Consider the following 135,067-nt stretch of genomic DNA (forward strand, 5'->3'; position numbering starts at 1 on the left):
TCTGGTCCTGGGCTTTTGTTTGATGGAAGATTTTTAATCACAGTTTCAATTTCAGTGCTTGTGATTGGTCTATTCATATTTTCTATTTCTTCCTGAGTCAGTCTTGGCAGGTTGTGCATTTCTAAGAATGTGTCCATTTCTTCCAGGTTGTCCATTTTATTGGAATAGAGTTGCTTATAGTAATCTCTCATAATCTTTTGTATTTCTGCAGTGTCAGTTGTTACTTCTCCTTTTTCATTTCTAATTCTATTGATTTGAGTCTTCTCCCTTTTTTTCTTGATGAGTCTGGCTAATGGTTTGTCAATTTTGTTTATCTTCTCAAAGAACCAGCTTTTAGTTTGGTTGATCTTTGCTATCGTTTCCTTCATTTCTTTTTCATTTATTTCTGATCTGATCTTTATGATTTCTTTCCTTCTGCTAGCTTTGGGGTATTTTTGTTCTTCTTTCTCTAATTGCTTTAGGTGCAGGGTCAGGTTGTTTACTCGAAATGCTTCCTGTTTCTTAAGGTGGGATTGTATTGCTATAAACTTCCCCCTTAGAACTGCTTTTGCTGCGTCCCATAGGTTTTGGGTCGTCGTGTCTCCATTGTCATTTGTTTCTAGGTATTTTTTAATTTCCTCTTTGATTTCTTCAGTGATCACTTCGTTATTGAGTAGTGTATTGTTTAGCCTCCATGTGTTTGTATTTTTTACACATCTTTTCCTGTAATTGATGTCTAGTCTCATAGCATTGTGGTCGGAGAAGATACTTGATACAATTTCAATTTTCTTAAAATTACCGAGGCTTGATTTGTGACCCAAGATATGATCTATCCTGGAGAATGTTCCATGAGCACTTGAGAAAAATGTGTATTCTGTTGTTTTTGGATGGAATGTCCTATAAATATCAACTAAGTCCATCTCGTTTAATGTATCATTTAAAGCTTGTGTTTCCTTATTTATTTTCATTTTGGATGATCTGTCCATTGGTGAAAGTGGGGTGTTAAAGTCCCCTACTATGAGTGTGTTACTGTCGATTTCCCCTTTTATGGCTGTTAGTATTTGCCTTATGTATTGAGGTGCTCCTATGTTGGGTGCATAAATATTTACAATTGTTATATCTTCTTCTTGGATCGATCCCTTTATCGTTATGTAGTGTCCTTCCTTGTCTCTTCTAATAGTCTTTATTTTAAAGTCTATTTTGTCTGATATAAGAATTGCTACTCCAGCTTTCTTTTGATTTCCATTTGCATGGAATATCTTTTTCCATCCCTTTACTTTCAATCTGTATGTGTCTCTAGGTCTGAAGTGGGTCTCTTGTAGACAGCATATATATGGGTCTTGTTTTTGTATCCATTCAGCCACTCTGTGTCTTTTGGTGGGAGCATTTAGTCCATTTACATTTAAGGTAATTATTGATATGTATGTTCCTATTCCCATTTCCTTAATTGCTTTGGGTTCGTTATTGTAGGTATATTCCTTCTGTTGTGTTTCTTGCCTAGAGAAGTTCCTTTAGCATTTGTTGTAAAGCTGGTTTGGTGGTGCTGAACTCTCTCAGCTTTTGCTTGTCTGTAAAGGTTTTAATTTCTCCATCAAATCTGAATGAGATCCTTGCTGGGTAGAGTAATCTAGGTTGCAGGTTTCTCTCCTTCATCACTTTAATTATGTCCTGCCACTCCCTTCTGGCTTGTAGGGTTTCTGCTGAGAGATCAGCTGTTAACCTTATGGGGATTCCTTGTGTGTTATTTGTTGTTTTTGCCTTGCTGCTTTTAATATGATTTCTTTGTGTTTAATTTTTGACAGTTTGATTAATATGTGTCTTGGTGTATTTCTCCTTGGATTTATTCTGTATGGGACTCTCTGTGCCTCCTGGACTTGATTAACTATTTCCTTTCCCAAATTAGGGAAGTTTTCAACTATAATCTCTTCAAATATTTTCTCAGTCCCTTTCTTTTTCTCTTCTTCTTCTGGAACCCCTATAATTCGAATGTTGGTGCATTTAATGTTGTCCCAGAGATCTCTGAGACTCTCCTCTGTTCTTTTCATTCTTTTTTCTTTATTTTGCTCTGCATCAGTTATTTCCACTATTTTATCTTCCACCTCACTTATCCGTTCTTCTGCCTCAGTTATTCTGCTATTGATCCCATCTAGAGTATTTTTCATTTCATTTATTGTGTTTTTAATCGATGCTTGATTCATCTTTAGTTCTTCTAGGTCCTTGTTAACTGTTTCTTGCATGTTGTCTATTCTATTTCCAAGATTATGGATCATGGAAATAGAATCTTGGATCAGCTTTACTATCATTATTCTGAATTCTTTTTCAGGTAGACTGCCTATTACCTCTTCATTTGTTAGGTCTGGTAGGTGTTTATCTTGCTCCTTCACCTGCTGTGTGTTTTTCTGCCTTCTCATTTTGCTTATGTTACTGTGTTTGGGGTCTCCTTTTTGCCGGCTGCAGATTCGTAGTTCCCGTTGTTTTTGGTGTCTGACCCCAGTGGCTAAGGTTGTTTCAGTAGGTTGTGTAGGCTTCCTGGTGGGGGGGACTAATTCCTGTGCTCTGGTGGTTGAGGCTCGATCTTGTCTTTCTGGTGGACAGGTCCACGTCTGGTGGTGTGTTTTGGGGTGCCTATGGCCTTATTATGTTTTTAGGTAGCCTCTCTGCTAATGGGTGGGGTTGTGTTCCTGCCTTGCTAGTTGCTTGGCATAGGGTGACCTGCACTGTAGCTTGCTGGTCGTTGACTGAAGCTGGGTGCTGGTGTTGGGATGGAGATCTCTGGGAGATTTTTGCTGCTTGATATTATGTGGAGCTGGGAGGTCTGTTGTGGACCCGTGTCCTGAAGTTGGCTCTCCCACTTCAGAGGCACAGCACTGGCTCCTGGCTGCAGCACCAAGAGCCTTTCATCCACCCGGCTCAGAGTAACAGGGAGAAAAAGTAGAAAGAAAGAATTAGTAGAAGAAAGAAAGAGAGAGGGAAAGAAAGGAAGAAGGGAAGAAAGGAAGGAAGAAAGAAAGGAGGGAGGGAGGGAGGGAGGAAGGATGGAAAGAAAGAAGGAAAGAAAGGAGGGAGGGAGGGAGAAAGGAAAGGAAGAAAGACAGGAGGGAGGGAGGAAGGAAAGAAAAAGAAAGTGGAAAGAAGAAGGGTGGGAGGGAGGAAAGAAAAAGAAAGAAGGAAAGGAGGAGCGGAGGGAGGGAGGGAGGAAGGGAGAGTAGGAAAAAAAGAAAGAGCAGGTAAAGTAAAATAGAATAAAGTATGAAATATAGTAGCGTTATTAAAATTAGAAAGTAATTATTGAAAAAAAAAAAAAAAAAACGGACCGATAGAACCCTGAGACATATGGTGGAAGCAAAGCTATACAGAGAGAATCTTACACAGAAGATTACACATACACATTCACAAAAAGAGAGCAGGGGGAAAAATCAAAAATCTTGCTCTCCAAGTCCACCTCCTCAATTTGGGATAATTCGTTGTAAAAAGAGGAAAAGGGCGAGAAGTCTGAAATCTTGCTAAGTCCACCTCCTTAATTTGGAATAATTCGTTGTAAAAAGAGGAAAAGGGGGGAAAGTCTTAAATCTTGTCCTCAAAGTCCACTTCCTCAATTTGGGATGATTCGCTGTCCATTCATGCACTCCACAGACGCAGGGCACATCAAATGGACCGTGGAGCTTTAATCCGCTGCCTCCGAGGCTGCACAGAGAGATTTCCCTGCCTCTGCTCTCACAGCTCCCGGGTCTCAGCCTTGGACCTGGCCCCGCCTCTGCGCGTAGGTCGCCGGAGGGCGTCCGTTCTTCGCTCAGACAGGACGGGTTTAAAGGAGCCGCTGATTCGGGGGCTCTGGCTCACTCAGGCAGAGGGGAGGGAGGGGCGCGCAGTGTGGGGCGGGCCTGCGGCGGCAGAGGCCGGCGTGACGTTGCAGCAGCCCGTGGCGCTCCGTGCGCTTTCCCGGGAAAGCCGTCCCCGGGTCTCGGGGACCCCAGCAGTGGCGGGGTGCACAGGCCCCCCGGAAGGCGGGGCGGACAGTGACCCGCGCTCGCACACAGGCCCCGCGGCGGCGGCGGCGGCGGCGGCGGCGGCGGGCCGCGGCGGGCGGGCGGCGGCGGCGGCGGCGGCCCACGCCCGTCTCCGAGGTCCGTGCCTTACCCGCGGCTCGTGCCTGTCACCGGCGCTTCCCCAAGCAGCCCTCTTAATGCCCTCTCCTCGCGCACCAGGAAACAAAAGGGAAAAAAGTCTCTTGCCTCTTCAGCAGCTCCAGACCCTTTCCCCGGACTCCCTCCGGGCTAGCCGTGGTGCACTAACTCCTTCAGGCTCTCTTCCTGCCGCCAGCCCCAGTCCTCTCCCTGCGCTCCGACTGAAAGCCGATACCCGAGCCTCAGCTCCCAGCCCCGCCCGCCCCGGCGGCCGAGCAGACAAGCCTCTCGGGCTGGTGTGTGCCTGAGGGCACCGGTCCTCTGTGCCAGAATCTCTCCGCTTTGCCCTCCGCACCCCTGTTGCTGTGCTCTCCTCCGCTACTCCGAAGCTTTCCCCCTCCGCCACCTGCAGTCTCCGCCCGCGAAGGGGCTTGTAGTGTGTAGAAACCTTCCCCCCTTCACGGCTCCCTCCCACTGGTGCAGGTCCCGTCCCTATCCTATTGTCTCTGTTTATTCTTTTTTTCTTTTGCCCTACCCAGGTATGTGGGGAGCTTCTTGCCTTTTGGGGGGTCTGAGGTCTTCTGTCAGCGTTCAGTAGGTGTTCTGTAGGAGTTGTTCCACGTGTAGATGAATTTCTGATGTATCTGTGGGGAGGAAGGTGATCTCCGCGTCTTACTCTTCCGCCATCTTCCTCCGGGGTCCTGAAGCATGTCCTTGCCTCCTATCACACTGGAATCCCATCAAGCCTTCAGGCTTCCTACCAGCTTACAGGATGGAATCTGCTGGCGTCTCCCCGCTTTTCCCCTCCATTAATGGCAGGGTCCCAATGTGTACTTGCGACCCATGCTTTTCTCAAACCAGTGCTTCTCCCGTTTAGCGCGCGCCAACCCCCCTCGCGGGCTCCTTGCAAAAGCTATGTCATAGTCTTCTGCCTATGTTTTCCTCTAAGAGTTTGATAGTGTCTGGCCTTACATTTAGGTCTTTAATCCATTTTGAGTTTATTTTTGTGTATGGTGTTAGGGAGTGTTCTAATTTCATTCTTTTACATGTAGCTGTCCAGTTTTCCCAGCACCACTTATTGAAGAGGCGGTCTTTTCTGCATTGTATATTCTTGCCTCCTTTATCAAAGATAAGGTGACATATGTGTGTGGGTTTATCTCTGGGCTTTCTATCCTGTTCCGTTGATCTATATTTCTGTTTTTGTTCCAGTACCATACTGTCTTGATTACTGTAGCTTTGTAGTATAGTCTGAAGCCAGGGAGCCTGATTTCTCCAGGTCCATTTTTCTTTCTCAAGATCACTTTGGCTATTCGGGGTTTTTTGTGTTTCCATACAAATTGGTGCACACGGTTTTGAGGCCTGCTTTTCTGCTTAACATTTATTTCATGAGCATTTTCTCAGCCTAAAAATTCATCAAAAGCACCCCTCTTAATGGCTATGTAGTACTTGTAATATTTGCTGTCCCTAACCTAATCATTCTCAGATTGTTCCACATGTAGCCTGTGTCCAGTTTTCCACCATATAAATAATGCTGCAGTGAGCTTCTTTGTACTTTGTCCTTGTGTATCTGTAAATTCCCATAGAAAGTATTCCTAGAAGTAGGATTACTGGCAAAATAGAATCCTGGAACTTCACATTAGTCTTTACTGACTTCAGTCAGCCCAAGGTGTTTCCCCTTGGATCACATAACAAATTTTTTAGTAACTAAAGTAGCAAAAGGGTGGACTTCCCTGGTGGCGTAGTGGTTAAGAATCCGCCTGCCAATGCAGGGGACACGGGTTCGAGCCCTGGTCCTGGAAGATCCCACATGCCGCGGAGCAACTAAGCCCGTGCACCACAAATACTGAGCCTGTGCTTCAGAGCCTGTGAGACACAACCACTGAGACCGCGTGCCACAACTACCGAAGCCCGTGCACCTAGAGCCTGTGCTCCACAACAAGAGAAGCCTCCATGTTGAGAGCCCACGCACCACAATGAAGAGTAGCCCCCGCTCGCCGCAACTAGAGAAAGCCCGCGCTCAGCAACGAAGACCCAGCGCAGCCATAAATAAATAAATAAATAAATAAATAAATAAATTTTAAAAAAATAAAATAAAATAAAATAAATAAAATAGCAAAAGGCCTAGCTGATGTTTGCATATTGCTGGTTTCACGGTATGCAGCTTGGAGACAATATGATATAATGATTTTGTGTCATAATTATGATTTGGAGATATTCCAAGGTGATAATAGTAATAGCTAACTTTTACTTGGTGGTTAGTACGTGCTAGACTGTGTTTTGAGTGTTTTACAGGTACTAACTCATTTAGTCTCACCACAAGTCTAAGAAGTAATTAGTATTATTATCCCCATTTTATAGTTGGGAAAGCTGAGGCAACAGAGGGGTCAAACTACAGGGTAAGTAGCTGAGCCAAGATTCAAACCCACGCATTTTGGCTGGGAGTCCATTTCCTTAAAGCACTTGATGACCCTGCCTGGAAGTAACCAAGTGGGTAAGATTCTTCACCCCCGACATGCCACAGCTGCAGTGGAGCGGGGAGGGGGATGGTGAATCCACTGCTCACTGCCGAGCTGCAGCCCTCCTTCCCCCAGCTCTCATTGCCCCCTTCCCTAGCTGTGCACCTGCCTGGGTAAGGACAGGAGAGAAAGCAAGCTGCAAAAAGCACCCAGTTCTGTATCTGAAGGGGAAGAGGAGCACATATCAAGGTGGTCTCAGGAAGCTGCTTATTCAGGAAGGGAGGGAAAAAATAAATGCAAAAACACTGCTTCAGGGTCTTGGTTGTTTTGTTTTGTTTTCATTCTTGGTTTTCACAATCATTAGAGCATTAGACTTGCCTAATTAGAAGCAATGTTTCCCTTACGTTTTTCACCAATTTCATTTCAGGGTGTTCCTGGCTCATCTGTTGATGCAGTGCCAGAAGTGAGCTGCAGAACAGGAGTTACTGGAGATGACAGTGACCATGAGTCCCGAAGGAGGTAACTAATCATTTTTGGTCCTGTCCACTGCTGAGCGCCTTGGTTACAAATGACCTCTAGACAAGTGTTCAACCTGGATGGTTCTAAAGGCATCTTGTTGGAGAGAGCACTGCATGGGACCGGAGTTCTGATTAATGGCCATTTTCTTTTGTCCCGCCTCCTTGTGTTTCCTTAAAATAATACTGTTGTTACAAAAGACTACACAGGGTGTTTCTGTTTAGGTAAAGTCGACTGGTGCCGGGGTGAAACAAAACATAACACAACCACTGCAGCAAAACACAAACACAGAGCAAATCCATCCTGCTTCACCTCCCCCTGGCCAGGTTCCACATAAGGAAACCCAGCCAGAGGATTTCCCTCGGTTCACAATGGCTCAGGACAGAAATGTATAAAACTTTGAACAGCTCCAGCAGTGACCCAGGGAAGAAATGAATCACAGAACCTTTCAGGGATGTGGCCAGCCTAGAAATCCTCCCACGGGTGTAGGTCTCTGCAGTGGGGGACCTGGAACAGCCAGAAATATACCTTCAGTGTTTGCTCTGCCTGGATCTGACACATAGAGGCATTCAACCAATGTATGCTTAATTGCAGTGGGTTCTGTTGGAGTGAATGGAATAGTAAAAGGCAGAAGTAGAGATGCTTTTTCCTTTGATTTTGAAATAGTCTAAGAGCACTGATAATAATAGTAGTAATGATAATAATAGTTAACATTGTTTCCTGTGGGCCAGGCCCTGTTCCAAGCAATCTCTCCTTCCCTCAGGGGCAACCTCTATCCTTATTTATAACCCCATAGGTTAGTTGGCAAAGGGAGATGTTTAATAGGGGGGAAATTATCAAAGTTCATCAAGAGTCCTCAGTTTCCCTGACTGCCTCTGTGATCTCTAATTGGCCCAGTTGCTCAGAGGCCCTAACAGCTAAAAGGTAGTAAAGTAAGGAGTCAAGTTCACATTACACATTGGGCCTCAAAAAATAAAAATGAAATAAAAAAGGTTCATTATTGAGTTCAGCCTCCTTGAGGTCACATCAACCTGATCCACTTCCTTTGTTGTAGAGATCCAGAAGCACCCTTTCAGATCTTGAGGATGGGATGGGAGTGGGGAGGAGGTTGTATCCACCTACCTAAGCAGGTTTGTAAACAAACGACAAGCAAATTAAAGGGGAGTCCATGGTAGAGTTTTATGTACAGCTAAAAACATCCAAAATGCCTTCTAATACTCAAGAATTATATAAGGTCTATTGTTATGTGTAGAAGCCTCTGAGCCCCCCTTCTAAGAATTCTCCCAGGAGGTTGGGGATTGGGAGTAGCAGCCATGTTGGTGACATGTGGTCCTTCCCCGTGTTGACTGAGGGGACTGGAAGCAGACACCGGACTCAAGGCCAGCCAATTGGATCCTCTCTCCCAGGAATTTATCACTGCAATAAAAGGATGCTGGTTAGCGTGGGCTGGTCTCTTAAACCAAGGACATACAACTCAAGAGCTGTGTTAGTGCACCATAGGCAGCAGAAGCACAGAACACCTGACTGCAGGGAGAAGGAAGCAGATGTGCAGGGAGACAGATGAGGGCCCTGAAGTAAGATACTGGAGAAGAGGACAGAAGGAGAAAAAGAGACAGCACTGGGGCAAAGTAGCTGATTGGCCTCTGCTGGTTTTCTAATTTAGTTCCTATTCAAACCGCCCTGAGACCCAGCTGTGCCTCTTCTTCTGGGGTGCCGTTGGCTACTCTTGAACCTTTATCCTATAACCTCTACTCTTTTGATAATGCTAACTTGAGGGGCTTCTGTTACGTGCTGTTCCAGCTACAATGGCTGTGTAACAAAAACCACCCCAAAATTGAGTGGCTTAAAATAAGAACACTTATTTTGCTTAAAAATCTGCACTCTGAGCAAGGCTTAGCATGGACAGCTTGTTTCCACTACAACTTGGTTTCAGCTGGGGTAGTTTGAAGGCCAGGAGCTGAAATTGTCTAAACTCTTACGTATGCCTGGCCTGGGAAGACTCAAGCAGCTGGGGATTGGAAGAGCTGGAGCTATGTGGAAATCTCTCTGTCCATCTATGGTTTCTTTATCATGGTGGCTTCAAGGTAGATGGATTTTCCGCTGGAGGCTCAGGGCTCCAAAGGTACAGTTCTCAGGGAGAGAGGGCCAGGTGGAAGCCATATCACCTTTTATGACCTAGCTTCCAAAGTCATGAGGTGTTATTTCCACTTCATCCTATTTGTGGAGGAAGTTACAAAGATCCACCCAGGCTCAAAGGGCCACTGCCTCTCAATGCAGGAATGTTACCATCACATTGTGAGAAGAACATGTGATGTATATTAATGTGGACATCTTTAGAAAATAGAATCAGTCATACTTGTAAACAAAAGAACCTTGATTAACATACGGAATAATCCCAAAAGCTCAAAAAGGTATCAGAGTTCCCATAAGATTATCAGTGTTATGATGGAAAATATCCTGGTTTCTGCATACAGTGAGAATTCTTTCTTTTTCTTCTGAATTAGTGAACATTGAATTTATCCATAGATGGTCTCACTGGGTTCTGCCCAGGAAACAGTATTTTAAAGTTGACTTGTCTCCCTGATTCTGGAACCATCTTGTCCTTAATTTTGCCATAGAATTAGATGTGGATTAAGTTCAAATCCCTTGTTGTTTGTAGCAAAAAGTTTCTCGTCATCTTATTTTCAAATGTCATTTGCAAGCATATCCTTTCTTGCTTGGTGAATGAGCTTTTTTCTCCAACTGTACTCTACTCATACTTTTAATAAATAATCAGGTTTTCAGGGTGCAAAATACTCGAGAGCTGTAAAGTAGGCACTGCTGAAAGATGTGTTAACTCCTTCGGGCCTCCAAGGTGCTATTTCAAATGTTACTGCTTCATATCCCATAATAGAAGCTTGAACCTTATCGATGGCCTTTCTTTGTGTGTGTAGAGGGTGAAGGCTAGGAAAGGAAGAGTTGGTGACCTGGAACGGGGAGCTGAATTAACTCTTTCAGCAAGGCTTAAAAGAAAAGATTTTAGTCTTTTATAAACTCTAAAAGATACTGAAGCTTCCAGAATAAATCAGTACCTAAGATAGTGTTATTAGATGCAATAATTACTGGAATGATAAAATCCTTGTTGATGCTAACTGAAAATAGGTATGTTCTATACTTACTTTATAACAGCATTTCCAGTACTGTCCTAGAATGAAGTTAACTATAAAAATATGCACATTCTGACTACATATAGAAAACTTCAAATTGTCATCTTTTTATTATCAATAAAGTTTACTCAGGTTTGTACAAAATTCTTCAATTTATGGGTTCAGCCTGTTGTTTGATATGTGGAATAAAAAGATAAGACCATTGATGGCAAGTTTTCAAAATTCTACCTATAATAAGTGAATATGCATGAATATAGGGCCAGCCTGAATAATAGGTATATTTTGGATTTTGTACAACTAGTGGTCTGGTAAATATTTAACAACCAGCTTATCCAAGGCTGGGAGTAGGAGGGTCTTGACTTACAGCATTTGCCGATTTCTGTGATGTAAATATTTCCACCATAGCTGATTTCATGCTCCTAACATGGCATCACCGAATGCAGAATTGGGAGGAGACATGTTCAGTTGGCTCTTCTGAGCTGTATGAGCCAGTCCTGCACACCACTGATTACAATTATGGGAAAGCCAGTTGGATGACTCCTGGATAAACCTTGTTATAATACTACGGGGATAATAAGAACTTACTGTATAGCACAGGGAACTCTACTCAATACTCTGTAATGACCTATATGGGAAAAGAATCTAAAAAGTGGATATATATCTGTGTATAACTGATTCACTTTGCTGTACAGCAGAAACTAACAACATTGTAAATCAACTATACTCCAATGAAAATTAATTTTAAAAAATACTAGGGGGAGGGGCTTCCCTGGTGGCGCAGTGGTTAAGTATCCTCCTGCCAATGCAGGGGACATGTGTTCGAGCCCAGGTCCAAGAAGATCCCACATGCTGCGGAGCAGCTAAGCCTGTGCGCCACAACTACTGAGCCTGTGCTCTAGAGCCCACGGGCCCCAACTGCTGAAGCCCGTGTGCCTAGAGCCCATGCTCCGCAATAAGAGAAGCCACTGTTATGAGAAGCCCACGCACCACAACGAAGAGTAGCCCCCACTCGCCACAACTAGAGAAAGCCTATGCGTAGCAACGAAGACCCAATGCAGTCAAAAATAAAATAAATAAATAAATTAAAAAAAACCTAGGGGGAATAAAAGACAAATTTCAGGTGGCAAGATCTGCAGCAGAGACATTTAATGCCCATTGACTCTCCATTTACTCCCCCACATTTCTCACTGACCAGTGGCCTGGGGACAGAGATGGAAGCATTTAAAAGTTGGTATGCAACCAGCAGCCCTCTCTTTCCTTGCCACTGCACCACTCCAGTAAAGGAGGTCACATGTTACCAGTGGTGCAGATACAAGATGGGAGAACCTGTATCAACATGGTTCCATGAATGTCTGTGTGGAGCTCAACCCCTTTACACCAACACTGGATGTGTACCATGCTTCAGTGAGCGATGCCCAGCAAGCCATACCATACAGAATGGCTTAAGACAACAATTTATTGTTTTATCTCCCATTTCTGTGTGTTGGTTAGGCTCCACTGGGCATTTCTTCTGCTCTTCTCACTTAGGGTCTCATGTGGTTGTAGTCAAAATGGTGGCTGGGGCTGGAGACCTTGGAAAGTTTGACTGGGATTGAACTGAGGATGGCCTCTTTGCTGAGGTCTGGCACCTAAGTGCTCCTCCACGTGGAGTCTCATTCTCCAGCCATCTGTGCGTGGCCTCTCTTTGGCAGTGGCAGTGGCAGTCAGACTTCCTATATCATGAGTGACTTCAAATGCAGAGGCTGTCAAGATTTCCTAAGGCTTCTGCTCCATTTTCTTGGTTAAAGTGAGTCATGGGATCAGCACAGAGACAGACAGGGAGGTGACTAGACAAGGGTGTGACTACCAGGAGGTAAGAGTCACTGGGAGCCCTCTTTGGAGACTAGCTACCACATACCACAAGTAAGAATTAAGCCTTTGTTATGTTAAGCCACTTAGATTTCAGGGTTAATTTGTTCCCTTGGCAAAACCTAATCTGACTGGTCCAGAAATTGGTACTGTATTAGTGAAGATAAGATAGATGGTGCTGCAAAAATAAACCCCTAAATCTTAGCAGCTTAACACATGGGCCTCTGGGCGACTTATGGCTCTCTAGGACTGTTGCCTTCCAATGATGACTCAGGGGTCTCGGTTACCAAAGTGATGACTCAGGCCACTTGCATTTTGTTGGTGCACCATCTGGAACATGTGGCTCCCAGCTCACCTGGGTAGGAGGAAAGAGGACAAGGGGAACTCATGGCTCTTAAGTACCTATTAGCCAGAACTAGTCATATGCCTCTTGCCCCAACTATAAGGAGGCTGGAAAATTTGGGGGAGCACATGGATATTTGATGATTAATAAATATCTCTGTCATGAAGTTATATGGAGCTCTTCGCCTCTTTCGTTTTTCCTCCCTTCTCACCTCACCCTCTATAAAAATTTTAAGAAAAAGGGAGAGTTGGGGGCAGGAGAGGGAGATAGGAAGGAAGGAAACAGCAAGGAAGGGAGGGAAAGAAGGAAGCAGGGAGGGAGGGGTGGAAGGAAGGAAGAACACCGGAAAGAATTTATAGGATGCAAATACAACGACTAAACTATTAACAAAACTATTAACAAGTACTGCTAAACAAAATCTATTAAAAAATAATAGCAAAGGCTTTCACTGTGTTTTTAGCTGTTTTTTTTCCTTTTAATCAGCAATGATAAGGAAACTAAACCAGATTAAGTGCTATCTTATTGGAGATACAAAGGCAAACAAAGGGAAAGAAGTGATTGAAGAGCACTTCAGAAAGCTCAGTACATTCAAATCAGCAGGGCCTGATTACTCACATCCAACGGTGCTTAAGGAATTGGCAACTGTAGTTGCAGGACCACCAGCCTTTATTTTAGAAAAGGAAGGTTGGACAGGAGAAGGTCCTGACAAGTAGAATCTGCAGATGGAGTATCGTTTTTTTTTTTTTTTTTCAACAGAGAAAAGCACAACTGTAGTAATTATAGACTCTTCAGCTTATCTTGGATACCTGGGAAGATACAAGAACAAATCATCAAACAATCAATTTGCAACCATCTAAAAGAGCATAAGGTACTGGGTAGTAATCAACATGATTTTGTGAAGTACAAATTATGCCAGACCAATTTAATTTTACCAAGAGAGGATGATGAGCCTGATGCAAGAGGGGAAAGCAGTACCTACAGTTGAACTTCAGTAAGGTTTTTTTGTTTGTTTTCTTTTCTTTTTTTATCCATCCCCTGACATTTTCAGCATCAACTCTCCAAGAGGATGCTACCTAGATCAACAATTGGGTGGGCACGACTCTGGATGAGGCACTCAGCGTGATAAAAACAAAGATTCTGCTCTAGGTTGACATACTTATTAGTAATAGTTATTGTTATTTTAATCAGTTGATGTGGACAAAGAAGATGACAGAGGTAAAGAAGATGTTGAGATAAAAATAACATTCTCTACTACAGAGGGGAAGTATGAGAGAAAAGAGGAGATATAAAAACCAATCTAAGAAATCCAGCAGCTAAATAATATGGGATCCAGGAAAGGAGAACAGAGAAAATGGCAAAAGGGAAATTTCTAGAGAAATTATATAAGAAAATTTCCCAGGAAAGGACATACATGTTTACATTAAAAGAGCCCACTGAGGGCTTCCCTGGTGGTGCAGTGGTTGAGAGTCTGCCTGCCGATGCAGGGGACGCGGGATCGTGCCCCGGTCCGGGAAGATCCCACATGCCGCGGAGCGGCTGGGCCCGTGAGCCATGGCCTGCGCGTCCGGAGCCTGTGCTCCGCAATGGGAGAGGCCACAGCAGTGAGAGGCCCATGTACCACAAAAAAAAAAAAAAAAAAAAAAAAAAGCCCACTGAGGGCCAAGTACAGTAGATGGGGAAAATAAGCCACTTGGATACAACACTGTGAAAATTAAAACTCTAAGAATAAATAAAATTTGTAAAAGTTTCCAGAGGGAAAAATTAGGCCACCTACAGAGGAATGAAAATTGAGCAGCCAAATTCTCATTAACCTCTCTGGCTGCTAGAAGATAATAGAGTGGTCCTTTCAATTCTGGGGGAAATTGAATTTAAAAATAATTTCTATATTCAGCCAGCCTATCATTCAAAGAGTAGAATATAGGCATTTCACATAAACCAGCACTTGGAAAGTTTACTTCCCAGACTCCTTTCTTAAGAAGTTACTTGAATATGTATTCCAGCAGAATGAGGATATTATCCAAGAAAGAAGAAGGCGAGGGTCCTAATATTGGAAACAGAAGTAGAGTATAATACAAAGTCTTCCAGTTTAGAGCAGGAGAATGAAGAGTTCCAAAGGTAAGGACTCTTGGGCAGGAGAGAACTCCTTGCAGCTCATGGTGTGATTGAGGGAACAAAAAATAAAAAGAAACAAAAAACAGAAAAGACTTGAGTGTTATGATAAAGTATATATTTAGACAATAAAAATGACAGGCAATTAAGAACTCCAGAAAAAAACAAAAAGCTAACTGAGAATGTTATGGTCCAATTTTGAAGAAGAAGAATATGTAGGATTTTCAATAATATATAGACTGTTAGAGAAAAACTAGTACATGGTGTTAAAACATTATCCTTTGAGTAGGTGAGGAGTTATGACAGTGCCCTCCTAGAAAAGGAAGTGGCAATCCTAACATTCTCCTTAGCTTGGCAGTGCACGATGTTGATGTAGTCTTAATAATGTAAGTACTTTGGCTTTAAACTCTTGCAGTCAATGGACAGAGTAAGGAAGATCTTGGCTATGTTGCAGAAAAAAGAGGCAAACATTAATCTTCATAATATGAAAGTATAGCTGACCGAAGGTGGGAAGTGCAAAATGAAGGAAATACGAAGAGAAGAATAGTGTCACTGACACCCTCAACTTCTATAATGAGAAGTCAAGATACTCAGGTTTTCAGAATGAGAAATTGAGGCATAACATAATATTTAAAGTTACAAGGGTAACCACAACAAAACTTAAAAATAATGATATAACTACCCCAAACTGGGAAGAGTTGGGAGGAAGAAGAAGATAACATAAATGAGCTAAATGCTTATCTTTTGTAACTGGAGGCCATCCATAACCAAGAAATTGAAAAGAGGAATCACATATTCAAAGAATGTATAATTCATGAGTGATTTTTCATAGGCATACGTTGAAGGTCGTGGGCACAATCTCAGAGCACAGGTATCAACAATCTCTATAGCTTAAGGACACATTATGGTGTTGATGATCTTGCAGCCATGACATTTTTTCCCATTCCATTAGCCATGCCCTGTTATAAGATTATACTTGCAAACTTAAAGCCCTATCTGCTTTAATGCTTTTTAAGTTTTTCTCAGAATTATCTCTAACATTTCACAGAGTACTCTCTCCAAAATTAATAGCATGGTATATGGCCACGTGGCCTCTTTATGGTATTTTATTATATCTAATTTCTGTTCCCCAAGAGTATATTCTCAGAATTAGGGTTTTGCCTCCACTGGATGAAAGCTTAGATGACCTTGTTATAGGAGAAAAACTATTTTAATATTATAACTCTAAAAATTAAAATAATACAAAAGTCACTTGAATCACTTCTAGATGTTCCTGTGCATTTAAATAACAGCATGTTAACAAGCTCCTGTTAAATGATGGCAGATGCAAGTAGAACTCTGCTGTAACTTCATAATTGAGGTCCAAAAAATTCAGTCGTGTAATGTGTGGGACCCACTTAGTGCAGAGTTCATGAAATGACCAATGTGAACTGGCTCCAGGAGGACAGGAGCCAGTCACCAAACTCGGCATATCCAAATTTCCATTATCAAAGAGTGTGTAATTACAAGCTCCACAGTATTTCTGATTACTGGCTAGAGTGGCATGCCACATAGCCACACACGTAAACTCAGTTGCCATACACACTGCCTACTAGCTTTAAATTATGCAATTCTTTTTTTTTTTTTTTTTTTTTTTTTGGTGGTACACGGGCCTCTCACTGTTGTGGCCTCTCCCATTGCGGAGCACAGGCTCCGGACGTGCAGGCTCAGTGGCCATGGCTCACGGGCCCAGCTGCTCCGCGGCATGTGGGATCTTCCTGGACTGGGGCATGAACCCTTGTCCCCTGCATCGGCAGGTGGACTCTCAACCACTGTGCCACCAGGGAAGCCCTAAATTATGCAATTCTTTATTACTCTTGGCAAGAGTTAAACTATTTCAAATTTCACAGAAATTGGTGCTTACCTAATAGGGCAATTACACTATTTCAAATATTCATTATTCTAATTTCTCTACAACATGAGTATATTGTAAAAGAGCGGTATTTACTTTTTAAAATTAGGGCAAATCAGGGGGGTGTTTGCAACCAGAAGAGCTAAAAGCAAAAATCTTTAAAACAGTGTTCACAAGAGGTGGAATTAGGGTTGGGTAGGGATCATCATAAGCTTCTCTGTATCATTTCTTGTACACTGTTTAACTTACTGTAAGGTGTATTTACTACTCTAACACAGTAAGTATTATATTATAGTAATTAGTTTCATAAAAACAGTAACGGTTGCTGCTCTTAATGTTTCTCAGTGACTGGTCCCTGCAATACTTGTTAAAAATGCAGAATCCCTGGTTCCAAACACAGTCCCAGTGAATATGACCCCCTCTACAGGGGCCCAGGAATCTGCATTGGAACCAGTGGTTTAGACCCAGATCTTACTAAAGGCTCACTTGTATGTCTTCTTCAAGCATATTTCAGGATTGAACTTCTTGTGAAACCATCACATGCTGCATTGCCTTCTGTGGTGTTTACCATATCCCAGCATCCTTCCTTCCATTTCTGTACCACTAAAATGAAGAAAAAAAACCAAAACGACCTCACTGTCTCTCTCTTTTGGTGTATGATATTATCTAGGGGAACAGCAGTTCTTTTCAAGGTCCTTTAAGCTGTGCAACCTCTTGAACATGGAACAGCTAAGAAAATCTCAGTTTTAAAATTCATGACAATGACTGGTTTCTTAATTATGTAAGGAGAAAGATTTTGAGACTGTCTTTATATCTTATTTTGGTGCTAATCATTTTTTCTCATTCCCATGACTGCAGGAATATTGATCTCAGTGTTACTTTGACCATTAATGAATTTTGATGGCAATAAGCAGAGACGCACACCTCCAGCCTCCTGGGAGCTTAATCTTCTGCTACAGCGTTTGCATTTGTAAGTCAGCACCTGTGTGATCCATATTCTAACTATTTGTTATTCTCCTTTAATTACATATCGGTGGTGGTCCATCTGTAGCCTGAGAGCAACCAACTGGAGACTCAAAGAAATTATTAAAGTGTTAACTTTAAACTAGAAGGCCAAAAGGAAACATATTGGGTTTGTTCCTACCCATTCCAGAATGATGTTTCAGGAACGATTATTCCCTCTCTTGTCAAGGAAACTTGGGTCTAAAAAGTTAGTACAGAACTTTTACCTTCAGAGAAGTTCTCACCTTAAATATTTCCTGTATCACCAGTATTTCTGTTAGCATCAGCTTTACCTCATCTGTCAAATACCATTTTGTTTGGCAGGTGATACATTTTAAATCCTGTACTTCCTACTTGGTCCTGATCAGTCACTCAAGTCGGGGTTTAGGGAATTGTAGATGGTCAAGTCAGTCCCCGAAAACTTTTCCTTTTAGCATTTTGGCAACTTTTTATTTTGACATAATTTCAAATATCTATAAAAGTTTCAAGAATTGTACAAGAAATCCCCTTTACTGAGATTCATATTTATATCTTGCCCCATTTACTACCTCTCTTTCTATGAATCTGTCTATATTGCACACTCTCTTTCTTTCCTGACCCATTTGAGAGTAAGTTGAAGACGTTGTACCCCTTTACCCTGAAATATTTTGTTATTTTCCTAAGAATAACATTCTTTTTAATAACCATGGTTTTATCAAAATCAGGTATTTTAATGATATAAACCACAGTCCAAATTTAAATTCAGATTTTCTCAATTGTCCCAATGATGTCCCAATAATTAGTTGTAAGCTGATTTATTCCCCAGACCAGGAGATGTAATCCAGGATTGTGCATTGTACTGAGTTGTAATATCTGCTTTGTTTCCTTTAATCTGGAAAAGTTTCTGAGCCTTTGTCTTAACTTGACATCTTTTAAAGAGGGCAGATCAATACTCCATTTTTTTTGCTTTGTCTTTCTTTTTTTGGGGGGTGGGGGGAAGACTCTTCATTCTGGGTTTGACTAGGATGTCCTCATGTTTAGACTTGGGTTATGTATTTTTGGTGGAGATACCATTGAGGTGAGGTCCTGTCCTTGTCAGTGTACCATATCAGGGGTACCCAGTGTCCATTTGTGATGTTAACTTTGATCACTTGGTTCAGGTGCTTACTCCACTGTAAAGTTATAGCTTTTCTCTTTGTAAATTACAAGTGTTTTGTGGGGAAATCTTTTGAGACTGTGTCAATATCCTGTTTATAAAATTTTTTCTGACTACTTTGCACTGATTGATGATGCTCTAACTCCATCATTCCTTCTAGATTTATTAGTTGGCATTTTGCTGTAAGGAAGAGCTTTCCTTCTCTCCATTTACTTTTTTTGCTTATTTAAGTCTGAACTCATGGATTCTTAGGTTATTCAGTGGGTTATAATCTATTTCTGTCCTTTTTAATTTTGATGCTTAAATTTTCTCAAATTTGGCCAGTGACAGCCCCTTCAATCTGTTTGTCTTTTTGACATGTTTCCATGATGCTTTGAAGCACTACCTTAGTTTCTGTAGCAACTGGCTCATCTTGTATTCCCTCTGCCCCCTCCCTGGAATTAACCATTTCTCCAATGAGCCCCCAGGTGAATTTTTTTTTTTTTTTTTGCGGTACGTGGGCCTCTCACCGCTGTGGCCTCTCCCGTTGCAGAGCACAGGCCCCGGACGCACAGGCTCAGCGGCCATGGCTCACAGGCCTAGCCTCTCCGTGGCATGTGGGATCCTCCCAGACCGGGGCACGAACCCGCTTCCCCTGCATCGGCAGGCAGACTCTCAACCACTGCGCCACCAGGGAAGCCCCCTGCAGGTGAGTTTTGGTAAGATAATCAAATTTATCTTTTGTGCCTGCCCCTCCCTTTTTCTCTTACCTTTCAGTAACCTGTCCCATGAGTCCCTACTGTAACTGTGATTTTCAGTATCTCTAGTTAGAGAGGAAATTCTGATAAATTCATTCACCTTAAAATTGTTTAGGAATGATTGCATTATCCTTCTTAGAAATGTTTGCATTTTAAAAAAGGAAACCAGTTAGAAAGCAATGCTCAGTTAAACAACAATGTTAATCACAGAATGTTACTGGTGAAGGAGACTTTAGATCACAGGGTCACAGACTCAGCCCCCCTCAGCCCCCTAAGAGTTAGCGTGAATGTGTGTGTGAAAAGCCCAGTGATGTCAGCAACAGAGTGGTACAGACTGGGCTAAACTGGAGGGTGCGAGCCCACCTAATGATATTTAAATTAAAATAAATAAATAAACACTGGGCAGACAAAGCAAAATTATTTTATTATCCTTCTTTAGCAGAGGGTGGTCTATTAATGACTTTTGTGTTAAAGTAAAACTAAACTAATGGTTTTAACATTGTGCTTGGGGGAGCCACCAAGATGCTTTATGGAACTTTCCTGGGGGTTCTGGATATTCTGTGGACAGATCCACTCTCGACCTCCCAATCCTCTTCAGCCAGAGTCGCTTCCTTGTTATCAGTTTGATGTGACAGGTACTGTGGGAGTCTTGTTTGAAGGAAGGGATCTGTGGATTTTAAAACAAGTTCAACAAACACTGATGTAGTCCAGCCACCTAACCTTGCAGATTCTTGCAGATAAGCAGACTGAGGCCATCCTGGGATAACCAGTATTGCCGTGATCGTTACTGGCAGAGTTAAGCCTAAAACCCAGGTCTTCTGATGCTTGGTCCAAACTTTCTTCCCTACATAAAGTTGCTTCATCTAATGGTGGAAAATCAGGTGCTAGTGGCGAAGGTTATCCTAATGTCGTATCAGGTACACAATAGGCCGTCTCTAAGTAAAGATGTCCCTGGTTGATACACAGCCTTTCATGCTCTGAAGACAAATACCCGTCCTGATTCTAGAGCTCTATAAATTGAGCATGTAAGTGAATATTTAGGTAGAAAAATCAGGTCATCAAACACTTTAGTCACTGGTTAGCATGTTAAAATGATACTTTCATCCATAAGGAGGTATGATTTCTAATAAATACATCAGATAATTTTTTCAAGTATATTCTTAATACTCCTGGAAGATTTTTGCTAATTGATAGACTATCAAAGACTATTTCCTTTTCCATTCTTAAGAAATCATCTTTTACTATGATAAAGTTTTTCATTTCTTCAGTTAAAATGTATATGCTTAAAAGAAAAATGGTAAGATCTAGTATAAATCACTACATAGACATCATAAATCATTTGAAAGAGGACTGTTTTCATCAATGTAGGGTTCTACTCAAACCTGTAGTTCTATTACAGTATAATATTTAACAGCTGGCAAACTCTTGCCTAAGTACTTTACTTTTTAAATTTTTAACCTTTATCTCTGCAAAACTTAAAACTGGAGTAATTTCTGAATGCTCTCACAAGCCAGTTCAAAATTCCTGTATCTCTTTCGTTTTTCAAATGAAACGGAGCTTTGTCTTCAATTGTCTAGTTTATTTTTCTTGATAGAAATAATATTTCTCCAAGGTTTTAAGAGGAAAAAATAGTATTAACATATAAGTTGAATGTTAACACTTCTGATTGCTTCTAACATCCTGATATGATTAAAAGAGGACAGAGAGGCCGGGAAAGTCCTTACAAACTAGATTTAAAATATTGCTCATTTAAACATCTCAGATCAAATGTAGTTCTGTTCAAGTATAACTCACTACTGGTAAATGCTAAATTGTTCTTGAAGCAAGCATTACTTCAACTTTTGTGGATTATTTTCTTAAATTTTAGACTTTACCATTCATTCCTTTCACTTTTTATTGTCATTTTTTTGCTCATTTTGTAAGAGGGGAGTTTTGGGTTTTATTTTTTTAAAGGAAATACTAAACGTAATGAATGAAACACATGTTATTACTGAGCCTAAAATGAATTGCATTAGCATTAGTATCTTTTATCTAATAAATTATAGTGCATATATATGCTTACCTATTAAAAAAATTTAACTTGTGGATACCTATATTCTAATTAGTGTTCTTTTTTTTCTATCAAATAATTTATCACTGGATTTGTCACTTTACTAAGCCAGTTTCTTATTGAACATGTGAGTTTTCTTCTCTTTTTATTAATTTCATCATCATAAGACTATATGCATAATTATTCTGTTTCATCAAGAAACAGTTTTAAATGCTCACAGCGTTCATGGATGTATCCAGTTGTTTGTTATTCTTTCTCTCCTTTCTCTTCCTTTTTCTACCTTGAAGTTACCTTTTAGCCATAAGAGGCAGGTTATAGGCAATAGACTTTGTCTGTAAAATATAATGCCTACTTCACGGGGCTATTGGGAGAACTAAATACAATAATGGAAGCTCCTAGCACAGTGCATGACATCAGTATTTACTTTTACTTTTTGGTCCTTTAAGGAATTGTACTTCCACAAGTTTGACAAGTTCTCAAAACTGCTGTTCTGGGCAAAACTTCACTTTCAGTAAAATGAAAGCCTGTGAGTAACTAAGTATGGCTCTTTATAGGGGTTACATTGAAATGTAATAGGTAGATTTAGAGTTTTGCGAAAGATGGGAGCAAGACAGCTTAGTGTGAAGGGAGGAGCCTTGGTCATGGGACAGCTACTACCCCCTCAGTCACTGACTCACCGGGTGACTTAGCCACTTTGCTTTTGGGCTTCAGTTTCTTCAGCTGTTATTAGGATGTGGACGGTCTCCAGGGTGCTTTTGGTTCTAAAACCTGGTAATTCTACAAATGCAGCACTTTTAAAAAATGGATTTATCCTTGTGGTGAAAAAATTCCTGGAAGATATATACCATCACATTCATGCTGGGGGTGCCCAGGTGATGGCAGGAGGGATGGCCTTCTTTCTTCCCCCCTCTCTCCCTCTTTTCTTCCCTCCCCATCTCTTTCCCTTCTTTCCTTCCTTCCCTGACTTGTTTCTTCTTTCAGCAGTTATTTATAGCACCTTCCATGAGCCAGGCACTACGGAGTGAGCAAGAAGTTCAGCTTGGTGAACTTCAGTGAGCTCATCTTCCATGAGCCAGGCAAGAGTGAACAAGAATGTTTCAGTCCAGCATTCATGAAGCTAATAGTCTTTTTATCTATTTCTTTTTTTTCCCCTAAAAAATGTCAAACATATAGAGAACCAGAAGGAACAGTAACTTGAACATCTATATCTCCTAGATTTACCAACTGTTAACATCTTTTATTCACTGTGTGTGTGTGTGTATACACCCATATGTATATATATACACACCCATATGTATATATATATATGTGTATACACACACACACGTTTTTCTGAACCATTTAAAAGTGCAGACACCATGTTTCGCCTCTAAGTACCTGAACGTACATCTCCAAGAATCAGTACACTCTCACAAGTAACCATAATACCATTATCACACCTAACTTAGGTGACCCACCCCCAAATTAGCACCAATCCTATAGAATTATATAATGTCTATTCCATATTCAGATTTCTTTAATTATCCCAAGAATGTCTTTTATTGCCCTCTTCATCAAATCCTGGTTCACCAATCAAGGTTCACACATTAATTTGGTTTTTATTCCTCTGTCTCTTTTAATATAGAACTGTTCCCCCACTTTTTCTTTTTTAATGACATTCACTTTTTGAAAAGTGCAGGCTCATTGTCTTACAGAACATACAAAGTTCTAGATTTGTCTGATTGTTTCCTTACGGCGTCATGTAACTTATTTCTGTATTCTGTGTATTTGTTGTAATCTGGAAGTCTAGATGTTTGATTAGATTCATGTTAAAAGTTCTTGGCAAAAATATTTTATAGGTGAAGTTGTGCTACAAAGTTATATATATTTGAAGTTTTCTACAAAGATCATCTATTACTAATGATGAAGAACTAGAAATAAATTTAAATTTATATAATACATTGAATATAGTGGAAAAAAGCATGAGTTTGCTAGCAGAGGCCTGGATTTGAGTACAGATTCTATTCTCTCTAGCAGCTTGACCAGATTAATTAGCCTAGTAGTTTAGCTCTCCACAGAAGACCAGAGAAGACAGAATCACTCCAGGAACCTTCTTGAAATATGCATGCTTGTCCCTCCACTCCACTCCCTGGTATTTTTTTTAAAGGGGGACTTTTTTATACCACCCCTCATCCCCAGGCCACCCTTCTCACCCACACCCCAGGCTTAAATGCCACCAATTCTGTGTGCCAGGTGTCCTTATCTGAGAAATTTGGAAAATCTCTACCTTGAAGGGTTATTGTAAGTGTTGGAGATTAATAATAACATGTGTAGGGCTTCCCTGGTGGCGCAGTGTTTGAGAGTCCACCTGCCGATGCAGGGGACACGGGTTCGTGCCCCTATCCCGGAAGATCCCACATGCCGTGCAGCGGCTGGGCCCGCGAGCCATGGCCGCGGAGCCTGTGTGTCCGGAGCCTGTGCTCCGCAACGGGAGAGGCCACAGCAGTGAGAGGCCCGCGTACAGCAAAAAATAAAATAAAAAAAAAAACAATAACATGTGTAAAGTACATAGCACAGAGCCTGCCGCATTATTATATGCGCAATTCACCACCACTGTTATTGTTATTACATCAGTAATTTGCAAAGAAGGGAGAGAGAATTTGAAAAGGGACAGGAAGTGGTATAGTACAGAATATTCAGTTTCTAAATGGTTACTTCAAAAACCTTCCAAGAGTGTTTGTGCTCATGCAGTGACATCAGTAAAAGTTCAGCTGAGACAGTGCTATGACACAGTAATCATTAACATTTGTGCAGCCCTTTACAGTTTACAAAGCACATCCACGTTCATTATTATGTTTGATATATGCCCTCTTTCACGAAGATCAGCTGCGCTTAATGCTTCGCCCAAGGACACAGCGTAATCAGTGGGGGAGCTCAAATTAGGAATTCTGATTGTAGAACAGACTTCTTTTGCTGAAAATGTGCAGCCTGGAACAGACACCAAATGTCTCTTTTCTAAATTCCTGACCAAGGGACTCTTTCCTTATGGTGTCCGTTACTGAAATGTTTGGTTTAAAACTCTTTTGAGTCTATTTCACACTTACAGCTCCTCATCTGTCGTATTTTATCTGCGTTGGGTGACATTTCCTGTACTGTCGTGTGTTGTCACTCAGCCAGAAGGCTTTAGTTATTTCTTGCTCTTTGCTCTAACAGAGAGAAGTACTGTTTAATGAATCTGAATTAACACCATCAGGTGCATATTAAAAATGCATCCGGACCTTTCAGCTGGACTAATTTCCTTCCTAACATTGTGTAGCACTGGGCAAATTAAAGACTCAGCCAAAGATTGGCCCTTGTTTTTTGAAGCAGTTAGAATTGGTGTTTCTTTGTGTTGACCTTGATATTTTTTACCTGGTCATGTATAGCTCTTTTTTGGATAAGAAAAATATTACTATTTTAAACAAAAACTGACTATCTTTGGTTTAGCAAACTAGTATAGCATAAAACATCTTAGAGGAGATGACTTATTCTTTATTATTCAGTTTAAGGTATTTTCTAGTTTCTTTTCTGATTTCTTCTTTGTATCACAAGATATTTAGAGTTTAATTTCTTAATTTCCAAATATTTGTGATTTTTTTTTTTTTTTTTTTGCGGTACACAGGCCTCTCACTGCTGCGGCCTCTCCCGTTGCAGAGCACAGGCTCCGGATGCGCAGGCTCAGCGGCCATGGCTCACGGGCCCAGCCGCTCTGCGGCACGTGGGATCCTCCTGGACCAGGGCAAGAACCCGTGTCCCCTGAATCGGCAGGCGGACTCTCAACCACTGGGCCACCAGGGAAGCCACTTGTGAACTTTTTAGTTAACTTGTTGCTAGTGGTATCTACATTTCTATTCATATTAATGTTTTAGCATAATTCTGCCATGTCCAGGGAACATATTCTGTGAGATTTCAGTCTTGTAAAAGCAGCTGAGACTTGCTTTGCTGTCCAGCATTTGTCAGTTTTGTAAGTGCTCCAAGTGCACTTAAAGAAGGAAATGTTTTCAGTAGCTGTTGGTAGGAATGTTCCTTGTATATCAGTTACACGGTGTGTTAATCTTGTTCGAATCATGTGTATTTGCTGATTTGCTTTTTTTTTGCTTGCCTGTTTGCTTACCCTATTATTTCCCAAGGGTTAAAATTTACGTTAAAGGGACTTCCCTGGTGGCACAGTGGTTAAGAATCTGCCTGCCAATGCAGGGGACACGGGTTCGAACCCTGGTCCAGGAAGAGCCCACATGCCACAGAGCAACTAACCCCGTGCACCACAACTATAGAGCCTGTGCTCTAGAGCCCGTGTGCCACAACTACTGAGCCCACGTGCCACAGCTACTGAAGCCTGCGTGCCTAGAGCCCATGCTCCACAACAAGAGAAGCCACCACAATGAGAAGCCTGCACACTGCAGTGAAGAGTAGCCCCCACTCACCACAAATAGAGAAAGCCCGTGCTCAGCAACAAAGACCCAACACAGCCAAAAATAAATCTTTTTTAAAAAGTGTTAAAATCTCTCACTAAAAGTATAAATGCATTTCCTTCTTCAGTTTTTGATAGATATTTTTTGGAGGCAAAGTTATTAGGTGCATACAAAATTTAGAATTGTTCTGTCTTGTGAACGTAACCTTTTTCTCAGAATGAAGTGTCCCTCTTTGTCTCTAGGGATGCTTTCTGCTTCAGACACTACTTGGATACTAATACAGCTATACTGTGTTTCTTCTGGTTAATATTTGCATCCTTTTTGTCATCCTTTTCCTTTTTCTCTCTGATTATTCTCAATCTTTTTAATATTTCACATGCGTCTCTCCTTAATATTTTGCCATATTTCCTTTACATAATTTTTGCTCATCTTTTAAAATTAAGTTGTAGACATTGTGACCTTAGCATATATCTTCCCAGATAATCTCCTAATATCATCTAATACCCAGCCCATACTGAAATACCCACAATTGTTCATAAGGTGACTTGTATAACTGTGTGGCTGCAGTTATAACTGCATTTGACTGTGTGGCTCTTAGTCTTTCAAAATCTAGAATAAGCTAACTTAATCGATACACTGTTGTACCAAATGACCATAAGGAAATGAAACATATTTTAAAGATTACTCTTAACTATATATAAGAAATATAGTCAGTACATCCCATTTGTAATAATAATCTGAAAAACACAGAAAGTAGAAATGAAAAAATAGCAAACACTTGTATATCTTCCACCAATTGTGAGCATGGCTACCTTCCTGGTATTATATTTATCTATTTCTGATTTTTGAAGAAATCTTAGTCTGTTTCACATTATATGCTCATTATAAAGGCTTAGAAGTGAAATTTCTGAGACTAAAGGTATAACCTCTTTTAAGGCTTTCCAGGATGGTGTTTCAAAGTTTAACAATCCCAATGTGCTAAAGCTTACTGCATTAGAAGGGATGTCCTCTTCAAAGCAGACACCACATGGGTAATTACTTATCATGGATATTTAATTATCGTGGATAATGTGTTACCACACACCTATAGTGGAGATATCCTGGGGTAAAGACTGAAAAAGGCAGATACCTTCTCAGGCTCCCTCGAAGCTAAGCCATCAGCATGTAACCTGGGATTAACCAGTCAAATTAGCCCCCTTCAGACTTTCAGGCTGAAGCCATTTACACAAAGAAGCAGGCACAGTGGAGACTCCTTCTGGGGGATATAGGGACAGCCACTTTGAGCAAGTCAGCATCTGATATTCAGTGCTGAGGTAGTAATTCAAGCCATGAGGTCCAGCATTCAGTGGTGGTGGCAGCAGTGTCCTCACCAGAAGGACGCTGGCATGATTTTTGGCTCTGGTCTTGGCCAATGTCTTATTCTTTCCCATTTCTTGAGCCTGGTTGTCCAGCCTTCTCTGGCCCCCTGTCAAATCTCAATATCCTTTAAGAAACACTTCTCTATTGAAACCAGCCAAAGTTTGATTCTATTGCTTACAAAAAAAGAACTTGACTAACTTTCCATGCAGGGATTCTCCCTTCTATATAGCAGGACCTGTTTCAAATGGCAGGAAAATTGGCATGCATGAGGGAGATCAGGGAGAGCAGAGAGGGCTCAGCAAGTTAACTGCTCAGGACTGGGAGTTGGGAAGAGTCTAGTTGAAACTGGGTCAATATTGGAAGGAAGGTAAGAGCAGCTTCTTAAGAAGGTAACATTTATCCTTCTTGGGTACCTGACCTGGTTGTCAGCAGAGTGATTGCAGGGCCAGTTCAGGAGTCCAGCCCTTGTAAATGTGACACCAGAAATGTTAGACCTCCAGATGGTGGTAAGCCAAGTGGCCTTGGTTGAGACTGTGACTGTGCATCTGAGACTCTAGGTGGGATAGAGGGACAGTGGCCGATGCAGCTGTGTAGGCTTGAAGTAGAAGCTAACAATCACCATGGAAGGCCATGCCACCACTTTGAGAAATTCTCTTTGGCAATTTCTTCAGAACCAATTTTCAAGTAATACAACCAAAGCAGCCTCATTCCATAGGAGGCCAACTTTGTGTCTGACCAAAACTGGTATTGCCCCAGCTTGTTCACCGTTCCCATGGGGATTGACTTGGAATTGAGTAGAAATTTAAATAAATTTTGGCAGTTTCAAAAATCCGGAAAACCAAGGTTGTAACCACTGAGATATTTTTAAAAGCATTGCCAGCTCTAAAGGCAAGCTTTAGAGTATTTATTTAGCCTTTATGTATTTCCAAAGTTATATCAGTACTTCGCATCAACTATCTTATTTTAATCTCTCAACAGCCCTGAAAGGTAGGCGTTAGTAACCTTGTTTTATGGATGAAAGCACAGGCTGAGAGGTTAATTATCAGATAAGACAGCACGTCTTAAAGCGAGAATTCAAACGCAGATCTGGTTCATGCTAAAGCACATGCTCTTCTCAGCATTACTGTTGTCTCCTCAGGAGACTGCTTTAAAGAGAACAGTATACAGCTGACTATAAATTCCAGCCTTTAAAAGTCACAGTTAACATATCCAGAAGCCCATTTGTGAAATATCTCACAGCATTCTGCCAAAAGGCTGTGAAATCTTTGATTAAGGGGTTAAAAATGGTGAAAAGTAATAAACAGTAGGTCTGACTACAACTCAAGTAGTAAAACACCTTCACTGATTTTCATACTCAGCAAAAATATTTTTAATGATTAAAAAAAAGTCATAGTACTCACTCTACTAACTCAATGACATGCTGAAATATTAGCCTAGCTTGTGTAACCTTAAACGCGGCCGTGCTCTCTGGGCATGATGCTTTCTGCCAAGGGGCGGAAGAGCGGGCCCACTTGTGAAGGGGTTCTTTCTGGGCATTTCTTTCCTTGATTCTTTCTTTCTTTCTTTTTTTTTTTTGGCTGTGTTGGATCTTCGTTGCTGCATGCGGGCTTTCTCTAGTTGCAGCGAGCGGGGGCTACTCTTCATTGTGGTGTGCATGCTTCTCATTGCAGTGGCTTCTCTTGTTGCAGAGCACAGGCTCTAGGCATGCGGGCTTCAGTAGTTGTGGTGCATAGGTTTAGTTGCTCCGCGGCATGTAGGATCTTCCCGGACCAGAGCTCGAACCTATGTCCCCTGCATTGGCAGGCGGATTCTTAACCACTGTGCCACCAGGGAAGTCCCTTTCCATGATTCTTAATGTGTGTTTGTTAAGGACCACACACACACACACACACACACACACACACACACATGCACACACTAGCTAAAAATCTAACCCTCTAGATTTCATTTGGCTAACCTCAGGCCAGTCTTCACACTGCCGCTAATGCCCACCAGAAAGGAGAAAGAACGGGGAACAATCACTGAACTGCAGTGCTTTTACACTTCCTCGCCGCCAACAGTGAGGGAGGGACTATTGTGTAGATTGTGAGGGGGAGGTGGGGTAAGTGTGATTGGACTGGGGAGGTGGTGAAGATTTCAGATTTTCTTTTTAAAAATAATAGTTTGCTGCGTGGGCATCAGCAGGGGGTAGGGGGGTGCCTGCCCTGCTTGGTGGCGCTCATCCCACAGACCCATTCACCGTGTGGTTGTCTCTATGTTAGGAGCCGGTCTGGGGGTTGCTGAGCAGATCGAGTCTTCGTTAGTCTTTGCTCACCTTGGGTGGTGCTCTGTCCGTTTCACCGCCCAGTCACTGACACGGTGAGGGTTGTCACTGTGGTGCTGTGTTGTCTTAAGGGTTCCGAAAAACAACAACGGCAACCACCAAGCAAACAAACAAAACCTTTCTGCTTCCCAAATCTGTCCCCAAGGGAAGATTCAAAGGGTGCAAATGCTGTTCTGGGCCTGATGGGCACTAGTGTATCTGTTCTCCTCTGAATGTGGGCTTGGTGGTAGGAGGCAGGAAGGGGCCCAGCAGAGGGGTTTTCTACGCTGTTGCCCTTCTGCTACAGTTGTTTCAGATGCCCCAGCTCCAGCCAGCCAGTCCTAGATTGTCTCTGCACAGCACGCAGAAAAACCTTTGTTTTGTAAAAGTAACTCCTATGATTTCTCCCAGCCTCGGACCCTGCTTAGTTAGGGGCACTGACCAAGAGGTGAGTCATCTCTGCCCATCCTGGGGAGTGAGGAGGGGACCACCCATGGCTTCCCAGCTGCACTGCCTGTGGAGCAAAGGGTTCAGAAGCAAAGGATTTTTAAAAATATAATAATATAAAAAGAACGAAAGAAAGAAGACCTCTGAAGATCCTTACTGTTTCCTGCTAACTCCCACAGCAATTGCCCTTTCATTAGTGTGGTATAACAATGTGAAGGTTTTTTTTCACTTTGATATCAGCCTAATTCTTGAGATTAAGCTTGGCAAGCCACTTATCAAGGTTAGTGAGAAGAAAGGTGTGTGACTGGGAATCACCACCTAGTCCTTTAGCTATTATACATTTTCATGTTCATCCTTTGTGGAGTAAGACAATAATACTATACTATAGTTTAGTTTAGTATTGTTTACTATAGTCAAACAATACCACATTGTTTTACTACTCAGGATCCCCTTGGTTGCTAGCAACCGAAATCCAAACTGAACTTGTCTAGGAAAAAGGGAGGGTTTATTGGGAGGATATTGGGATATTTTAATTAACCAAAGGCAGGATTAGAAGTCAATCTATGGGGATTCCCTGGTGGTGCAGTGGTTGAGAGTCCGCCTGCCGATGCAGGGAATGCTGGTTCGTGCCCTGGTCCGGGAAGATCCCACGTGCCACGGAGCGGCTGGGCCCATGAGCCATGGCCACTGAGCCTGCGCGTCCAGAGCCTGTGCTCCGCAGCAGGAGAGTCCACAACAGTGAGAGGCCCGTGTACCGCAAAAAAAAAAAAAAAAAAAGTCAATCTATGGGAAAGACAAGGAAGCAGTAAAAATTTAATACAAAACGATAAAACTGGGAGCCAAAGTGCTACCAGGATTCTCTCCCTCTGCCTTCGTTTCTGCTTCTCCTGGTCGTCCACGTCATTCTGTCTCAGTGTATTGTACAATAGATCTTGAGTTTCACAGTTGTCGGCTAGAGCACGAAAGGGGCCCTGACTTTATTTCTTAATTCCAGATCGAAAAATCTTAGGGAAGGTGCTGATTGTCCTGAGTTTAGGCAGGGGCCCCAGCCTGCTCAAATCAATTGTGTCAGTGGTATGGGGTCATCTAAGAACTTCTTGAACCATATGTTTGGAGTGTGGAAAGGAGCAGTTCCAAGAAGGGAGTTTCTTTCTTGGAAGGAGGGAGGGGTTCTAGTCAAACAAAATAGCAGATACCCACTATAAATATATGTAATATAGTTGCACATAGATCTGAAAAGAATTCTTATTTGATTTTGACCATCTTGGCAACCAGAGTCTTGATAAAAGCCAGCAATTAAAAACCTAATCCAGACACGTATATATGGTAAGAACTATAGGATTCATTCATTCATTCATTTTAACTTGGGACTCCAAAGAAGGCAAAATATGGAGAATGACTGGACTCACATTCTAAAGAAAACCAAATACATAGTAGTTTACAGTCATATTTATATACACTATTGTGTAAGGGGTTTTAGTGAATTTTTATGTTCACCTCAGGTTCCTCCTGAAAGAAGCTAGGACCACTGTAAATTCATGTGTCTAAGGGAATTCTCTATGCTTGTTCAGACTGGATTCTCTTCTGCATGCTCTCCATTGCTTTTGTCTTATTTGGTTTTGTCTGAGATGTCCACTTTTTACCTCTTATTTCTGACTGTTGCCTCTGCCAACCCACGGGAACAGCCGTGCTCACCGTGGTCTCCTGGCCTGATTGAGTTCCCTCTGTGCGCTCTCAAGGGCGTCCATTGTCATTCTGCTGAGATGGCTGCCTCTCCAGGTGCTGATGGTGGGTGGAATGTTCGAAGCCCCCTAGGCAGGAGGAGCTTTCTTCTCCTGACTGGTAAGAGCACGTAAAGAGATTGTTCCTTTACTCAGCTCCCTGGTGTAAGCTTCTGCATGAAACACTCCTTCTCTCTACCACCCATCTCGCCTGACTCCCTGCCACAATATGTTGCCAGCAACCTAGATATTACTGTTCATTAATTCATGCCTAACATGCAGTGGCTTATACTAGGTGTTATTGAATGTCTAAAAATAGGCACAGAGCCTGGAAGTGAGAAGTGAAAATTGCAAAATGTCTGGGTGAAAAAAATGATGGAACACAGAGCAGGCCTTTTGATATATTTCCTTCTGGTTATCTTTTACAGGTTAAATAAGACTAATATTCATGGTGAACCCAGGGCAGTTAGCCTCTTCAGATGTTTTACTTCTTAGCCTTTTCCAAAATCTGTTTTATTAACAGGACTTTGCCTTGATTGGGGCCATTTGTATAAGACATTTTGCATTATGTGTTTGCAATCGTGTTTGCATGTTTGCATTTCTCAAGTTTTGCCTGTCAAATCAGGCAACTAATTTCAGCAAATATACTTTCATGTCCACATGACTATCATCGGGGCATAAGACTATACTAAAACAAACCCCCCAAATGGTCTTTAAGAGTAAAAGGTTTTATATTTTCTATTTATAGGAAGAATTTGGGGGGAAGCAGGAGAGTATAGCTTTATTTTTTAAATAGTATAATTGAGTAGATAATTTAAATGCAAAACTGTAGGCTAGTATTTTCTGATTGTAACCTGAACACCTGATGGGGCAAAGAGGGTTGCAGTATTCCTATTCTTGATTACTGAACAACAGACCTTTCTGCTTTTCTTTTCTTTCTTTCTTTTTAATTGAAGTATAGTTGATTTCCAATATTATATTAGTTTCAGGTGTACAAATAGTGATTCAATGTTCTTATAGATGATACTCCATTGAAAGTTATTACAAAATAATGGCTGTGACCTTTTTGCTTTTCCTTCCTCCTCTGCTTTCCTGGGACAGCACTCCCTATGAAGTGTTAGCCCACGGCTTGCTCTTATCCTGTTTTCTAGGAGACTAGGCTAAGACATCTTCTAACATGCTGTAAACATGATTTCACAAATAATCTTAGTACTATGATTTTATTTAGTCTTTCTAACAAATCTATAAAGTGAATAGCCTAGGCCCACTCGTTACAAATGTCAGGGCTGGAATGTGTATCCACAATTTTTGATCTTAAGTCAAGGACCTTTCACGTTATTCGTGTTTCTCAAATTAGGGTCTGAAGATCCTTGAAAGCCTGCAGTTGTATTTTCAAGGGGCCTTGAGTTCTCTGCAAGAACTTAATTTTGTGTTTTCCTTTTGATGATCATAATAAGTGACTGTCAACATATTTTGGTTCCTTTGGATGATCAACTTAACAGAGAGCTGCCATGTGCTTTCAGGGCCTGGATTTTTGTCTGTGTTTGAGATTTTTGTTGATTCCAGGGAGTGCCACTTTAATTGTTGGAGACAAATGATTTGGAAAACACACACACACAGGCAGTTAATATGTGAAGGTTGTTCTCACCAAGTGAAGGCCCAATGACTTCATCACAGGATGTACAGAGGAAGGCTCTGCGTCGTTTAAATGGAGACAGGAGGTGGAAGCATTGAGTCATCACACAGCATGGGGTCAACAGACTGGACTCAGAGGAGCCTGCACATCGAAGAGAGCGCTGCATTCAGATCGTGGGGTAGAGTGGCCAGCTGCACGTGTCCGAGTGAATTCAAATTGTTAATTCGGATTCTGAGTCCTACATGTGTCGACCAGCAACTTAATGTTACGTTTATTGTTGTATGGGGAATTCCCTGGCAGTCCAGTGGTTAGGACTCTGAGCTTCCACTGCCGAGGGCCCGGGTTCGATCCCTGGTCGGGGAACTAGGATCCTGCAAGCCGGGTGGTACGGCCACACACACACACACAAATTATTGTTGTATGATCTCTGTATGCAGACATTCTTTATGTCTAGTTTTGCACCATATGAAATTATTTCATAATTTATTTGTCTGCTTATCTATTGTCTTTTATTTTTGTTTTTTAAATTTTTATTTATTTATTTATTTATTTATTTTGTCTGCACGGGCTCTTTGTTGCGGCGCACAGACTTCTCTAGTTGCGATGCGCGGGTTTCTGTAGTTGGGGCACGCAGACTTTAGAGCGCATGGGCTCAGTGGTGGTATGTGGGATCTTATTTCCCTGACCAGTGATCGAACCCGGGCCCCTTGCATTGGAAATGCAGAGTCTTAACCACTGGACCACCAGAGAAGTCCCTATTGTCTGTTTGTTTTACATTAGGATATAAACTTCTGGAGAGCAAAGGCCTTGCCTCTCTAGTTTTCTCTTTTTCATGAAAGTTGGAGTCTTGGGGAAGGAAACAATCTAGAGAGACCTTATAGACCAAGTGCAGAAGAGGGTCTAGGATATAACTCTAAGGAAGTTAAGTATTTGAGAGGTGAATAATAGAAGGTAAGCTGGCAATGTAGACCAAAGGAACATCTAGGTGAAAGAGGAGTGTAAAATCATGGAAGACATTGGAGGACAGTGTTTGAAAAAGCTGGTCAGAGTCGATAGTATAAATGCTGCCTAGAAGATAAATACAGTGTCTAATGGCTGTGGTGACTTGGAGGACATTGGTAACCCTGGAGGAAGTATATTTTGTTGAAATGATGGGGTGAAAACCAGCCTGGAGTGGAGAGAGAGAGGCATGAGAGACGGAGAAGTTGAGGCAGTAACTGTGAATGACTCAACTCCTTCATGAAATTTGGCAGTGAGAGATCCAAGGATGTAGCTAGAGTTGGGCATGAGCCAAGGGAGGAATTTTTTTTTTAATGGAAGATAACTGAGCTGATGGACTGAGACTGAAAGAGGAGTTGAAGTTGAAGGAAAAGGAGCGATGGGGGATAATGGATGTCACCAAGTTTGTGAGAGGCAAGAGGGATAGAATCAGAAGACAGAAAGAGGTAGGCTTCAGAATGAGTAGGCCACCACTTCCATTATGATAGGAGAGAAGGAAGGATATTTACTCAACACCTGCTATTAGGAGACAACAAGGAACATGGTCCCCATCCTCGAGAAGCAATAGTCCAGTTGGAGTGGCAAGATGTTGCAACAGAAAAGAATAATAACTCAGTCTGTGATAAGCCTACAGGCAATGAGTGCCGGAGCATTTTGGAGGAGAGCAAGATGAGCTCCTGATGCTATGGTCAAGGAAGTCTTCATGATAAGTGGCATTTGATTTGGAACTTGAAAGCAGAGTAGGATTTTACTACCTGGAGATGTAAGTGGTAAGAGAAAATAAAGGAGAAGAAGAGTGCATTTCATGTGGAGGGACGGGCATGAACAAAGGATTGAAGTACTGTACTTCAACTGGTTTATCCTTCAGCAAAGAAACAGGGACTTTTTTTTTTAATCTGTACTCTGATAGAACACAGCAATTGAGAGGAAGAAAGAGACCTTAGAAATTATCCCGTCTAATGTCCTTATTTTTCTAGGTATGAAAACTGGGGTGCAGAGGGATGGAAGTGACTGCTGAAAGTCACAAAACTATTTTTTGGCTGCACCACGCAGCTTGTGGGATCTTAGTTCCCTGACTAGGGATGGAACCCGGGCCCTCGGCAGTGAAAGTGCAGAGTCCTAACCACTGGACTGCCAGGGAATTCTCTGAAAGTCACAGAACTCTTAGGTGAGAGTTGGGCTCTGGTTCACAAAGATAGTTTCCATGATAACATTATTGTATGTGTTGTAAGGATAGAATACATTCAGTAAAACTGCACCTGATTTTATTAAATTACATCAGAGGTGCAAGGGAGTAAAGACCAGAAGAACTTTACATTTTTCAAAAAGAGATATAGTTATTAGTCACAGTGATTATAAGAATTCTAAGTTTTGCTCTGGAGCTATTTCATTTTTACCTGCATTAGTAAAGAGAGAAGGATAATTCGTTATTAGGAGATTGATGATTTCCTGCAATTCACCCAACATACTGGTGGTCTCTTATGCCTTGGACCAGTTAAGCCCCAATTGGCCAAAGGTGAATTTGAAGAAAAATTTATGCCGACTCAAAGTAAATATTTACAATAGAGGAGGAGGAGGAGGAGGTATTAGTTTCCTGTGGTAGCTGTAAAAATTACCACACACTTAGTGGCTTAACACAGGTATACCATCTTACAGTTCTCAAGGTCAGAAGTCCAATGCAGGTCTCACTGGGATAAAATCAAAGTGTTGGCTGAGCTGCATTCTTTTTTGGAGACTCCGGAGGAGTATATGTTTGTTCCCTGCTTTTCCAGCTTCTAGAGGCTGCCCATGTTCTTTTGCCTTGTGGCCCCCTTCCTCCATATCAAACCCCAGCAACACTGCACCCCTCTAACTCTTTTTCTCTCGTAACTAGAAAATTTGATCTCCCTCTGACCACACCCAGGAAAAGAGGTTCCATGCTTTTAAGGACTTATGTGATTAGCCTGGGCCCACCTGGTTAATCCAGGATTATCTCCTCATCTCAAGACCTTAATCACATCTGTAAAGTTCCTTTGCCCTGTAAAGTAACAAATTCACAGGTTCTGGGATTAAGACATGGACGCATTTGTGGGGAGGGGCATTATTTGGCCTACCACAAAGAAGAAGAAAGAGGAAAAGAAAAATCATGGATTATTAAAGAGATGAGTTACAGATAACTGGAAAAGAAAATGAGCATGAAGAGCCAGTGTAAATTCACTAAATCATAGCAAGTGTCACTTTCTTATTTAACAGAGTTACTGGGTAAATAGATGTGGGGATGCCAGGGACAAATTTATCAGCTTGGTTTTTCTCTCAGGATGTTCTTGTGGAAAGATGAAGGAATGTGTGTCAGATGTCAGTGCAATAAGCTCTATTCACAACTCATTAAACAACTGGTGAAAAGTGGAAATGGATGTAAACCTAGATGAAATCCTCCTTATGTGTCACAGGGCTTTTTGTCCTTGGTCCTTCTTTAGTCACCGCTTTATCAGTGACTTGGCTGAGGACTTAAAGGTCAGGCTTATGGAATCTGCAGGCAACACAATAGGATTCAAAAGTTAGAGAAAATCTTAATAAACTGGGAAGAGAAGATGAAAGCATATGAACTGTTATAATAGGAAATGTGAAGTCTTCAATTTCAGGGAGAAAATCAGTTAAATACAGGATGGATGGTACTAGATTTGGTGTCAGTTTATGTGGGGGGAAAAAAAGGAAAACAATGGATGCATCTGTGAAAGTAGAAGTGATGTTAAAGGCATCAATTAATGATTTTTGAGTATTTCCTGTCAGGTACTGTGCTAAGAGCTTTACATATGTCATACACTTTCACCCTTAAAAAAATACCTTATGTCTGTCTCACAGATGATTTTTTTTTTAGTATTTTGAGATGTGAAGTAACTTGTCCAAGACTGCAAAATTATCTATGAAAACAAATTGGGGTCTGACTCCAAAGCCCATACTCATAATAGAATCGCAGGGGAATTTTTCAAAAGCCGAGGAATTGTAGCTACATTAGTAAAAATACAGTGCCCACATCGTAACAGAAGAAATCTCGGGTGTATCTTCCAGTTTGTGCTCTTCATATTAAGAGGGGATTTGATACACTTGAATGTGCATAGAGGAGTATGACCAGGATCATGAGTGGCTTGGACACCAAGGCATAGGAGGAGTGATGGAAAAAACTTGGTATAGTTTGCCTAAAAGAGAGTTGGGTTGAGATGGATAGCACAAAAGTATAATTGCTTACGAAAAATACTTGAAGGCAGAACAGTTTTCTCATCCAGAACTTGTGTGGAGGCAGATTTTGTTCAAGAGAACTTGTTGTTAATGGTTTATGTTATGAAGTCAACATTCAAGTACAGGCTTGGTGTGAGTTCCTTGGAAGTAGCAACCAAAGTACTTTCATCTTTGGGGTTAAACGATGTTTGGCAGGTGCTCAGTTTGTTTGGGCAGAATATGTTAACAAGTGACTTTGTCAGGGACATCATATAAGAAATTAGTGAATTAAGAAGCAAGTTGGGGAGAACATATTTGCAAATGAAACAACAGACAAAAGGTTAAGCTCCAAAATATACACACAGCTCATGGAGCTCAATATCAAAGAAACAAACAATCCAATTAAAAAATGGGTGGAAGACCTAAATAGACATTTCACCAAGGAAGACATACAGATGGCCAAGAGGCACATGAAAAGATGCTCAACATCACTAATTATTAGAGAAATGCAAATCAGAACTACAATGAGGTATCACCTCACACCGGTCAGAATGACCATTATCAGAAAATTCTAGAAACCATAAATGCTGGAAAGGGTGTGGTGAAAAGGGAACCCTCCTGCACTGTTGGTGGGAATTTAAATTGATACAACCACTATGGAAAACAGTATGGAGGTTCCTTAAAAAACTACAAATAGAACTACCATACGACCCAGCAATCCCACTACTGGGCATATACCCTGAGAAAACCATAATTCAAAAAGAGACATGCACCACAATGTTCACTGCAGCACTATTTACAATAGGTAGGACATGGAACCAACCTAAATGTCCATCAACAGATGAATGGATAAAGAAGATGTGGCACATATATACAATGGAATATGACTCAGCCATAAAAAGAAACGAAATTGAGTTATTTGTAGTGAGGTGGATGGACCTAGAGTCTGTCATACAGAGTGAAGTAAGTCAGAAAGAGAAAAACAAATACCGTATGCTAACACATATATATGGAATCTAAAAAAAACCAAAATGGTACTGATGAACCTAGATGCAGGGCATGAATAAAGATGTAGACATAGAGAATGGACTTGAGGAGGGAGGGAGGGGGAAGCTGGGGTGAAGTGAGAGAGTAAGTAGCATCGACATATATACACTACCGAATGTAAAATAGATAGCTAGCGGGAAGCAGCAACATAGCACAGGGAGATCAGCTCCGTGCTTTGCGATGATCTAGAGGGGTGGGCTAGGGAGGATGGAGGGAGGTTCAAGAGGAAGGGGATGTGGGGATATATGTATGCATATGGCTGATTCACTTTGGTGTACAACAGAAACTAACACAGTATTGTGAAACAGTTATACTCCAATAAAGATCTATTAAAAAAAGAAGCAAGTTAGAAGAGATGGGACTCTAGGGTTACTGCCAAGTTTGGGATTTTTCTTTTATTTGATTTAGATTGTAGACTTGAGATAAGCAACCCATAGCCCTGGGTCCACTGCCCTTCTTGGCTAACTGGTAAGTTAATGCAAAGTTCTAATGGCCTGATTAACACTAAGTTCTAATGACTTGAATATCAACATCAAAACTATTTCATATTTGAATTACTGTTAAGTCTCTAAACATGCTGACGTTTTAATTGTTCTCGAGTAGCCTCCATTATTTTTTCCCCCTGCATTTTGGCAGGATTGATTGGATAAATCATAGAAAAACAAATTAAATTTGCAATCTAGCCACTTTCTGTAAACAAGCTAGCAAGATAAGGCTGCTGAGGGGTTATAGCTATGACAATAGCCGTCTTGAGTCAAGTGGAATTGCTTTAGAGCATTCATGTAGAAAGTGAGTCATAAACTGTGGAGCAGTAAAGATGACCAAGAGGATACAGACATGGAAGGAGATATCGTAGAACTGGGGCAGAGTCAACAGTGGCCCATATTATATTTTGAGGAGCTTCAAGAAAGGCCATTGTCCAACTTTAAAAAAGATAATGTTGAAGCCATATGTGTTTATCAAAACCCCATCTTCAATGCAACAAGATATATAAATATTAATCTGTGGTTCCAGTGGAGTAGACAGCTGAATTTCTCCTAATATTCTTACATTTCTTTTGCTCTATTTTGATGCCCAGCTATTAGACTCAAGTGGGGTGGGTGTCACTGAGTGGCAAGAGTGTAGTACTGTTAGATCCGTTCCCCCAACCCACCAGCATTTTATACCCAGTTATTTGTAACCCCTGTCATTACTGTCTCACAAAGTTCATTATAATATGATACCATGTCACCATGGATACCTACAAGTGATGCATTTGTACAGTTATTTAGCCCTTTGGAAGGTGCCTCCTTGAAATTTAATTTGTGGGACTCCCAAGCTATTTCCCATTACAGTCATCCTGGCTACCAACCACTTACTCGTTTGTCTTAGGGACCTGAAATTCCCACTGTTAGAGTTATTCCTTTAGTTTTCAGAGAAGACTCTTTCAGAAAGGTAATCCACTAAATCACTGGAATAGAGTTAATTTATCAGATCAGTTTGCCTATCTTTTCTTTCCTAGGATTCCCTATGTATCACTCAGGATCTCTTTAGGAAATGGATGGCATATTCAAGCTGGGTAATTGAAGATAATTTAATGAAGGGTCTGTTTATGAAGCATGTGTGGCTTAGGAGCAGCCCATGCTAATAACACGTGGCTTCATTAGCCCACCTAGGCCTGATGGGGCAAGGGTCAGTTCCTGGATCCTGGAGAGGTGGTTGCCTGAAGAGGCTACCTGAGAGTTGCTGTGACATTTGGTGGAGGGATGAAGCAGGGAGCAAGCTGGAGAATAAATATCCAGCCTTCACTCTTCTCTCTCCTTCTATATACTCTTGGTCTCCCACATTGACTAAACCCAAACAAAACCAGAGGACATAGAAGCCCACTGGTGTCATCCATATAAGTCAGTCTCCCGGGTCAGGGCAGAGAGTGGATCTGGAGGGGCAAAAGGAAGAGATCCAGCACAATCGGTAGCAAAGTTGGAGTTTCCACTGTGCTCCACCTCCATACCTTCACTGTTCCTGTGGGCCATCCCATTTATAGTTTCTTCTCCTCCCTTCACCCTGTAGGTGGATGTCCAAATAACTCCACCTGAATCTCCCCTTGGCATCTCACTCTCAACATGCCCTGAATGAATTCATCACACTTATCATCTTTATGCCCTTTATTCCCTTGTATTGTCATAGTTAAGGTATCACTATTTTAGTGCCCAAGTCAGAAATCTAGGAATCATTTTATACCACAATCTTTCTCTCACCCCGATGTCCTATCACCAATTCTGCTCATTTTGCCTCCAAGATATTTCTCTCTCTAACTCCTTTTTTTCTTTATTTCTACTCCCAGTTTTCTGGTTTAGGTCATTACTACTTCTTGTAACCTGTCTTCTGGCCTCTAGTAAGTTCCCTCTTGAAACTGTGACCCACATTGCCATCAGAGTGAGCATTTAAATATCAAATTCTGTTTCATTCATTCATTTATTTAGAAAATATTTATTGTAAACTATTATGTGCCATATATTATGCTAAATGTTAGAAATTCAGAAATGAATAAGACATGTTCTCTGCCTTCAATTATAATCTCATGGTAGAGAGAAGTAAGTATATAGATAGATAGAATTAGAAACCAGGCACTTATCTCATAATAAGGGTAAGAGTGGCAGAGAAAACTCCCTGGAGAAATTAACACCTAAGCTTAGCCCTGAAGGACTGATAGGAGTTAATCAGGTAAAAGGAAGGAGAGGAGGAGAGACAGGTAGGGAAAGATATTTCAGGCTATGAGTGCAACCTGGTGCACATCCTAAAAGCAAGAGAGAGCATAAAGAGCTGGAAGAATTTAAAGTAATATAGTGTGGGCGAAGCAGAAAGTATGAAATCACTGGTCAGATGATGAAGAGTTTTAAGGACTTTAGACTTCATCTCAAAGATTATGAGGACCCCAGAGAACTTTAAGCTGAGGATTGGCATGATCAGATTTGTGTTTTGGAAGGATTACTCTTATAGTTGTTTGGAAAAGAGATTTGAAAGGGGTAAAATTGGAGGCAGATTAGCCAGTTGTTAAGAGCTTTTACTGAACTCAGGAAGTAGTGGTAGATACAGAATGATCCAAAATATATTAAAGTGGTATTATTCATAGGAGACATTGAAGGATTGAAATTGGAGGGTGAAGGAGAGAAAGAGATCAAGACTGATGCCTAGGACTCTGGTTTGGGCAACTGGGTAGATAGACAGTGCTAATGTTCACCGGGGTAGGGAATTCAAAAAGATGAGGTGTACGAACTTCAGGTAATGAACTCAATTTTGGACACATCCAGTTTGTGGTTCTTGCAGGCCATTCAAGTGGAGACTTTGAGTTGGATGTTCATATCTAGATTTTAAATTATGTCAAGAGATGAGGTTTCTCAAGATAGTCCTATTGAATGAAAATAGGTTCCATGAAAGACCAACATGTAAAGCTTGTTGGGGGAAAGAAAGAACAAGTTCCAAAGAGCTAGGAAGAAAAATCTTCAATCACCATTATCTACTGGATCAAGGCCAAGCTCTTAAGTTATAACTTTTCTCTCTCACTTTATCTCATGCCAATCCTCAGTTTAGAATTTATGTTCTATTAGTTCTTTTAGGTTCTATTCTATTAAGTTTTATTAGAACAAGTTGCTGGTGGTTCTTGATGGATACCCAAGTCTCTATTCCTTGGATATCTGTTTGCTTTTAGCCTTTTCTTTCTCTACCTGGAATATCTGTTCCCTCTTCTTTATCTGGTTACACCCTAATTAGCCTTCAAAAGTAACCTCAAGCTTCTCTGCTCTGGAAAGACTTAACTTGAGTACCTTTGGTTGAACTAGATGCTCCCTCCCTCCTTCCTTCCCGTAGCTTTTGCGTGTATATTTATCCTAGCACTTATATGATATTGATATCATCTGTCTACCTAGCTTACTACAAAAATTGTTTCATTAGTTCAAGAATTGTATTGCAGGTTGGATTCCCCAGGAAGCAGATTCTGAGACAGACTTTAGTGTACAAGATGTTTATTCAGGAGTGCCCTTGGGATGAACACCTGTGGAAAGGAGAAGGCAGCAGGAGTGGGCCAAGGGAGAAATCAAGCCCTGTTGCAAACCCAGCTGCCTCATCCAACACCATAAAGAGGTCTGGAGCTGAGTACCCTTTCAGAGTTGTTCTAAATTGGCATGGGATGGCCGGGCATCCCTTACCTGATCAATCATTTGGCATGGACCATCCCAGGAAGGGGCATGACATTGGAAGAGGCAGCTCTGCAGCCGAAGCAATGCTTGCAGTGGTTGACAGCTGAAGGCCATCTGCTGACAGCACTTTCTGCAGCTGGGACAGCACTTCATTTCCTGAAGGGAGATGGGGCGGTGCACTGCAAAATCTACCACACACCAGATATTTTTCTTTGCATTTCTGGGGCCTGCCATACGATGTGGCAGATGCAAACTGTGGGCTGGGACTGAGTAGTGGTTATCCTCCTCAGACAGGCTTTTGACCTCTAGTTCTCCAGACACACATTCTCCCTGCTCCCTAATACATGGAACCCTGCCTGCTGCATGTATTGACATCTTTTGAGTTTGCCACCCCTGTTAGTTACTAACAAATGTTTATTGAACTGAACAGAAGTCAGTATCCCTGAATTACACTTCTCAAGAACATTCATATATATTTATTTAATCCTTTAAAACAACCCTAAAAGTTAGATATAATGATCACCCCCATATTTACAGATGAGGAAACTGAATCCCAGAGCGGCTCAGTCATTTGCTTAAGGGTCTCTAGCTAGGAAGTGGCAGGATTATGACTTAAGTGTTCTTATTTAGAACCTCATGCTCTTCCATTATGGCATCTGAAGGCCTTGGGGGTATTCCTGCTGGAAGACGATTGGGTGGGCCTAGGTCTTGATTAGGCGCGATGGGAAGAAAAAATATCTTAACAAAACCAAAAATATTCAGGGAGGAAGAAACTGGAAATTTTCTAAGCTGGCAGAAAGGACTGGAAAGGAATACTATTCATTTAGGACCTTCTTTCTCAGATGGTTTCAAAGGAGTAAAAACAATTAGAGCTGCAAGACAGAGTAGGAGACAAGACAAGGTTGATGAACAAAGGGGAGAGCAATGTACGAAGATAGCAACATTTCATACACAGCCACACACACACTGAAAATGTGTCAGCAATGCGAGGTCATTGTTAACTGCCAAGAATAAGTCTGAAATAGATTGTTAAATAAGAGATAGTATTGCCAAGGCTGAGTTGTTTGTCTGCCTCAAAAGGACAAATTCTGTGAGGTGGAATGAAAGAAAATTTATCCAGTTGACTACAAAATGGAAATATGATGGCTCCAGTGCTGGATATGGATTAGAACTTTTTTTTCCATTACACTAAACTTGACCAATCAAAAGGCTTTGTAAATTACATTTTTCTTCTCTACATAATTTTTTTTTTTTTTTTTTTTTTTTTTTGCGGTACGTGGGCCTCTCACTGTTGTGGCCTCTCCCGTTGTGGAGCACAGGCTCCGGACGTGCAGGCTCAGCGGCCATGGCTAATGGGCCTAGCCGCTCCGCAGCATGTGGGATCTTCCTGGACCGGAGCACAAACCTGTGTCCCCTGCATCGGCAGCTGGACTCTCAACCACTGTGCCACCAGGGAAGCCCTCTACATAATTTTTAATAAAGGATTGTTTTTTCAAAAAGAAATGCTTTTTCTTTTTTTTTTTAGGTTCTCCTATTATTTACTTTACATTAATTACCAGATGAATATTTTTTATTAGTTTCTGCTTTATAACAAAGTGAATCAGTCATACATATACATCTGTTCCCACATCCCTTCCCTCATGCATCTCCCTCCCTCCCACCCTCCCCATCCCACCCCTCCAGGCGGTCTTGTTTGGTGTTTTTAATCGGGATCGGTATGGAGCCTCACTCATGGTAGATCTGCAGTATTTGTTTATTTCTGCTGTGAATTCACGGCATTTATGTTTATCGATAGTTCTTGCTTCATGGGATACTTATTATTTTCATGTAATAAAAAACAGATATTAGGCACTTTATGTATGTTGCATCTGGGTAATTCCCAACGGCATTGTTTATCATCAATGCAAGTGTCACATTACCTGAGATACCTTCTCCAGCTCTCTCAGTCAGAGCAGCTTGATGCCTTCTCTTTTGCCTTTAGAACTTCGGGAAATTCATACATACACAGAGATCTAATAGGCACACACACATCTATACATATAAACATGCATGTACATGTATATATATCCACCCATGTAAATATTTTACTTATTCTTTATTTCAATAAGTTTTTTCATATTTGTGTGATTTTTAACAACAATAACAGAACCCTACGGGGTTAAGCATAGCATAGGCAGACTTTAAAGTAGAGTGTGACTATTTTAAAATTAACATACTATAAAGATGGAAAATATTATATGAAAATTGAACAAAGCAACTTGATCATTCCAGAATAAATGCTTAAGAATTATGTGACTTCTATAATACAACTAAATAACGCTTTCATATATGTACAATAACGTTTTCTGTTTCTCTAAAAGAAAAAAAAAAGGATTACATGGCTTCCAATAAATGTGTCCCTTGGCTCTTTTGTTTTTCGAGTTAAGTTTTATTTGGAGCAAAATGAGCACTGCAGACTGAGAGACAGCATTTCAGACAGCTCTGAGAAGCTGCTCCAAGGAGGCAAGGAGGGGAACCAGGTTATATAGAAGTTTTGTAACAAAGGGCAGGTAGTCCGAACATCAAAAGATTATTGTTAATTAAGGAAAACCAGATATCTCAACTTAAGGAATTCAGTGCTTTTCTGTCTGAGTCACGTGACTATACTATGCACACCACAACTTTTGGCCAAGCTATCAAATCCATATTAGGGCTTTGTTTGCTTCCTTGATTGTTTATATATCCATAGCTATTTCCGTGTTCTTGCCAAGTTCCAGCTTGTGTTACACTTACATTTCTTTAAGACTTTTGAATAGTATTACCGTGTCATTAACAATAACTCAATTTCAGCTTTTCTACCAAAAGCTGAAATTGAGTTATTGTTGACGACACGGTAATACTTTAGAATAATATTTCTTATGGAGTCAGGAAAGCTGAAATTGAGTTATTGTAGATGACAAGGGAATACTATGCTAATAAAAGACTAAAGGCACCCTGCATCCTTGATACAAATTAAAAGATAGATCAAATGCCTTCGAAGAGGCAAGTCTACCCTCTTTCCCTGAAATAGATAAGAAGAAATACTATCTACTAAGGAATGTGAAAGAGAGATTTTGATTTGTAATGAATATATCATTTTGGAAGTGTGCTTTGGTATCATTAAGTCTTCATTTATTTTCTTACTGATTTACTCAGCCCCCATTATTTTCTGCCATATGCATTACCCCATGTTAGATGCTGAAGTGGAGAGGGGTGATAGCAAAGACGAATTGGGGAAAATGGAAATTAACAGTGTACCAAAGAAAACTTAAAGGTCTGCAGAAAATCGTAAGGACATCTGGAAGAGGTGGTCACTTGCTCTGGCTTGAGGGAGCTGGAGAAATCATTTCAGGTGAGGTCATGCACGTCTTGGTCCAAACATTGCAGTGCGACTTCACCAGGTGAAAAGGATAGGTATTCCTAGAAGACACACTAGAAATCACAGAGTGGGGAGAGGAAATCAACAGCAACAAAAATATAACAGTGCATTAGGCAATAATAAAAGTTTTCAAAATGACTAGTCATAGGGTTTGGGAAGAATTTTAAGACAAGGTGATTAATAAAAGAGATAGGACCACACTGTATAAGTTTTTGTTGTTGTTTGCTTCATAATTCCTAAAGAAAATGGCAGAGTCAGCCAGTACAGTAAAGTGTAATGTTTACAGTCAAAGAAGTCTCAAGGTAGGGTAAGAAGCAACAGTAGAGCTCTGGTCTGCAGTGTCATGCATTCCAACTGCCTTTTCTGTGCTTTTTCTTCCTTTTGTGCTCTCTGCAAGTCACTTAGTGTTCTTATGTTATCTTCTGTGTTTCCTCTTCTTAAAAACATCCAGCAAAACCAATTCGGCCTAAGGTGTAGAGCCCCAGAGTGAGGGCCATGCTAAGCCACAAGAAATGACACAGATTATGGAATCAGGATTATTAAAGAAATATCAGTGGGGAGAAATAAGGTCGTGTCTATGCTAATTACCGACATCCAAAGGGAGTATGAACTCCTACGTTTTACTTAGTGGCATTACCTAACACACATTTCTACAGTGAGGCAGGAGGAGAGGTAATCATCCTCAGAAATGTAGTTGTGAACATATTCTTAGTTCTAACACACCACTCCTACTTGTCCTGCTCTCCCAATTCACTTGGCCACATGACTTGTTTTGACACTACAGGCCATTGGGTACCAACCATCACGGATTAGTCTGTAAATATGTTTTCTACTTTAGATGCCTAATTTCTCATTCGTTATTTGCTTTGTTCCCTTCTATGTCCAGTCACTCTCCTATCTATTTTCTCTAGTCTCTAAAAACTTGACAGCAAATTTATGGTAATTAAAATTTTATTTGATTTTTATTACTTCATACATTTAACTTACATATCACAACAAAGTACTTTGTGAGCAGAGTGGAAGGTCATTGCATTAAGGAAGTTTAGGGACACTAAAAAGAGATTTTGTGGAAAATGTAATGTTTAACCTGGATATACCTATAGGTAAGATTATAAGGTGGCAGAAAAGGGAGTGTCAGGCAAGAAGTTTGGAAGCCAGTAGGATTAGAAGTATTTAAGAATGTCATAACCAGGTGGCTTGAAACTGTCCTAAAATGCAGTAACCAACCATTGTCACTGGTTGGTTTCTCTGGAAGTAGATGTTGAGGATGGGGTGGGGTGGGGTGTGCAGAATGTTTAAGAAGAATCAACACCCAATGAAAGACGAAAACAAGGATTGCGTCAGGAATAAAAATGATAAAACTTTTAGAAATTATTAGTGTAAGCCACTGTTAATAGATTAAAAGAGACATGATGCTTTTGATTATCCCAGTGTTTACAGAAAATGGCACATGACACCATTTAACACCCTTTCATAGTAACCAGAACAACAACATAAACCTCAGCAGACGAGAAATGAAAAGATACTTATTTTAACTTGATAAAGACAAAAGTCAAAAAACAAAACAAAATAAACATCATACTGGACAGTGAAGTGTTTAAACCGTTTCTTTTAAAATTGGGAACATGAAAAGAATGCCCACTGTCACTGCTCTATTCAGCGTTGTGCTAGGAAGTCTAGTTAAAGTAGTAAGACAAGAAAGGAAACTATCATGTATAAGAAATATAAAGGAGGAAACAAAATCATTATTAGCAGTAGAGAAAATAGTTGTCAACATGGAAACAAAACTCTAAACAAAGTTTTGAATTTCACAGACAGTTTAGCATGTTTGCAGGATATAAGAATATTACCCTAAAAAACGAATGCAGTTACATATCACAGCATCAAATTATTACGAAACATGAAGACATCATTTATAGAAATATATAATGCCCAAGAATAAATCTAAAAGAATATGTGTTTATGTCCTTTATGGAAGAACATTTTCAAATTTTATTGAAAAACATTGGATAAGTCCCAAGACATTATTAACAGAATATCAGTTTTCCTCAAATGTGTCTAAATACCATTCTAATAAAAATCCCAAAGGTGGTACTTACTTAACTGGGAAGAATATTCCAAAATGTATATGGCAGAAATAGGGCCAAAATAGCCAAGAAAACAATATTTCTCTAATAGCCAGATGCAGATTCCAGGAAAATGACATATAAATGAATATAAGTAATCTAATATTTTTAGAATTTGCTTTGGCCATACTCCTGGTCTTATTCTACTTGTAGCAGATGGCTTTAAAGAGCATTAGCTATGTATATATTAAATATAATATAAATATATCAATATTAAATATTATATTGATATATAAATGTAATATACTAATATTTATATTAATGTATAACAATTATGTATTATATTAATATATATTTTTGCCTAGCATATATTATATACAAAATGTATGAGTAATGAAATGTATTTATATGGTTAATATGTTCATAATATTAATATGATAAATCCTGTAATATTGATTATAAAACAATGATAATATATAAATTATATATATTATATTTATATATATATATTATAAATATATAATTATTATTATCTGATATAATACACTATAGTTAACATATTCTATATAACACAATATATCATGTATTAGTATAAGACAATTATATTATGTAACATGAATATAATACATCTATACAACTATATATATTTTAATTATACATTATACATACAAGTATGTATAGCTATTTATAATTTTATTTACATAGGAATCTGTTCATCATAACAATTGATGTAAAAATATGCAATATTTTCAATCAAATGGGCCTTAACCTCACTACCTACACATAACTACTTTTACAGTCGTGAACCCTGTCTAACTCATGCTTGCATATCTCTCAACCTGCTTTTCTACACATGCACATAGACACACACTTATACACGATATATATGTATACTACCAGTTTTCAGTTCAATGTATATAACTATATAATATATATAATTATATTCCTGTGCATGTATACAAATATAAATCAAAGGTATGTGTTTAGGTATGTATTTCATATGCTTATAGAACTATATCATACAAATAATGTATGTGTATATAAATACATGACTATATACATACATACACAGAAATATACTTATTTAAACAAAAGGGACCTAAATAAACATAGTTCTCTAAGAATAAAACTAGTTATGTCTCACTGTTTCAATAACAGTTTAGAGTTTTCTACTGTATGTGCTTCTATAATTGTTATGAACAATTCCCATTTGTTGAATGTTAAGTTGTTTTAATGTTTTGCCATTATTAATGAAGCTCTAAAGAATACGGTGGGCAAGATTACTTGAAAAACTCTCCTAAAGGAAAAGGGTTAGGTATGCTAGGTTAAATGTACAGAACTTATTTTTAAGTGCGTGGTTGATTTTTGAAGTATGCAGTAGAAATTTCCCGGACCTGTGAAAGAAGGGTGGTACATGTGTGAGAGTTATAGCTATGTTAGGAGTGGATTGAAGATATTGATAGCTTAGAACAGAAGCTGGAAATCCTGTTTTTATGGAGCTAAGTGACAAATATTTTAGGCTTTGTAGACCAAAGAGGCAAAATTGAGGTTAATATTTATGTACTTAGGTAACCATTTAAAATGTTACCAGTTAAAACGTGAAAATTATTCATAGCTCATAGGCCATAAAAATAGGCATCTGTCTGGATTTGGAACACAGGCCATAGTTTAATGACACACCTGACATAGAGACTTGTTTTTAAGTGGCCATGACCACATGAGAGGCAGGAGGTAAGACTCCATCCCTACTAGATGGGAAGTTAGAACTAAACCTATCTATCCCTAGCTTCACCTTCAATGAAAGGGTGTGCCAGGAGAAAAAATATCTGCTGGCAAAGGGAGACTAAGACCAAATTCTCTTGGCTTCTGCTCTGGGTAGGAAACAGGTAGGAAATCTCGAGAATTCTGAACCCCAGATCCGTGTACACAGTGTTTGGGTTGCAAGTTTATGTGCGGTCTTGCAAACAGAAGCTAAGAAATTAACTTAAAATGCTCCCAAATCGGTGGTATTCCAAACACAAAACTAAACCCTTTCTGGAGAGGTAGATCTTCAACACAGGCCTATAGCCTTCCCACAGATAAAGTTTAGCTAAACATGAGCTCATGATCTAAATTTACACAATAATGAAGAAATCAGCTAGAAGTGGAGAGAATCAGCAAAAAACAATCAATACCAGAATTAGATTCCCAAGGCCATCCATCAGATGTTGGACTAATCAGGTGCAAGGCAGAAAATATACATAAAACTAGAACTGAAACAAGGAACAAGGATGTTTTAAAAGACTGGGTAGGATCTTTAAAACATTTTTCAAGTACGTCATTGATAAAGCTAAAAACTCAAAGGTCATGTAATACAGCAGATTAATCATGGAGAAGAGTAAATTTATGCTGTTTTTAAAAATATGGCAGATCAGATTTTCTGCCTAATTATATAAGTAGATTTATCTTTAAAAAATACACATTATTTTAAAGACTTATTGGCTGTAAAATAAGTTAAGGGTGTTTCAAAGGGCTTCTCTCCAAAGAAAAGTGAGAAGTAGCAAAACACAGAAAGTCGAGGGGAAAAAATGTCAATATATACATTGCGATAGGGTGAACTTAGCCTTAGGCTAGCAACAATGTGGACGAGCTGACCCTTAGATACTTACAACTAAGCTGGAATCTTCAAAAAGTTCAAGTATTTATAACTAAAAAGATTTCTTAAAATTAATAACCAAGTGTTTTAATTGACATCAGAAGAGTAAAACAATAAACCCTGAGAACATAGAAAAATAGATAATAAATATATGAGCAGAACTTAATAAAACAGAAAAAAGTATAAAATTGAGGAGATTTAGTAAGTCCAAAGAATATTCTTTGAAAAGATTTAAAAAACACACTTTGATTAAGCAAAACAAAAACATAAGTGAATAATATACAGAAAGAATCAGGACAATGTTCTAGCAGAGAATATATGAAATGCCAGTAAATTTGAACATTTCTGTAAAGTGGACAATTTCCTAGCTCCTAAAGTTTACCAAAACTGACACAAGAGGAAATTTATAGCTGGAGTTCTTTCAGCAGTAAAGGAATTATGTCAATAGTTTACAGTCTTTCACCAAGAAAATACCAGACCCAGCCAGATCATTTGGGAGGTGAATTCTATCAAACTTCTGTTAAACAGATAACATCAATATTAACTAAGAAAAACTTCTAGAGATAGCGAAGGAAGAATTCTCCTTTATTCATCTTATGAAGTCTATATAATCCTAATACTTAAAATAGATTAGGACTGTAAGGAAAAAGAAATTTACAGGTCAAATTTACTTGTAAATATAAAAGCAAAAATTTTAAACTATGATATTAGCTACCCAAGTTCACTAGAGTAAGAAAAATCATGAGCAAGTTAGGTCATCCAATGAATGAAAAGGTAGTTTAAAGTCAAGAATATATATCAATAGATTGAAATCACCACATTTTATTTCTTTCATCTGTCTCTTTAAAAAATTGATAAGTACTTATATTGATCTCTGTTGTACTAGGCACTGTGCTAAGTCACTTACATATTTACTCCTTTAAACCTTCTATCATCCCTGGGGGAAAGTTCTATTTTGCTTCCATTTCTTAGCTAAGACTCTAACCCCCAGGAAAGTGAAGCAACATTTGTAAGTTTTTGTGGATGGTCAGTGATGGGACCAGTACAGGAACATCCACAGTCTGTGCTTGGAAACAGTGCCGCATGTTGACACTCACATTACAGATGAAAGGAAAGGAACCATGCACTTACCATATAGATTAAATCTCACATTCCAGGTTAAAGGAAAGGAACCATGCACTTACATTATAGATTAATACCCACATAACAGGTTAAAGGAAAAAGAAACATGTGCTTCTCTCCAAAGTTGTAAAGAAATCATATCCATTTCTTGATATATTTCCCAATTTCTTTTGCTTGTTTTCTGACCTTTGTAGTGCATTTTGCCATGAGGCAAATTTTAATTCTTATATAATTAAATGTATCCTTTTTTCTTTGTATCTTAGAAAGGTATTCCTCATGAATACTTTATTTCATGTCTCCCAGGTTTCTGATACTTTTACAGTTTCATTATTTTTTAACTTTTAACTAGTTGCTGTATCAAGAATTTAGTAATGATAGCCATATTTTCCCACTTTTGTTGAATAATTTTTGCTAGTGATCCAAAATGTGAATTTTATTTTAATCTCAATTCCCCTATGCTCTTGCATCTAATTTTAAGATGCTTCCTATTCCACTGGTTGTTTTGTCTATCTAAAATAAATGCTACCTTAATTATAATGTAATTATAATGTAATAAATGTAATTAGTAAACATAATATGGCATATAATAAATAGCATATATAAAATAACAAAATATAATTTACCATATAACAAGGTCCAAGGAGAGCAAAACTATACAATCACTTGAAATATCCCCCAAAAGATAGTTTATAAAATTCAATATTCATTTGTAATTTGAAAGAAAGAGTAAAATAGGGATTGATGAATCCTTCCAAAATAAGAAGAAATTATATGTCTACAAGAGAAAGAGGTAAATGATAAACTTTAGTAACACTGGCAATAAATGCAGGACAAGATGAGGATGCCTGATATAATGTTAAAGAAAAAGTATTATGTAACATTGTTTTTGCAGCACTGTTGAGTTCAGTGAAAAGAGAATCTCATAGAAATGAGTATCTCCTTCTTCTTAATGTCTGTACACTTGTCCATTGCATGAACATAATAGCTTATTTAGCCAATATGTTACTGATCTGCATCTGGATTTCTAGGTTTTCATGGAATTTTATTATGCACAATTGTTTCAAACACTAGGACTTCCTCTTATGTTTATATCTTTTGAAAGAAACAATATCTCCACAGATGATTTATCTGTGCTGGCTGCTAGCTGACTTTGGGTACTTCTCAGTTCTTCCCTTTACCTTCCTTGTCATTATGAAAATGGAAGGCAAGAAGGTCTCCTGTTTAGAGACTGTAAAGATAGATCTTGGTGATAAAGTCTTGGTGGTAAAGGCTAAAAGTGTCAACCCAGAACAAACGTTTTTCCAGCTGTAACTATGTGTGAATCCCTTGGCTTGATTCCGTAGAGGATGTAAGACAAGACTGTAGAATCTGCCGTCAAAGTGCTTCCAGTAGGATGAGCTAAGTGAAGTATGATGGCATATGAAATTCAAGACAAAATATAATGTCTCCTTTTCTCTCCTAGCAAAACTTGGTGGAGTGAATGTAGAAGTCACTGTATGCTTTGAATTAAAGGAACACAATAAATCTTGTTTTGGAAGGTAAGTATTCTGGTCTCTTTGTCTAGAAGAAGGAAAATGAGGTTAACCAAAGTTAAACTCATAAATAATTGAGCATTAATTAAATATCTGCGGTCTATGTTTGTCTTTGATCATAATTTCTCCCAATTTATAGACCTCTTTGATACTTGATGAATCCTTGTCAAAGATGCACTTAACAATGATTATTACTTGTGTATTAGGTTTTGCCTGGGCCCTGAAGAAACTATCCTAAATTACCAGCTATGATTGTCACTTGATTTCCTCACAGAGAAAAATCAGAACCCCTTGTCTTAAGTGGCTTGGAATGTGAAAGTAGTTAGTCTCTTAGATATTGTTAGAGGACCCTAGAGAGCCCATTGGTGAAAGTTTGGAAAACATTGGGCTTCTTAAAATTGATTCTTGTAGTGCTTTAGGAAAGATCACTGAACCAAAAGGATAACGGTGTTTCTGGTTCTGTTGTTAGCGTTCTCCATGGAAACATTGCTGAAGCTTCTGGACTCAATTTCCTTCCCCATGTGTGAATGTCACTGAAAATATCCAACTCCATTCTATCCCCATATAACTTCAGAAACTAAGCAAAATGAAGACTCAAAATTCATTTCAAATAATGAAATGAATATATAAGGTAGAATGGAACTGGAAAAATACCTGGTTTAAATTCTGGAAAGTACCAACTATACAATTCTGGATAAGTTGCTTACTCTTGCTTAGTCTAATTTAATGCCCATCTCACAGGAGGTTATGATGATTAATTTAATATCTTTGTATAACACACAGTGTTATGTAATTTCTTCTTGTTTTTCTTGAGTAAATTCGTATCCTTAAAGCAACTCACTGTAAACAATAGTTACTTACTTGCTTAAATTACTCTTATCTTCTATTATCACCTGAACTGTGTCCTGCTCAAGTTAGTATGTGGAAGTCTTAACCCCCAATACCTCGTAATATGACTGTATTTGGAGATAAGGCCCTGAAATAGGTAACTGAAGTCAAATGAGGTCAAATGGGTGGGCTCTAATTCAATATGACTGGTGTCCTTATAAAAAGAAAATATTAGGACACAGACATGAACAGAGAGAAGACCATGTGAAGACAAAAGGAAAACATGGCATCTACAAACCAAGAAGAGATACCTCAGAAGAAATCAATCCTGTTGACACCTTATCTCAGATTTCTAGCCTCTACAACTGTGAATGAGTAAATTTCTGTTGTTTAACCTCCCCAGTCTCCGGTACTTTGTCATGGCACCTCTAGGAAACGAATACAACTTTTTATGGCCTCCTTGTCTCAAGTTGAAAGTTCAGTATTTGGCATCATAGCTAAGAAACAAAAATATCATCTACATTCGTTGTTGTAGCCTTTCTTCCCCATTCTCATTGCCAGTAATTTCCATATTTGGGTCTGTTTTCTGTATCTTGTAAACAGAGCGTTACACTCATTTCTAGTCTTACTGTTAATATACAATAAATGTGCAGATTCCGAATAGATTTTGGAGAAGTGCAACATATAGTTGGTACATGTGTGATATGTGTGTATTCATATAATTTATACTTTTTCTCTATTTTCTTCCTTTGGTGTGAGCTAAGTTTCTCTGCTTTTGTGACTAGCACTCCTGAATACTAATCCCTGAATTTAATTCACCAAAAATTATCAAAAATAATAATAATCTGGGGAAAGAGAGAGTGATAGAGGGAGATGAACAATCAGGCAAGAGCAGTACTATGAATTATTAGGGTCTTATTAATAAGATTATGTTAGTCTAGAGGAAATGACCATAAGTATCATCAGTGAGCCCAGTTGGTCTTTACTGACTGCTAGACACATCCCTGAGTTCTGTTCTTAGTCTCCAACTGTATGATTACTACTGTCTGGAAGTATTATTTGAACAACTAAAGTCACTTAATGGAAAAGGAATATGTCTTTAGAGAAGCAACAGTCATTTTTCTATCTGATTAAAAAGCAATGTTGACTGTCTGGAAACCTCAGTCATATTTGTAAGCAGGAAAGCATTGGCTATTAAAAGTGGATGATGTAAAGAGATGAGCAGAAACTTTGGTGATAGGTATACCTGGATTTAATTCTCACTTCTACCACTTGGCAGCTGAATAGCCTTAGGCAAATTTCATACCTCCCAGAAATTCACTTAATTCAGTCTGTAAAATGGCATAATAACTTATTATAGCATCCTTTTAGGAATTTTAAATCACTTATTGAAATAAAAGTACACACTATATAGACAAGTATGGATTCCTCAATAGGTGTTTGACCTTTCATTTCTCCAGTATCCCACCCCCATCAAATAAAGAAAAATACTTTTTAAAATTTATGAATATTTAATTGTTCTAAAGTTAAAGCCATAAAAATAAAAATAACCAAATGGCCTACTATCATACCATTAGAAGAACAAAAAAATAGGTCTTCATGAGAGTTCCAAATTAGAATACAAGTTTTCATTAGGCACCTGTTTATGTATGCTATTCTGCTCTTTACAATAAATAATTAAATTTAAAAGACTTATTTCCTCACTTTTAAGACTTTATTAGTTTACAAATTACATATTGACCTATGCTAAATTTTATACCAACCCATGCTAATGAATTCAGTACAGAAAACAATAAACACTGAACTCAAGCAAACTACACACACACACACACACATATATATATATACATATATACACGTATATATATATATTTTATATATATATATATATATATATATATATATATATATATTACTTGAATGCATTTATATCCTACCGTGTCTCATAAATCATTGTGGTAACTCATCGGAATACAGACAATCAAATATAATGGTAAAAGCACTTAATATAAACAGGGTCAAGGATACATAGACAGAAGATGAAGAAAAGATGAGGGAAATGTGAACAGGAGGAAGTGTAGTTAATCGAGTTGTATGTTTTGCCCTTAATATTCTCTGTGTGGGGACTTCCCTGGTGGCACAGTGGTTGGGAATCCGCCTGCCAGTGCAGGGGACATGGGTTCGAGCCCTTGTCTGGGAAGATCCCACATGCCGCAGAGCAACTAAGCCAGTGCGCCACAACTACTGAGCCTGTGCTCTAGGGCTCATGAGCCACAACTACTGAAGCCCACGTGCCACAACTACTGAAGCCCCAGCACCTAGAGCCCGTGCTCCACAACAAGAGAAGCCACAGCAATGAGGAGCCCGCACACCACAACGAAGAGTAGTCCCCGCTCGCCCCAACTAGAGACAGCCTGTGTGCAGCAACAAAGACCCAACACAGCCAAAAATAAATAATAAATAACTTTATTTTTCAAAAAAGATTCTCTGTGGATAAAACAACATGTAAATAATTGGTTACAAAGCCACATTATTTTAAGGTGCCAGACTGCACCTTAACAGTCTGACACAAAGGGACAGCACAGGAAAACTATTCAAAGATAAAGATTTTTAAATCTTTGCAGTTTGAAACCTTTTAGAGCAAGTGTAATGAGCTTGACACACATTTCAACACTCAACATGTTAATCACATGTTCAAAGTATGTCTCAAACTCATTGGAAATAGCTGTTGTCTCTGTCCCTGATATCCAAAACTGATCTGTGATGTGTAAAACTCAGGAGGTATTGATATCCACTTTTTGGCATCTGAACAGGAAACAAAGTTGTTTTGCAGTGATAATAAAGAATGAAGTAAATGCAAAAGGATACAAAAGACAAAGTACTGAGGGAATGTATTAACAAAATGAGTCAAACTAAATTCTGGTGAACTGGGGCCTACGATTGTACACACTCCATGGAAATACCCCAGCCTAAATACTGGCATACGAGGAAGGGTACTGCGAAGCCCATCACAGTATAATCCTTTAAAATGTCCCTTTCAAGGTTGGCTCCACTCAACACTGAGTATAGGTAATCTTCCCATGTGGCAGAAACACTGGCTGCCCAATGATTGACCAAGAAATTAACACACTAATGAATAAATGATGCTAATTTATTTCTATCCCTGACAACGGGAAACAACACACACTCTGTGTCAATGGTATGTCCTCTTTCCCACTTTTCTAAATGGTAAATTATGGTTTTCCCTTCATTGCTTTATATCATGTGTGGCAGGCATGTTGGGAAATGGCTATCAATGGTTCTGTTATTGATTTCTACCTTCATTTCACTGTGGTTAAACAAGATACTTTGTATGATTTCAATTTCTTAAAAATGTATTGGTACTTGTATTGTGGCCTAACATATGGTCTCTCCTGGAGAATGTTCCATGTGTACTTGAGAAAAATGTGTATTCTGCTGTTGTTGAGTGGAGTGATCTATATATGGCTGTTAGGTTTAGTTGGTTAAATGTGTTATTCAGTCCCCCTACCTCTCTACTGATCTTCTGTCTAGATGTGTTATCCATTATTGAAAGCAAGGTATTGATCTCCAACTATTATTTTAGAACTATCTATTTCTTCCTTCAATTCTGTCAATGTTTGCTTTCCATATTTGGGGGTTGTTTGGTACATATATGTTTATAGTTGTTATATCTTCTTGATAGATTGAACTTGCTATCAACTTATAGTGGCCTCCTTTTCCTCTTGTGATAGTTTTTGATTTAAAGTTTTTTTTGTGTGATATTAACATAGCCATCCCAGATCTATCTTCCTTCCTTCCTTCCTTCCTTCCTTCCTTCCTTCCTTCCTTCCTTTCTTTTTCTCTCTCTCTTTCTTTTTTGTTACTATTTGCTTGGGATATTTTATGCTATGCTTTAGCTTTCAAGCAACTTGTGTCTTTTGCAATCAAGTGAGTTTTTTGCGGACAGCATATACTTGGATTATGGTTGTTTTTCAAGTCCATTCTGCCAATGCTTATCTTTTTATTGGAGAGCTTAATCCACTTACTTTTTCAAAAATTACTGATGAGGAAGAACTTAATTCTGTCTGTTTCCTGCTTGTTTTCTGTATGTCTTATGCATTTTTTGCCCCTCATTTACTCCATTACTGACTTCTGTGCTTAGCCGATTTTCTTGTGGTGAACCCTTGATTCCCTTTTCATTTCTTTTTGCATATAGTCTATTGATATTTTCTTTGTGGTTCTCAAGAAGATTACATTTACCATTCTAAAGTTAAAACAATATAATTTCAATTGAAACCAACTTCAGTAGCACACAGAAACTCTGTTCCTCTACAGTTCCATTCCTCCTCTTTACATTATTGTTGTCACAAATTGCACCTTTATACTTTGTGAGCCCAATAACATGAATTTATGATTATTTTATGCATTTGTTTTTTCAATCATGTAAGAAATAAAAAGTAGAGTTACAAGCCAATAACACAATACTGACTTTAGTATTTGCCCATGTATTTATCTTTACTGGAGATTTCTATTTCTTTCTACACCTTCGAGTTGCTGTCTAGTGTCCTTTCATTTCAACCTGAAGGTTCAATTTAGCATTTCTCCTAGGGCAGTGGTAGGAAGTTGTAAAACAAACGCCCTCAACCTTTGTTCATCTGGGAATGCGTTAATTTCTCCCTAAGTTTTGAAACCAGTTTGGCCAAATATAGAATTCTTGGTGGACAATGTTTTTCTTTCAGCACTTTAAATATGTCTGGCCTCTTGCTTCCGTGGTTTCATATAGGAAATTAGCTCTAATCTTTTTGAGGATCCCTGCTTTGTAACAAATTTCTTTTTTCTTTCTCCTTTGGGAGAAAAGATTCTTTCTGTCTTTTGGCTTCTGAGAGTTTGATTGTACTGTTTCTTACTGTGGGTTTCTTTTGGTTTCTCTTAGTCCTGAAATCAGCCAAAGATTTATAGCAACCAAACACATACTGAACCAGGGAAGAGGCAATTTGAAAATGGCAGGAAAGCTTTGTGGCATTTTTACTTGCCCTTGCCCCATCCACTGTTAGTGTAGTGATGTTCTTAAAGTGGTGGAGTCTTAATGCAGTGATAGTCTTAAAGTAGCAGCAGACCATTCCTAGTATGGGACCCTCAATCCTGCTTCAGGAGGGAGCAGAAGAGACCGTACTGTCAGATTATTATGTGTATCTGTTCTAACCTGTCTGGGAGCTACCTGAAGGACTGACACAAGATGCTTATCTCTGCCTTAGCTAACTTGGAACACAGTCTGGAAAAGCAGCGGTCATTGCTCAAAAAAAGTGCAAGGTGAGCTAACAAAGCACAGATGGCTGGGGCAGAAGACTGTGCATTGAAATACAGTAGACCACAGAAGATGCAGGAGCCAAAGTTGGTGGAGATTCTTTGGGAAATTAGAACCTACAAAAAGTACACATGTGTCTGGAGAAACTAAGAAAGCCACATGCATACTCAAGATAAGATGCATGTTCTGAAAACACCAGAGGAGTCTCTAAGCTTTGACCATGGGCTGAGCCCTGAACTCAATGCAGGTCAGCTAAATGTTGAAGGAGTGATCCAGCAATCTGCACAATGGGCAGAGGTGTGTGATTTTGAGTGTGCATGTGGATGTGCTTGTGTATATTTATTTTTGTTTGTTTTAGGTGCAGGAATTCAAGGAAATCTCTGTCAAAACATTAGCTAAACATGAACTAAAGGAACAGAGACTTCAGTGCGTACATACGATAAGGAAAACAGTCATTGCAAAGATAGTTTGGAAAGGTCCCTAAACAGACTTCTACAGCCTTGAACAATCAAAAGCCCAGGAAACCCTGGGAAAGTGGGAGAATCTGATTTCCATAGATACCACATTATAATATTTGAAAGACAAATTTTCAACCAAAAAAATCACAAGGTATACAAAGACATGGAAAAATATGGTCCATTTAAGAAAACAAATTAATTGATGAAACCATCCCTAAGGAAGCCCAGACATTTCTCCATTGCATATTCTTGCCTCCTTTGTCATAGATTCATTGACCATGAGTGCATGGGTTTCTTTCTGGGCTCTCTATTCTGTTCCAGTGATCGATGTTTTTGTGCCAGTACCATACTCTTTTGATTACTGTAGGTTTGTAGCACAGTCTGAAGCCAGGGAGCATGATTCCTCCAGTTGTGTTCTTCTTTCTCAAGACTGTTTTAACTATTCAGGATCTTTTGTGTTTCCATACAAAGTTTAAAATTATTTGTTCTAGGTCTGTGGAAAATGCCCTTGATATGTTGATACAGACTGCATTGAATCCGTAGATTTCCTTGGGTATGATGGTCATTTTAACAATATTAATTCTTCCAATCCGTGACCATGGTATATCTTTCCAGCTGTTTGTGTCATCTTTAATTTCTTGTATCAGTGTCGTATAGTTCCCTGGGTACAGGTCTTTTACCTCCTTAGGCAGATTTATTCTTCTGTATTTTATTCTTTTTTACGTGATTGTAAATGGGATTGTTTCCTTAATTTCTCTTTCTGATAGTTCACTGTTAGTGTATAGATATACGATAGATTTCTATATATAAATTTTGTATGCTGCAAATTTACCAAGTTCATTTTTGAGCTCTGATAATTTTTTGATAGTGTCTTTCAGATTTTCTATGTATCCTGCCATCTGCAAACAGTGACAGTTTTATTTTTTCCTTTCCATTTTGGAGTCCTTTTATTTTTTTACTTTTCTTGTCTGATTGCTGTGGCTAGGACTTCCAAAACTACCTTCAATAAAAGTGGTGAGAGTGGGCATCCTTGTCTTGTTCCTGATCTTAGGGGAAATGCTTTCAGCTTTTCACCATTGAGTATGTTAGCTATGAGCTTGTCATATATGGCCTTTATTATGTTGAGGTATGTTCCCTCTATGCCCACTTTCTGGAGAGTTTTTACCATGAATGGATATTGAATTTTTTTCAAAAGCTTTTTCTTCATCTATTGAGATGATCATATGGTCTTTAGTCTTCAATTTGTTACTGTGATGATAAGAGACCTAAGACAGCTACAGAGGCTAAGTGACCTTTCCCTCCCTGAATTGGTAGGTATCCTTGTTCTGCCTTCTAATTGAGTTAGTATCTGAGTAAAGAACTGCCAGGTGTCATTTAGTTCACAATACACTGCTGTGGCAATATAGAAATGAATTTGCCTAAATCATTTGGCTTTTCTAAATTATAGTAAATGAATATACTGAATGAATACTTCAACTTAAAGAAATGTTCTTAAAAATATATTAATGTAGGGACTTCAGCGGAGAATTGTAAACAAAATAAATAATTCAGGTAAAATTAAAGTACACTCAGTTGTATCCAGTTTCCTCTTGTAAATCTCTCTTTTTCATGTGAGTGGACAGTCACTGGAGAATATCTGTCTTGGGGCTAAGGAAATCTAAGCCTTCTTGGCCACACTGTATTCTCTTATGTCGTTTAATAAAGACACCAGTTGGGTTGCTGAAAAAATAGTGGGAAAAATCAATCCCTCACATCCAAAGGGCAGCTCTTGAAAATATGTGGATTGTTGTAGTCGTTTTGCTCTTCTGGCCTCAGAAGTTCTAATCTGAACCTTAGCCCCTCATGCAGAGAGACTTTTTAAACCAATTCGCACATTACTCATTATGTGACTGTTGAATAAGAGAAACCCAGCTCTTTTCCTGTGCTTTCAACCAGTTATCTTCTTCAAAAATTTGTTTGGATTGTTATACCTTATTCTTGCCTGGCAAGGGACTTATGGGAAGGTTCTTATTGTTTGAAAGTTTGGTGCCAGTATCTGCAAAGAAAGAAGAAAGTAAAGAAGGAAAGGTGTGTTTATCAAACATCCCAATAGTGAAGGTGTGTGAAAGCAACTTTTGAAAAAGTGAATCTGTCCGAGTTTAGCCGTATTATTACATCTTATTTTATTCATTGAACATAAATAATTATCAGTGAATCCTTTCTAGATTTTCTAGTTTCCCAAAGTTCCCTGTATTCACATTCTAAGCTGAAAAATGGTATTTTAAGTCACTGCTCTCCACCTTATATTATTTATAATCACCCTCATGACCTCTTCCTTCAAAGAAACGTGATCCTGAGAAGTGTCCTTTGTTTGTCTTTGTGGAAGAAGTGATGTGGATGCATCCTGGAGACCTGTGAGATGTTTAAATTGTGGCCTAATGAAACTAGGATGGAGAGTTCTGGAAAGATCTGGAAAGATGGCTGGTAGAGTGTGGCCAGATGTGGGAGAAGAGAGACGTACAGAGAGAGGGAGAGGAAATTTTCAGAGGGAGAAAATTAAACAAATAATTCAATAAGTTTTGTTGTGTGGTGTGGGATGCAAGCCTTTCTCTCCCCCTTTCCTCCACAATCTCTTTGTTAAAGACTGTGTTTTTCATTAGTTTTACTAAGATAGGATTTGCCGTTTTCTTTGGATACTGAGAATGGACCCATGGAAACAGTTACATTTGGGTTATCTCTAACTATCTTTAATGAAGAACATAAATATTGGCCACTCTATCTATGCACATGCTATCACCATGCCTTTTTTGTTCTCTGTTCATATATCTAAGTCCTCTTCTTTGAGGTCAATCTCAAATCTCATCTGAAATGTACATTTATTGATGGATTCAACCCATAATGAACTGTCCCTTCTTTGTCCTCCTTAGGCTCTGATTATTTATAAAAACTCATTTTTGAACTTAGAAACTGTCCAATATGATATATTAGTTATTTCATCAGCATCTTTTATATCCTCAACACAGTTATAAGCTTTTGTGGGGCTGGGATCATACATTCTGTAATTTTTCTCAGTACTTACACTTACTTTGATAGAAAGCGCATTCATTCATCTAAACATCATTTATTGAGTGTTAATTAAATGTCTCAACTCAGTAAATATTGTTGGAATGAATGCATGCATGAATGAGGGAGTATGCAATAGGTAGCCTAATGTACCGCCCGATGTGAAAAAACCAAAAACATAAACACAAAAGCAAGCCAAAAAGTGGCCCAGGACTTTCTGTAAAATATCCTGCTTTTGTTGGATGAGGCCATGAAAATCAAGATGCTCCTGAAAGGTCTTAAGAGCTGACCAAGAATAGTAAACAATTGAAATTCTCTCAGGCTTATTCAACCCTATCACTGGACACATTTATACCTCTCAGGAATGTTATTAAAAGAAGAGATTAATAAAGCTTTTATAGATGAGTTGATAAATCTCTAAATATTTAAATCTTCATTTCCTCCTAGGTGTCTCTATTTTGGGTTTCAAAAGATTTCAAGAAACCACAGGATAATTAAAAAAATTAGACATTAGCTTTCTTACCTTCATGTTTTTTTTTTTTTTTCTTTTTGCGGTATGCGGGCCTCTCACTGTTGTGGCCTCTCCCGTTGCGGAGCACAGGCTCCGGATGCGCAGGCCCAGCGGCCATGGCTCACGGGCCCAGCCGCTCCGCGGCATATGGGATCCTCCCAGACCGGGGCACGAACCCGTATCCCCTGCATCGGCAGGCGGACTCTCAACCACTGCGCCACCAGGGAGGCCCCCTTCATGTTTTTTGATGGTAAACACATTTTATTTTCTCCATAGTGCTGCCCAATTTCCACCAGTACAGTTCTTAAGTGAATTTTGCTCTGGATGGTGGGATATATAAGATGTCAATGAATTGTTTGTATAGGTTTTAGAATTCTTCAAAAGGGCCTAGCCATGGAAATGCATTGAATATTACTTAAATAAGTAAAGTAACTTCCTCAGAATTATTATTCTATTCTGGTTAGGATACTCTCTGCCCTGGTTTGTTAAAATTTCCCTCTAGAGTAGTTTTAATTTTGTTTCTGATAGGGTCCTAGGATTTATTGCCACACCCATCCTGCATCTGTTTTTCTTTGAATTACTCTCCTTGCATTTTCTGATTCCTACAGGGCCTTACAGGTTAGTGACAACCTGGCCATCACAACTCTGGGAAGGCCTACTTTTCAGAGGTGTTGATGTTTTCTGTACCTGAAGGTTTTCAAGAGATACCAATCTTCCTCACCACCTCCCTTGGCCCTCTTAATGGACTAAGCAGTTCCTCATGAAATTTCTGTAGGATATCTGTACTAACTTCTCAATATTGTTCCATCCTGGGTCTAAATTCCTGGCCTCAAGGTAATGTTAGATTTCTAGCTCCAGCCCCTATTTACATAAGGCCTATACTAAGGAACGGAACCCATAGACATCAGTCTGCTCTTATTTCTCTGGATTTAATTTCTCTGTTACTTTCTGAAACATGCAGGTGTTCCTTTCTTTCTTTTAATCTCAGCTATGTGCTTTTAACTTGTTCAAAATTGACCCAGAATTTACATGTGTCTCCAGTAAGAGTACATTAAATTGAGCTTAGTCTGCTCTTCTACGGGCATATTTTTTTTTTTTTTTTTTTGCGTTACGTGGGCCTCTCACCGTTGTGGCCTCTCCCATTAGCAGAGCACAGGCTCCGGAAGCACAGGCTCAGCGGCCATGGCTCACGGGCCCAGCCGCTCCGTGGCATGTGGGATCTTCCCGGACCAGGGCACGAACCCGTGTCCCCTGCATCAGCAGGCAGACTCTCAAACACTGCGCCACCAGGGAAGCCCCTACGGGCATATTTGAGATCCAAATAATTTGCTACTTAACTGGATTCAGTTACCTGTATATTTCAGGCACCTAAAACTCACCATGTTCCAAATTTCCCCCTTTATTGTTAGTAATTTTCTTGGGAATCTGGATAACATTAGATGGAATAAAGTTAGTGAGTGGCCCAGGATTGCCTGAAATTTTGTTTGTCAGAGTGGCCAGGGAAAGTTAAGCAAAGAAGACAACCAAATGAAAAACAGAATCACATTATTATGGCTGAGACAAGATTCCATGCAGAGCTCTCTGTAGAACTGGGTTGGGTCATAACTTATGCCAGAGCTCTAGGTGGGGTTGACACCATCTCATGCCAAGCTCTCAGTTCTGGGCTAACGTCATCTCTGGTCCACTCTATGGAGTGGAGACTTTGGAGGAATGGCCAATGTGTTCTGCGGTGTAGGAAGAGGGAAATTGTGAACGTTACTTTCTAAATTGTGGAGGAACTAACCACTGTAAATGTGCCTTGAACTATGGTTTTTAATTTGACCAGTCAGATCAATGACCTTCCCCTTGAATGAAATGCTGCTACGTATATGAGCAGAAAAACAAAACTGGTATAAGGAATAGATAGCTAGTGGGAAGCAGCCGCAGAGCACAGGGAGATCAGCTGGGTGCTTTGTGACCACCTAGAGGGGTGAGATAGGGAGGGTGGAAGGGAGGGAGATGCAAGAGGGAAGAGATATGGGGACATATGTATATGTATAACTGATTTACTTTGTTATAAAGCAGAAACTAACACACCATTGTAAAGCAATTATACTCCAATAAAGATGTTAAAAAAAAAACTAGTATAAGGAGATGGAGAGACTGGGAGTCTTATTTTCCCAGCAATTAACTTTTCCTCGACCACAACCTTCCCTTGAGTCTCCTAGACCTTGGGGATGATCGCAACCCCTTGGGTTGGGTGATGGCAACCCCATCTTCACTAGAACCTCTATAGTTAACTTTGATTTTTCCCACTCCGTCTATCCATCCCATGTATGCAGTCAGACATTTGATCTTGGACTTTTACTGACAAAATATCCTTGACTATAACCATTTCTTTTCACTCCCACTGCTACTGCTTTTGTCACTGCCTTAACTAGGGCTTTATCTTTAAGTCCTTTATATAAATATATAAATAAAATATACAAATAAATAAAATATAATATTAATTCTGATGATTTTAAAGTCTTTTCTTGATAAAGACTTTTCCTGATAAAGATACACAATATCTTATATAAATATTGTTGTATTATCTGTTCCTTTCTTAGAATTTTAGTCATATGATTCTATCTCTTGGTATGTCTAGAACTTTTTGATTGAATGCTGACTATTTTATTTGGCTTTTTAAATTTTTCTCAGTGGAAATGTTGTTTTGCTTCAAAATATTTTACTCTACCTGGAAATAGCAAATCTTCAAATTACAATTTTTTAAATGCTTTCAAATATCAATACTATAGGTGTCACAAAATCTAGAAAAATGACATTTGAAAATTAACTACTGCCAGATGTGTCTCTATAAGACTTTTTCCCAACTCTTGTAGCTATATATTCTTTAACTGCCTCCTCATATGACAGTTTATGTGTTTTAGAAATAAAATTTTGAGAAATAAACTTTGTAGTTTATAGACATAGATTTCTTTTAACATGGTTGATTAGAGTTTGCTTTTAGTTATTAATAGTTTAGAAAAGTTTATTTCAGCGTCACAATTTATTATTGATAATGTCACATCAATTTTCATTGTTAACTTTGAGAAAACCTCTATGGATTACTTCCTCATAAATATTTACTATTATAAATGCATTACTGATTTCAGTACTGCTATAGGATTGTGCATTACAGGAATTCTGATAAAATACTCATTCACACCATTCCATTACACACATTATTGATGGGGTATATTCTTTTATTTATTTATTTATTTATTTATTTTTGACTGTGTTGTGTCTTCGTTGCTGTGCACAGTCTTTCTCTAGTTGCAGCGACTGGGGGATACTCTTTGTTGTGGTGTGCAGGCTTCTTATTGCGGTGGCTTCTCTTGTTGCAGAGCACGGGCTCTAGGCATGCAAGCTTCAGTAGTTGTGGCTCATAGTCTTAGTAGTTGTGGCTCATGGGCTCTAGAGAGCAGGCTCCATAGTTGTGGCACACGGTCTTAGTTGCTCCGTGGCATGTGGGATCTTCCCGGACCAGGGCTCAAACCCGTGTCCCCTGCATTGGCAGGTGGCTTCCTAACCACTGTGCCATCCGGGAAGCCCCTGGAGTATATTGGTGTTGTTTTTTTTTTTTTTTTGCAGTATGCTGGCCTCTCACTGTTGTGGCCTCTCCCCGTTGCGGGGCACAGGCTCCGGACATGCAGGATCAGTGGCCATGGCTCACGGGCCTAGCCACTATGCGGCATTTGGGATCTTCCTGGACCAGGGCACGAACCCGTGTCCCCTGCATTGGCAGGCAGACTCTCAACCACTGCACCACCAGGGAAGCCCTGGAGTATATTCTTGACAGAAGGAAATTTCCGTTTTTACTAAGCATTGAAGAAACCTGAATCTTTGACTTATCTTTCACATGCCTGATGATTGAAATAATTTTCCGCAGAATAACTTCTGGTTTTATACTTTTCAGTTCTTTTTTTCTTCTTCAAATGCACATGCTTTGAGAGCTGTGAAGTGCAAGACATGGCTATATTGTAAGGTGGTTTTTGTCCTTACGCTTCTGTGTCTTGTGCTAGTTAAGTCAGTAGAGTAGTCAGTAAGAGTACTGGAAGTTATTCCTGTAATGGGATATTATATAGTCAATTACATATGGTGGTGTCTGAAAATCACATAATAGCCTCACTTAAAACATCTCCTTAGCCGGATTTCAAAAAAGCCTGTGACCAATCCAATATGATCCAACATAGCGGACTATGATAGAAGAAAAATTGGCAAAGAAATAGACGCTTGTCTTACCTGATGGAAGTTAAAATATCTCACTTTTGGCAATTTTGCAAAAACATATAATTACATGAACTAATTTCTAGGGTTCTTCGTAGGACCTAAAAAGGAACCCATAGAGTTGTGGAACAACAATAGAAGCTACTGTGATGAGAAGCCCCGGCACCACAACAAAGCGTAGCCCCCGCTCGCCGCAACTAGAGAAAGCCTGCACGCAGCACTGAAGACCCAATGCAGCCAAAATAAAAATAAATAAATAAAAATAAATAAATTTATCTTTTAAAAGGTAATACTCAGGTTTGAGTCATGAGAAATTTGATGAGGAGAAATTAGCTAATGTTTTCAGAACTTTTAAAATATCAAACTCAGTCTCTAAGATTTTAGCATTATATACAACATCGGTTACTTATTAGTGGTTTGGGAAGGCCAATTTAAAATTTTCTCATCTTACTGTATTGAAATTCATGGCCCTAATGTTTTCCACGTTGACTATATGAATGATGAAGAAAAGTCAATCATGTACTTCATTTCCAACTGGACAGAAAACAATATTTTAAAAAGTGTTTGGACTACTGACTTTTGATTTCTTCTAAGGCAAATGGATAGGTAATTTTTATTCCCTGATTAGGAGAAAAATGGTGGAAGAGGGCAGGGTTAAGAATTAAGATTTCGAGTCGGAGCGCAGGGAGAGGACTGGGGCTGGCGGCAGGAAGAGAGCCTGAAGGGGTTAGTGCACCACGGCTAGCCCGGAGGGAGTCCGGGGAAAGGGTCTGGAGCTGCTGAAGAGGCAAGAGACTTTTTTCCCTTTTGTTTCCTGGTGCGCGAGGAGAGGGCATTAAGAGGGCTGCTTGGGGAAGCGCCGGAGTCAGGCGCGAGCCGCGGGTAAGGCGCGGACCTCGGACACAGGCGTCGGCCGCCGCCGCCGCCGCGGCCCGCCGCCGCGGCCCGCTGCCGCCGCGGGGCCTGTGGGCGAGCGCGGGTCACTGTCCGCCCCGCCTTTCGGGGGGCCTGTGCACCCCGCCACTGCCGGGGTCCCGAGACCCGGGGACGGCTTTCCCGGGAAAGCGCACGGAGCGCCACGGGCTGCTGCAACGTCACGCCGGCCTCTGCCGCCGCAGGCCCGCCCCACACTGCGCGCCCCTCCCTCACCTCTGCCTGAGTGAGCCAGAGCCCCCGAATCAGCGGCTCCTTTAAACCCGTCCTGTCTGAGCGAAGAACGGACGCCCTCCGGCGACCTACGCGCAGAGGTGGGGCCAGGTCCAAGGCTGAGACCCGGGAGCTGTGAGAGCAGAGACAGGGAAATCTCTCTGTGCAGCCTCGGAGGCAGCGGATTAAAGCTCCACGGTCCATTTGATGTGCCCTGCGTCTGTGGAGTGCATGAATGGACAGCGAATCATCCCAAATTGAGGAAGTGGACTTTGAGGACAAGAATTAAGACTTTCCCCCCTTTTCCTCTTTTTACAACGAATTATTCCAAATTAAGGAGGTGGACTTAGAGAGCAAGATTTCAGACTTCTCGCCCTTTTCCTCTTTTTACAACGAATTATCCCAAATTGAGGAGGTGGACTTGGAGAGCAAGATTTTTGATTTCCCCCCCTGCTCTCTTTTTGTGAATGTGTATGTGTATTCTTCTGTGTAAGATTCTCTCTGTATAGCTTTGATTCCACCATATGTCCCAGGGTTCTATCGGTCCGTTTTTTTGTTTTTTTGGGGTTTTTTTCCAATAATTACTTTCTAATTTTAATAATGCTACTATATTTCATACTTTATTCTATTTTACTTTACCTGCTCTTTCTTTTTTCCTACCTTCCCTTCCTCCCTCCCTCCTTCCGCACCTCCTTTCCTTCTTCCTTTTTCTTTCCTCCCTCCCACCCTTCTTCTTTCCACTTTCTTTTTCTTTCCTTCCTCCCTCCCTCCCTCCTGTCTTTCTTCCTTTCCTTCCTCCCTCCCTCCCTCCTTTCTTTCCTTCTTTCTTTCCATCATTCCTCCCTCCCTCCCTCCTTTCTTTCTTTCTTCCTTCCTTCCTTTCTTCCCTTCTTCCTTTCTTTCCCTCTCTCTTTCTTTCTTATACTAATTCTTTCTTTCTACTTTTTCTCCCTGTTATTCTGAGCCGGGTGGATGAAAGGCTCTTGGTGCTGCAGCCAGGAGCCAGCGCTGTGCCTCTGAAGTGGGAGAGCCAACTTCAGGACACGGGTCCACAAGAGACCTCCCAGCTCCACATAATATCAAGCAGTGAAAATCTCCCAGAGATCTCCATCCCAACACCAGCACCCAGCTTCAGTCAACGACCAGCAAACTACAGTGTGGGTCACCCTATGCCAAGCAACTAGCAAGGCAGGAACACAACCCCACCCATTAGCAGAGAGGCTACCTAAAAACATAATAAGGCCATAGGCACCCCAAAACACACCACCAGACGTGGACCTGTCCACCAGAAAGACAAGATTGAGCCTCAACCACCAGAGCACAGGCATTAGTCCCCCCCACCAGGAAGCCTACACAACCTACTGAAACAACCTTAGCCACTGGGGTCAGACACCAAAAACAACGGGAACTACGAATCTGCAGCCTGCAAAAAGGAGACCCCAAACACAGTAACATAAGCAAAATGAGAAGACAGAAAAACAGCAGGTGAAGGAGCAAGATAAACACCTACCAGACCTAACAAATGAAGAGGTAATAGGCAGTCTACCTGAAAAAGAATTCAGAATAATGATAGTAAAGCTGATCCAAGATTCTATTTCCAAGATCCATAATCTTGGAAATAGAATAGACAAAATGCAAGAAACAAGTTAACAAGGACCTAGAAGAACTAAAGATGAATCAAGCATCAATTAAAAACACAATAAATGAAATGAAAAATACTCTAGATGGGATCAATAGCAGAATAACTGAGGCAGAAGAACGGATAAGTGAGGTGGAAGATAAAATAGTGGAAATAACTGATGCAGAGCAAAATAAAGAAAAAAGAATGAAAAGAACAGAGGACAGTCTCAGAGACCTCTGGGACAACATTAAACACACCAACATTCAAATTATAGGGGTTCCAGCAGAAGAGGAGAAAAAGAAAGGGACTGAGAAAATATTTGAAGAGATTATAGTTGAAAACTTCCCCAATATGGGAAAAGAAATAGTTAATCAAGTCCAGGAGGCACAGAGAGTCCCATACAGAATAAATCCAAGGAGAAATACACCAAGACACATATTAATCAAACTGTCAAAATTTAAACACAAAGAAATCATATTAAAAGCAGCAAGGGAAAAACAACAAGTAACACACAAGGGAATCCCCATCAGGTTAACCGCTGATCTCTCAGCAGAAACTCTACAAGCCAGAAGGGAGTGGCAGGACATAATTAAAGTGATGAAGGAGAGGAACCTGCAACCAAGATTACTCTACCCAGCAAGGATCTCATTCAGATTTGATGGAGAAATTAAAACCTTTACAGACAAGCAAAAGCTGAGAGACTTCAGCACCACCAAACCAGCTTTACAACAAATGCTAAAGGAACTTCTCTAGGCAAGAAACACAACAGAAGGAATATACCTACAATAACGAACCCAAAGCAATTAAGGAAATGGGAATAGAAACATACATATCAATAATTACCTTAAATGTAAATGGACTAAATGCTCCCACCAAAAGACACAGAGTGTCTGAATGGATACAAAAACAAGACCCATATATATGCTGTCTACAAGAGACCCACTTCAGACCTAGAGACACATACAGATTGAAAGTAAGGGGATGGAAAAAAGATATTCCATGCAAATGGAAATCAAAAGAAAGCTGGAGTAGCAATTCTTATATCAGACAAAATAGACTGTAAAATAAAGACTATTAGAAGAGAAAAAGAAGGACACTACATAACGATAAAGGGATCAATCCAAGAAGAAGATATAACAATTGTAAATATTTATGCACCCAACATAGGAGCACCTCAATACATAAGGCAAATACTAACAGCCATAAAAGGGGAAATCGACAGTAACACAATCATAGTAGGGGACTTTAACACCCCACTTTCACCAATGGACAGATCATCCAAAATGAAAATAAATAAGGAAACACAAGCTTTAAATGATACATTAAACGAGATGGACTTAATTGATATTTATAGGACATTCCATCCAAAAACAACAGAATACACATTTTTCTCAAGTGCTCATGGAACATTCTCCAGGATAGATCATATCTTGGGTCACAAATCAAGCCTCGGTAAATTTAAGAAAATTGAAATTGTATCAAGTATCTTTGCGACCACAATGCTATGAGACTAGACATCAATTACAGGAAAAGATGTGTAAAAAATACAAACACATGGAGGCTAAACAATACACTACTCAATAACGAAGTGATCACTGAAGAAATCAAAGAGGAAATTAAAAAATACCTAGAAACAAATGACAATGGAGACACGACGACCCAAAACCTATGGGACGCAGCAAAAGCAGTTCTAAGGGGGAAGTTTATAGCAATACAATCCCACCTTAAGAAACAGGAAGCATTTCGAGTAAACAACCTGACCCTGCACCTAAAGCAATTAGAGAAAGAAGAACAAAAAAACCCCAAAGCTAGCAGAAGGAAAGAAATCATAAAGATCAGATCAGAAATAAATGAAAAAGAAATGAAGGAAACGATAGCAAAGATCAACCAAACTAAAAGCTGGTTCTTTGAGAAGATAAACAAAATTGACAAACCATTAGCCAGACTCATCAAGAAAAGAAGGGAGAAGACTCAAATCAATAGAATTAGAAATGAAAAAGAAGAAGTAACAACTGACACTGCAGAAATACAAAAGATCATGAGAGATTACTATAAGCAACTCTATGCCAATAAAATTGACAACCTGGAAGAAATGGACAAATTCTTAGAAATGCACAACCTGCCAAGACTGACTCAGGAAGAAATAGAAAATATGAATAGGCCAATCACAAGCACTGAAATTGAAACTGTGATTAAAAATCTTCCATCAAACAAAAGCCCAGGACCAGATGGCTTCACAGGTGAATTCTATCAAACATTTAGAGAAGAACTAACACCTATCCTTCTCAAACTCTTCCAAAATATAGCAGAGGGAGGAACACTCCCAAACTCATTCTACGAGGCCGACATCACCTTGATACCAAAACCAGACAAGGATGTCACAAAGAAAGAAAACTACAGGCCAGTATCACTGATGAAGATAGATGCAAAAATCCTCAACAAAATACTAGCAAACAGAATCCAACAGCACATTAAAAGGATTATACACCATGATCAAGTGGGGTTTATTCCAGGAATGCAAGGATTCTTCAATATACGCAAATCAATCAATGTGATACACCATATTAACAAGTTGAAGGAGAAAAACCATATGATCATCTCAATAGATGCAGAGAAAGCTTTCGACAAAATTCAACACCCATTTATGATAAAAACCCTGCAGAAAGTAGGCATAGAGGGAACTTTCCTCAACATCATAAAGGCCATATATGACAAACCCACAGCCAACATTGTCCTCAATGGTGAAAAACTGAAACCATTTCCACTAAGATCAGGAACAAGACAAGGCTGCCCACTCTCACCACTCTTATTCAACCTAGTTTTGGAAGTTTTAGCCACAGCAATCAGAGAAGAAAAGGAAATCAAAGGAATCCAAATTGGAAAAGAAGAAGTAAAGCTGTCACTGTTTGCAGATGACATGATACTATACATAGAGAATCCTAAAGATGCTACCGAAAAACTACTAGAGCTAATCAATGAATTTGGTAAAGTAGCAGGATACAAAATTAATGTACAGAAATCTCTGGCATTCCTGTACACTGATGATGAAAAATCTGAAAATGAAATCAAGAAAACACTCCCATTTACCATTGCAACAAAAAGAATAAAATATCTAGGAATAAACCTACCTAAGGAGACAAAAGACCTGTATGCAGAAAATTATAAGACACTGATGAAAGAAATTAAAGATGATACAAATAGATGGAGAGATATACCATGCTCCTGGATTGGAAGAATCAATATTGTGAAAATGACTCTACTACCCAAAGCAATCTACAGATTCAATGGAATCCCTATCAAACTACCACTGGCATTTTTCACAGAACTAGAACAAAAAATTTCAAAATTTGTTTGGAAAAACAAAAGGCCCCGAATAGCCAAAGCAATCTTGAGAATGAAAAACGGAGCTGGAGGAATCAGGCTCCCTGACTTCAGACTATACTACAAAGCTACAGTAATTAAGACAGTCTGGTACTGGCATAAAAACAGAAAGACAGATCAGTGGATCAGGATAGAAAGCCCAGAGATAAACCCACGCATATATGGCCAACTTATCTTTGATAAAGGAGGCAGGAATGTACAGTGGAGAAAGGACAGCCTCTTCAATAAGTGGTGCTGGGAAAACTGGACAGGGACATGTAAAAGTATGAGATTAGATCATTCCCTAGCACCATACACAAAAATAAGCTCAAAATGGATTAAAGACTTAAATGTAAGGCCAGAAACTATCAAACTCTTAGAGGAAAACATAGGCAGAACACTCTATGACATAAATCACAGCAAGATCCTTTTGGACCCACCTCCTAGAGAAATGGAAATAAAAACAAAGATAAACAAATGGGACCTAATGAAACTTCAAAGCTTTTGCACAGCAAAGGAAACCATAAACAAGACCAAAAGACAACCCTCAGAATGGGAGAAATTATTTGCAAATGAAGCAACTGACAAAGGATTAATCTCCAAAATTTATAAACAGCTCATGCAGCTCAACATCAAAAAAACAAACAACCCAATCCAAAAATGGGCAGAAGACTTAAATAGGCATTTCTCCAAAGTAGATATACAGACTGCCAACAAACACATGAAAGAATGCTCAACATCACTAATCATTAGATAAATGCAAATCAAAACTACAATGAGATATCATCTCACACCAGTCAGAATGGCCATCATCAAGAAATCTAGAAACAATAAATGCTGGAGAGGGTGTGGAAAAAAGGGAACACTCTTGCACTGCTGGTGGGAATGTGAATTGGTACAGCCACTATGGAGAACAGTATGGAGGTTCCTTAAAAAACTACAAATAGAACTACCATATGACCCAGCAATCCCACTACTAGGCATATACCCTGAGAAAACCATAATTCAAAAAGAGACCTGTACCAAAATGTTCATTGCAGCTCTATTCACAATAGCCCGGAGCTGGAAACAACCTAAGTGTCCATCATCGGATGAATGGATAAAGAAGATGTGGCACGTATATACAATGGAATATTACTCAGCCATAAAAAGAAACGAAACTGAGCTATTTGTAATGAGGTGGATAGACCTAGAGTCTGTCATACAGAGTGAAGTAAGTCAGAAAGAGAAAGACAAATACCGTATGCTAACACATATATACGGAATTTAAAAAAAATGTCATGAAGAACCTAGGGGCAAAACGGGAATAAAGACACAGACCTACTTGAGAATGGACTTGAGGATATGGGGAGGGGGAAGGGTAAGCTGTGACAAAGAGAAAGAGAGGCATGGACATATATACACTACCAAACGTAAGGTAGATAGATAGTGGGAAGCAGCCGCATAGCACAGGGAGATCAGCTCGGTGCTTTGTGACCTCCTGGAGGGGTGGGATGGAGGGAGATGCATGAGGGAAGGGATGTGGGAACAGATGTATATGTATGACTGATTCACTTTGTTATAAAGCAGAAACTAATAAAAAAAAAAGAATTAAGATTTCAAGAGCATGAGAGGTAGATGGCCAACCAGAGTTCCTAAGGTTCAGTGCCTGTAACTGTTGCCACTGCTTAATCCTGCCAAAGCAGTGGTACGGCTGCTGCGCTCGTGTTTGCTACCTCTAGAAACATTCTTGCCAGTAGTGGCGGCAGCGGGACTCAATTACCCCCTTTTTTTCACTCTCTCCAGAAGCTCCAGATGGCGTCTTACGTGGGCAATGTGGCCGACAGCACAGAACCGACGAAACGTATGCTTTCCTTCCAAGGGTTAGCTGAGTTGGCACATCGAGAATATCAGGCAGGAGATTTTGAGACAGCTGAGAGACACTGCATGCAGCTCTGGGGACAAGAGCCAGGCAATACTGGTGTACTTTTATTACTTTCATCTATACACTTCCAGTGTCGAAGGCTGAACAGATCTGCCCACTTTAGTACTCTGGCAATTAAACAGAACCCTCTTCTGGCAGAAGCCTATTCGAATTTGGGGAATGTGTACAAGGAAAGAGGGCAGTTGCAGGAAGCAACTGAGCATTACCAGCATGCATTGCGTCACAAACCAGATTTCATCGATGGTTATATTAACCTGGCAGCCGCATTGGTAGCAGCAGGCGACATGGAAGGGGCAGTACAAGCTTATGTCTCTGCTCTTCAGTAAAATCCTGATTTGTACTGTGTTCGCAGTGACCTTGGGAACCTGCTCGAAGCCCTGGGTGGCTTGGAAGAAGCCAAGGCATGTTATTTGAAAACAATTGAGACACAGCCGAACTTTGCAGTAGCTTGGAGTAATCTTGGCTGTGTTTTCAATGCGCAAGGGGAGATTTGGCTTGCAATTCATCACTTTGAAAAGGCTGTCACCCTTGACCCCAATTTTCTGGATGCTTATATCAATTTAGGAAATGTCTTCAAAGAGGCACGGATTTTGGACAGAGCTGTGGCAGCTTACCTTCGTGCCCTAAGCTTGAGTCCAAATCATGCAGTGGTACATGGCAACCTGGCTTGTGTATACTATGAGCAAGGCCTGATGGATCTGGCAATAGACACCTACAGGCGAGCTATTGAATTGCAACCACATTTCCCTGATGCTTACTGCAACCTAGGAAACGCTCTCAAAGAGAAGGGCAGTGTTGCTGAAGCAGAAGATTGTTATCATACAGCTCTCCGGCTGTGTCCCACCCATGCAGACTCTCTGAATAACCTAGCCAATATCAAAGGAGAACAGGGAAACAGTGAAGAGGCAGTTCGCTTGTATCGTAAAGCATTAGAACTCTGCCCAGACTTTGCTGATGCCCATTCAAATTTAGCAAGTGTATTGAAGCAGCAGGGAAAACTTCAGGAAACTCTGATGCATTATAAGGAGGCTATTCGAATCAGTCCTACCTTTGCTGATGCCTACTGTGATATGGGAAACACCCTACGGGAGATGCAGGATGTTCAGGGAGCCTTGCAGTGTTATACTCGTGCCGTTCAGATCAGCCCTGCATTTGCGGATGCCCACAGCAATCTGGCTTCCATTCACCACGATTCAGGGAATATTCCAGAAGCAATTGCTTCTTATCGCACTGTTCTGAAGCTTCAACCTGATTTTTCTGACGCTTATTGTAATTTGGCTCATTGCCTGCAGGTTGTCTGTGATTGGACAGACTATGATGAGCGAATGAAGAAGTTGGTCAGCATTGTGGCTGACCAGTTGTAGAAGAATAGGTTACCTTCTGTGCAGCCTCATCATAGTATGCTCTATCCTCTTTCTCATGGCTTCAGGAAGGCTATTGCTGAGAGGCATGGGAACCTCTGCTTGGCTAATATAAGTGTCCTTCATAAACCACCGTATGAACATCCAAAAGACTTGAAGCTCAGTGATGGTCGACTGCGTGTAGGATACGTGAGTTCTGACTTTGGGAATCATCCTACTTCTCATCTTATGCAGTCTATTCCAGGCATGCACAATCCTGATAAATTTGAGATACTCTGTTATGCCCTGAGCCCACATGATGGCACAAACTTCCGAGCGAAGGTGATGGCAGAAGCCAATCATTTCATTGATCTTTCTCAGATTCCATGCAATGGGAAAGCAGCTGATTGCATCCATCAAGATGGTATACACATCCTTCTAAATATGAATGGTTATACCAGGGGTGCTTGAAATGAACTCTTTGCTCTCAGGCCAGCTCCTATTCAGGCAATGTGGCTGGGGTACCCTGGGACTAGTGGCGTGCTTTTCATGGATTATATCATCACTGATCAGGAAACTTCACCTGCTGAAGTTGCTGAGCAGTATTCTGAGAAACTGGCTTATATGCCCCATACTTTCTTTATTGGTGATCATGCTAATATGTTCCCTCAGCTGAAGAAAAAAGCCGTCATCGATTTTAAGTCCAATGGGCACATTTATGACAATCGGATTGTGCTGAATGGCATCGACCTCCAAGCATTTCTTGATAGTCTATCAGATGTGCAAATAGTCAAGATGAAATGTCCTGATGGAGAAGACAACGCAGACAGCAGTAATACAACTCTTAATATGCCTGTCATTCCTATGAATACTGTTGCAGAAGCGGTTATTGAAATGATTAACAGAGGACAAATTCAGATTACAATTAATGGATTCAGTATAAGCAATGGACTGGCAACTACCCTGATCAACAATAAGGCTGCCACTGGAGAGGAGGTTCCCCATACCATTATTGTAACCACACGTTCTCAGTACGGGTTACTGGAAGATGCCATTGTGTACTGTAACTTTAATCAGTTATACAAAATTGACCCATCTACTTTGCAGATGTGGGCAAATATTCTGAAGCGTGTTCCCAATAGTGTACTGTGGCTGTTGCGTTTTCCAGCAGCAGGAGAAGCTAATATTCAACAGTACGCACAAAATATGGGCCTTCCCCCGAACCGTATCATTTTTTCCCCTGTTGCTCCTAAAGAGGAACATGTTCGGAGAGGCCAGCTGGCTGATGTGTGCTTGGACACTCCACTCTGTAATGGACACACCACAGGGATGGACGTCCTTTGGGCAGGGACCCCCATGGTGACTATGCCAGGAGAGACTCTTGCTTCCCGAGTTGCAGCTTCCCAGCTCACTTGTTTAGGCTGTCTTGAGCTGATTGTTAAAAATAGACGAGAATATGAAGAGATAGCTGTGAAACTGGGAACTGATGTAGAATACCTGAAGAAAATTCGTGGCAAAGTCTGGAAGCAGAGAACATCTAGCCCTCTGTTCAACACCAAACAATACACAATGGAACTAGAGCGGCTCTATCTACAGATGTGGGAGCATTATGCAGCTGGCAACAAACCTGATCACATGATTAAGCCTGTTGAAGTCACTGAGTCGGCCTAAATAATGACTGTGTGCCCAGGAGAATTACCCCTGTAGCTGAGCCTCAACCTTCTGGGGGAAAGGGAACTACTTTTTCAATATCATGTTGCAGATGGGTGACACACAATGATAAGAAATAGCACAGCCAGACTTGCTTCCTGCATGATCATGACAGGGAGAGACACAAGAGATGGGAAACTGCTGTTCCACAAGGAGATTCCATCGAATTTTGCCGCAGCCAGGTGTCTGGAAGGTCTGGAAGGTAAGTCTGGAAGGTCTGATCTCCCTTGGTCTTCCAGGGGATGGATGGTTAGTGTGGAAGGGAGATGGAGATTGCCCAGCCGTTTTGTGATTATCATGGATTGATTGAGTCTTCTGAATTAATTTTTTTCTTTCTATTTTGGGTATGGGAGCTTTTAAAAATGTTTGGTTTCAGGTATTTTTATTCATGTGAAGTGTATATGATTCTCTTGAGATAAGATATTAAGCTGAACTATTCCTTGTTTTAGTTTCTGAACTCTACAGATAAATGGGGACTTGGCTGGTGTAGTCTTTTTATAGGTTTTATAAACTGCTTGAGCCTATATCAGTCATTTTAGTGTCTGACATAACGTTTGGAACTCTCAGTGCTTTTTTGGTTTGTAGATGATGGCTTCAATTCTTTTTCTGGTCCGTTTCCTTCTTCCCTTCCCCCCACTGTAAAAATTCTCCTGTAACTTGGCTAACAAAAAACCAAGTCTGATTCAAAACCTCCCAGAGTGTTTCTCTTAAACACATCATCGGGTGCCAAATGAAGATTCTTAGGAGTGCTTATTAATTATGAAGGGCACAGTTGTGGTACTGTCACTGATGATAAAAATAATGGATTTTTTTTTTTTTTTTTTTTTTTTTTTTTTTTTTTGCTGTACGTGGGCCTCTCACTGTTGTGGCCTCTCCCGTTGCGGAGCACAGGCTCCGGACGCGCAGGCTCAACGGCCACGGCCCACGGGCCCAACCGCTCCGCGGCATGTGGGATCTTCCCAGACCGGGGCACGAACCCGTGTCCCCTGCATCGGCAGGCGGACTCTCAAGCACTGCGCCACCAGGGAAGCCCAATAATGGATTTTTGGCCTAGAGTTTTGTCCTATTTCACCAGTGTTTTACTGTTGACTGCCCCTCTATGTTGCTTCCAAAAGTGATAGTGTGTGATAAGATGTTTACTTTCATTTCTAAAGTTTGTTTTTTTTTTAGGTGAGCCCTGTTCTTCCTTCTTCTTTCAGCAGAAATGAAATTCCAGGTAAGTATAAGTATTCAAATATTTGATCAGTAATTCACAGTTATCTCCAGTACATTAAATAACTTTCATCAAAAAACATGTTATAGGTAAAAAGCTCTGAAGGACCAGCTATGTATATGATAATTATGTTTCAGGCCTTCTAGGGTATTATATATAATAACTTGTCTTCTGGTCGTGGTCTTGAAGTCTTTATGGATTCAGCCTCAGTAGTAGCGAACTGCACTGCTACTTGGTTTGGAGTACAAATTAGGCTTTAACCCTCCTGGAGGTTGAGTTTTTGGTATTGAAAACCATAGGAATGAAATTATTGTATTTCAACAAAGGATCGAGGGCTTGAGGCTTAAAGAAGCCAACATATGTGTGGGAAGCAGTCAGCCTTGAGAGCACCTTCGGACATGCCAGGCATGCCGCTGCTGCTCGAAGGGACTGTCCCTACTTGTTCCCCTCCTTGTTCCAATCCATGGGAGATAAATCACCAGGGCCCAGAAATGAGAAAGAAAGTAAAATGAGACAAGCAAAGCTGTCTCCCCGCTGCACATGCAGGTTATTTTGGATGATTCTGGGTTTATGGGTCTTCTCCCAGGGAAGTTAACCTTGAGCCGAGACAGTCATTAGATAATGTAAACCACCGTCTGGCAACCTTCCCTTTTCTAGTCTATATAATCTGCACCTGTAGCATAATGAAACTTACCTTGCAACCATCAGTTGTCTTGGTCCTTCTGACCCCATTCGTTGGTGCTACTTCAGTTCCTTACCCCGTCCCTTCTGACCCTGGGCGGTGAAATCCTCTTTCTGAGGCTGGTCCATGGCAAGTGGCACCCGAACAGGGACCTGAAGCGTGAAGTCAATTAAAAGGAAAAGAAAGTGCAGGTAAGAGAACCCTTATGCAAAATATGTGTGGCCACGAGTAAAAGTGAAACTAATAGAGGCATAAGGCAACAGTCAGAAGTAAAATAAGATGGGGCAAAAGGGCTCAAAGGAGCGTGAATTATTTGCTCAGGTTTTACTTTCGATGCTTATAGCTCGGGGTAATAAAGTTTCTACCTCAGAGTTGACTGAATTTTTGCAGCATATCCATGATGTATCTCCCTGGTTTCCTGATGGCGACTCTGTGACATAGAAATCTGGCCGAAAGTTGGAGAAGATTTAAAAAATTATTATGAGTCTCGAGGGCCTACTCATACTGCTGTTGTTACATTTAGTTTGTGGAATCTGATAAAAATATGTTTAGGTTCTTCTCATGATAGTGTTGATTTGAATGTAAAGTCAGAAAAACATAAGCCTCTGACAGAAGACAAGACTGTATTATCAGCTACTGTGTCGCCACTTCCTAAACCGAAAGAGCTAATTAATTTAAATATTTCAGATGAAGAGGAACATTTTGACTTAACCGATGAGGCTTTTAAACATAAAAGAGAGAGAAAAAAAAAACATAAAAGAGAGAATCATCCTGAGGATGATCTTCTAATGGCTATGATAGATAAGTCAGTGAAAAAGCTGCACATTAGTAAGGACTGTCTTCCTCAAAAATCTACATCTGTAAAAATGCTCAGTCTCTTGCAACGTGCTGTATAAGCAGCAATAAAATGAGGAGAAGATCCTATTTTCTGTTGTCCTGTCACAGAAAGACCTGATCCTAATAATCCTCAACAGGCTATTAGGGAGCATCAGGCTCTTCCTTTTAAAGTTTTGAAAGATTTGAAATCTGCTTGTGCTCAATATGGGCCCACTGCTCCTTTTACTACTGCTATGGTTGACACTATTGCAGGAGAAGCTCTTTCCCCCGCTGATTGGAAGTCTATTGCACGAGCTTGTTTAAATGGTGGAGATTATTTAATATGGAAGTTTGATTTTTATGAACGGGCTGCTGAACAAGCAGAAAAGAATGCTACCCATGATATTCCAGTGGATTATCATATGCTGATTGGGGAAGGACCATATATTTCTTTACAAGATCAATTAACTTATACCTTTGTTGCTTATCCTCAAATAAATCATTTGGCATTACAAGGCTGGAGGAAATTACCTTCTACACACAAAACTGAGGATCTTTCAAAAATGAGACAGGGACCTGATGAACCATATGCTGATTTTGTAGATAGATTGTTACAGGCGGTGGGGAGACTCATTGTGGATGGACTCACTGGTACAATTGTAGTGAAGCAACTTGCTTTTGAAAACGCTAATAATGCATGTCAGGCTGCGATTCGACCTTGGAGAAAACGGGGAACACTGGAGGATTATATTCGCCTTTGTGCAGACATTGGGCCTGCTTATATACAGGGTGCTGCTATGGCTGCAGCATTAACTAAAGTGAGGTTTAAAAACAATCAAAAGAGAACAAAGACTAGTTTTCAATGCGGAAAGGCAGGTCATTTTGCTGGAGAATGTGGATCTTTTCATTGTAACCCTGCTCCTTCCTTCCCTACTCAAAAACCTCCAGATGGTCAGAAAATCCCTGGTTTATGCCCTAAATGCAATAGGGGAAAATGTTGGGCACGAGATTGTCACTCAGTGGCCCACAGGGATGGGACACCACTGTCGGGAAACACCTCCCGGGGCCTTCCCCGGCCCCAACAAATAATAGGGGCAACGTCTGTGTATCCTCCTCAAACTATCAATCAGACATTAACCAAAAACAAAAACATACAATATCTTCGCTCTCCAGAGCAACAGCAGGAAGCACAGGACTGGACCTCAGTACCTCCGCCAGATATGTATTAGCTCCTGAAATGGGTCCTCAGGCCCTCTCTATGGGCATCTATGGACCTTTACCCAAGGGTTTGATTGGACTATTATTGGGAAGAAGTAGTGTCGCCATGAAGGGTTTAACTATTATGCCAGGACTCATAGACTCTGACTACGAAGGAGAAATAAAAATCATGGCACAAACTATTAAAAATATAATAACGATTTCTCCTGGTGATAAAATTGCACAATTGCTACTTTTGCCCTTTGTACCTCGTGGACAAATTTTACAACATCAAAAGAGAGAAACAAAGGCTTTTGGATCATCTAGTGCTGCCTACTGGATTCAGAAGATAGGGAAAGAACGTCCAGAAATGAAATGAACCATGAATGGAAAGGTTTTTTCAGGTTTGTTAGACACTGGAGCTGATGTCTCTGTTATGACGCAGATGTACTGGCCTAAACATTGGCCCGTTAGTCCTATTATTACAGAACTTCAAGGAATAGGACAGCGTTCTTCTCCTATGCAAAGTAGTCAGTTATTATTATGGCAAGATAGTGAGGGCCATTCAGGATACTTCCAGCCTTATGTTTTGCCTGGGCTGCCTTTAAACCTCTTGGGCCAAGATATATTAAAAGAAATGGGAGTATTACTTTATAGTCCAAATTCTCAAGTCTCTAATATGGTGTTGGATCAAGGATTTCTTCCCACAAAAGGGCTGGGAACAAATCAAAAAGGAACTGTCTATCCTATTGATGTGAAAATAAAAAGTGATAGACAAGGTTTGGGTTTTTCTTAGGGGCCTTGGATTCTCCTCCACTCACTGCTGATCCAATTACTTGGCTGAGTGATGACCCTGTATGGGTGGACCAATGGCCCCTCACAAAGGAGAAATTAGAAGCTGCAGAACAATTAGTACTGGAACAATTAGGCCATTTAGAAATTTCCAATAGTCCTTGGAATACTCCTATTTTTATTATCAAGAAAAAGTCTGGAAAATATAGGTTATTACAGGGTCTAAGAGCTGTTAATAAAACTATGCTAATAATGGGAGCTCTTCAACTAGGCCTACCCTCTCCAACAGCCATACCACACAATTATCATCTTTTAGTTATAGATTTAAAGACTGTTTTTTCACTATTCCTTTGTTTCCTGAAGATAGAAAACATTTTGCTTTTAGCTTGCCTTCCTTAAATTTTAAGGAACCCATGAGGAGATTTCAATGGAAAGTATTGCCTCAGGGCATGCCAAATATATGTGGCTCAGGCCTTAACTCCTGTGAGAAAAAGGTTTCCAACGTTATATCTCATACATTATATGGATGATATACTTTTAGCCACTGACAATATTTCTTGATTAGAGACTGCTTCTCAATTTTTACAACAATCCTTACAATCATTTGGCTTGGTCATTGCCTCAGAAAAAATTCAAAGACAATCTCCATTTTTCTATTTGGGAAAATATATTGATAACTCTACCATTAGGCCTCAAAAACTGCAAATTCGAGTTGATAATTTAAAAACATTAAATGATTTTCAAAAATTACTTGGAGATATTAATTGGCTAAGGCCTTCCTTAGAACTTACTGCTGCTCAGTTAGAGCCTTTACTTGATATTCTTAAAGGTGACTCAGATCCTTCTACTTCACGCTCTATGACTCCAGAGGATTTCAAGCTTTCCAAATAGTTAATAGAGCTATCAGCTCTGCACAGTTAACTCGAATACATACTCACCTGCCCATGTCTTTAGTTGTTTGTCCAACACCTCATGTGCCTACTGCCATCTTATGGCAAACTGTTGGAATTATTGAATGGATTCATATGAAAACTACATCCTCTAAAGTTATTAACCCTTATTATGAACTTGTTATTAAGTTAATAATGCAACGTAGAACTAGATGCTTACAACTTATAGGTATAGAACCTTCTCAACTTATTATCCCTTATTCAGTTAGTCAACAAAATTGGCTTTTTCAACATAGTAATGAATGGGGTCTTGTTCTTGCAGGATTTTCAGGTACCTTGGAATGCCATTAGCCTGCTGATAAATTGATCCAATTCAGCAAACTTAACTCTTATATCTTTCCTTCTATAATTAGGCAACAGCCTATTCCTCATGTACCTTTGGTTTTTACAGACGGTTCTTCTTCAGGAGTGGCTACTGTAATCATTGACGACGGAACAAAACTCATTAAACAAACTTCCTTGACTTCAGCTCAACGTGTTGAACTGTATGCTGTCATTATGGCTTCTAAACATTTGCCTTCTATATCTTTTAATTTGTTTTCTGATAGTAAATATCTTATTAGCTTATTATTTCTTCTGGAGACTGTGACCAGAGGATATACTAATGACCCTGAATTATCATCCTCTTTTCGTTTGCTTCAACAGCTTATTCGTTCCCACGATGGTCCTGTTGCAGCTCTGCATATCCGTGCTCATTCTAACTTGTCTGGTCCATTGTCTAAAATGAATGAGACTGCAGATGTTTTAACTCGATCTAAACGTGATCTTTATCCTGTGCATTTTCCTCCCCAAAATAAAGTTAAAGTTACTCTTCCTCCTCAATCTCTTTTCCCTAAAGCAGGACATATCCCAATTTACTGTCCTCCTCCTTTCCCGTTTGTCATGCTGTCAAGAATGGCTAAGGTATTGCATTCATTATCTTCCTGGACACCCTCATATTATGGTAAGTTATGATCAAACTGCTTCACAAGCAGCACAACAATCGCATGCTTTACACCATCAGTCGGCGGCTACATTACGCAAACAATTTTCCCTTACTCATGAAGCCACCCGACAAATTGTTAAGCAATGCCCACAATGCTTACCTCACCTTCCTGTTCCACATTATGGTGTTAATCCTCGTGGATTATTACCTAGTCATTTATGGCAAATGGATGTTACTCATATCCCGTCTTTTGGGAAATTACAGTTTGTTTATGTCACTATTGATACTTATTCTGGTTTCCTCTGTGCTACAGCACAGACCTGAGAAGCTACTAAACATGTTATCACTCATTTATTACACTGTTTTGCTTTCATGAACCTTCCCCAAATTATTAAAACAGATAATGGGCCCACTTACACTAGTGTTGCTTTTGCAACATTTTGTAATTCATTACAAATTACCAGTATTACAGGCATTCCATATAACCCTCAAGGACAAGGTATTATACAACGTGCAAATAGATTTTTAAAGCTAACTATTGAAAAAATAAAAATGGGGGAATTATATAGAACAACACTACATAACCGTATAAATCGTGCTCTGTTTATTTTAAATTTTCTCACCGTTGACAGGGGAAAGGTTGGTGGCTGAGCCAAGATTGGCCTTTCAATCTCTGGAGGTCCTCGGGAAAGATCCGCTAACCAGCACTTGGCGTGGTCCTGATCCTGTGTTGATTTGGGGACGTGGTCACGTGTGTATATTTCCCAGATCAGCTCCTGGACCTCTCTGGCTTCCTGAGCGCTTGCTTAGTCAAGCAAATAGATGGCTCGCCACAGCTCACAACTAGTTCAGAAGATGAAGAAGCTCTGCATCTCTCCCGAAAATTTGACAGTGTTGATTCAGAAAAAGAAGAAGAAGAGGAGACCACTTGCCAGGACGACTCAAAGGAGTGATGTTCCAACTTGGGGACAAATTAAACAATTGGTTTCACGAGCTCAAGGGTTAGTGAAACAACAGAATAATCCTGTTACACCTGTGACTTTATTTTTGGCTATGTTGGCAACCATTTCGTGTGTTCCCTCTGTTAATGCAGCAACTTACTGGGCCTATGTACCTGATCCTCCACTATTACAACCCATATCTTGGTCTGAAGCAGAGTTTCCTGTATTTTACAATGATACTGTTTATGGGCCTCTTATTGGGAATATAAAACAAACCAATATGTCTGTAAATTATACTAACTGGTTTAGTACCTATCCTGTCTGTCTTAGCCCATTGAATCTGGAAACTGGATGTGTAAAGGCTATTAGTTATGAGCATACAGATGTTTATGAGGGAACGGATCAGTGAATTAGTTTGTCAGGCTCTCCAGGCATCCTTCGTTTTACAGGAACCAACATTACTCTTACATGCCCGGCTACCAGCCGACGAGAGGATCTTAAGGATACCATCATTTGCTATAAAAATGGGCAACCTATTAATATTAGAGGTTGAATCTCATATGCCTCACCACTTAGGGATTCCGCTATTACTATAGCCAAGGTTACAGGTGAAGATTCAGGAAATTATTTGTGTATGAAGCGTTTACTTGGAGGACAAGGGATACTTATGGCTGGACATATGGTTACTGTTCTTAAGAGAAAATCAAAAAATCAATTTCCTCCTTTTATGACCATTAACTTTCCTGGATCCAATTTTGAATGTTGCAATGCATCTTGGAATAATAACCAAATATGGTGTACTATAGATTATACCAAGGGGTAAATTCTTATCTCTTCTGTTCCCGTCATAGATAGGTTTATCGCATTTCAAAAGAACTGGGATATATGGAAACTAGCTCTAACTTATTCCAATACACCTGTTATAACTTGTGTTGCTCCTCCATATACACTTTTGATTGGTTCTATTAACATTGGTAATTCTTCCAAAGGAGGATATAATACTAGCTGTGTTCATTGTATTTTTACAGTTGTATGTTCCCTTCTGCAGGAACACAATCTGTGCTTATACTAAAGCAACCCATATATGTTATGGTGCCTGTATATCTGAGAGAACCTTGGTATGAAGATACTGGAGTACAGGCATGGGTGGAACTCTCTAAAGCCTTGCAGAGGAGAGGCTTTATTGGGTGGCTAATAGTAAGTTTACTTGCCTTGGCTGCTCTGTCTGCTACCGCGGCTACTGTCCGTCTTGCTCTTTCACAGAGTATTAATCATGCTCACTTTGCTAATCAATTATCTCAAAATACCAGTCTTGCTTTATCTTTACAAAGTCACATAGATTTACAGATGAATAACAAGTTAGATGAATTTAAAAACGCCATTTGGGGGATTGGAGATCAGATGGCAGCATTAAAATTGAGGATGCGTTTAGCTTGTCATGAAAAGTATACATGGATTTGTGTTACTCCTTACAAGTACAATGACTGTATTTGGAAATGGGAAAAAGTAAAAATGCATCTGCTGAGTGTTTGGTCAGATAATAATATTAGTCTTGATCTTAAGAAATTAAATGCTGAAATTCAGGATATACAAAATGCACATCTTGATGATATTTCGCAAGAAGATGTAATTAAAACTTTACTGGACCATTTAAAGTGGTTAAACCCTCAGTCGTGGATTACTGGAGGGTTGTCAGGATTTATTACCCTGGCCATAATTTGCCTATTATTGATAATAATCTTCTCATGTCTGTTTCGTATCCTCATGCAACAATATACTACTCTCGGCACTACGCTTCATGGAATTATTTTGCAGCAAAAATTAAAAAATAAACAAGGGGGAACTGAGGGAAACAGTCAGCCTTGAGATCAGGCTAAGGACATGCCAGGCATGCCGCCGCTGCTCGAAGGGACTGTCCCTACTTGTTCCCCTCCTTGTTCCATTCCATGGGAGATAAATCACGAGGGCCCAGAAATCAGAAAGAATGTAAAATGAGACAAGCAAAGCTGTCTCCCCCCTGCACATGCAGGTTATTTTGGATGATTCTGGGTTTATGGGTTTTCTCCCAGGGAAGTTAACCTTGAGCCGAGACAGTCTATAGATAATGTAAACCACCATCTGGCAACCTTCCATTTCTAGTCTATAATCTGCAACCGTAGCATAATAAAACTTGCCTTGCAACCATCAGTTGTCTTGGTCCTTCTGACCCCATTCGTCGGTGCTACTTCAGTTCCTTACCCCGTCCCTTCTGACCCTGGGCGGTGAAATCCTCTTTCTCCGGCTGGTCCGCGGCACATATGAATAGATGTTTTTGTCTTGCTGTACTGCACATATGCTGTCTAGTAACAGATATTTTGTCTGCTAGTTGTGTTGTAGATTATGTCTTTCCAAAGCGCTGAGGCAGTGCACCTATTCTGTAGTTGCAGCTGATGCCTGAATGTATCCTAGCTGACAAATTATTGATTAATAAGGACTTGAATTTCTAAAGATTAGTACTGTTAACCAAAATCTGAGCAAGGAGTCTCAAATGTAATTCTTAGCCAGAATTACATGTTAATGAACCATTTAACAGTGTAAATCAAGGAACATCAGTGTAGGGATTTCTTTTCATTTATTTTTTACCTGTTTGAAATATCAGTTAAAGGTTGGCAGCTTGGTTGCAGATGAAAGGTCGTTTGAAGTTCACCAAACTACTTAATGTGGAAGTCTGTGGATAACAGACTTCCAACGCCCTCAAGGCTGTGACCTTGCAGCCATTTTACACAGCACCTCATCATCCTATAGGGATGAACCTTTCCCTGGCCTGAAAAGTAGCCACTCTGTTGAAGCTTTGCTTATTGTAACAGGCTTTTGTTTCCAGGTTACATGTCTGTGGAAGACAATTCTGAATAGAGATATAGATATTACTGGAAACTAATTGTTTTTCTATTATACTCTGCTTTATCAAAAAAGTAAAACATTTAAATTGTGCTACAAAAATTCAGATGTTGTCTTGAAATCTTTAAACAATAAATGAATGATTTGCCCTTAAAAAAATGAATTAAGCAGTTAAGCTGTTGGTCCCACATCAGACAAATCATCCTTATACCTCCTGTCAATATTGTTAACAGAGACTGTTATTTTATGAATCCTTATGGTCCCGTGATTCTTTCTTTCATGTTTCAGGGCACAGCAGGTGAGAGAGTGGATTTGTTAAACTGGGTGGGTTTATCCTTCTTCTATGCGTTCATTCAATTTTATGTTCATTTACTTACTATACACATATGGCAATAGAAGCTGCTAAAGCAATCATTGCTATTCTGCAAAACAACAAGGCACAGAAGCAGATGTCTTATTTCCGAGATTTCTCCCCCCAGGATTATTGTGATTAAAGATACTTTCCCGCAATTTCCTGGAGAGGACAAGGGGCTACTCGCTGGAGGTTTTTTAATGACTTGGAGAAAGGCTCAAATATGCCCCCATTATGGTAATCCACCCCAGGGGCAAACCACACAAGAATATTATGAATTTATTTTATTTTTCTATCCTTGCAAAGGTAATACTCAGCTCATTAGAATATGAAAACTATACTGTCAAATTTCAGAATTACATGGATGAAGAAAATCACCAAAGTGGCATCATATCATGTGTGTTATAGTTGTATTGACTATATTGACTATATTAACTATGTTGTGTTAACAATGTATTGTATAACTCTATATTGAAAAGGCAAAATGCCGTACCTTATTTCAGAGAAAATAATTATGTTGGCAAACCCCAAATTGTACATTGTAGACAGGTCCTAGGAAAAGAAGATTTAATTCATAGTGGACAAGAGGTTAGCTTCTGTTTTCAGCCATGTGCTATTTCAAGAATTAAACATCATGAATAATACAGGATATAAGAGGAATAGTCTAAAGACGGAAAAGCACATTTTGATTAGGAAAGAGAATTTAAGGCTTAAGTCTTTATTTTTTTTTAAGGAAAACTGCCTTATTACTATGAGATAAGAAAATTGTTTCCTTCTCTTCTTCCCTGCTTTCTTCTTCTTCTTCTTCTTCTTTTCTTTAACCTTTTTTACTTTGGATATTTGAATATTTGGATATTTGACCTCTAAGCTGAGATGACTGGAAATGCCTCCTCTGGGCACTAAATGCTGACATCTCCTGATAAGAGGGAAGCTGCAAAGTAGAAGAATTGAAGGTCAGTATGTTGATATTGGTCTCAAGCGCATTGATGTACATTTGTGTATTGGGGAATGGGAGTGAAGCTTGAGAGTGGGCCAGTGGGGAGGGGTAAATATTTTGTGATGCTGTCTACCTATGGGCTTATAAAGTTTACAGCTGCATTAGGAGGACAAGCATTACCATTCGCATGAAAAGTAGGGCAGACGTGAGTTGCAGAAGCTTCTAGCCATACACATAGGGAAATACATAAATGATACACCTTATTGCATTCACCCATTCACCCTCCCCTGTTCATGCTAATTGGAAATTTCTATCCATTTCAGAGAAGTAACACAACTATCAATCATTTTCCCTGGCACGAATCTTCCAGGAGGAAGAAAATGGAACACACCTAGCAGCAGAGCTCACGCACTAGCCCATGTGTCTTAGATTTAATATCTGATCACTAGCTGGATTGAAGCCAAGAGGTGGTTCACAAAGTTGCTGCATGTTAGAATCACCTGGGGAACTCTGAGACCTCCCCGTGCCCAGGCTCCTTCCTAGACCTACTGAATCAAAATCTCTGGGGCTGGGACCCAGACACCAAAGTTTCTCTTAAAAGCTCTTTAGGGGAAGGGATATGGGAACAGATGTATATGTATAACTGATTCAGTTTGTTGTAAAGCAGAAACCAATTTAAAAAAATATTTAATACTAAAAAAAAAAAAAGCTCTTTAGGTAATTCATACGAGCAGCAAAGCTTGAGAACCAGCCCAATAACGAGAACAAACATATTTCACACAGATAAAGTGGGGCAATTCATATGTTAAAAGAACATGAATATATATATATATTTCTTTTTTTCTCTTTATTCTGTTTGTGTTTCAAATAGGCTTTTTTTTTCCTTCTGCAGAAAGCGTTATTGTTTCCATTTGGTCCAAGGCTTGGGAGAGGGCTCCTGGGCGGTTGCAAAGCTGCCTAGTGGCTGCAGAGCTGGGCTTCAGGCAGAAGCTCTGACACCAGAGGGGCTCCTCAGAGGCCGCTGGACTTCAGAGACTCCTGTTTGTGCTTGAGCGTGAGCCTTTCGAAAAGATACTCGCCCAGCACAGCCTGCGGAGGTTGGTCAGGTGGTCGCCCATCTTCTTGATGAGTTTCAGCTGCTCCTCCAGGAAGCGGCTCTCCAGGAAGTCACAGAGGTGGGAGTCTGCGCGGGCAGGACGCAGGGCGCGCAGATCCGATAGTGCCTGGTTCAGGTTCTTCTCCCTAAGAATGGCGGCTTGCACAGTGTCCTGGGTTTTACCCCACTCATCTTGAGAAGGCTTCCGCGCATCCTGGAAGAGGGCGCGGCCGCAGCACTTGTTTTGCATTTTCAAGAGTCGCTGGGCGCCCTCACACTTCTCTTGAGCCAGTTGGCGAAAAATGTGGCCCCCATTGTCCAGAGTCCCACTGTTGCTGTGGAAATAGAAGCTTAGAGAGAGGTAAGTGTCCACAGATGCATGTTGAACAGGCGGTGGATGGCGGCCTCCACCTCGATGGAATAATTCTGACGAACCTGGGAACTCGTGGTTGATCAGTGATAAGGAGCTAAGCTCCCAAAACGGTGTTGGCCTGTCCTGGAGGCTGAGGATAGCTGAGTGGCTGATTCCAAAGGTTGCGACAGGAAGCAATGTTGGAGGGTGGTCGGGGGCTGGAGCAAGGAGCGTCCCTGGGTCTGTTCATTCCAAACACTGTTGAAGCCAAAGACAGATCTGCAGGACTGCCGAGTGCACTGCCTCAAATAGGCTTTGATATAAATGAACAAGAAGTCCAAGCAAGGACAAAACTTACCCTTCCCCCCACCAAAATAGCTGGTGATACTAGGATCTAGATCTGGGAAGGGATTCTTCCATTACTTTAACATTCCAAGCCACTAGAGCAGTGGTTCTCAAAGTATGGTCACCTTGTAACCAAGCAGTACCCTATGGGGCCTTCCTAGGACAGACCCATCCCCCATAGCCTCTGCTGTAGTTCCTCTCTGAAGTACTCAGATAATAGTATCTCAGGCATATTTCTTGAGTTTTCAGATGCTAAAAACCACCACCCAATGGAAGAAATTAACTCTTTGATGATCATGAGCACACAGCCCCCAGACCTTATGGCACCTAAGGATGGATAATGTTACCTGCCCTGTGGCCTCAACATCAGCCAGTCAGATGATTGTGCACGAGCTGATCACATTCCCTGGGACGTCCCTCCCTCACGTGGCCTTTAAAAATGCTTTGCTGAAATCCTTTGGAGATTTCAGGGTTTTTGGAACACGGGCCACCCCTCTCCTTGCTCGATCCTGCAATAAACCTTTCTCTGCTCCAGACTGCAACCTTTCGGTTTGTTTGGCCTCACTGTGCTTCAGACACACGAACGTGCATTCGGTAACAACCTGACCAGCTTTACCAGCGTCCCCTGATAATGTGTCAGATATTCAAGTTTTAGGGCCCTGTCCCAGCCCTATGGAATCAGCAACTCTAGTGGGGCTCAGTGATCTCTGTTATAACTGGCCCTCCAGATGATTTTTATTCACCTTAAAGTTTGAAAATATCTGCATTGTCAGCTGCCAAAGCGTCCACCAGCAGGTGAAGGGGAGAGACGCCTGGAAAAGATAGGGAGTAGCCAAGGCAAGTACAGCAGCATTTGCCGTGGTAGTAATGGAGAATGCCTTTTCTCCACTGGTTGGCACAGACTAGTATCTGGGGGCAGTGGCAGGGTTATTTAGGATGCTTTACATTTCAATGTAGAGTGACCTCTGTCCTGGTTTGCCAGGGACTCCCCCTGTGTGAGCACTTAAAATCTCATCCTGGCAAACCCCTTAGCCCTGGATTTGAAAAACATGAAATTTGAAATAACATGAAATTTAGGGGAAACATGATCTAGGTTTTGGGCAAGTCACAAGTGCTAATTAAAGCTAAGCAAGTTTCACCTCATCTTCCTAATGAGAATATCCAACTGTAGTTGGTTTGGTTTTTTTTTTCTTTTTCTTTTTTTTAACTGTCTTCTTATAAGATTTACTGTCTTAAATAAGATTGAATGTACAGAAAATCCCGCTAGTCCATCTGGTATAGATGGATCCTTAGAGTAATATCGTTAAGATATATACCATTTAAGTATTGTGATTGGCCTTTTTAAAATTAACATATGCATTGAATTAGTACCATCTGTTTTGAAGTTGTCACGTTGGGTAGCTCTACCTCTAATCTGCTGCCATTGCTAAATATCTGGACACCTCTTATTAGGAATTGCTTTTAAACATCTTTCGGGGTTAAAACCAAGATTGCTGTATTATTTGTACTGGGACCACAAAAACCTCACAAAGATCCCCCGCTGTACTTTCTGCCCCCATCTCTAACCCTTGGCAACTTCTAATCTGTTCTCCATCTCCACAGTTTTGTTATTTTAAGAATAATATGTAAATATCATCATGAATTACTTAATCTTCGGAGATTGGCTTTTTTAAATTTTTCCCTCGGCATCATTCCCTTAAAGTTCATTTCAATTTTTGCATATATTAATAATTTGTTCCTTTTTGTAGCTCGGTAGTATTCTATCATAAGATTTTATCACAATTTGTTTCAACATTCATCCATTGAAAGACATTTGGGTAGTGGCCAGTTTTTGGCTGTTATAAATAAAACTGCTATGAACATTTATGTGTAAGTTTCTGTGGGAACTTATTTAAGTTTTTGTTTCTTTTGGATAAATGCTCAAGAGTACAATTACTGTGTTGTAGGGTGAATCTACTTTTAGGATTAAAAGAGACTGTCAAGCTGTTTCTCAGAGTGGCTAAACCATTTTATTTTCCCACCAGTGGTGTGATATCATTTTTGTATGTACTCGCCAGCATTTGATGTTGTCACTATACTTTAATTTTCGTTATTCTCTGATATCTCATTATGGTCTTAATTTGCATTTCCCTAATGGCTAATGATGTTGAGCATCTTTTCATGTGCTTCTTTGCCATGTGTATATTCTCTTCCATGAAATGTCTGTTCCTGTCTTTTGCCTATTTTCTAGTTGGGTTTTTTAAAGTTGTTTGGAGAGTTCTTTGTATATTATAGATACAAGTCATTTGTCTCATGTGGGATTTTCAAATATGTTTTCCCACTGTGTAATTTGAGTTTTCATCCACTTAAAATGATCTTCTATGAAGCATTTTTAACTCATTTTGATGAGATCCAATTTATCAATTTTTGCTTTTATTGATCATACTTTCGGTGTCAAGTCTAAGAATTATTCACATAGTTCTAGATGTCAAAGATTTTCTCCTATTTTTTTTCTAAAAATGTCCTGCTTTTACATTTAAGAATATGATCCACTTTGATTTAATTTTTGTGTAAGGTGTGGAGGTTTAGGTTAAGGTTCATTTTTTTTTTTTAAAGACTTTTTTTTGACAGTTTTGCTTTATTTATTTATTTATTTATGGCTGTGTTGGGTCTTCGTTTCTGTGCGAGGGCTTTCTCTAGTTGTGGCAAGCGGGGACCACTCTTCATCGCGGTGCGCGGGCCTCTCACTGTCGCGGCCTGTCTTGTTGCGGAGCACAGGCTCCAGACGCGCAGGCTCAGTAGCCGTGGCTCACGGGCCCAGTTGCTCTGCGGCATGTGCGATCTTCCCGGACCAGGGCTCAAACCTGTGTCCCCTGCATTGGCAGGCAGACTCTCAACCACTGCGCCACCAGGGAAGCCCCAAGGTTCATTTTTTGTTTGTTTGTTTTTGTCGAGGGATGTCCAACTGTTTCAGTACCATTTTTTGAAAAGTCTATTGTTCCTTGATAGCTTTCACACTGCTGTCAAAAACAAGTTAAATGTATTTATGTCAGACTATTTCTGGGTTCTCTATTCCATTCCATTGATCTGTGTATCTAACCTCCATCATTACTGCAAAATCTTGAAATGGGGTAGATTAATTCCTCCCATTTTAATCTTCCTTTACAAATTGTTTTAGCTATTCTTCAGCCTCTTCTTACCATATAAATCTTAGAATAAGCTTGTCTATATCCACAAAAACCTTGAGGGCATTTTAAGAGTAACTCTGTTAAGCCTCTTAACTTGGGGAGAATTGACATCTTTATTATGTTGTGTTTTCTAATCCATGAACAAGGTATGTCTCACTATTTGTTTGGGACTTTTAAATTTTTCTTCATCAGCATTTTGTAATTTTCAGTATAGAGGACCTATAAATGTCTTATTGGGCTTACATTTAAGTATTTATTTAGGTCAGTTGTAAATGGCATCACATATTTTTATTTAAGCTTCTACACATTTGTTGTTAATATATAATTTGATAAAACTGTGTTGATTTGTACTCTAAAACATTTACAAACTAATATTATTTCTCAAGCTTTTTGTGGATTCCTTGGTATTTTCTCCATTTAGATTATCATCTCCTCTTCAGATACCGTTTTACTTTTCCTTATTTAATATAATAGTATATATTACTATTCAACATTCAGTAGGATATATTCCTTCCTATTCAACATAGTAGGAATAGTCCTTTTATCTTTTAAATAAATGTTTTAAAAATTTAACTTTTAAATTTATTTATTTATTTATTTTTGCTTTATTTTCTTACTAGAACCTCCATTAATATATTTAATAAAAGTGGTGAGGGCAGATATCAGTGCCTTGTTTCTGATCTTACAGAGAAAGCATTCAGTCTTTCACAGTTAAATATAATGTCGGTATAGGTTGTTTGTAGATCCTCTTTATGAGTTTCAGTATGTTCCTTTTCTATTCCTAGTTTGCTTGGGGGTTTTTTTCTTCTTTTTTTTAATTTTTTAATTTTATTATTATTATTTTACAACTTTATTGGAGTATAATTGCTTCACAATGGTGTGTTAGTTTCTGTTTTATAACAAAGTGAATCAGTTATACATATACATAAGTTCCCATATCTCTTCCCTCTTGCATCTCCCTCCCTCCCACCCTCCCTATCCCACCCCTCCAGGCAGTCACAAAGCACCGAGCTGATCTCCCTGTGCTATGCGGCTGCTTCCCACTAGCTATCTACCTTACGTTTGGTAGTGTATATATGTCCATGCCTCTCTCTCGCTTTGTCACAGCTTACCCTTTCCCCTCCCCATATTCTCAAGTCCATTCTCAAGTAGGTCTGTGTCTTTATTCCTGTTTTACCCCTAGGTTCTTCATGACATATTTTTTCTTAGATTCCATATATATGTGTTAGCATACGGTATTTGGCTTTCTCTTTCTGACTTACTTCACTCTGTATGACAGACTCTAGGTCTATCCACCTCATTACAAATAGCTCAATTTTGTTTCTTTTTATGGCTGAGTAATATGTCATTGTATATATGTGCCAAATCATGAATGGGATTGGATTTTGTCAAATGCTTTCTCTGCATTAATGGATAGGATCACATGACTTTTCCCCCTTAATCTATTGGATATGGTGGATTACATTGTTTGATTTTCAAATATTTAACCAACTTTGCATAACTGGAATAAATACCACTTGGTCATGATATATTATTCTTTTTATATATTTCTGGATTTAATTTGCTAATATCTGGCTGAAGATTTTTACAGGCAATTTCATAAAACATATTGGTCTATAGTCTTCTTCTTTTTATACTATTCCTGTCTGGTTTTGGTATCAAGGTAATACTGGCTTCATAAAATTAATTAGGAACTGTTCCCTCTACTTCTATTTCTTATCAAATCATGTACAATTGGTTTTAATTCTTTAAGTCTTGGGTAAAAGTGAAACACCTAAGCCTGAATATTTCTTTTGGGAGTTTTTATATGAAAAATCAGTGTTTCTAATGGTTACAGGAAAATTGAGATTATCTATTTCATCTTGGCTGAGTTTTGGTAGTTTTGGGTGTAGAAGCATTGGCCCATTTCATCTACATTTTTGAATTTAGAGTGTAGACTTGTTCATAATAACTTGTCCCTTATTAACCTGCAGGATGTGTCATGGTATCCCTGGTTGCATATCTCATATCTGTGATTTGTGCCATCTCTGTTTTTACCTTTATCAGTCTTGCTAGATCTTTATTGATTAAATTGTTTATTTCCAAGAACCAGCCTTTTGTTTCATTGATTTCCCCCCCCATTTTCCTGTTTTCAGTGTCATGGATGTCTGTTTCATCTTTATTATTTCCTTCTTTCTGCTTGTTTAGTGTTTTTTCCTCTTCCTTTTTTACTATTGTAATATAGAACATGAGATTATTGCTTTGAAATATTTTATTTCCCTATTTAGTTCTATAAACTTCCCTTTTAGCATTACTTTCACTTCATTCCACAAACTTGGATCTGTTATATCTCCATTTTCTTTTATTCTATGCATTAAAAATATTTTCCTTGACGCTGTCTTTTTTACCCATGAGTTATTTGGAATTGTGATGTTTAGTTTTCATGTGATTGAAGATTCTCCTCTTGTCTTTCTGTTATTGATTTCTAGTCTGATTGCATTATGGCTAGAGAACATACTCTCTATGATTTTAATTCTTTTAAATCTGCTAATGTTTTTTTTATCACCCAGTATATGGTATATGAGTGAATGTTCCACGGACACTTGAATATGTATTCTGCTCTTATTGAGTGTGTTCTTTAAATGTCAGTTATGTCCTGTTGATTGATGATGTTTTCAGTTCTTCCATATCCTTGCTGATTTTTCTGTCTGGTAGTTCTATAAATTGCTGTGTTGAAGTCTCAAATAATAATTGTGGATTTAAAATTTTCTCCTTTTACTACCTTTTTCAGTGTTTGCTTCATGTATTTTGAAGTTCTGTTGTTTGGTGCACACACATTTAGTATCCCTAGGTCATCTAGGTGGATTATTCCTGTTATCTTTATGTAATGACCCTGTTTGCCCCTAATAATTTCCTTTGCTCTGAAATCTACTTTATCTGATATTAATTTATCCATTCCTGCTTTTTCTGATTAATGTTCACATGATATATCATTTTCATCCTTTTACTCTGAACTACCTATATCATGATGTTTAAAGTAAGCTTCTTATAGACAGTATATACTTGGATCATGCTTGTGATTTTTTAATCTACTCTTCCAATCTCTGTCTTTGACTTGGTTACTTAGATCATTTACAGTTAATGTAATTATCGCTATGTTAAAGATTAGGTCTACCATTTTATTCTTTGTTTTGTCTTTTACCTTAGTTTCTCAATCTTGTGTTTCTCTTATTTTGCCTTCTTGTGGGTTACTTAAACATTTTTAATAAGCCCATTTTAATTAATTTATTTATAATCATTTGTGTATACTGTGTGTATAGTTTTCTTAGTGGTTGCTTTTGGCATTACAGTATACGTATGTAACTTATCATAGTCTACTGGAATCAGTGTTTTATTACTTCAAGTGAAGTTTCAAAATTTTACTTCCATTTAGGTCTCTTAATATTCCCCAGTTTTAAAGTATGATTTTCTGTAGTATTTCCTTTCTCTACATTGAGTACCACATCAGATGGTGTCCTAATTTTTGCTTGGACCATCATATAGTATTTAAGAAACTCATGAGACTAATGATAGTCTCTTCTATTTACCCCATTTGTTTTCAACCATTCCACTGTTCCCCTTTTCTTTCTGAAGTTCCCAGTGTTCTGTTTTTGTTTTTTTATGTTTTCATAAGTGTAGGTGATATCTGGTCTTTCCAGTGCCATTGGATATGAGTTTCAGGAAACCCTGAGCCTGGCTCACTTAATGCTGCTGAGTTGGAGGGTTTGTATATGTGGGGCCTGTTGGCTCAGCAGATGCTAGCCGATTACACTAATGTTGATGGGACTAGTGCCACAGGAGGATGGGTTCCCATTCAGGCTATGCTGCTGCTACAGTAGAACAAGGGCCCCTCTACTCCAAGTGTGGGGCAATGACCTGCTGCTTTCACTGCTTTGTATTAGGCTGCTTTTCCTCCGGTGTGTGATGGGATCCCATGGAAGCTGCTGCTGTTGCTGTCAATCACAATGTTAAATTCATTTCAGAAATACTTAAGTATAAATATATAGCCTGGCTCTTGTAGAACCTCTGTATTTGTTTTTTATTGCTTTCATACAAATTACCACAAATTTAGTGACTCAAAACAAGGTAAATTTATTACCTTACAAGTCTGACATTGGTCTCAATTGAGTAAAGTAAAAGTGTTGGCAGGATCGACAGACGAATGGATAAAGATGTGGCACAGGGATTCCCTGGTGGTGCAGTGGTTGGGAGTCTGCCTGCTGATGCAGGGGACACGGGTCATGCCCCGCTCCAGGAAGATACCACATGCTGCGGGGTGGCTGAGCCCATAATCCATGGCTGCTGAGCCGGCGCGTCCGGAGCCTGTACTCCGCAACGGGAGAGGCCGCAACAGTGAGAAGCCCACTTACCACAAAAAAGAAAAAAATGTGGCCCATATATACAATGGAATATTACTCAGCCATAAAAAGAAATGAAATTGAGTTTTTTGTAGTGAGGTGGATTGACCTAGAGACTGTCATACAGAGTGAAGTAAGTCAGAAAGGGAAAAACAAATACCATATGCTAACACATATATATGGAATATAAAAAAAAAGAAAAAATGGTTATGAAGAACCTAGGGGCAGGGCAGGAATAAAGATGCAGCCATAGAGAGTGGACTTGAGGACACAGGGAGGGGGAAGGGTTATCTGGGATGAAGTGAGAGAGTGGCATGGACATATATACACTACCAAATGTAAAATAGATAGCTAGTGGGAAGCAGCCACAAAGCACAGGGAGATCAGCTCTATGCTTTGTGTCCACCTAGAGGGGTGAGATAGGGAAGGGAGGGTGGTAGGGAGATGCAAGAAGGAGACGATGTGGAGATATATGTATATGTATAGCTGATTGACTTTGTTATGAAGCAGAAACTAACACACCATTGTAAAGCAATTCTACTCCAATATAGATGGTTAAAAAAGAAAAAAAAGTGTTGGCAGAGCTACATTCTTTTCTGGAGGCTCTTAGGGGTGTTTCTGTTCCCTGGACTTTATCTGCTGCCAGCGGTCACTTACACTCTTTGACTCAGAGTCCCCTTTCTCCACCTACAAAACCCCAAATGTTGCATCTCTGTGATTCTGCTTCTATTAAGTCATCTCTATCTTTCTCTTTCTACAATTGGGAATGGTTTTCTGCTTTTAAGGACTCATGCAATTAGATTTGTTCCATGAGGTAATCCAGGATAATCTTTCTATCTCAAGGTCTATAACTTCAGTCATATCTGCAAAGTCCTCTTCACCATGTAAGGTAACATATTAATAAGTTCCAGGGATTAGGGTGAGGGCATTTTTAGGAGCCATTATGCTGCCTACCACACCCTTAACAAGTGACCTTGAGAAAATGACTGAGATTTTTAAAGCCTTACTTTCCTCAAACATAAAATGGAAAGAAAGATAACTAGTTAATATCATGAAAGTGAAACAGTATATATGAAATCAACTAATTCAGAAAATAAGATTTCTTCTTTTTTTTTTTTTTTTTTTTTTGCTGTACGCGGGCCTCTCACTGCTGTGGCCTCTCCTGTTGCGGAGCACAGGCTCCGGACACACAGGCTCCGCGGCCATAGCTCGCGGGCCCAGCCGCTCCGCGGCACGTGGGATCTTCCGGGATCGGGGCGCGAACCCGTGTCCCCTGCATCGGCAGGCGGACTCTCAACCACTGCGCCACCAGGGAAGCCCAAGATTTCTTCTTTTTCTTTATGATTTACATGATTCTCAGAGTTCAGTTACTTGAAGAGTTACTTTTTTTTAAACAGAACTAAGGAATTTCAGGGTTCAGATGCTGTAAGATTGTCTGAATTATCTGAGTAACAATTAGCTAAGCACAGGTGTAAAGCATTTGATTTACTCCCTAGTGTTCTTTATCTTCTCCTCCCACTAAATGCATATCCCTTGTCTAGCTCCAGCCAGTAGAGTCAAAGCTTGTTTTACTGTTTAACTAAAGTTCAATTTAAATTCTCTCTACATCTCCAGATTCTCAGCCCTGGTTGCATATTCTATTCACTGGGGAGATTTCAAGAACTACTGATGTCAAATTTCTACCTATCATGGATATTTGAGGAGGGACCTGGAATGAAATGCTCTAGCTTATGGCTTTTGGCGCCAAATCATGTTACCTGTAGAAGGTATCTTCTAGGTATGAAAATAGCTCAGATAAGTCAAATTTCTCAGTAAAAGATGGCAAAACTATGGCTTAGGTGGTAAATTTTTCATGTCAATTTGTCTGGGCCACCATGCGCAGTTATTTGGTCAAATATTATTTTGGATATTTCTGTGATGGCGTGTTTGTGTTTTTGAAATTATGTACGTATGTATGTATGTATGTATGTATGTATGTATTTATTTATTTATTTATATTTTTGGCTGCGTTGGGTCTTCGTTGCTGCCCGTGGGCTTTCTCTATTTGCAGCAAGCGAGGGCTACTCTTCGTTGTGGTGCACGGTTTTCTCATTGCGGTGCCTTCTCTTGTTGCAGAGCATGGGCTCTAGGTGCACGGGCTCAGTAGCTGTGGTGCATGGGCTTAGTTGGTCCACGGCATGTGGGATCTTCCCAGACCAGGGCTCAAACCCGTGTCCCCTGCATTTGCAGGCAGATCCTTAACCACTGTGCCACCAGGGTAGTCCCTGTGATGGTGTTTTTGGATGAAATTCATATGTAAATTGGTGGTGGACTTTGAGTAAAGCAGATTATCCTCCATAATATGGGTGGGCCTCATCCAATCAGTTAAAGTTCTAATAAAACAAAGACTGACTTCCCTGTGGCAAAAAGGAATTCTGCCAGAAGACTTACAGAAATTGAACTGCAACTCTTCCTAGAGTCTCTAGACAGCCTAACCTGCAGATTATGAATTTACCAAGCCTCTATTATTGTGTGAACCAATTGTTTAAAATCTCTCTCTCTCTTTCTCTATCTTTATATAGATATGGATATAGATCTAGGTATCAATATTGATATCTAGATCTATATCTATCAACATATATGGGCACATTGTATACACCTGCTGTTGGTTCTGTTTTTCTGGAGAAACTTGACTAACATAGTGGCCCATATAAATCAAAGGATGAACCCAAGTTCACCCAGGTAGAAAGTAGTACAATGAGAACTGGAACTTAAGGCCTCATGACTCATTCAGCTGTGAACACTGACCCAGAACTGGGGTCCGCAAACTCTGGCCCACTGATCAGATCTCGCTTGACTCCTGGTTTTGTGCATAAGGTTTTGCTTGAACACAGCCACACCCATTCATTAAGGTATTGTGCATGGCTGTTTCTGTGCTACAGCCGCAGATAGGCAATTGCAACGGATACGTATGGTACACAAAATCCAAAATATTTACTATCTGACCCTTTACAGAAAAGATCTTCTGACCCTTGCTCTAGGATGCCATCTGATTTCTGATAGCCCCGAGGAGAATAATTCATGCACATTGGGATAGATTGTTAATCTCATGTCCTCCTTATGTCAAAGATCTCTTAAGTGCTCACCCTTGCAATAGCCAGCTTGGGGAGCACTGTCTGAGGATGCAGAAATATTTGTTGTCAGGTCTTTCCAATCCACACTGCTCCCTGACTATGGTTCTTAAAACCTATTTTTGAAAAAAAATTTATTGGAGTATAGTTGATTTACAGTGTTGTGTTAGTTTCAGGTGTACAGAAAAGTGAAACAGTTATACATATACATATACCCACTTTTTTTTTTTTTTTTTTTTTTTGCGGCACGCGGGCCTCTCACTGTTGTGGCCTCTCCTGTTGTGGAGCACAGGCTCCGGACGCGCACGCTCGGTGGCCATGGCTCACGGGCCCAGCCGCTCCGCGGCATGTGAGATCTTCCCGGACTGGGGCACAAACCCGTGTCCCCTGCATCGGCAGGCGGACTCTCAACCACTGCGCCACCAGGGAAGCCCCACTTGTATTTTTTTTTAGAGTCGTTTCCAAATAGCCCATTACAGAGTATTGAGTGGAGTTCCCTGTGCTAATAAGAAGAGCAGGTTCTTATTAGTTATCTATTTTATGTAGAGTAGTGTGTATATTTCAGTCCCAATCTCCCATTTTAACCTCCCCTCCACAATCCCCTGGTAACCCTAAGTTTGTTTTCTACATCCGTGCCTCTACTTCTAAAACCTGTCTATTTTAACCAACTACCACTCATTGCTTACTGTCTCTGGCTTCATGTACTTGATAATAAATTTACTTCTTGTTCTATCCTGGATGACATGTCCCAAGGACTGAGATAATATCTTATTCTACATAACTTGTCCTTGATATTGTGTATCTTGGGGTCTTCATCTATGTCCCAAAGAAGACAGTCACACTCTGTCTTCTAGTACTACTAATAATACCACATTTTAGGGCATGAATTTGACCCAGTGCACTGAACTATCCCTTTAGAAGCTGTATGCAACCTGTCACTGGGTTTTAGCACAGGGGTAGAACTCAGATTAGTGTTCCTATTTAAACAAATCTACTTGACCAGAAACCTTTTGTCTCACCATTTATTTTATTACACAAGTAACTTCTCTCTTTGCATCTATGATGTAAATATTTTTAATTTCCTAAATTATCTGAAAAATTATTTAGAGCTTCCATTTCAGTAGGCATTGGAATTGCTGTGTTAGGACTATTGCATTATTTGATTTCCAAATGTTAAATTAGGCTTCAAGCTTTGGCCAAGAGTAGACAGGAAAGGGTTTAAAAAGAAATGAAGAGTGGGAAAGACTTCTGATGCAAGGGAGACTTAATAAAGATTTGATTTTGAATCAATAATTTAAAATAAAGGTTTGATTTTGAATCAATAATTTATGTCATTGCAAAATAGCTCCCTGGTAAAATTCAATTCTTTGGTAATCATTAACTACAGAAATTAACAATCAAAATATGCAGTGATCTTTTTCATTTTCTAAAAACAAACCTATATCTAGATGAGAGGAGAATTCATTTCATAACCCAGGCTCTGGACTTACGACTGCAAGTCCAGTCATCTTTCAACCGTACCTGCTAAGTTTCTGTCTAACTTCTTGAGCATGAGATAATGGCTTCAGCTTTCATCCCCTTCCTCAGTATATAGCTTGGTGACTATGAGTAAGGGATCTAAAACTTGAGAACTTGGGTTCAAATCTTGACTCTCAAATTTACTGGTTGAGTACTCTTGAGCATGTTATCTGTTTTTGCCTCAGTTTTCTCATCTATAAAATAGAGATAACATTATTTCTCTCAGCGAGTTGCTATGAGGGTTAAAAGAGAAAATTCAGGGCTTCCCTGGTGGCGCAGTGGTTGAGAGTCCGCCTGCCGATGCAGGGGACACGGGTTCGTGCCACGGTCCGGGAAGATCCCACATGCCGCGGAGCGGCTAGGCCCGTGAGCCATGGCTGCTGAGCCTGCGCGTCCGGAGCTTGTGCTCCGCAACGGGAGAGGCCACAACAGTGAGAGGCCCGCATACTGCAAAAAAAAAAAAAAAAGAGAAAATTCATACAATGCAAGAATTTATCAGTTCTTGGAACACAATAAATACTGAAAAGAAATGTTAGCCGTTATCAAGGGCCCCTCATTTTATGGATAATAGAGATTAGTTTATATAGGTCTAATATTTACATATACATAAACATTTTGTACTTATATGTGTGTATACATTCTTCTTAAAAATTGAGCGTCAACATTCACACCTAAAAGTATGTGCTCTGTGAAATGTAGATCTCCTGTGTACAGACACAGTGCTATAGTTATCTATTGCTACATAATAAAGAAGTCCAAACTTAGTGGTGAAACAAACAAAAATTTTAATATGCGCCCAGATTCTGTGGGTCAGCAATTCAAACAGTACACAGAGGAGATGGCTTGTCTCTACTCCATGACTGATGTCTGAAACCTCAGCTCATGAGGATTCAAATGGCTGGGCTGGAATCATCTAGATAATTTAATTCACATGTCTGGCCCTTGAGATGGGATGACTTGAAGACTGGGCCCAACAAGGACTGTTGCCTGGAGTGCCTATAGATGGCTGCCCATGTGGCTTGGACTTCTCATAACGTGGTAGTTAGGGTTCAAGATAGAGTATCCCAAGAATGAGTGTCCAGGGTTCAAGCATTCCACGAGACTCATGCAAAAGCTGCATGACCTTTTATGACCTAGTCTTAAATGTTACATAGCATCACTTTCATTACATACTAATGCAGGCGTTGGAGACCTTTTTCCATAAAGTGTCAGACACTCAATATTTTAGGCTTTACAAGCCGTACAGTCTCTTTTGCAACTACTTAGCTCTGCTGCTGTGATGTGAAAACAGAGACAAACAATACATATACTGAGGAACATGGCTGTGTTCCAATAAAGCTTCATTTGTAAAAGCCGGTAGAGGCCTAGATTTGGCCCACCAGCCATAATTTACTGACCATAATTTACTCTATTGTTTGAAGCCATGGAAAGCCTGCCTAAATTCAAGGGAAAATGCACACATCTGGATGTGAAGAATGGCAACGAATCTAAGACCCTGTATTAAAACCACTACATAAGAGGATCTGTCTACATACCTTGTTTCTCCCATGTATGGTGGATATGAGGTATTGGGACATCTTACATCTCTGTAAGCCTGGGTCAATGTCAAAGTTGGAATCTGAACTCAATGACCTTGATTTCTGGAATAATTGGTAACTCTAATGATGATTTCCTTACCCTCCTTACCCCAATAAATGTACCACAAAAGATAGATTTCAAGTAAACAGTTGCTTTATGGCAGATTTTTATTGTCTCCATTGACTGAATTATTCCATTTTGGTTGGAAAGCATGAGTTTTGTTTCTTTCCTAAAGAGATCTGCAACTTTTCAGATGTGGCATTTCACTCTACTGAGGGGATGATGTAGGGTTTTATAAACGGCAAAAGCAGGGCAGGCTGAGTTCACTCAGATCATACTAATGCTTACAGGAATAACCAAAACTGGAACACAGGCTTCCAGGTTTTCCTGTCCTGTGCTCTTTCCGGTAGGTGCCATTGTCTGCTGGGCCTGGCAGTAATAAGTTTTGACCTTTACCTCTCTATGCTATTGTGAAGTGGTTTTGGGCTTTGTTAGTTTTCTTATGAGTTAGTACTAAATTGTGTCCATAAAGTAGGCTGAATTCCTCAGGGAAGGATGCTAGCTGTTACTGTGTTATTACTGCAAATGTTGTGTTGGTGACCTTTTTTTCTTTTATTTTGTCCAGCTGTATCCTGAACTTAAAAGTTATATTATCCAAAATGAAAGATGTGCATCTGGTGGAAAACACTAATTTAAGGGATGAAAATTCCTGATGATTGCTTCAGTCAACCCTTAATACACACTGAGCTTCATTAGTAAATAGACAACTCTCAGACCTTTCCCTTGGAAGAGGTCACATAATCAGGCTTCGTGCTGATTTCGCATTCTGTTCGTTAGAGATGGAGGAAATTAGAGTAATTGGCTGGTACAGGGAAAGCACAAAGAACTTTCTTCTGTTTTTGTGATGCATCCCATAATAAGGGTTGAAAATGAGACTGGAGGTAAGAACGTGAAACTCAGAAGAGCAAAGGAGAGAGGATATTGTTTCTTTGAAAATATTCTTTCAGTGTTGGCCCAGAAGAAATATGAAGCTGAGGAAATTTTTTTTTAAATGATGATTTTTGTGTTAACGATGTGAGTGTGGAATTAGTAGGAATCAGGAAGCAAGCATCCTTTTCCACCAAGGACTTGGGAGCAAATGAAACCATAAATGCTCCCCGCTCTTGGAAACCCTTTTGGAGCAGTAATCAGAGAAGGGTAAAGGCAAAGCCTCAGGGCAGAGGTGTTCAGAGCAAAGGGATAGGAGGAGAACAAAAGGAGAGTGGATATTTTTAGAGCTGTCATTTTGAAATTTACCTGCTTCTGATTCAGTGCTGCTTTGCTACTGTGTTGGTCCAGTGGAAATCCTCAAAGCAGGAGCAGCCCTATTTTAAAATAATCAGGTTAGAGCAAGTGACTTGAATCCAGGTCTCTTTAGCTCAAGAGCACAGAGGAGAGTGTGAGGAAAGAGTGAGGCCACAAGGAATTGTTCACTGGGTACATTTTCCCCAAACCTCACTAACTGGGAGAAACTGACCACTGGATTATGTGCCTTGAAGGAAAGCAAAAATGTTGAAAGCAAAGAGTGTGGAGCTTGTTTAGAAAGCAAGCTCTATCATTTGGTCACCTGCTGATGATAATAGCATTGGCTGAGACCTGACCATTTAGAATGAAGGCACTTCTGTAGGTAATAAGTTGCAGGAGGGCCAGAACTGAGTATGTCTGTTTCAGCATTTAGCATCGTTTAGCATCTTCGAGCCCGGTACATTATTGGCATATAGTAGACTTAAAAATGAATATTTGTGGATTGTCTGAATGAGTGGATGGATGTGTGTGACTCATATCCTATTTGCAGGTCCTATGCCCTACAGTGGATTTTCAGTGTCAGATTGTGAAAGTATTTATGACGGGGATTGGTATTGTTCCCTATCTAATGGATAAAGATTACACATCAAAGGACTTTACATTGACATCCCAAAAGCCTCATAGGAATTACTTAACAAAAAAATAAAATTGGATTCTGTATAATTTCTAATTTATAAGCTGGCCAGAACACTGGTATTTCAGCCAGTCCTCTGGTAGTTCCAGTGATGTCCCCATGATGACCCAGGCATAATCAGAATGGCTTTAGGATTTGAGAGCCAAAATGTTCCTCAGTATTTACTGCTTTGCTAGTCCATTTAAGAAAACGGACTATTGAAAAAATAGCTTCAGACACAATATGGCATTTTATGATTTAGCATAAAATCCGAGAAATATAGAGGTTATCTGAAGCCTGCAATGGTAAAGTTCCCTCTGCTATTATTGATGTTTTTGTCTTTGAACAAAGATTCTACATCAGTAATGCTATATATATATATATATATATATATATATATATATGTAATGCTCTTCAGGTTAATTTCCTATTCTCTCTAAGGAAGTAATTGGTTGGTTGGCATGAGAGATGGTGTGGCTTCCAAAGGTGAAAAGTATTATTTTGTTGTAATTTCCAGCTACCTAAGGATGGGAGAGGCCCAGGACACTGCAGTCAGTATATTATGTGGAACAGGTTATATTGTGGTTTATTTATGAACTTTTACATGTTTATTTTCTATTCAAGTTTGTGTGCTCCTTTTTGAGTTTTGGTAGATAAGTGTTTTGTAACTTTGGAATATTTCGAGTTATATATATATAACTTTTATATATATATATATTTTAACATAGTAGTTAAAGCCATGGAGAGTGTACTAGTCTACCTAGGTTCAAATTCTGGCTTTACCCTATGACTTTCCTGTGGCTTCCTCTGCTCACCTATTAAGAGGGAGTATAATAAGTCTGCTGTGGTGAGTTATATACTAAGTGCTATTTAAGCATTTGCTATAATGATTATGTATACTCGAAGGCAAGGAACTTGCCCCTTGATCGTCTCTGTATTCCTAGTGCTTCAGAATTCCTAGTGCTTTTCTAGTGCATTGTCTTAGGATAGAGATAGCTCAGTATAGTTCTTCTCACTATAAAGTACTGTTATGTTGAAAGTCTTTGCTTCTGTACTAATAATCTATGACATATCTGCTGAGGACAAGGAATAGTTTTAAAACTGCAATGGATAACAAAAGATTCTATGATGTAATGCCTTTATTATGTAATTATAAAACTAACAAATGATCATGGTAGGAAATTTGAAAACTCCTAGACAAAATAGAGATCAACAAAATTTGGAACTTTCAGAGTGTAGTGTTGTCCATGAATATTAGTGCTTGCATATTTTCCAGGACTTTAAGTAGACTCTGCTTCTTAAGAGTTTATTCATGATATTTTATTTTAATGATGTTTTCATCATAGGGACACACACACAAAGAAATCTGTTAAAAAAAAAAGAAGGATGTGTAAATCAGTGATGTTTCAGATAGCCACATGAAATAAAGTGAGAAAGGTCAACAAGCTGAAAGAATGTGGAGTAGCATCTCCTTAATTGCTTACATAATTCTGATAATGACCTCTTTGTGGATAAAGTAATTAATGGGGAATCTAATTCAAGAAAAATGTATGAACTTCAAGTCTTCTCGAAGCCAAGTATTTCTTTCCACAAAAGGTTACTTTCCACGGCCGTGCTTCCTCATTACTTGACAGGGAAAGAGTATTGTATGGCAAAGGGTCTTCCCGAAGGAGGGTGCTTCCCACACTGATTGTCATAAATGACTTCGGAATTACTGTTGCTGTATTACCAAAATCTTAAACTAGGCTATTTTAGACAAATGTGGTCCTTAGTTAATTTTTAGAGCTACAAACTGTCAGAAGGCTCCGAAATAACAATTGCCTGGCTATTCTTCAGGGTGATCACAATATGGTAATGACCTTGAGGTATCACTAAAAAGCAGGAAGGTGTGACTCTTCCTTTGGTTCCAGGGTGAAATGCGAGTTGGAGTTGGAGTTGGAGAAGAGGCCGACAACCCAGTGATAGAGAAGGAAATGTGAGGTCATTAGTGAAAAACCAGGTTTACGTTAAGGTGAAGAGGCATGAGGAAATGGTCAACTGTTACAGTATTACAAAGATCATCAAGAAGCATATCCATGAATGTGGTTTGTATTGCAATCTGCTGAGAAAGAGACAAATATCCTGGCCTGGACTTCATGGAGATTATATTTTATTGATTCTGATAATAGATTATTGTTGAAAAGGGCCTCCTATAAATTATAACCATGCAAAGGCAGCAAGATAATTTGTTTTTTCTTTATGTATGTGTTTCTCTTTCCTACTCACTTCTCTCTTAGGGGAAGATTAAATCACAAAAGACAAAAATGTCAAATCTCAGCTATTCATTTTCAAAATGATGTTTTTTCCAAATTCAAATGGAGGCAATAGGTTAACTGTTAAGATTTGTAAGACTCAAAAAGCTAGACTTTTACAAATTGTAGCCAAATTTTATTCCATAAATAATAGCTTTGGAAAGAATATGTGATGATGCAAAGGTGGAAAAAGCTGGTTTTTCTTCCGTAAATGACTTCACCGTGTTGGCAGAAGAGGCAGAGAAGAAATCAAAGTAATTAAACATGGGGTGAGTTTTTCTGATAGGGGACTCTAGTGCTTTAAAATAGACTAGATAATCCTCGGGATAATCTGAGGGTAGAATAGACCAGTGCCTCATTTCCAATCTGGTAACCTGGAAGAAAAGAGTGTATTTCCTTTGAGGTCTTGAGAGGTTTTTCTTCTGCTTTGTTTTGTTTTTGGTTCATTTTGTAATCAACCTTATTAAGGTATCATTTACATACAATAAAATGCAGACATTTTTAGTCAATGGTTCAGTGACTTTTAATTAATGTGTACATTTGTATAACTACCACCCCCATAAAGATCGGTAACAATTCTACAACCCTAGAGAGTTTCCTCCTAGGCTTTTGCAGAAGTATCCCCATCTCCCACCCCAAGGCAACGACGGATCTGGTTTTTATCTTTAGAGATGAATTTTGCCCAGTTTAGAATTTCATGTAAGTTGAATAATACAGTAGGTGCCCTTTTGATCTGGCTTCACTTGCTCAGCATATGGTTTTTGAGATTCATTCATGTAGGGATGTTTTAAACCAGGATGTTAGCCTGGGTGGCTCATGTTGTCTGAAGGCACCTATAGGTACATGTGAGTCTCTGGCATTGTCACTGTCTGTTCTTGGCTCAGTATTTTCAACTTTACTGAGAAGCACAAGGTTGAAGTAAGGAAGATCATTGTCAGTATAATGGAGGTGAAGTGGGTTCTGTTATATAATATCCTCAGCATAAATTGACCTGCTTGGAATCATTGTGTTGATAATCAACAAGGATACTCTTCCTCCAAAAACCTTGATACTATAAAACTTCTAAAGGGCACTGTCCTAGGACTCTTTTAGTTTTCATTTTTTGGGAAACATTTCTGGAAAATTCAAATGCTTACAACCTGAAAGAAGCAATTATTCACCTGAAGGCTAACTCTGCTAAAGTTGAGTTGTCTGACCTTTACATGCCGATAGAACCCAAATAGCCTTGCAAAACAATGCTCTCTTATTGGATATGAGCATGTAGATTGTTTAAGATGGATAAACAGTAAATATGCAGTAAATATTTATGCAGTAAATATGCAGTGTATATGCAGTAAAGTGAAAAAACAAAGAATCTTTGAGTTTCCCTTGCTGGGTTTGTTTTTTGTTTTTGTTTTTTTTTCATTTAAGTTTCTATAGCATATGCTAATAGTTTAGGGTAACCTCAGGTTAGTTTTAGGTCCACTCTTTACATAAATGTTGAAGTACTCCATACCCACCTTTTTTCTACCTTCCTTCTTTTCTTCCACCTTTCCCTTCTAACTTCTTATAATCTTAATCCTGCATTTGTTGAGGTGGCAATTAGTGTAGGAAAATTGAAAGCAGTGTGAAATTTTGCTGTTCAGAATGCATGTTGACCAAATTCTATATTGAGAAAAGGTCTGAATTTACCCACAGTAACCCATTCTCAGCGTCTCTGAATAAAGGCCATAGAAACTGGGCTATATATAATATCCTGACAGGTATGTAGAATTCATAGCAATTGCCCTCAAAGAGCTTACCTAGCGTAGATGCATATGAATGCATTTAACAATTGCTTTATTGGCAGCAGTGCCAACCTACACAGTGTCTATTTTGTTTTATATCATTATCATTACCTGCTGTTTACCACTGTGTACATTCCTAATGGTGTGGTTTCTATGGCTTGTGTATTTCACAGCCCAATAATATGTAATTTATTGCACACTTTAGTGTAGAAGATGGAGACTCCATAAATTTTCGTGTGCTCTTTGCACCCTTTGGAATGTATTACATTGGGATCAGGCAAAGTAATAAATTTATTTCAAATGTGCGTGATAGCTAAATATCAATTAGGACTGATGGGCAATATTTCACCTTCCAGCAACATAACAGTTTTTAAAGACTAAGCCATTGAATGTGGAGTTCCTGAACATGGGACTCAGTTCACTGGGATCCCTTCTTAGAAAAATAAAGGAAAACTTGAATTGGATATGTGTGGCTTATTCAAGTAGTAACTAATCAGTTACATTTTGGTTAACTTAATTTGTCACAATCGTTTGGTATTTTATTAACTCTCTTCCTCTTCATTCCCTGACTCTCACGTGAATGGATCATGCGTATCTTAAAACACACTAAGTCGTCTTCCATCCCTGTTAATCTAACTACAAAAGCACACTTTCCTTATCCAATGTAACTTACTGTCTCTTAGAGTAGCTGTGCTTTTAATTCTCTACAAAATTAAAACCAGCAAAGAGAAACATTTTCAAGGAGCCAGCACATTGTAGAGCTTTAGAAAGAAGACTTTAGAATTAAGGGCAACTATATCATTTTATAGCTAAAGCACCTGAGGCCTAAAGTAGGAAGGTAACCATGGAGGTCAGGGAAAGGGGTTGAAGATCAGGTTTCAAGCTGAGAAAGAGTCTACAGGGACTCAATCTGAGCAGGTCAAAAACTGAAATGAGACCACGAATGTTCTGGGAAGGCTGGCATCTGGCCTCAAGTGTGGGATTCAGACAGGGAGTGGGCCCGGGGGGAACTGAGCTTCTGCAGTAGGCAGAGAAGTCCACCTCATCTCCAGAAAGTGCCACTGACATCAGGGAGTTGAGGGGAAAGAGCAGTGAATTCCAGTCCACCTGAGAAAGCAGGCCAATCTGATTAACTCTGAATTTAGGCTTATTTCACATACTTGTTGAGAAAGAACTTGGACAAGAGCAAGTCCTGCACAGCCTTTTTAAATCCATGCCCAGTATTTTCTGGTGGAGCTGCTTAAACCCTCCAAGTGACTCCAGTATTTTAATTTCACTCTATATTTAATTCTGACAGTTCTATGATTGATTATTTACTTGGCAAATAAGTAGAGTCACAAAAGAGTGTGAATGTATTTTACAGGATGAGGATGGGCGGAGTGGAACAGTCTGGAATAGGACACCAATAAAAAGGGATCTTGGTACATAAAAGCGTCTATTAGAAATGGAGAGGAATTCACAAGGAAATTAGTGCCTGACACCACACCCTTCTCTCTGCATGTTTAGAAGCTAGTTTCTAATTTTATTTTCATAGGAGATGTCCCTGTGATGAATTGTCTTTTACCTCCACACTATTTATCACATGGACATATTGTGAAGTTTATGGGAGAGAAAGTATTAGAATTTGTCTTGGAAACAGCTATAAACATTTCCTGGAACAATCTAGGGTAGAAGGAAAAGGAAAGGAAGGTGGAAACAAAGGAGAAAGACAGCTAATGATGCTGGAGTCTCTCGCTGGGATTTGTGGTATCTCTTATTGAAACTAAGTACAGAAAGTCAGAACTTGACTGATTCTTTCTTGATCACGGTTTGTTTTCATTTTTGTTTTTTTCTTGCTCTCTCATCAGTTATTCCAGCCAGTGCTATGTCATTTTCAGTTTCAGTAAGCATTTTCCATTTGCATTATTCATGCAAATGTTGATTGAACTGATGACCCCGAGTTATCACGGAAACATTAGATACACCAGTGGATACATTTCTTAATTTTAGAAAAAAATTACCGAGTGAAGGTTAAAATAACTCCTCTTAAATTTGTCATGTTAAAAAAACTCCTCCTAACATACAATACCTCATTGCCTAACAATGCCAGATAAATGAAGAATTCCTATGTATTCATGAATGCAGGCTAGTCTGTATATTTTTTGGCAGGTATGACCGTTACCGAGGGTAACGGCCTGGTTTGCTGGCCATGTCCTGTCTCCTAGAAAGTTGTAGTTTCTGTTGTCTTTAAGTTGGTCCATTGGATATCAGACGTGAATTTATAAAACTATACTTCCCTTTACACTTACTTTGTTTTGTTTTGTTTTGTTTTACTTGAAGTATAGTTGATTGACAATGTTGTGTTTCAGGTGTACAGCCAAGTGATTCAGATATATATATTTCTTTTTCAGATCCTTTTCCATTATAGGTTATTACAAGGTATTGAACATAGTTGCCTGTGCTATACAGTAGGACCTCGTAGTTTATCTACTTTATATATAGTATACACTTACTTTGTGTGATCCAGGCTGGTCAGACCACATGATTATTTTCACTTCTGATATAATTTTTTCAGGTCCAACCTCAAATCTTTGATAAGAAGATATTTTAAAATAAGTTTAGCATGTATGTGCTCTAAATCCAACAGTAGTTATTAGAGATATGGTTTTGCACTAGGTATTCCTCTCTTTTTTGTTCTTGGCCAACCAATTGAAAATTAGCTTTTATTTTCTGGTTGGTTTGCTAGATGTTTATGACTATAATAAAAGTCTTAAATTTTGTCTCATATCTTAAAACACAATCTGAATTAGCAATGGATATTGTGCTATACATAGGGGCTGTGATATAAATATAGTTTCTAACTTCAAAAACATATAACCTAGAAAGGAACACAGGCACATATGCAGCAATTATGGCAACTGCATTTGTTTACTAAGTGAAATAGTACTGAGATGGATAAAGTGCTAGCAAGCCTTGAACAGCCAAATCAGCTTCAAAAATAGTTGTGCAGTTCTTTAAAAATATTTTTAACATTTTTTCCAGCTACATATAGAATATAACAGCATAAAAACGGTATGGGCTTTATTTTAAGTAGTTAAGCATTTTGACATCCTCATAATGAAATTAAATCCAGAAGGAGGTTTCTCTCCATGATCTCTTGAAATGGTCCTTGATCATCCACAATATTTCCCATCATCACAAAGGTGATACCAAGGGCAGGGAACTCCAACATTATTAAAGTATCATAAAGCAAAGTCAATTTTAAGAATATAATGTCCCCAAACTGATAAAGGTCTTGACAGATAATTTCAAGGGAAGCATAAATTATTTTCTGTTTGTCAGAGGGCAAAAATATTTAGATTGAGTAAATGAATGGTAGAGTTTTTGAGTGGAGTGTCCTTAAAATATTATGTAGATCTGTATTGTCAACAGATGCTAGCTACGTGGCATTATTTATATGTAAACAAATTTTAAAATAAGATTAAAAATTCAATTCCTCAGTTGCATTTGCCATATTTCAAAGATGTTTATTGGCTCCATGTAGCTATTGCATACTGCTTTGCATAGTCCAGGTATAGAATATTTTCATTGTCACTAAAAATTCTATTGAGCAATACTAAAATTATACCCAGATATTCACAGAGAAGGCAACCAAGTCTCAAGGAAATAATATAACTTCCCCAAAGTCACACAGCTATGTTTTTAAAGAAAAACAAAATGACACAAAGGAAATAGTAACAGAGGCATTAAAGAAACCCAGTAAGTTTCTGGAGCAGTCAAAGTAGGGTTTAAAAGTGCATACTTAGCTGTTAGCAGGGTTGAAGCTCTTGATGGTTGGTAAGATCTACCTGCCTGAATTTGGACATTAGCATTTTATGCAATGAATTAAAAGCAAAAAATCATTTCAACGTGTGGCTGCCAGCTCCATATTTTTAGCCACTGCCGTGCTTCCAGATTATGTTTATCACTTTCATATACAGGGCACCAGTGTGAAATGTGATGGTGTATCTGACCCCAGAGAAATCAAGAAATCTTGTGGGGGCTATGGCTATATTTGAAAAGGTTGATTTTTTAAATGCATCATGCAGACTGGCTCTGTTTTAAAAGGGATTCCTGCCATCAAATAATCAAAATGTAAACTCTCTTCTCACCTTGCAAAAGTCAAAGATAGTCCCTGCATCTTTATTATTTCCTTGAAATCCAAATAGTATTTTTCCATTCCCTAACTTGTTTTCCTCACAGTGTGATCAACTATTGCCAAGGAAAGAAAGGTTAGATTTATCAGTCAAAGTTTGCTAAAGGCCCCCTAGGTAATTGAACGCTCAGGAGAAACAATCCTCATGTATTCTTTTTCTGTTGTTTCAATAGCTTTGTAAAGAGTCATTTCAGTATGTTTGGTTCTGTAGCAGAGGTTCAGTGAAGCACTTATCTTCCTCAGAGGTCCAGAAAGCCTGCGAGTCTGCGGGTAAAGATGGGTAAAGAGAGAGAGGGAAGGAGGATAGAGAGTGGCTCAGGGCTGAGATAAGGACAGTGTTCTACAGCCTCCTGGGGTGAGGCTGGGGTGCACAGACACCCACAACTAATCTAGACAGAAACTGAATAAACAAGGGGACGACCACTGTGAAGTCATGTGGTCACCTCTCCCTCTAGAAATAAACATTGCCCTCAGTAAGTCTCCTCCCACCCCAGAAGAGCATTAGGAAGGTCTGGAGAGGGGGATTATTGGCAGAAATGGAAAAAGCAGATTGAAGGGATTAGCCTGGAGCACAGAGACCAAGAAACCCAAGCCAGTAGGTGGAAGGCAGACTTTTCATGGAAGTCTCCAGGCCCAAGTCAAGTTCTGGGACCACCAAGTACAAGTCAAAGAGTGCTCATTTAACCCCAATGGGCCCCCATGGGAGTGGAGGAAGACTGGACAGAGAGGGAGAAGGGGCCAATGAAGGTACAGTATTTACTATGGGATTTAACTCCTGAAAGGCCTCCCAGTAGCTTCAGATCTGCTCAAGAATCCTTCATGTCCTGCTGGTTTGCAGTGAGTGGCTCACAGCTTCAAGGCCTCCTCTGCCAGCTAGAGAACTATTTCAACCATCCTGCCTCTATTTTGGACTGTAGCAATGCAGACAGGAAACCTGACCCCATTTTCAGGTTCTAAAGAGAAATTCTAAGTACCTGAAAGACTAAGGAACATGGTGGCTTTTATTTAAGATGGGGAGCTAGAGAGCACATACCTGGACTTGGGCCTGCAGCAGCACCAAATTGCACCAAGAGTTCCCTTTAGTTTCTCTCGCATCTCTGTTTCTCCTTTTCTCTCTGCTGGATTAGCCACGGGGACTCCAAGTTCTTCATTGTGTGGTCCCGGTACCAAGATTCTCCTGGGAATTATAAAGCTATTCACCTTCTACACCGAGCACTTCTTATTTTTTCCCCAGCAACGTTAAGTCATCCTTAAGAGGAGTCAGGTGCTAGCTCTTAAATATATTTTAGTCATCCCTTTGTACATTAAGTGCTCTTTCTTGGAGACTGCTCCTGACGTGGCGTTCACCGTGCTCTCAGCTGGCCTCCTGAAGTTCTGCCCTGCCTTCCCCACCAGGTACAGTTCAGGAGCTGCCTACCTCAGGGTGATAGGTTATCTTCTAGTTGCTTTATTCCTGTCCCTTTTACATTTAGAGAATATAATTTGAATACATAAACTTCTCTGTGACCACAGCTTTATTTGCAACCCACAGGTTTTGTTATGGCATATTTTCATTATCATTCAATTAATAAAATTCTAACTCCCATTGCGACTTTACCTTCGACCTACATAATGATCAGAAGTATGTTTTTAATATCCAACTATTTGGTACAATATTGGTTATATATTTTAAAATTTCTTGCTTATTCGGAGTCTTGTTTTTTTTTTTTTTTTTTTCCTTTTTTTTTAATTTATTTATTTATTTTTGGCTGTGTTGGGTCTTCGTTTCTGTGCGAGGGCTTTCTCTAGTTGTGGCAAGCGGGGGCCACTCTTCATCGCGGTGCGCAGGCCTCTCACTGTCGCGGCCTCTCTTGTTGTGGAGCACAGGCTCCAGACACGCAGGCTCAGTAGTTGTGGCTCATGGGCCCAGTTGCTCTGCGGCATGTGGGATCTTCCCAGACCAGGGCTCGAACCTGTGTCCCCTGCACTGGCAGGCAGATTCTCAACCACTGCGCCACCAGGGAAGCCCCTGGAGTCTTGTTTTATAACTGGAATATAGTCAATTTTATAAATGTGCCATGTGCACCTAAAAATTTCTGCGTAATATATATATTCCATCATTGTTGGTGCAGTGTTTTATGTAAATGTAGGCCAAAGTTTTTAATGATGGTATTCAGATCTTCTCTAATCTGCTGATTTGTTCTTGTGGTTCTACGTTACTGATGTAGGTAATTTAGATTTTTCTATTTCTACTTAGATTTTTGGAATTTCCCTTCATCTATTGCATTGAAGTTTAGATTTATAATATATTCCTTGTAAAGTAACAGTGGGTTTTATTATCCTGCCTTATCACCAGTGATACTTTTTGCTTTCAAATCTATGTTAACATTAAAAAATCTTCTTCAATTTTACTTATTGTTGTTAGGACATAAGTTTTGAATCCTTTAATTTTCAATCTGACTCTTATCTCTTGTAGGTGGCATAGAATTAGGTTTTTTGTTTGTTTCAATAATCCTTGTCCTTTAATTTGAGTATTTACAGTTAATGTATTTTCTTATAGACCGTTTACTCCTCGTTTACTATTTGTCCCACCTTGTTATGTTCTTTTTTCTCTTCTTTCTTCCTTTTAGATTTCTTCAAATTCCATTTTCCCTTGTATTAGCTTGTTATTTTTACATAAGTAGCAGTTACAGATGTACCATGACTTATTAGCTCTTTTACTGCTTCTCAAGCAATGCTGAGATCTTAAATTTCTTTTACTACTTTTCCTCTTCCATTTGTTTTAATGCATTCTAATTTTTGATATATTTTATTATTACTCTTTTGTGCTGTTAGATTTTAGTTAGGTTTATCCACTTATTTATCCTTTCTGTTATACATAATTCTTTATAAATTCCTTATTTTCGTCTGTGATAATCTTCCTTCTACCTGCGGGTCTCCCTTTATAATTTAATTCAGTCAGTTCTGATGAGAACATATTTTCTAAATTTTGTTTGTCTGCAAATTTCTCATTTCATCTTTCCTTCCAAACAACATTTTCTCTGCCTCTAGAATTCCCAATGGGCAGTTCTTTTCTTTAGCACTTAAAAATGTTATTCCATTATCTTCTAGTGTCCAGTTTCATTGAGAAGAAAGCTGTAATCTTAATCCTATTGTTCCTTTGAAAGTAATCTCTCTCTTTTTCCTCGGGCTGCTTTTAAGATGTCATGTTTTTCTTTACTATTCATGAATTGTACTGTGGTGATCTTAGGTGTGCTTTTCTTTGTATTTGTTCTTGTTGCATTCTTTAGTGCTTATTGAATTTATGGCTCCACATATTCTTTTTAGTTTTAGAGAACTCTCAGCTGTTAATATTTCTGAAATATTGTTTTCATCCCAATCTCTCTCTCCTTTTTTCTTTGGACTCCAGTTTACACATATGATAAAAATGTTTACTGTGGCCCATATGTCTCAAATGCGCTTTTGTGTACTTTTTATTCTTTTCGTTTCCCATGTTTTAGTCTTAATATTGTTACTACGCTATCTTCCAGTTCACTTACCTCTCTTTACCTGTGTCCAATCCACTACTGAGTTTGAAATTTCGTATAATTTTTAATTCTATCAGTTCAACTTCAATCAGTTTATAGTTTCTAGTTGTCAAGTTAAGTTCTCCACCTTGTCATCTATTTTCTTGAACTTGATAATATTTACCAAAATATGTATGAACTTTAATGTTTAGGTCATCTATGATTCTGATTCTGTTTTGTTTTTTATTCTAATTCTCCTTTTCTTGGTAGTCTTGGTGGTTCTTCAGTGAATACCAGACTTGGGATATGACAAGTTGTAGGGAACCTGAATGACGTTACAGTTGCCCTTTGAACAACCTGGGTTTGAACTGCACAGATCCACTTATACATGGATTTTTTTCAATAAGTAATACAGTACTACATGATCTGTGGTTGGTTGAATCCTCAGATTCAGAACCACAGATAAGAAGGGCTGACCATAAAGTTATATGTGGATTTTTGACTGTACAGGGAGTCAGTGTCTCTAACCCTTACCTTGTTCACGGGTCAACTATATTTTCTTGAGGAGACAATTTCCTATTCTTAGGTAGGGAGCAGAGGGGAAGATCACCTCAGTCACTGGACCAACTTCATACTCATTTTCCTTCTTTATAAGGTTCAGTGTAGATGTTGCATCAACCTTCCTAACACACAGACACACACACACACACACACACAGAGACACACAGACACACACACACACACACACACATATGTAGAGACTTTCAATGTCCTAATTCATATCATTCATTTTCCATTGGGCCACAAATCTTTCATAGGTTCTGAACCCCAATTTTGTCTCTTCAGCATTATGAGCCAACTAAGTCTTTGCTTTGACTTCAGTTAGCTTTTGTTTGACTTCTTAGCATCTTGCCTTATCTACCTATTATACATGGAAAATACTGCAAGGGAACACTGTTGCTGAATCCAGCTCTGTTCTCTGAATCTTTACTCTCTCTGTGATTTTGGTCCTTAAAATTCTAGCTGCCTTGTTATTTCTCAATTCCAACTCTGGTTTCCTTAGTCCTATGACATTGTCCTAAGATCTACTGGCTTTTCTACCTCTTAGGAGCCACATTTGGTTTCTCAGACTTTTGCTCTTCATCAGTAGTTTCTAAATGACTGGGCTAGAAAAGCATGTGCAGAATATTGTTCTCACTTCAGTGAGTTTCTTTCTCTATTTTACTTTTCTAGGTCATGGCTACCTCAGTAGCTTTCTAATGCTCACAGTCCAATGTTGCTTATGATTTATTTGGCCTTTCTAGTACGTTTTCCTAAGGTAAACTGATATAGTTGGAAACAGAAGTTTGTACCCACCATTTAAAAAATTCTGTTTTGTCTTTCTATGAATTCTCTTTTTGTCCCATCTTCTGTCACTTTTTCCTACCCAAACTTCCCATTCTCACAGATAGATTATTTTAAGATTAAAAATTAAGATTTTTAATTTTTAATTATTTTAATTTTTAATCTTATTTTAAGATTAAAAATTAAGGTAATATGATAATTTTGAAAGGAATTAATTTTGCTTTGAACAAGAACACAGATTGGTGAATGGAATACGGAAGGTTCCTTAAGAGCTTTCTCATCTCTAAGAGTAGTATCCAAGCATCGGTACCATTATAAGTTTGTCAACTATGGAATAAAGCAGTCTTTATAAAAGCAGCATTATTCAATAATCTCAAAAACTGCTTCACTTTCCTGCTCACGCCACGAATTTCCAAATGTTCAATAGGAGCAGAGAATCATGGGATGGGACGTGGAGAAATGGCCTGTCATAGTAACTATAAATATTGGAAGAATGAAATTACAAATAAAGAGGGTTTTCTATGAATATATTTGAAGTGTTTGTTCCTAAAGAACTTCTAGAATAAGACTCAGAAGTTTAACATAGAAACACCTCTTGATAAGTATGAAACTCAGTAAAATTTATCTCATCATAGTTTTTTCTTTTGTGTTATGTGACTGTCAGAGTCACACAAAACTGTGTTTTTCTGGACTTCACAGATCTTCTTATTTTTACTATGGGATCAGTGACCCTACATTTTTGAAACGTGGTAAAATCATTAAAATTGGAACATTTCCCCAGAATCCAGGGCATGTGACTTACATTTCTGTAGAAGGCAATATTATATTTCTGTCTAGTTCTGGGGTAAACATTTTCATACCTGCCAAATCCAATTTGACTAATGTATCGTTTTTACAGTGCATTAGTGTAAATTAAATGGTAAATTCAGTCAAACTGTCATTTCATACATCAAAAAGGAAAATCAGTCAACACAACTGTCTGACTGAAATGAACGAAGAAACCAATTCAAGGCAAACAACTGTCCCAGTAGACTTGTATAAATACAGTAGTGGTGTCATGTGCAGAATTAATCTTCCCTCACCCTTAACTGGAGAACACTCTGCCAGCCAATTCAGTCACTCAAATGATACTGAATTATAATATTCCAGTTTCATTTACTCTCAGTTACTGGTGACTGCCCTTCCTTCTCCTTCATCTGTCCATCAGTGGAGAATGTCAGAGCAGGAGAATAGTAATATTGGCCTATTGTAATGTACTGTCTTGAATTCTACAGCTTCAAAATTCTTAGGCTAACTCAATGATCTTAAAGAGTCTGGTGCAGAAAGGATATGTGAATTAAATCGCAGACCTCTGGCTGACCCTTCCAGCACTAACACCCCTTATTCCTGATTCTAATATATCACAGAATACTCAAGAGGAAGGTTTTGAGTGGTCAGCATAAATATGGCTCCAAAGTAGGCACATGGAAAGAAATGTTGTCATCTCTGATCCACTTTAAAGTTGACTTGTCTTTTACTCATAAACCAGATTCAGTGTGAATTCTGTTCTGCTAAAGGTTAGAGAATCTGTTGGAGGAGTGTGGCCAATTCTTTTGAATTTTTTTACTCTCTTACTTATTGTTTTTTTAACATCTTTATTGGAGTATCATTGCTTTACAATGCTGTGTTAGTTTCTGCTTTGTAACAAAGTGAATCAGCTATACATATACATATATCCCCATATCTCCTCCCTCTTGTGTCTCCCTCCCACCCTCCCTACCCCACCCATCTAGGTGGTCACAAAGCACCGAGCTGATCCCCCTGTGCTATGCGGCTGCTTCCCACTGGTATCTATTTTACATTTACATATATGTCCAAGCCATTCTGTTACTTCACCCCAGCTTACCCTCCCCCCTCCCCGTGTCCTCAAGTCCATTGTCTATGTCTGCGTCTTTATTCCGGTCCTGCCCCTAGGTTCTTCAGAACAATTTTTTTTTTAGATTCTATATATCTGTGTTAGCATACGATATTTGTTTTTCTCTTTCTGACTTACTTCATTCTGTATGACAGTCTCTAGGTCCATCCACCTCACTGCAAATAACTCAATTTCATTTCTTTTTATGGCAGTAATATTCCATTGTATATATGTGCCACATCTTTATCATTCATCTGTCGATGGACACTTAGGTTGTTTCCATGTCCTGGCGATTGTAAATACTGCCGCAATGAACATGGTGGTACATGTCTCTTCTAATTACGTTTTTTTAAGGGTATATGCCCAGTAGTGGGATTTCTGGGTCGTACAGTAGTTCTATTTTTAGTTTTTTAGGGAACCTCCATAGTGTACTCCATAGTGGCTGTATCAATGTACATTCCCACCAATAGTGCAAGAGGGTTCCCTTTTCTCCACAGCCTCTCCAGCATTTATTGTTTGTAGATTTTTTGATGATGGCCATTCTGACTGGTCACACAAAGAACTTTGGCATGGTGTTCATCATCTAGCTTATCCTAACATGCAGACATTTCTGAGAGTAAAGTCAGGTCTTTGCCAGAGTGGGTTGCTTATTTGGGCAACTGGGTCCAATCAAGAAGGACAAATGTAGGCTGCCAGAGTAAATAAGGAGAGGAAAAACAAAAAGAATGAGACATATCATTCATCAGTGATTTCCCCCCAGTATTCTTAGCCTCCACCTATCTCCATGTTACTGGTAACACAGGAACTAGACTGAACTATCAGGTAAAAGGTCTCTACAGAAACTGAGGTAATATAGAAAATAAAAAAATAAAATATAAAATTGTAAATTTTCTTCCTAAGGATAATTGAGATGATACTTCAATAATAACATGAGATCAGGGGAAGTCTCAAGAAATTTTAGAAAACTTGGATAAAATAAGAAAACATCTGTTCACCAGCATCCGAATGTTTGAGAGACACCAAGACATGGGGGCCAAGTTCTGGAGAGAAGGGAAACACAGATGCAAGCTTGACATTTGGTGCAGCTTTTCTCCTTGGGGCATTTGCTGATTCAACTCATACAGCCTAGGAGCTGAAAAGCCAAGGAGTTCAAAAGACTGTAACCACAGAAGCCAAACGGCAAGAGCTCAAGCTAAAAGCAACAACTAATGGAATGACGAGCTACACGTATCCTTAGTCTCACGGGGCTGGGGGAACCATTACATTTAAAGCCTAACAAATACAAGGGTAGTTGGGAATAGGGAGAATCCAAACTTTCATATGGTAATCCCAAAGGGCAACACCCGTAGAGGAAGGACAAGACAGAAATAGAGCACCCTTCACACAGACTGAAAAACAGCTTTGAATGAGCTCAAACTGAGAATGGACTAAGGTTTCCAGTCCCTATAGTAACTGTCTGCCATGGGCAAAAGGAAATCTTTTCAAGAGAACAATAACAACATCCAGAATGTGGAGGTATCTTTATAGTTTCCTAAAATAAGTTAAGCCCAATTTTAATATACAAAATAATTGGACATACCAGGAAAAAGACTAAATGATCAAAAGCTCAGAAAAAAATAAAAGAAAGAAAGAAAAAAGACAATATAAATAGACAAGGAGGACAAGAGTTAGTAGGCTTTGGTTAAAAAACAAAAAACTATGATCAAACAAAGAAAATAGACACACGGCAAATATGCATATGAAAAGATGCTACACATTCCATGTCATCAGGGAATTTTAAATTAGAACAATAATGAGATACCACTACACACCTATTCAAATGGCTAAAATCCAAATACTGAAATACCAAAGTTGTTGACGATGCAGAACAACTGAAATTCTCATTTGCTGCTAGCAGGATACTTGTCAGTTTCTTACAAAACTAAACATACTTTTACCATACAGTGATCTAGTAATCATGCTCTTTGGTATTTACCCATAGGAACTGAAAAGTTATGTCCGCATAAATCCTGCACATGGATATTTATAACAGTTTCTTTCATAGTTGCCAAAACTTGAAATCAACCAAATGTTTTTCAATAGGGGAATGGATAAACAAACTATGGTATATCGGTACAAAGGAATAGCATTGAGCAATAAAGAGAAAAGGCTATGAAGCCATGAAAAGGCATGGAAGAAGCTTAAATGCATATTGCTAAGTGAAAAAAAGCCAATCTGCAAAGGCTACATGCATATTATATGATTGCAGCTATATGAACTTTTAGGAAAAGGCCAAAGTGTGGAGACAGTCAAAAGATCAGTGGTTGCCAGAGGTGGTGGGGAGGGAGAAAAGGATGGGTGAAGCACGGAATTTTAAAGGCAAAGAAACTCCTGTGTATGGTTCTGTAATGGTGGATACAGGTTATTGCACATTTGTCAAAAAATCATATAATGTACAAAACAAAGAATGAAGTTTAAAGTAAACCATGGACATTAGTTAGTAATAATGTATCAATATGGGTTCATTAACTATAACAAATGTCTTACGCTAGTGTAAGATGTTAATAATAGGAGAAACTGGGTAGAGAGGTAAGGAGGTATGAGAACTCTGTCCTTTCTGTTTAATTTTTCTGTAAACCAGAAACTGCTCTGAAATAGTCTGTTAATTGAAAAAACAAATCTAGACCTGCATACAAAACTTGCACGTAAATCCAACCACAGCAGCATTATTCATAAGAGCCCCAAAGTGGAAATAACCCAAATGGCCATTTACTGTGAATGGGTAAATGAAACATAGTAATATCCACACCATGGAATATTATTCAGCCATAAAAAGACATCAAGTACTGATGCATGCTACAACATGGATGAACCTTGAAAACGTGCTAAGTAATTGTATGATTCCATTTGTATGCAATGTCCAGTCTAGACAAATCTGTAGAGACAAAGTATATTAGTGGCTGCCTAGGGTTTGGAGAAATGGGGGAGTGAGTGACCTATAATAGATTCTTTTTCTTTTGGGGGGTGGATGAAAGTTCTAAAGTTGATTGTGGTGGTAGATGCATAACACCTTAAACTGTACACTTTAAATAATATGGAAAGTAAATTATATCTCAATGAAAGTATTATTTAAAATTATGATTAATGTATTAAGAAAAGGACAACATGTACAATTTAAGCAAAAATTATCTGTGAAATGCAACCAAAAGAAACTTCTAGAATTAAAAAAGCTGAAATTAAGCACTCAGAAGATCGGTTGAACAGTACCTTAGTCAAACAAAAGAAAGGATTACAAATGTCAATTAAAAAATAACTACACAAAAATTTGGAGGGAAAATGATGGAAAACAGAGAAATAAGTACTTAAGACATATAGAGTATATGTAAAACACTGTGTCTAGCCAGCCCCAAGTCACACAGCCTAGGGAGGAGACACACAGCCTACCTGAATCACAAGGACTTCTCCAAAGTAAAAATGAGGTTCTGATGCCAGAAGTGGAAGGAATGAATTACAAAGAAATATAACAATGGTAAACTATAATGTAGATATACATCGGTAAATACATAGGTTCCCTGGGGTTGTGATCTGGTACAACAATTAAAAAAAAAAAGATAAGACTCATAGTAGAGGCTGCTAGATTCTGCTGAGGAAAATGTCCAGGGAGGGGAGAGTTGATTTATTTCATTATTTTTTTAGAGTCCACATATAAGTGACATCATGCACTATTTGTCTTTGTCTTATTTCACTTAGCATAGTGTCCTCCAGTTTTACCCATGTTGACTTAAATGATAGGATTTTCTTCTTTTCTAAGGTTGAATAATATTCTATTGTATATATATACCATATTTCCTTTATCCATTAATCTACTATGGACACTTAGGTTGTTTCCATACCTTGGTTCTTGTGCATAATGCTACAATGAACATGGGAGTACAGATATCTCTTCAAATCATGATGATGTTTCCTTTGGATATATACTCAGAAGTGGGAGTGAGGAAGAACTTATGACACAAATCGACCATGTGTAAAAGATGTTGTAGGAATGAAAAAGTCTGAACACCTAGGAAGAGTGTGGAGTATTTGGAAAGGTCATTGTTCCAGGTCATACAAAGTTTAAAATTATGACATTTCAGTGAGCCTGTGTGCATGAAGGCTTGCTTATATTTTGGGATTTGAATACAGTGCAAAGAAGTGTTGCTAAATTTTCGATCAACATCAAAAAAAGGGTGGAAATGTTTTTTCTTTGATTATGAAACTACCGGAGAGGCAAGCCTAGAATTCTAGGCCCACTAGAATTTTCCCTGATGATAGTGCTAATTTAGGAGAAGAAGAAGGATCCAAGGCTATAGAACAATTTTGAAAGCAAAATAAGACTGCTGAGTCTTCACCCAGTGTATGAGATTAAGTTTTAATGGCATATGATGAAGTGGCCATGACACAGCCGGCAGAACTCGTTGAGTTGTTGAAAATGGCTCTTGAAGCTATAGGAAATGGACAGTAGACATAGAAAAAGAACAAGGTAAATCCCAAAGAGTGGAAGGACAAAATTAGTCAAGAGAAAAGTCAAAAATAGAGAAGAAAAGCAGTAAACTTGACAAATAAAACCAAAAGCTTGTTCTTTAGAAAGACCAATAAAATAAGCAATATTTGGCAAATATGATAGAGATGGGACTAGCTATAAAACAGAGTGATTTTTTTTTTAAATTACAAAAGAATACTATGGTAGCTTTATACCAACACATTTGAAAATCTGGACAAAATGGCTGATTATTGATTAGTTACATGCAGCCATTATTTACAACTGTTTTGAGTAGAGAATACAAGAAGCTTTATGAAAATAGAAAATATAATCAAAGATATACACCTTAGAAAGACATGAGTTATTTTCCAATGTATATAAAAAATTAGAAGAGTCCTAATACAAAAATCAGATATGGGGCTTCCCTGGTGGCGCAGTGGTTGAGAGTCCGCCTTCCGATGTAGGGGACACGGGTTCGTGCCCCGGTCCGGGAAGATCCCACATGCCGTGGAGTGGCTAGGCCCGTGAGCCATGGCCGCTGAGCCTGCGCGTCCGGAGCCTGTGATCCGCAACGGGAGAGGCCACAACATGGAGAGGCCCGTGTACCGCAAAAAAAAAAAAAAAAAGTGAGTGACAACTTAAATGATATATGGAATATTTTGCTGACTTACAAGAGCATGCAGAATTAACTATGACCCAGTTGAAATGTTAATTTTATTTTAATGTGTATGTTGGGGTGGAGTCTTCAAGGTGCCAGAAAACAAGCATTCACCCATCCTGTTTGGAACTGCAGCACACAGACACCTTCAGTTACCAGTTCTGTTCATTCCACAGAATCATCTTGAGAAAACATACTGTTTTTTATGGACCTGGTATATATCTTAATTAGTTTGAAGAATTTCCCAAATACCTGTTAATATGTAGTTCTCCAATTCCAATCTTGCCACATCCTGTACCAGTGACAGCACATACGAGTTTTATTTCTCTTTCTTTCTCTGGGTTGTTCAGAACCCAACGAAAGAACAGTGGAATGTCATCAAAGAGATCAGGGTTCTTGACTCAGATTTACCATAAAATAATAGTGTCCTCTTGGGAAAATTATAGTTATTCTAGGCCCTTTTCCTTTTCTTTCCTTTGACAGAGCTGCACTAGATGACCCCAAGTAACATTGCACTCTTTGCAGTAGTAGCTTAGATGTTATTGGTTTTCTGAAACAAATGAAGACAATGACACATGAAACTGTGCAACATCTGTGTAACTATGTGTTCTTAGAGTTGCCTCCATTTTACAGATGATAAGATGGCTGAGCACAGAAGTAAATGTTTTGACCAGAGGTTCCAGAGTAGATGGAACTGAACCACAAGTTTCCTTCTTTCCTGAAGCTCACTTAGCCAAAACATAGGCTTCTGAATATTAAGCTGTAAAGCATATTATCAGTATGCTTTAAAAGAAGTGGTTCTTCTGGGATTTCCAATTAATAGCAGGAGGTTTTGAAATTCTTCAAAGATCATCTAATTTTGTGAGATTTACAGCTTTATTTTCCTGTCAAGCAAGTTGTATTAGTGCCAATCATCTGAGCTTCTGGATGCTTCTCTGAACCTCTTGAAGTTTTCTTCTTGCTATCTGAAATTCATGCCAGATAAGCCTTTTTCTAGAGCGTATATACAGACTTGTGTATTTTTATACAGAAAAGCGATGCAGTGAGTCAGGACGGGGGTTAAGCCCTCATTCTCAGAGTGGTATTGAGCTCCTGGTGAAATATAATCATCATTTCCTCAGAATCGAAAAGCAGTTATCTCTAGTTTTCAATCCCCTTAACTATTTATACATTTATGTATGATACATGTATTTATTGTACCTACTAGGTGTGTTCTCTTTGGGAAGTACAAAGATCTTTGAGACATAGGTTGTTCATTTTTTTGTTTTCCCACAAATACTGCAACCTTTTGAGCAGGAAGGTCTATATTTTACTAACATCTAGAACCAGCAGTTAACAAGGTGTCTAAGATGTAGTCAATAAATATGAAATACATAAATGAACACATTTTTAAGGAAGGGCCAGGACATGAACAAATAGAAATTTTTCATTTTCAGTCACAAAGAAACCAGAGACATAAAAATGATACAGACAACAAGTGCTATGGTCATTCAGAGAAGGCATAGAATAGATACAACAAGGATCTCCTCTATGGCACAGGGAACTCTACTCAATATTTTATAATAACTTACAAGGGAAAAGAATGTGAAAAAGGAATCACTGTGCTGTACACCTGAAAGTAACACAACATTGTAAATCAACTATACTTAAATTAAAAAAACAAACAAACAGACAACAACAACAACAAAAAACCAAAGAGGTCTTAGAAGTTTTTATGAGATTCCATAAGAGAAGCCATATGAGGATGGGAGAGACGGCTTTTGAATCAATTCAGAGGAGAAGTCACAGAGAAACTTGTCTTTGACCTGAACTTGAGTTTCCATTAAGACTGCAACTCAGGGATATTACAGATGAAGGTAATCACATAAACTTACTATACTGAAACTTGCAGAGGTTATGAGCATTGTTCAAGATCCCAAAGCAAGGGCATTGTGGAATCAGAATTTTTAAGTGAGGCCTAATGAACTAAAAACAAACAAACAAAAGAACAAGCCCTTTCTGTGATACCATGTTGCCTTTGAAGTCGTTCTATTGGTGGGTTGGTAGAAACTGGTTCCAGTGTTTCTGGCAGGAATGACTACCTCTGTCCCCCCACTGTCCCCCGCCCCCGAGTTGATCCTCAAAGTTTCCTTTAGAATGGACTTGCTAAAATGCAGACCTGCAAGTCTTCATGACGCCTGTGTCCAAGCATTTCTCCTGCCATTGCCTACTTCACTTCTGGATTATATGAACAATTCACTGTCTTCTTTTATGCTTTTCCCTCCTCCAAGAATTCCTTTCTCCCTATGGGGCACCTGGGAAACCCACTTCAGTTTTCAAACCTCAGTTTACATATTATGTGTTTTGTGCAGTCTTCTTTTTAGTGTTGTGATCACACGCTCCTTTTTGCTACCCTTGCACTTCTGCGTGCCTGACTGCTGCACTCGCTACACTGTATTATAATTGTATTTTTTACAGATCTCTGTCTTCTCCTGGGCAACATTCCTTGGGGCCAGGGACTACCTTTTTTCATCTATTGATGTTGCCTTAGCATGTTATTTGTTGTGAAGTAGTTAGTTATAAAAATGAGATTTGATTAAATTGAAAATTGTTATGTACATATTAGTTATTATCATTTACAGATATAACAGGAAAAAATATTAATGTTGGTGCTGAAAGTTCACTGCTAGTAAATGGTGGTGGTACTTGACTTCACATATTATTTTCCCCACTATTTTATATCTTTCTACCTGATATGTCTTCTTTATTTCCATCTATGTTTCTTTATTACTACACCAAGAAAAACAGGGATAAGGGTAGGGCTAGGCCATACTTGGCTGGAATAGTAAACAAATTGTGTGGGGTTTTGGTGAGAAAATCCTGAAGCATACAGGTCTGCATCTTCCCTTTGCTGCATGTGGAGGGTTCTGCTTCTAAAGACTTTTATTAGCAACTAATTAAGATGGGTTTTTTTTTTTTTTTTTTTTTTTTTTGTGGTACGTGGACCTCTCACTGTTGTGGCCTCTCCCATTGCGGAGCACAGGCTCCGGACGTGCAGGCTTAGTAAACATGGCTCATGGGCCCAGCCGCTCCGAGGCACGTGGGATCTTCCCGGACCACTGCGCCACCAGAGAAACCCAATCAAGATGCTTTTGCACAAGGCTCCTGATAAGCTTTTGGTATACTAAGAGTAAATCAGAGTTAACGTAGCTTCTGATTTCTTTTACATTGTCAGTGTGGATGATCATTTTTTACTGCTGGGGGTGGTGGTGGTGGGGAGTGAGGGAATGTTCCTTTCCTGCTCCTGATGTTTTAGTCCTGTCAAGAGAGCTCGTAGGGTCCTATTAGCGCTGCTTCTTTACTGACTCTGCCCCAGGGTGATCAAGTGACTTATATTGAAAGCTTGAAAAGAATTAAGCGTGCATGCTTGCCTTGACTAATTCTGTTCTCTCCCTTGAGAGTGTGAGTAAGTGTCTTCTGTTTCTCTCATTCTGTGTATTACTAGTTAGTAAATCTGCCCCATTCTGGGGTTCAGTTATGTGATCATTTCATTCAAACTGGATTCTCAAGCCAGGGTTATCAACAGTAACAGGAATATTCGGCCCTCCATCTTTTCTCTTATTTTCTAATTTATGCCAAACCAAATGGAATTAAGGCATTGTAGCTGCTGAAAGGTAATTAAAAGACCCTAACATTGGGTGCATTACCTGGGAACACTGAGAAATGAAAAGAAAGGAGCAGACATTTTGGAGAGGAAAATGTCCATGTGGAAAATATTTTGGTACTGCCAAGGAAGGTATTCCAGTGCCTTGGTCTTTAATGTATGGTGGGATGTTGGGACCTTTGACTGTTTGAAAATATTTAAGTTTGTGCAGTAAACTGCTGAAGCCTAGAAAAGGTTTAAGACATGCTGTATTATTCTCCCGTGCTTATTGTAACAGACTACCACAAACTTGGACGCTTAACACAATAGAAATTTACTATCTCACAGTTGTAGAGGCCAGAAGTCTGATATCAAGGTGTCAACAAGGCTGCTCTCCCTACAGATGCTTTAGGGGAGATTCTATCCCTTGCCTCTTTCAGCTTCTGGTGGTTGCCAGCTTCCTTGGCTTGAGGCCACATCACTCAGTTTTTGTCTCTGTCTTCACATCACCCCCTTTCGGTGTCTGTATCTTCTCTTTGGTGTGTCTCAAATGTCCCTCTGCCCTTCTTATATAATAAGGACAATTGTCATTGTATTTAGGACCCATCCAGACAATATAGGATGGAAATCCCATCTCAAGATGCTTAATGACATTTGCAAAAACCTTTTTTTTTCAAATGAGGTAACCGTCAAGGATGAGGACATGGATATATCCTTTTGGGGGCCACCATCCAACCCACTATACTAGCCGTAAGATACTTTGATTGTGGCTGATGGCTGCAGCTTATGGTGTGGGAAAGTGGCTGTTTCTTTAGAGCCACTTAAGTAAAGGTCTGACATAAAGAAAAGGGGCATTAGGGAGTTGCAGGTGACTGAGCAATACCTGGAGTGGAATGAATAAGGCACCTGGAGGGTCTTTAGTATACCTGGCACTTGACTTGAGAGTGTGCAGGAGTTTACAGGGCAGAAAAGTCTCAGGCAGCTGTCCATCAGCCAGCTGCTGCAATAGCAGCCACAGCCAACTGTACCCTTCAGGTACAGTTTTTCCCAAGCAGGCTTGACTGAGACAAAGACTCAATTGTAAGGAAAACATGTTTTATAGAACTTGTCGGCATTGACACATATGGTCTACCGTAGGCTCAAGTGACTCCCCTTACATGTGGACCCAAGCTGACACTGGATTTGTCAATTATGTTGGAGAAAGAAATGTTCTCTTAAAGGCAGCTGCCTTTGGTCTAGGCAGTTCCATAACAAAAGGCAGTGAACATGGCCATGGCGGCATAGGACTGTCAAATCTACGCCTCAGAACTGGAGGTGTAATGTCACTAGACAGAACCCATAATTAGTTCAGTACTGCAGTATGAACCACAAGGTCATCAAACAGGAAGGATAGCTCAAGAGTCCACGTGTGATAGATGCTCAGGGCTGTGCACTGCACATGGCAAATTCACAGTGACAAATCAACGTCAGGCTAAAAGATTCCTCCTGGTTCGAAGTTCGCAGGTCAGAAATTTCAAAGAAATGGCCTAGACTAATGGACATCCTAGTGAGGCTAAAGCCAAAGAGACTTTCTCTTTCTCTCAAATGCCATTGAGTTTCTGCTATGTTCTTTGGTCAAATTCTGTACTGGATTCTGGGAACAAAAATGTGCCTAGTTTCACTCTTCCAGGAGTGGGGGATTGGCTTGCTTTTGAGATTGTTTTTAAATTTTGGGGATAGTGCTGTAAAATCAAATTGTATCGTAGTAACTCTTCAGACTCAGCATGGTTCATGAGAGGCTTGATAAACTGATAAAACAGCCAAGGCCCTGAGAGACCCAAACCCGTATCAGTCTGTTCTCTGTGTCTGTGAGTCTGTTTTTGTTTCATAGACAAGTTCATTTGTGCCGTATTTTAGATTTCACATATAAGTGAGATCATATATTTGTCTTTCTCTTCTGACTTACTTCACTTAGTGTGATAATCTCTAGGTCCATCCACGACGTTGCTGCAAATAGCATTATTTCATTCTTTTTATGGCTGAATAATATTCCATTGTATATATGTACCACATCTTCTTTATCCATTCATCCATCAGTGGACATTTAGGTAGTTTCCACGTCTTGGCTATTGTAAATAGTGCTGCAGTGAACATTGGGGTGCATGTATCTTTTCTTTCTTTCTTTCTTTCTTTTTCTTTCTTTCTTTCTCTTTCTTTCTTTCTTTTTTTTTTTTGGTCACACGGCATGTGGGATCTTAGTTCCCTGGCCAGAGATGGAACCCATGCTCCCTGCACTGGAAGTACGGAGTCTTAACCACTGGACCACTAGGGAAATCCCAGGGTTGTATGTATATTTTTGAATTAGAGTTTTCTCCGGGTCTATGCCCAGGAGTGGAATTGCAGGACCCTATGGCAGCTGTATCTGTTCTCTGCACGTCTCACATCAACCACCTGCACTGCAATCCTTGCTCTCAATGTCATCTTCGGGGAACCCAACCTGTGACAGGGACCTTGACAAGAAGAAATGGCTCAGGGAAAAGCTACCTGCACAGGGAGGAGATAGAGGCCATCGACCCTGGGGTGTGGCGGGGAGCGTGGGCACAGAGATTTGTCATTTCACCCCTGATACTCAGCCCTCCTGGCTGCCCCACTCTAGGTCACCTCGGGATACAGAGGTGACCTGGTTAGAGTCCCTGCCTGTGCAGGAATCTAGGGGCACCAGCAGGTCTGAATAATATTAGTGCAGGGTCTCCCCCACGGCACTGGGGTTATTTGGGGCGGGTCATCCTCTGCTGGGGGCCCCTCCTGGGCACTGTGTGGGGTTCAGCAGCATCCCTGGCCCCACTCATTTGATTCCAGGGGCCTCTCCACCCCAGTTGTGACCACCACAGATTTTCCCAGACATCACCAAAAAACTGGGGGAGGCGGGGGCAGGATGGCCCTGGGTGAGGACAGCTGTGTTGAAGCAACCAGCCTGGCCCAGGGCAAGGTCTGCCCCAATCCCGTCAGAGCCTGCATTTAGAACTGCCCCTTCCCTCTCCCACCTCCCCTGCCCTGCAGTGGTCTCCGAGACATCATCCCCATGTAATCAATCACACCTTCTCAGTTTACTGTCCCCAGCACCTAGAGGAGTGTCTGATGTGTAGTAGATGCTTCATAAATACTTGCTGAATAAAGGAGTTGAATAAGGGATGAGTGGATGAATGAATGAAGGTTACCATGGAAGGAGGGGGGAGATTCCCTTTCTGGCTCTCGGGGGTTGGGAGATCAAGTGAAAGATCCA

The 135,067-nt window shown here is 39.5% G+C and overlaps 1 long non-coding RNA gene and 1 pseudogene across 4 annotated transcripts; one reads left to right on the forward strand and one right to left on the reverse strand.

Annotated features, from left to right (window-relative positions):
* The first annotated feature begins 6,991 nt into the window (after positions 1–6,991).
* Positions 6,992–75,824, forward strand: LOC308611123. Of its 3 annotated transcripts, none has more exons than XR_014014772.1 (5): positions 6,992–7,078; positions 13,169–13,280; positions 17,271–17,382; positions 53,330–53,405; positions 75,704–75,824. It is a non-coding gene; the product is annotated as an uncharacterized lncRNA (long non-coding RNA). The 3 variants fall into 3 exon arrangements; XR_014014773.1 differs by lacking the exon at positions 75,704–75,824 and adding an exon at positions 53,869–54,692; XR_014014774.1 differs by lacking the exons at positions 13,169–13,280; positions 75,704–75,824 and adding an exon at positions 53,869–54,692 and having other exon boundaries at positions 7,007–7,078.
* Positions 75,825–91,585: 15,761 nt separating this feature from the next.
* LOC308611122 (ferritin light chain-like) lies at positions 91,586–94,427 on the reverse strand (annotated as a pseudogene). Its single transcript has 2 exons — positions 94,389–94,427; positions 91,586–92,105 (listed from the first exon to the last, which is right to left on the reverse strand). The product of its transcript is annotated as a ferritin light chain-like (transcript).
* Between the last annotated feature and the right edge of the window lie 40,640 nt (positions 94,428–135,067).

Source organism: Mesoplodon bidens (genome assembly GCF_964165515.1).
Source record: "Mesoplodon bidens genome assembly, contig: HAP1_SCAFFOLD_541, whole genome shotgun sequence".
Classification (NCBI taxonomy): domain Eukaryota; kingdom Metazoa; phylum Chordata; class Mammalia; order Artiodactyla; family Ziphiidae; genus Mesoplodon; species Mesoplodon bidens.